General features: G+C 42.6%; 7 protein-coding genes across 10 annotated transcripts; 1 reads left to right on the forward strand and 6 right to left on the reverse strand.

Annotated features, from left to right (window-relative positions):
- The first annotated feature begins 2,625 nt into the window (after window positions 1–2,625).
- On the forward strand, window positions 2,626–29,233 carry niban2a (niban apoptosis regulator 2a). Its single transcript, XM_076079458.1, has 14 exons — window positions 2,626–2,680; window positions 9,260–9,390; window positions 10,691–10,819; window positions 10,932–11,037; window positions 11,276–11,443; window positions 19,120–19,235; window positions 22,276–22,380; window positions 22,480–22,642; window positions 24,172–24,359; window positions 24,736–24,891; window positions 25,166–25,279; window positions 25,492–25,599; window positions 26,134–26,245; window positions 26,926–29,233. The coding sequence occupies exons 1-14, from the start codon at window positions 2,626–2,628 to the stop codon at window positions 27,852–27,854; spliced, it is 2,580 nt and encodes an 859-aa protein (XP_075935573.1). The 3' UTR covers window positions 27,855–29,233.
- A 2-nt stretch (window positions 29,234–29,235) lies between these two features.
- slc31a2 (solute carrier family 31 member 2) lies at window positions 29,236–34,486 on the reverse strand. Of its 3 annotated transcripts, none has more exons than XM_076079695.1 (4): window positions 34,270–34,486; window positions 32,154–32,220; window positions 31,516–31,574; window positions 29,236–30,791 (listed from the first exon to the last, which is right to left on the reverse strand). In XM_076079695.1, exons 1-4 carry the CDS (start codon window positions 34,276–34,278, stop codon window positions 30,489–30,491), a joined length of 438 nt encoding a protein of 145 aa, XP_075935810.1. In that variant the 5' UTR covers window positions 34,279–34,486; the 3' UTR covers window positions 29,236–30,488. The 3 variants fall into 3 exon arrangements, with proteins under 3 accessions (XP_075935810.1, XP_075935812.1, XP_075935809.1); XM_076079697.1 differs by having other exon boundaries at window positions 31,346–31,574; window positions 32,158–32,220; window positions 34,270–34,480; XM_076079694.1 differs by having other exon boundaries at window positions 31,346–31,574; window positions 34,270–34,479.
- A 754-nt stretch (window positions 34,487–35,240) lies between these two features.
- On the reverse strand, window positions 35,241–68,511 carry arrdc1b (arrestin domain containing 1b). Its single transcript, XM_076079748.1, has 8 exons — window positions 68,343–68,511; window positions 50,295–50,405; window positions 45,048–45,098; window positions 41,145–41,299; window positions 40,599–40,781; window positions 40,015–40,191; window positions 39,043–39,517; window positions 35,241–38,059 (listed from the first exon to the last, which is right to left on the reverse strand). The coding sequence occupies exons 1-8, from the start codon at window positions 68,458–68,460 to the stop codon at window positions 37,995–37,997; spliced, it is 1,335 nt and encodes a 444-aa protein (XP_075935863.1). The 5' UTR covers window positions 68,461–68,511; the 3' UTR covers window positions 35,241–37,994.
- Window positions 68,512–71,375: 2,864 nt separating this feature from the next.
- Window positions 71,376–76,893, reverse strand: LOC142935426 (glutamine synthetase-like). 2 transcript variants are annotated; one of them, XM_076079800.1, is made up of 7 exons: window positions 76,876–76,893; window positions 75,123–75,297; window positions 74,701–74,862; window positions 74,471–74,617; window positions 73,529–73,656; window positions 73,202–73,401; window positions 71,376–71,685 (listed from the first exon to the last, which is right to left on the reverse strand). In XM_076079800.1, exons 1-7 carry the CDS (start codon window positions 76,891–76,893, stop codon window positions 71,376–71,378), a joined length of 1,140 nt encoding a protein of 379 aa, XP_075935915.1. The 2 variants fall into 2 exon arrangements, with proteins under 2 accessions (XP_075935915.1, XP_075935916.1); XM_076079801.1 differs by lacking the exon at window positions 76,876–76,893 and having other exon boundaries at window positions 74,471–74,629; window positions 75,123–75,291.
- Window positions 76,894–81,218: 4,325 nt separating this feature from the next.
- mamdc4 (MAM domain containing 4) lies at window positions 81,219–95,516 on the reverse strand. The gene is made up of 29 exons (XM_076079886.1): window positions 95,465–95,516; window positions 93,799–93,891; window positions 93,432–93,599; window positions 93,090–93,215; window positions 92,387–92,620; window positions 92,129–92,254; window positions 91,195–91,350; window positions 90,995–91,098; window positions 90,691–90,846; window positions 90,051–90,141; window positions 89,818–89,931; window positions 89,267–89,359; window positions 89,045–89,182; window positions 88,799–88,938; window positions 88,368–88,476; window positions 88,169–88,273; window positions 87,298–87,432; window positions 86,571–86,698; window positions 86,209–86,425; window positions 85,962–86,099; window positions 85,749–85,876; window positions 85,384–85,474; window positions 84,795–84,944; window positions 84,437–84,562; window positions 84,209–84,333; window positions 83,906–84,005; window positions 83,203–83,393; window positions 82,483–82,548; window positions 81,219–82,077 (listed from the first exon to the last, which is right to left on the reverse strand). The coding sequence occupies exons 1-29, from the start codon at window positions 95,514–95,516 to the stop codon at window positions 82,045–82,047; spliced, it is 3,633 nt and encodes a 1,210-aa protein (XP_075936001.1). The 3' UTR covers window positions 81,219–82,044.
- A 298-nt stretch (window positions 95,517–95,814) lies between these two features.
- On the reverse strand, window positions 95,815–99,337 carry phpt1 (phosphohistidine phosphatase 1). The gene is made up of 3 exons (XM_076079812.1): window positions 98,947–99,337; window positions 97,532–97,659; window positions 95,815–97,304 (listed from the first exon to the last, which is right to left on the reverse strand). The coding sequence occupies exons 1-3, from the start codon at window positions 99,110–99,112 to the stop codon at window positions 97,212–97,214; spliced, it is 387 nt and encodes a 128-aa protein (XP_075935927.1). The 5' UTR covers window positions 99,113–99,337; the 3' UTR covers window positions 95,815–97,211.
- Window positions 99,338–103,554: 4,217 nt separating this feature from the next.
- entpd2b (ectonucleoside triphosphate diphosphohydrolase 2b) lies at window positions 103,555–115,036 on the reverse strand. Its single transcript, XM_076079662.1, has 9 exons — window positions 114,920–115,036; window positions 112,158–112,275; window positions 109,789–109,939; window positions 108,096–108,255; window positions 107,597–107,824; window positions 105,320–105,589; window positions 104,338–104,457; window positions 103,869–104,003; window positions 103,555–103,770 (listed from the first exon to the last, which is right to left on the reverse strand). The coding sequence occupies exons 1-9, from the start codon at window positions 115,034–115,036 to the stop codon at window positions 103,555–103,557; spliced, it is 1,515 nt and encodes a 504-aa protein (XP_075935777.1).
- Window positions 115,037–120,321: the final 5,285 nt, after the last annotated feature.

Below are 120,321 nucleotides of genomic sequence, written 5' to 3' on the forward strand. Positions count from 1 at the left end.
GCTGACCCAGCTGAGCAGAATCGAGCTGCGCCTCCGTGGTCAGGCCCGCATCAGCACCGCACACTCCGACGCTACAGCCGAGCATCAGCCGGAATAAATTAGTCTAAATGACAAAACCAGCGCTGGACAGTCGAGTCTACAGCCATAATGATGCAGGATTGCACAGGCTGATCGGTGGCGCACTGCCAGCAAAGGGCATGGCGGTGATGAAAGGGCATTCGCTGAGTGTTACTGGACGGGAGAGCATGTAGGCCCGCAGATAATGCGGAATTTCTTTGCGGAGCGACGTTGTAAGAGCAACTTTCTCGTCTTGGACACAATCCGCCATTATTCCGTTGCGGGGCTGACAGCAGCTTGATTTAGCTCTGAAGCGCTCCGGCTGCAGAAAGAGTGTTTTACGCAACCGGTTCATGCTCCATCAGAAGGGTGAGGCACCATTGAGATCAGGGAATCCCACGGATTTGGATTAACTATAAGGCACGTGAGGCAAGTGTCTGCGATGTCTTATAAAATATTCAAGCAAAGCCACAGTTAACCTATGCAGTGCAGATTATTCCTAAAAAATAAACGCTGAGTGAGGCTAAAAAGGGCGTACGTGGGCTACGTTTGCCTCCAGGCTTTCTGCATCCTTCTGGGGCAGGGTGGCTACGTTCATGAGCGGGCTAATCACCGCTAGTTAAATCCATTTTCACGTCTCCCCGCGCTTGGAATACAATTGCGCATCCGCACCGCAGCAGCCTTGTGAGACAAATCAGGCTCTGCAGGTCATCCACAACTCCCTCACTACACGGCTGTGGTTCGCTATAGGATACAATGGAACACCAAGAGCACCACCTTCATCACCATCGTAGTCACCATCATCATCATCCTCCAGATGCACTAGCTGACATCCGCATCCCGCAAAAACACACACAAAGACCACCGCATTCGCTCGCACAGCGCATCTCACGAGAGTCGGAGCAAAATAGGCTAATAATGAAATAATCTTACTTTCGCCGACCACCGCCTTTAATCCGATAGGTGCCATGATGCTGCTGAGTGTTGGACTGAGTGTTCTCCCTCTCTCTGTCTCCCTCCTCTCTCTGTTCACCTCACATCGCTGCAGAGTAGTCTCCAGTTGGAAACGTCACTGCGTATCCTTACGCACCATCCCCTCATTGGGGATGCAGGACGTTTATATACGGATGCTTGGCTGCAACTGCGACTTATTAGCTACTTGCTATACAGCCTTGTACTTGTTCTGGAGTCCGTGATACATCCTTATATTATTCTGACATCTCGAAAGATATTTTAAAGCCTCCTATCCAGAAACATGGCATTCAATTAGGCATATTGTCATGTATTAGTAAGTCTATTATGTGTTCATATTAAAAACCAGAGGAGATTAAAAAGCATCGCTAAAATGATCTCTGTATGTCATGGGTTCTGATATAATTATTTCACTGCGTTTGGTTTAAATGGTGATATTGTTCAAATGGGTGGCAATTGTCGGCCTACAATGTATTATTCTTGATTACATTGAGTAATGTGATGTCCTCAAAAACAAAAGCCAACATATATTCGTTAGTTTACAGTGATGGGAAAGAGAAAGGCAGCAAAGACTCACATTTGAGGAGTTGAAATTAACATTTTGCTTGATAAATGAAATTCATGAAAACAATAAAGCCCAAAATCCAAATAGTCACTACATTCCTTATAATAAGCACTGCTTATTGCTCTATAATGTTTATGTGGATCCCCAACAGCATGCTCTTCCTGGAGTCAGGTAAATTCAATAAGCAACAAATGCTAGCTCCATACAGTAGGCTACATAACCGACACACTGCTGGACCAGTTTGCTATAAATCGATCAACATTTTAATTAATCTGCAACAATTCCAGTTGCAACCTTAACAGTGGATACAGGCCCCTCTCAATTTTAAATAGACGAGTAACACAAGTGTCCACAAGGGGGCAGCATGCATCTTTCTGCAATGAAGCGCAAACACTGGAGATCATGGAAGCACGAGTTTTCTGACTGAACAACTTCTATTTGTATTTAAATTGCATTGGGCGTTAAGAGTGGATTAAAATGAATTAAATCCACGACATAAAAATATATTTCCAATAGGCCACCTTGCTGAGGGTTGATCACTATATAGGCTACAATGCATTTGGTCTGTTTTAAATGCATTATTCTTAAATTAAGCTAGAAGTTAAACACCAAACAAAGTCGGGCTGCACGCTCACAAACACCACACTCGCATTCACAGTAAATGTTAAATATGTTGTTACTACGCTAAAGCTCCTAGTTTTGGCCACACCCTTGGCAGGGCCGCCTAAACACGTTGAACCAGTGATGACTCCCAGAGGGTGTGTCCTGCCGCTGTGAACCAGGCCAGTGTTCACCTCCTCCTGCTCCTCACCCGCGGGGAGTCGTTACCTCGCCGCATTCCTCCAAAGAAGACACGCAGTCAGCGCCAGAGCCGTGCGCCTCTCTGGAGGGAAGGCATTTATTTTCCCCGGTGGATCTGCTCGGATATTTGAGATTACTGGAAATATAACCAAGACGTATTTCCCCCTTAAGTACAACCTGTAAGCAACTCGGATACACCGATACGGGTTCTGTGGGGCTCTCCTATAACCATGGGGGACGTGGTTTCCTCTCACCTGGATGAGGGCAGGCGGGAGGTGATAACAGGTAAGGCTGCAGTGAGGAGTGGCTGAGCTGCAGCTGAAGGATGAATGTAGTTTCTCACAGACTGAAGTTACTTAAACGTTTTTTTATTCATATCCAAAACTTACATGCTCATACAAATGTATAACAACGTAATTGACTGAGTTTTATCATAAAAGCTCTTAAAATGTCTATATTCTCCAAATAAGGGGCCGTAGAAGTCATCTGACAGTTTCAAATGTGTAATTTTCAACAAATTCTTATCCGATTTCCTTTCTCCATTTCTCATAAAATTCGTGCTTATGTGTTGGAGAAAGCTTTATTATAAAACAAATCTTTAAACTGAGCTGTCCTTACTGACCTGCGGAGGGAAATCCACTGAGACCCTCTGCATGATTTGTCACACAAATATCTGACTTACATTTCTTATTACTGTGGTGTTAAAATACATCAAATTGAACTCTAACGCCTGCAGACACGCAGCTTTTTAAGTCTCCCTCAGCAAGTGTCCCCTTTCCCGTTTCATTCTAGGACAAAGCTTCTCTTTCATATCAGCGTATTGTTGCCCTGCTCTACTTGAACAGTTCCCCCGATCTCTGCTGCAGGCCTATTTCTCAGAGATAATAAGTAGGTTTCCCAAAGGAGAGCATATTTGTATAAGTTTGGGACTGCCTGCTATTTAAGTCTCAGATTGCTCCAGCCTCCCACTGTGAACTGTGCAGGTCTGTGTGGTTATTTTCCAACAAGGAATGGGAGCAGAGGGAAGCAGAGGAACGATTGAACCACTTCCATGAATATCTAGGCCTGGATGCTTTCTTTAAAAGACAAGACTTTCATTGCTAGAAGAAGTTTTGGCAATGCATCCAAGGTCTAAAACATAGAAAAGAGAGAAGACTTGCTTGGTTACATTTTTTATTACCGTGTAGACTTTGTTGCTTTCAGAATCATTTTCAGTTACGGTGTTCCTTCAGGATTGTAATTGTGCTTGTGTGTATGCTGGCAGACAGGCACACTAGCATGAGGAAACCACTCCTGCAAACCGACGACTATGTTCTTGAGGTTTCAGACACTCAGCGTGTTTGTTGCTGCCGTTTCTTATGAACCAGAAAGAGCAACATTCTCAGAAACAGTTCAAAGTAGTGAGAATAACATTGATGGAAGCTGGTTTCTCAGTTTACATAAGGTCTGTTTATTACGACGTATCTGAAGAGACTGAGACTGGGTGTGGTATTCCTGAAACGATTTAGAAAAAACGAACAACAACAAATTTGATAATCAAAGAAAAGAAAAAGCTATTTAAAGAAGTCACTTTGGGATGAGGGGAATATTTGAGGCATCCATCTTTTGCAATGTTTTCTAAACTCAACTATTCAAAAAATAATGCATAGAATTCATAGATATAATATATATCCATTTATTTATTTTGCAGCCCTATAATGTAATGCCCTGCATCCTTATAAGTCTCTTCAAATCAAGAAATATGCATCCTGTCAGATTCCGAAGTTTACTCTCAACCCTTGGAACAGTTTGTGTTACAAAGTAATCTCATCTCAAAAGGTCCACTTAGTAGCTTTTCTGGAGCTTCAACTGCACCTCACATTCTTCATCAATGAAGGAACTGGCTCAACTGACAACGGTGTCGAAAAGTTGGTCCAAGTTAAAAACAAATTTAAAAACGTGAACATCCAAACTGTTGACAGAGCCACCATCATTTCAGGTTTTCAACTAGATTAGCCAAAGTAGTGCAATATTTTCATGTTGCGAGTCTGGCTGAGAAATACACACACATAAAAAGATGAATCAGAGGAGGAGGGAGAGAAGAACATAATGAGGTCGCAGAGGTAAAGCAGGTAGGAACATGTCACAAGAATAATAGCTGAAACTGCTGTCTGGCTCTCACACAGCCTCCATCTGTGTGATCTCTACCCATCTATCTGTAGGCCCTTTGCACTCTTCTTTGCATGTATTCAAGCATGTAAAGTACACAATAATAGCATAACAAATAGCATGCCCTTTTAAGTACTTTGAATGTGTGCGAGTGGTAAAGAGAGAGGGAGTGACTGTATTCTACTCAGCATTTTTGCATTGGGAGTCTTGTTTGGAGTGTGCACCTCCCGACAAAGTTATTCCTTCATCATCGCTGCCCAAGCACATTCTCACAAAATGATCTCCCTCGTGAGCCCACACAACACGGACGCAATATGCACTTAAGAGAGACAAAGTTATTTGCTTGTTTGACTACAGGATAGGTAAATAATGAAGACCATCCATAATGAAGATCTTGCAGTTGTTTCTCAAATATGTGTCGCAGAACAAGACTGCGACTTTAAAATGAAAGCAAAAGCTGAGAGTTAATTATGCTCACAATATCAGCCAGCAGCTTATGTTAACATCTCAGACTTCAATCGCTCATTTTAGTTTCTGAAAAAATGTATCATTTTTGTAGCATTCAACAACTAAAAGGCATGACGTTCTCTTAATCTTAATTCCAAACGTCACGTACAGGTACATACATCGAATTTGACATCTGTATTTAACCCATCCTAAGCAGGATGGAGCTGGGGATCGAATAAAGATGATTAAGGGACAACCCACCATAGCAGCTTAGCCACAGCAGCCCCAATCACATGCATATAGGTGATCCTTTGGTTCTCAGGGATAAACTTCAACACAGCGGAGCTCAGCCGGGGGCTTGTCAGTATTCCCACACCAGCCCAGGAAAGAGAGTCCTGCCCCTTTCCTGGAGTTTGGTCCCAGTGCTATGCATAGAGGTGAGCCCAATATTATCGAGTTGGCACCGCTCCACCTCCCCTCAGATCTGCAGCCATATGTCTTGTACACTTGGGTCAAGAAATGAGCACAGCGGTCAACCTGGTGGTGAGTTGGATCAGATGGCAGGGAAGACTGTCAGGACCGTCAGGAACAGACCTGGTGAACCCAAACGTGTAGTGAGGATGAACTGAGAACCTCTGGCTGAGGCCTCTGTCCGTGAGGTCCCGGAAGAATTTATGATGGATGTCGTGGTGGTGACTGAGAAAGAGGTCATCAAGGCTAAGAAGAAGACCTTTTGGGCTTTGTTGGCACAGGTGTCTCCTGAAGCAGCAGACAGGTACCATGAGGCTAGAAGGGCTGCGGCTTCGCTGGTAGCTGAGGTAAAGACATGGGTGTCAAGGAGTTCTCACGAAGGGAAAAGCAGGGATTGCTTCAGGCTGTGTTCAGCAGGGGAGGAGAACCACTCACCGTGGTTGGGGATATGGTCGAAGGGTGGAAAGAGAACTTTGAGGGACTCCAGAACTCAACGAACACATGGGAGGCAGCTTTTGAAAATGTGGGAAAAACCTGCATATCCCTGGCGGAGGTCTCTGGAAGCAGTTAAGAAGCTCACCAGCAGCATGGCGCCAGGTGTGGGTGAGATGCGAAAAGCTCTGAACATTGTTGGTCTGTCTTGGCTGACGCAGTTCTTCAATGTTACATTGAGTTTGCAACATTGCCTGTGGAATGGCAGACTGTGGTGTTACCTCCCATTTTTTCTTTTAAATGGGACTTAAGGGTTCATGGGTGTTTGCTCATCCAGTGTACATGTGTTTTGTGGACTTAGAGAAGGCTTACGGCCATGTATCTTAAGTCTTGTGGGGTGTAGCGAATTATCTGATGTCAAAATCATGTCAGAGAAGAGATGAGGAGTTTTGTTTTGAAACTGAGCCAAGTTGGTTTTCAAAAATCTGACTCTTAAGAGTGAAACAGATCACCTTATAGCAAGCCATCCGTCCCTGATACTATATAACTAAGGTGACAGCTGTGATGGTATTGTCAGCAGGAAGTCAAACACGTTTTCATTGGTTGATGGGCTCTGCCGGTGTTGTCAGTTTGTCACCAATTATGCGTGTGATTTTCATGGATAGGATCTCAAGACATAGCCAGGGTGAGGAGAGTGTCTAGTTTGGGAACATCAGCTTCTCTTCTCTTTGCAGATGAAGTGGTTCTGTTGGCTTCAGCACACAAAGGGGTGGTTAGCAGTCAAATGTGAGGTGGTCGAGCTGAGAGTCAGCACTTTTAATTCTGAGGTCATGATTCTCTCGCAGAAAACGGTGGATGGCTCCCTCCAGGTTGGGAGTCAGTTGCTACCTCAAGTGAAGGAGTCCAGAAGTATCTTCTGGTCTTGATCATGAGTGAGGGTAAACTGGAGCATGGGATCAAAAGACGGATTGGTGCCGTGTCAGCAGCAAGGCGTGAAGAGAGAGCTGGAAGGGAAAGCTTTCAATTTACCACTTGATCTGCGTTCCAACCCTCAACTATGGTCATGAGCTTTAGGTAGCTGCCGTAAGCATGAGATCGCGGATAGAAGCAGTCTAAATAACTTTCCTACGTTGGGTATCTGGACTCACCCTTAGAGGTGGGGTTAGGGGGCCTTCCTTTGGAGATTTTCTCGCCATGTCAAACTGGTAGGAGACTCAGTGGTAGGTAGAACCACAACACGCTAGGGAGATTATATATCTCATCTAGCTTGGGAACGCCTCAGGATCTTCCAGGAGGAGCTGGGAAAAGTTGCTGGGAGGAGGAATGTCTAAACTACCTTGCTTAGCCACAATGACCAGGCCCCGGATAAGTGGCAACAAATGGAAAATGATATCAAGATGTACTCCATCTTAGATATCATGTTTTCCTGGTCTCTAAGGCTGTGTTGCAGTTAATTAATTCATATAACACACTTAGAGTAGGGTCAGTTTTCTCTATGGGTCTTGTATGTGGTGTATGAATGGATATAACGGAACTTTTTTGGCATGCCTACACAGGTTGAAACAGGATTGAGTATGTGATTTATGATGTGGCCTTTGTTCCCAAATTCCAATTTCAAAGTGCCCAAAAGACTGCCCATGTGCAATTATCCAGTCTGCTGACTTTGGCACAGCAAGACAACCAGTGGAAAGTACCAACTCTAAGGAAGCCCCGTTAGCCAGCACTAATCTTGTGGAAATTTTCACAGACTGTAAAGAGAGAGTTTCTATGAACATCTGATATCCACCATTATAGAATAACAAAATAAGATGGATAAGATCCATATCTTGTGCATAACATAAAAATAACTTTTTGGGACCTCAGGGGAGACAAAGTATCCGCATTTGACTTGAGTGAGTGAACCAAAACGGACGACAAGACATTCCTAAACCGTAGGGCTTTTTTTAAATATAAAAAAGTATCAAGATTCAATAGCCAGCCCGATTAAGTGGATTTAGGAGGAGTCTTTGTTTTAGCCGTCTCAAGAATGTCCTCTATTTTTCCTCTGACCTGCCCTTGCATCTCCTCGTGGTATGACGCAGAGTTTTTAACAAGTTTGTGTGTCCCTGTCTCCTCCACATTCTCTCCCCGTCTATCCTGTCCTGTCAGCTCTTTCCTTCCTGCTCTCCCACTGGATGCCGGCTCTCTCTTTCCTGCGTTGTCCCTTCCATAAACATCATAGTCAACTCTAGTCTGCTGCTGACTGAGACAAACACACCGATCGACTCGCAAACTAACTCATTTTCCAGCACTGGAATGTGGGAAAAGCTCATGTCCCCTCCAGAAGGTTCTCGGACTATTTAGTAGGATGCTGCTCGCAGACAGTGGTGGAAAAGAAATGCTGAGTCAAGCTGTGGAAAGGATCTATGCAATACAGGAAAACATTGATTCATCTGAATTGATACCCATAGGGAGACTCCATACTTTCGCTCCAAACTAGGGCTGCAACTAACAATTATTTTCATGATTGATTAATCATTACTCTATATAATATATCTTAAGATACTTGTCACAATTCCCAAGGTGACATCTTCAAACTATCTTTTTTGTCCGACCAACATTCCACAACCCCGAAATGTTTGATTTATGATAATCGTTTTGAGGCTCAGACAGGAAACTTGTATAAAATGACAAGTAAGACATCTATACTTCTATTTAATTGAATGGCACAGCCATAAAATAAAAAAAATATTGAGTATATAGGTAGGTGTACAATGACTTTTGACTGGAGTTGTATTTTATATGCAAAAGCTTTCAGTCCCAAAAATTGAATTAATTACAGCGCTGTCCCAGACATCTTTGATATAAAGTGAACTGTGCTGATAACACGTTTGGTATCGCTTTGTTGAGTGCTGCACAAGCGTCACTATGTTTTCTTGCCCACTTTGAATTTTACTATATGGCACTTTTCATAAAGAGCCGATAGCGGCGGGGGAGGTTGTGGCCTTTCTGACAGGGTGAGACTCAATTTAAGACAGCATGTCCACACAGGAGAATTGCAGCTCCCCAAATAAACACAGCCAATGTTTAACAAAGATATTGCAACTGATACGTTTTGAAAATAATTTCTAAAATAGCGCTGATAAGGTTGCAAGACCTTGTCAAGTCTTTCTTGTTGGAAATTGGAACCAAACATTAACTTTTACCATTTAATTCAAGCTTTCTTCATTATTTGTCATTGCAGGATGGTCTTTTTTTAAAAACTTAAATATTTGTACCTTTCAGCACAATCTATTATTGTTAAACATTAAGATGTGATTTTTCACTTGTCTGTGTAAGTGTGGATGTTTCCTGATCTTGTGTGTCCGTCTGTGTGTCCTCCTGTAGCTCGGACCAGAGATGTGATGAAGGAGTTCAGCGACGTGTACGAGCAGCAGTACGCAGTCGCTCTCTTCAACAGCGTCCGCTATGAGATAGAAGGAGGAGGAGGAACGCAGTCACAGCTGCTTCACAGGAAGGCACGTGCAATTGTATCTATTACAAAAGAGAGGTTTAAACCTGACTGGGGCTGTCCTTGACTAGAGAAACTGTTTCGGTTTTGTCGACTAATCCATTAGTTGATCTGTAAAACTGAGTTTCTTCACAAAGAATCACACAAAAGCGCCACATAAAATGTTGTGTTTACCAGATATACGCTCATTCATTTCTTGGAAATATGCCAGTCAGCGTGAAAAACGACTAATCGCCTGAAGAAATCTTAGTCGACTTAAGACCGAAATGACTGATTAGTCACCTAAACGACTAAGAGGGAGCAGCCCTCAACCTGCTTAATGGATAGAATGATAAAAGACAAACTATACAAAGAAAGAATATGTGGATTCCACCTGTGGCTGGATTTAATATCTTTGTCATTTCTCAAACATATAACAGGACGTTAGTGATACATTTTCCTGTCCTAAAGGAAAATTGGTTCCAATGATGAAAATTTGCTACTAATTTAACAAACTGAAATCTCTCCAGCTTCCTTTCTTCCATCTTACAAGCTGTCAAATTAATTGACACTTTTGTTTTTAGCTAAACGATTTATGAATAACACAACCTTGCATCAATGTAAGCTTTGTCAGGCAAACAGAGCTCGATGTTCTACACGAGGCATGAACGAGCTCTTTCTCGGGGTCTATGTGCCAGTAAATACCTCACGAGCGAGGCCTCTGCTCGACCACTTTTTGTTTTCCTCTCATCTTCTCGGTTGCCGAATGTACTGTAGGTCCCACTTTTGTTCACATTTTCAATCACTGAGGGGGAAGTGGAGCACATTTCACACATGAACGGAGATGCCGTTTGGAGTTCTATTATAGTAGTTTTCTGCTCTCTTCACTATGCGGAGGACAGCTGCTTGTGAGTGCTTATGACAGAAGAGCAAATTTATGCACATGTGAATTAATGCTTTGCAAACACACACGTGTGTGTGTATATATATATATAACAAAATTAACAGATAAAGTAATTTAACAGTTTCCAGCAGCAAATCTGTTCTCTAACCCAAGTGCCTCTTTATGTTTCAGCTCTTCTACTCACTTCTGTCCCCTTCGTTCTTTCCTTCCTCTCTGAGCGATCTCAGTTACAGTATTACTTGATCTAAAACAGGAAATCTGAAAACAAAGTGGGTGGTATGCATCCTTGGGTAAACCCACACAAAACAAACAAAAAAAAAGACCACCTACCCCTTCAGGTCTCTTGCAGAGTTCAACCCCTCTCTGAATAAACCCAAATTACGCACATATGCTTTGCAATGATACATAAAATCTGATTTTTCAGGACCCTCTGGCAGGCCGGTCCATCTTCTCAGGGAGTCTGTTTCAGTATCTGGAGGAGAATCGGAAGTGGAGGAATCGCTTTGTATCTGTGCCAAACAGCTACACCATCAGCCTCTATGAAAGCAAAACAGTGAGTGCACTTCATACTCGACTGAACGGTTGTCCGATTCGGTGATTTGGGCACTTGTGTTAAAACAGCTTGCCGTGTTTTTTTTTTTTTTTTTTGGCCATCTCTCCAACAGGCACACGAACGAGGCCTTCACTCGAGAGGAATTATCAACTGCGCTGGGTACAAGGTTCTGACCTCAATAGAGGAATACATGGAGCTGATTAATACCAGCCTGCCAGGTAGGAAAATGACAAAGAAAATAATGAATATATATACTCTAAATATGACAATATATATGAGAAAATATGGCAAAAAATGGTTGATAAATAGTATCGTATAGTCTGTTTACGTGAACATACATTGTTGTTCTTTTCGCTGGGCATTAAATCAGTATCATTTTTGAAAAACTCCAAATTAATGAATTCAATCTAGATCTTGCAGTTCCTCATTCTCGCTCCGTCATGTGACCTGTTGCAGGTATCAAGGCCAAAGTGGGCAGTAATCCGTTCATCAAGTGTGCGACCGAGTTCCCCCTCATCCTGTGGCACCCGTACGCCCGCCACCACTACTTCTGTGTGATGACGGAGAAGGAGCAGAAGAAGTGGCACGCAGTGCTGCAGGACTGTGTCAGACACAGTAACAATGGTAAGAAAAAGACAAGCGCACAACGACTTCACGTGTGGAGAAGCAAGGAAGTAACACGGCTTAAAAGGGTCCCTGGCAGTGATAAATGAATGGGATTCAGAGTATTTATGGAGCACTGCAATGAGCACAAGAGATGATAAGTTGTTAAATTCAGTTGTCCAGCGCTTACAGTACATGTCTTTCTCTCTGTGCTCCGGACAATTCGTGCCTCTCTCTGCCTGTCTACCGTTGTTGGTGGTTCAGACGAGGTGTGTGTGTGTGTGTGTCACAGTGTGAAGCCTTTACATGCCTTCTGAGTGAGCTGGTTGAATGTGAGGTGCAGCAGGAATGATGGGTATTTGTTTTATTTTAGTAGTCTTGGCTACAGTGAGACATGTTGTCGTCGTTGGATCAGAGCTCCAAATGTTACACATTTTACAGCCAAGATAGACAATCACTCAACTAGTGCTGCAGGGACTTTATTTACTCAGCTGAGGAGAGAACCAGACCTAATTAATCGTTTAGCATATTTAGTGAGAAGATTACTGGTTTTTGATTAAGCTGTTAATTCACAATCAACTCTCCATTTGTTTTCAATTTTTTTTTTGATGATGTGGATTTAGGCTCTGAGAAATTGTTGATGGGTGTTTTTACAACCAATAACCAATTAATCAAACCAATAGTAGACGGAGTAATCATGGTCCTGAATAGCCCTAATCCCTTCTCTTTCCTGAAAGGCTTTCACTGTGAAATATTTACATTAGAATTGTTTACTTTAGCATCATGAAAGAACGGCAAAGCGGACTCTACTCTAACCATTGAGGCATTATCATTAATGTCATCAGTGTAGTGATGTGCTGGCCCAACGAATGGCTACTTCCAGGATTGGGGTGATTGGCCAAAAAAATTAAAACATCAGAGGGAACTGCGACAAACTACATTTAAACAATTTCTAAAAAATAAAATCAAGCTAAATGCATCATAAGCCGACGTATTTATCAAAAGCTTGAAGAATGTTGTTGCAATGACGAGCTACTTTTCTATTAGACTTTTTAAAATTGTACAGGTCGGTTAACCCGCCCTTCTTTGTTTGATCGTCATTATTTGAGTGTTGGCTGCTGTTCGTGCATTGATGGTCTTTGCAGGATACTGCGGTGCGTTTTGTATTTGGTTGCAAAATAGAAGGTGTTTGTTTTATCTGGGTGGAGAACTACTCTTGATCCGTTATTAAGGATTGTTTTTGTGATGGCGTGACTCATGTGACATTGTGTTGAGACACAGGAGGCAGAGACATGCCGGCGGATGTTCAAACATAAGGCAATCCGTTTTATTCTCATGTTGTCATATCTCTCGGCAAGACAACTTAGAATGGCACCTTTGGGCTTTGTGTAGAAGAACCTAAAGTGGTAGGAATGATTGGCCCGCTTCCAAACCTTGTGGCATGTTGACTCAAATTATACACTATTCAGAATTAAATGTAATAAGCAGGTCCATTTCAATTTCGATTTTGCAGCAATAAGTAGGGAGTCCATTCGCTGCCTTCATTTAAGGTGAGTCAAGGTCATTTTTGTGGTTGTGGGCATGTGTGATCTCTCATTCAGTGTGCTCTATTTAGACTGGAGACAGAGAGAATCCGAATGAGTGGGGAAGGTGGGGAAGTTGAGATATACAAAGCAGAGATTCGGAGATAAACGAACGGCTGCTGTTGTGAATGTGATTGGGCTTGCTTGGATCTTGCTGGCTGCAGAGAAAGGTGGTGTGGACAGAGATTGTAGATCGAGCGTAGCTTATTCATAAAGGTTCTTATACGAATTATGAACTCAAGACCATATCTATAAAGTATTTAACTATAAAAAGCTGAAGATAACTGGCTATATTCACTTGCCAGTTATTCCTATTACAGCAACCTTTGAATCTAAGATACACATAATCACCAGACAATACTTAACATCTTTACATAACGGCACCCGAATACACCTTTTCTTTGGTACTTCTAGTATTATTACTTCAACGATATTAAGGCGAGACACTACAGGCAAAAACATTGACTGTAATGCACTGAGATTTTGGGCCGTTTTATTCCTATATACATGTAAACTAGTGGAAATAAAACAACCAAAATACATATTTAGGTCTTTACTTTATCTATTTTTTTAGTATTGAGCAAATAGACAAAGTAGTAGTGTCTCATCTGCATATTTAAACATAAACTTTCAGAAAATCAACTGTGGAAGGGTTATGGTGACATCTATTAGTTCATTTGTTTAATGCATTTACCTGTAGTAAATAGTACCCACACTACAGCAGTTTTATACCTATTATATGTTTAACTTTGGGGAACAATACATAATAACATTTTGGCAACATATTGCTAACATCCACTTTCTTTAGTACATGGAAGTTTCGATGCACAAAGAAAAGACTTTACCTTAGCTGACCCTAAATTTCAGGCACACAAGTACAGTCTGTACTGCCTGTGGGCGTGTACACACGAGTATAATGTCGTTTGAGCTCTAAGGCTACAACAGCTTTCCTCATATGAAAGCTTATGTATGGCTGAATTATCTGCAGTAGTGCTCCAAGTCATTGTCAGCATGAGTCATCACATCTTTGTAATCATCAAGTGAGCTGCATCAAATCACTCAGCACCTACAGAAAGATGCAAGCAAGCATGCATGTTAGTTTTTCTAAATGTTTCCACTGTAAGTTGAGGCCCAAACCATCTTGTATTGAGAACAAAGTTGCCCAACCTGATTCAACCTCGTTTTGCACTTAGCCAACTGAGTCGCATGAATTCAAAGCCTTATCCCTAACCACACAGCCAATGGGCAAATAGAATTAGAACTCAAACACCAACATTAGCACACATGTTCTGACATAAGTCTGCCTCTTGTCTGTATCCAGTAAGCTCACCCGTTACTTCCCCAACACTACCTGTTCGGGCACGCTCAGTGAACGACAGAGTCCCTGCCGTACATTCCAGCTGTGAGGCTGGGCTCCGGGGATACGTTGTAAGGAACAGTGAAGAGCGTGTTGCTGTTTTACTGTCGCCGTGGCTGGTGTCAGTGTGGATTTGGCATTCATGTGTTTGGCCTGTTTTGACACGCCCACGCCCAGGCCCACCTGTGTTTTGAGGAAAACCAGAACCGGTAAAAGACTTTTCCTGGGAGTGATAAATGGTTTTACAGCCTGACCCCTGCCCTCTCTGCAGTTTCATTCATACACTCATATACATACACAGACACACACACACACACACACACACTTGATAAGGTTGCAAGTAACACCTTTTTTTAAATATTAAATCATTACTAGCAAGAATTAATGGCTGTAAATGGCATACACTCAAGTGAGAAATGACCAGTGCATTTACCACTTCTGATTCTTACAGAGCATGTCAGTAATGGTAAAGAAAATACTTCAGTGTACATGAAGAACAAACTTCTAGGAGCACAGAAGCTTTAGGCAAAGCAGTTCCTCAGCTGATCACTGACACTATTCAGCTGGGTTTGATAAGTAAAAACCACAAGTCAAATGTAAAACATGGACACACTAAAGCTCTATTTTGAATTCACTAAAGCTCTTGTCGTTTTATCCTCAATAGCTCTCCAGTAAAATGAGTGGCCGCTGCTTTGCATCGTCTTAACAGGATGATTTGCAAAGCATCCTGATAATGAGCTCAGTTAACAGGTGACTTCATCGCAGTATTCTGCACAACATTTTTAATTGCTAAAAGGAACTTTGAACTAGTTATGAAACAGTGTCAATTTAATACTGATGGGTCCGACTCCCGCAAAAATCTGCGCCCGGCAGCAGCAGCTCCTTGCAGCCAGGAGCAGAGCTTTGCCTCGCTGCTCCGCCGGTCCTCTCTGGGAGCCGACACAACACTGCTGGCAACACAGGCCGTATTGCTGGGCTCGCTGCAGGGAAGAGAGGGACGGGAGAACCAGAACCAGGACAGCGCAGGGCAGACCGTCTGACCCTGCTGCAGTAAATGAGTGGTTTTCTGGAGGGAAACACTACCGCTTTTGTCCACAGGGACCGCCCAAAATCAACACAGAACCAAAGTTCCTCGCAGTAGCTTTAATAGCACTTTTTTTTTTTTTTAATCGAAATTGGCAAACATTTGTTAGTTCCAGCTTCTGAAATGTGAGGATTTGTTCCCTTTGGTTTCATATCCTTCATAATTTAGTTTTTGCTTTTGAATTGTGGGTCAAGCAAAAGAAACAAAACGAGGACATCATCTTGGGCTTTCAATACATGTTGAATTTTTTGTAATTTTTACGATTCATCAATTAATAAAAAAAAAAACAATCAAGAAATGAATTGATCATACAAAATAATCATTAGCTTTAGCCCTTGTGCAGCAGTCCAGCAGCCAGGCTGAGGCTGCATCACATTAGCAGTCAAAGACTGCGCCAAAGCTGCTACTGCTGGGCCACTAGAGAACCATCAATCAGAGACAGGTCTCCACCCCCACAGCCTCTAAAACCACCACCAGCCCCCTGCTCTGATCCACAGACCTCACACCAATTCCACACCGCAAGAAGAGACGTGCATTCAAAAAGGACAATACAAGTACATTTCAAGCCAGGTGTGTGGCTTGTTAGTCGCAGAGCAGTGTGCTTTTCGGCATGCTATATAATTAAAAATGCTGACATTTTTGTACTCTATGGTGTCACGTCCAGACAATATATTAGAGCACTAAAATACAAAATAAACCAAGACGGGGTGTCCAGCATTCTCTCAGTTGCTGCTGCTGGAGGTAAGGATTTGCTAAAATTGCATTTTAGGACGTATTCATCAATCATGCGTTTGTGTTGTCTGCGGTTGATGGTACATTTCAGTGAGTATTTATTGCACTGTGGGTTTGGCTGGTTCCATAGGGCTGCACCATCTGGGGAAATGCTACTCATGCATGTCGGTGGGAGCAGCAGCAGTGTGAGGGTTCGAATGAAGTGTTTAAAACCTGCTTTGATCTCGTGAAGGCAGCTGCCCTGAAGGCGAGGTCTAATCAGACAATATTTGACAGTCAAATGCTTAGTGGGTTTTTAAAAACGTCAAATACATTTAACTCCGGGAAAACACGCGCACACATTTGTAGATGTGAAGGCCTGGGAACTCATCCACAGCTGCTGCTAAGATCCCACCAACCAGAGCATGGTGTGCAAGGCAGGGAGGGAAATGCCTCACATAAAGAGACTGTGGTAAGTGCTGCCACATGTTCTATTTATACAAAGTACACACACACACACACACACACAGAGCAGAGAAACTCTAATCTGCTCCTTGATCTAGCTTGGTTCAGACATGGAGAATGTGTGGTGGTTTACAGGCCTGGCACCAAGAAGAAAACTCTCTAAAAGTGAGCAACAAGATAAGAATGTAGAAGACTTTGCTTTTCAGGTATTTCACATTGGTGATCTGACCGTAGTTTGTGCCCTGAAAGTGTTCAAATGACTGATATAGTCTCGTAAACCAAACGGCAAACACAAAGACTGAAGGTGGCTCCCAGCCAGACCAGTGCCAGGCCATGTAAACCGTATGAAAGCGCTTCATAATACGCATTTACTATTACCATTTATTTTAGGGCTCTACTCAAGTCTGTTTTTGCTTCTCTTTCCCATAACTTCCAGTCACGCCCGCAAAAACAGGATACTGATTTTGAGCTACAGTAGGTCAGCAGTCTATCATCACCCACAGCTACTCAATATGCATGTACCAGGTTCCTATTACCATTGCAGCTGGCTAGCTAACATGAGTAAAACACCAAAACATCAAGAGTTAGAGATCCAGAGGAGGAGTTGGGTCTGTCATTCCTATTGCTATTCTTTGTTACTTCTGTAAGACAGATGTAAACAGGAAGTATAATGTTACTTGCCATGGAGTCTGTGAGTTAGTTATGGACTACACAGAATTCAGCCATGTGAAACCATCCAAATCAATTATATTCATGGGGAAAAACTGGTTGGTTGACTGTCAAGTACACTTCAAAGGGCCATGTGGCTGTTGTTGACATGCACATGATCAGTTATGAGTCATGAAATGTTTGGTATAAGGATCTTAAACCATAACCGCTGCTGCGTCCCTCAGACACTTTTCACTGCATTTGACCTCCAGACGATGTCTGGTCACCTGCCAACGTGGCAGCCTTCTGCGCCGTTACTTTCCCACTGCGCCTCTATCCTTATCCAGTGAATTCCTATGAAACCTCGTGCCAAAACAAGCCAACACACAGCCTTCAGCCCGTCAGCAAAAAGTTAGTGGGCTGGGAGCAGAGACAGCTTCCTGTCTGACTCTGGCCCTCCCCCTCCTCACTTCTTGGTCACTTCCTGTCTTTGTCAGCCTCCTCTGAGTCACTGACGCACAGACAAAACAACTTGATGGACACACACACACATTGAATGCTTGTGCATAATAGACTTCACATACAACAAAACAGATTATCACTCTGTTGGAAAAGCAACTATTCATCCATTGTGCCGTTTAGGAAACTGAATTTGTATCTCTCATTTGTTTGGACTTGAAGAAGAATCTGCAAGAGTGGAAGCTGTACTGTCCCAAACAGGCTATGCAATTTAAAAATCTATATATTTGAAGAACCACTTTTTTTTGCCATGTCATCCTAAACATTAGCCTGATGTTACTGTAATGGGTCGTTTTGGGGCGGGTCATTTCATTCGAAAAGCGGCATCACTGTGGTACTTGTACTATATATTAAGTAAGGGGTCTAAATATTTCTTCCACCACTGCTATAAGGAAACTACTTCAGTGGAAATTGTACAAGTACAGCACTCGCTGTAAGTGTATAAAGTATTGCTGCTATTGTTGAAGTTGTGTTAAATTATTGACCGATCATAAATGACGGTAAACAACATTTCAATCAGGGCTAGTTTGGCAAACAGAAAACCAATCCTTTAATTACACATGTCTCCATCAGAAGGACTGACTGTTGTTGTTGCCACACGAGTAAAACACAACTGAAGCATCGGTCCCGTTTATTTTAAGGAAGAACAAACTGGTAATTATAGGGGTGTGTTATTCCATACACCTGCTCATACTCTCTTGTGAGGGATGTTTAACTTTGCCTTGAGAAAGGCAGCTGTATTGTCATCACTTAAACACAACCACATGATAGGAGCCAACTTCCTAAAAACACACGCATGTTGCCGGGCGCATTGTGAGCTGCTGCTATTGTCCCGTCAGCTGGGTGTGGCGGTAACCCGGGGCAACCACATGAAATCTGTCCTCCAACAAGCCGACATCTTCCCGTTTTGGTTGATGACACAACTGTGTGTGCGATGCGGGGGCCGAACGTGCATGTGTCACGTCCTGCACTGCAGCGACTGTTACTGAATATACCGCTGGCCAAAAATGAGACACTCAGACCGTCACACAGAAATTACTCTGATGTTATGGAAACGGTTGTTAGGGTGGGAATCTACAGAAACAAATGAAATTTCCGAGCATTTGTTCATTTCATCTCACGTCAAGAAAACACCCTTTTAGTCATTGCAGAGGATTTTGAGACCTTACTTTAACACAAAGAAATCGTGCAATTAAAGAAAAAAAGCGACCCCCAATCTTAAGATCATTCCTCTCAGTCAAGGGCATCTTCTTCATAAAGAGGGGAGAGAGGGGGTCTTCTCTCAGTGTTGTTACCAAGCATCTGCTCTGCTCTTCTCTGCCCCCAACAGGTCTGTCAGAGGACAGCACTATTCAGACGCCAGCCTTCACCGACTCAGTGAGACTTCAGAGACAAGCCAAGGGACACTACGGGACCTGGGACATGATGTGCGGAGCGCCCCCACAGGTCAGGATCTCAGATCACAATAAAACGCTGTCTCAGCTCAGGGGTTGGATCCTATAAAGTCTGCATTTTCAAAAAATAAACAGGTCCATAAGGCCTTTCCCATTGTTCTCCACTGGCACAGTATGTACACATTGTTGGTTGTTTGATGCCAACTTCCAGGACATTAGACCGTGAGTTTTAGACTACCTCATTTTGAGAGGTTCAGCCGTGCATGCAGGTTCCCAGAAAAAACCCTATTTGTGTGCTACATCCTTCAGAGGTTACAGCCTGTGATTAAAAATTGACACTGAGGATCTTATGCCCCAAATGGCGTGCTTGCTGCAGGTGACAGTTAAAAGAGGTATTCAGGAAGAACTACGAAACAGTCACTGCGAGTACAGGGCCGTAGTTCAACCTATTGAGAGGCCACAATGATGGATGACGACATGCACTGGTAGAGAAAATAAGCTGGGCTGCTTTCCAGAGAAAAGTTTTCTCTCAATGAATAAAGCTCAGGAAAAAACACTCCATCTGCTTTATAAACACACCCTTTCTTCACACTGAAGTACAAGACTGCACCTACAGAAGACCTTCAAACAGAGCAACAAGACCCCACCCCTCAACATACCAGCGTTCACATGGACACACACTGTTGATTGGGGTCTCCCCTCTGAATGAGTCTCTTTCAGTGTCTTGCTAGTGCCTCACAGTCGCTCTGTGCGAGGCCGGTTCCAGGCATGGGCACGGGGCATGTGGTTCTGAGTTTTATTAATCCTGCAGGGAAAACCACAGCACTAGAGCTCAGCTGTTTTAATGTAATTGGTAGTAAAACAAGGTGTTACAATAAAAACACGCGTTAGGTGAATGTAACTACTGTGACAACAATCATGTTTACATTCCTAAAGCCAGGTTACAATATTTCCTGAAGACCAGAGTTTGCTTTGAGCGAAGAGGAAACACCCGCAGACAAAAACCAGCGAGATCAAATCAACCCAAAACATTCATAATACTCAAACATGAATATTATTCATAATACATACACTAAACAGAGCATGAAGGCATCAAAGTGCACCCACAAAACAACAAGGAGAACAATGAAGAGACCATCTTGCAGCAATGGGATCACACCATAGGGATCTCTACTGCACACTATCGTGTTGACAAAATCAGTCCACAAACAGAGAGATAAACACCTAGCAAGGTTCTCAAACCCGCTACAGTAGGTGTCTCCAGGACCACATTTTGCCACAATAAAACATCAGTGTCACCATAAGACGTAGGCTTAATCCACAAACAAGGCCAGTGGAAATCCACGGTAGCAACATAAGAGCAGAAATGAACAGCCAGTTGATAACAAGCCTTTTCTATGGAAGACATTTTAACATGTAGGAAACTCACAGGTGTAAATTATGAAATTAGTAAGGGCTGAATTTCATTTTGCCGTTTTAGTTTCAGGGTGCTGGTTTTGTGGGATCACACACTACTTTGACAAGTCAAAATGTCTGCTGTGAAAAAGGCGTATTAGCCTCACAGCTGACTGACACAACAAGCACCAACTTACAAACGGTTTAATGGCAACATTCTGTAGGATAACACAAGTAGCATTGGACAACACTTACCTTAGTGATGCGACTGTGATGCGCAGTCGCCTTAGTCTCAAACGGAGGACAGGAAGACAGGAAAAACTCCAGGTACTAGAGTTGTTCATGGCCAACAGGTGAAACAACCAACAGATGAGCCAGGCTCTAACACAAAGATTTCTTCTACAAAAGAGTCCTGCTGTTGGCTCTGAAATGCTACATTAACGACGGTGAAGGTATCATAACGTGTTTGAAGCACAGCTTTTTAAACAGTAGATAAATGGATCCAGTGGGTGGTTTAAAAAGCCTGCATTTTTAAGAAAAGTGTGATAAACAGGCCCTTTTCACAGCAGCCATTTTGACATGTCACTGCAGGGTAAACACTGGTGTGATAAATAACATTAATTATGGCCCTGTTCCATTTAGGTGGGCCAGGGCCCTGGTTTTGTGCATGTGGGCTCACTGGAATGGCTGTGACACACTAAATAGAATGGGACCTCATTAATTTGTATCAATTCCACCTGTGTTTACTCTGCTGTGACGTGTAGCGTGATCGAGCATTTTCAGCGTGCTGTTTTCAGGCTAAACTTTGACTAGAAAACAAAATCTATAGCTGATACAGAAACACAAATGTGTCACAATAAGCTATCCAGTGTAGACATTAAGGGATGCTAATAAAAAGGAAACAAAAAGTATACTTTTCACAAAAGCTCAGTTTTTATGGCCTTACTATGTTGATGGTATCCAGATAGATGTTAAAAATGACACAGACTAAATTGAAGCATCATTAGAACAAGGTAACACAAGTCACAGCCACCAATGCAACAATACTATTTAATTTAGTGTTTCCAGACAAACAAGCCTTTAGGCAAACAAAGTACAATATACCCGTTGTTTGTCAAGCTTGGCTGTTCTTTTGTGTGGAAAACACTGCTTTTGTCTCAGCCGGTCAGTACTGGGCAGCAGCATGTTTCACCAAATATTATTTTAGCTTCGTTAAAACGTCATGGAGGTGAGCCTAGCTCCATGTGTGTGTGTGGGTTGTGAGGACAGTGCCACTACAGCCAGCTTTCCTGCCTCTCCGTATCAATCGCCCCACTGTTTCCATGTAACCACCAGGGAAAGAGGCTCCTCTTTTTTAAGGTTTATTTTTGTTTTTCTTTGGGTGCAGGATATTGGTTGTTTTTTTGACAACACCTCTAGTGTGAAAATGTCCAGTTGGCCCAAAATAACTATAGTTGTAAATAGTAAAAAGGCGGGACTGACCTTTCAGCTCACAGTATTAACTAATAGGACCATTAGGTGGAAATCACTCCAACACACTTCAGTCAGATTTATTACAAACTAAGGAATTTTCTTTATTTTAATTCATTGAGAAATTAAAAAAACTCCACAGAATATAAAATGAATTACTGAAAGTGTGTAAATACAGAAATATATTGTGTGTATGTGTGTGTGTGTGTGTGTGTGTGTGTGCACAGATTCTTGCTAATCTGGTGATGGAGACCCTCCACCCGGAGCTGAGAAGCGTTATTGCACCTCGCCTGAGGGGGAAGATGCAGCAGAGGCAGAGGCATTGGATGCTGGTGAGTTCAAACACACTGTACAGTGCACTGCAGACATGCCGTACAAACACAGGAGAGTCCCAAACCAATTCATGTCTTTGAACCACTCCCTCCATCCAGATCTCCGATGCACTGTACAAGCAGGTGTTGTCTCAGACCACCGGCCAGTATGAAGCACTGGTCGAAGCCTGTGAGGCCCAGACAGCTCCGCTGGACGCCAGACTGCGAACCGACATGGACCAGATCATCGCGTCCAAAGAGCATGTCAGCAGCAAGATGCGAGGTGACGAAATGCTACATGCTACAGTCAAAATGCTACAGTTCATGCTGCTTTCCATTCATGTTTAGGCTGTAAACACGAGGCAGACAGCCCAAGATGCATCTTGCTCTATATGTTGAATATGTTAGGGCCACACACCACAGACAGTGATGCTAACGTACCTTTTGCATTGTCCAGCAGTTTGCGGTCAGAAAATAGCTGCCACCATTAGGTAGACATAAATATTCTGTTATCACAGGTGCACAACTATATGTGTTTTGGCTAAACAATATTTGGCTAAATGGGTTAAATGTGGTTTTAAAGTTTATTCGTGCACATTGCATAACCATCATGCCGAAAGCATTCAAAGCACGTCCTAACTACACATTGATATATAGTCATTAAAATGCTAGTCTCAGCCAAATTTAACCCAGACACCTATGTTTTACCTGTAAATATCCAAAACCATGCAAACTGGGACGTTGTGCACTGTTAAAAACCAACTAAAACATTGATATTTATGTACAGTATCACAGCTGTGAGTAAGAGTCATATAAGGACTCCAGTCTAACATGGATGTATTAAACAAAGTAAGACCCAGGGAAACAATTAGAGCAATGGTAAAGGAGCGACGGAATAAACAAAAGACAGGAAGGAATGCTGACAGATGTTTAACTTTTGGTTGCATATTTGAATCTACTGTTAACTGAACACCACCTTACATTTGCCCACTTATGTTGTGCAAAAAGGACTTGGTTCACTCGTTGCTCGTGGTGCCGTGTAACATGATCTTCCCGACCTCAAGTGGTCGTTTCATTGTTCACTTTCACCGTTTACTTTTTTTCTCTGGTTCGGGGATTCTTGCCTCAGCCATTATTGGTCAGTGAATAACGCCACACTGCTCAAGTTTCCGACATTTGGCACAAACGGGGCCTTTTCTCTGTAACCTGCCTCCATATCTGACATTTTCCTGCTCTTGTTCTCTCTGTACTTTCTCCTCTCAGCTCAAGCTTTGTACGTATTTTCCTCCATCACTCACTCAGCACCGGAGCACCCACCCTTTGAGCGGAGAGCCTGTCAGCTCTCTATTTAAATGTGTTGGCACAGGCTGCTCACATCTTTCATGTGTACTGTTTGCTATTGAGCTGAAGTGGCAGAACTGCATTCCATCACTTTTCTGACTTTATCCCACGAATATGACTCAAAACTATGAGTCAGCTTAGCAAAGTCGTGCTGGTTCACGTTACACGATGGGAACACAGAGGTTTGAGAGTGGTAATCCAAGCCGTGAGTTTCATTTGGTTGGCTCCTTTCAACGCAGGTTACCTTTCCAACAGTTGGGTGTAGGCCCATCTGAGAGTCAGGTGAAATGTGCAGGGCTTTCATTGAACGTCATGCATACCAACCATTTCAACCCGGCAACAAACAAACACGCTGTATATTGGGATGACTAATTTGCAGAGTTCCTGGCCGTAGTGTGTTTACAAGCTGCAGCAACTAACCATGAACGTGATCTTTTCTTCCGTCCTCTGTGGGTCGCTGCTGGCATGCAGCTCTGGTGTTGCCCAAGGCGGAGCAGCTCCTACAGACAAACGTCCAGCCCTACATCAGCTCCATCCTGGAGGCCCTGATGGAGCCCACCAGCCGGGGTTTCTCCGAGGTTAGGGATGTTTTCTTCAGGGAGCTCGTGGAGGTCAGCAAGAAGTCGCTCAACGGAGGGGGGAAAGACGTACTGGGAGACGTGAGTCATGTTTTGCTGACTGCAAATATTTCGTTCCCTTTTTTGTTTCTGTGCATGAATTATTGTAAGGAAGTGTTAACACGGTTCATAGTACCTGGCTTCACAAGTCTACAGGAGTTGTTTGATAACCAAGGTAATGTGGAAGGAGGGTGTTGTCACTGTTCTTTGGTTTGTTTAGCTGAGGACCTTAAAGCTGCAATACTTCTCTGTGGGTTTGTCACTATGACCCTCATTCACATTAAACATAGTAGTCATGGAGTCTCCTCAGCCGCCCTCGAAGGACTTGAACAGTCAACTCAACCTCTTTCTCGGTTCCGCTCATATAATTCTCACCTCCTTATCTCCCCCCCCCCCCCCCCCCCCCCCCCCCTCTCAGCAAATGGAGAGGCTGTCCATGCTCGCCTTCCACCCGGTGAAGATGCAGAGCTCCTATGAGAAGGTGGAGCAGCTCAATCTGGAGGGGCTGCAGCAGAGGTTCGACGTCGCCAACCCCTCGGTGTTCGTCAGCAGGACTCAGATCCTCATGAGGGAGGTAAGACGCTACGGCAGCAGTTTTCTCTGATATGACACATTGAATCAGAATACCTCGAAGCAGCGTGTGGAGGCCTGAAAGCACTCCCTAATTCCTTGGAAGACAAGACGCAGCCTGTCCTGCTTGTGGTGAAGTCTCTACTTACACCTGCTGGACAAAAAGAGTACAACAATTTGTGAAGATCAACAGTGAGCTGTGGTTTACTGCCACTACCAGCATCAATCGGTTTCTTATTCTACTGTCTAACTTAAAACTTCTTTTTTTTTTTGGACAGCAAATGGACAATGCAGTTTACACATTTGAGCAGCTGCTCAACCAGTCTATGGAGACCCAGGGAGAAGAAGACATGTGCAAGACCATGCAGCGATGCCAGGACAGGGTTCTCAAGGTAAAGCAGGAAAATGAAAAACAGAGAAGTGGTATAGTAGATGAACGTATTTTTCTAATTTCCTAAACCTTATTTAGTCAGAAAGTATATGGATATGTTGTCTATTCCAATAATCTCCAGAGGTACTCTGAACGAAGATGTGAATATGATAAGTGCAATGATTAGAAACGCTATTATGTTACCGACTCATTTTTCTTGTCTTTCCCGGTCAGAAATACGATCATGACAGCAGCACGGTGCGCAAGAAGTTCTTCAGAGAGGCTCTGCTGCAGATCATCATCCCATACATGCTGAAGCAGCTCTCGCCATCCTACTCACCTGTGAGTATCATGCAAACTAGCCTCAAATCCTCCTTTTTTTTAACGCTTTGACCCTCTTCAAATTGCATGCTTTAGCATACAATATGTCCTGACGGTGTTGTGACTCTTTCCACCTGGTGCTCCCACTGTGCTCTGAGTTTCAGCCCCACCGTTTTGATGTGTATTTAGGTCCAGAAACTAAAGTCATAATTAGAAATTCCCATCACAAATAAAAACAGCTGAGCACTTCTTTAAAACCTCTCTTTTTTTTCTAAATTGCAGTCACAAGACTTTTTGTTTTTTTGTTTTCTGCCATAAATTGACATAACACTCTCCAATGCAATCAATCCAACTGCAAAGTAAATATAAAGAACTCGGCTTTTGACTTCTTTTAACTTTAAACTCACAAAACAAAGTTTGGATGCAACATGTGCATATACACATAGAAGTAATACAGGGTTGCATGCCTACTGAAAAGATCAGAAATGCAATCGGTCGTATTTGAGCAATGCATTGACTGCTGGAAGCTCATCCTTGCCCCTTTCCTCCCACCAGGAGCTGCCTCGCTTCAAAGAGCTGATCTTCGAAGACCTCGCCCGTTTCCTGCTGGTTGAAAACATGTTTGAGGAGGTGGTGCTGCAGTGTGTCTCCAAGGACATAATGATGGGTGAGGGACACACGCTATTTAGAAATAATATGGCAACAGTAGTGATAGTTCTGAATGTTATTCCATCAAGTTATCTCACTGTTCAAAAATTCACTCGAGCCGTTGTAAAAATCATTAATCACAGGACATTTACTCTTGCAAGAAGGAACAGAGTTGAAACACAAACAAGTTGATGCATCAAGGCTGCTCGGAGTTCTGACTCTTCTATATACTTGAAAACACACGCAGCATTGGCACAGGGTTGTTTACGATAAGGTCTTCGTCACAAAGGATAACACACACACATTTTGCGTTCACACAGCGTAATTATCACAAGGCCTGGAACATCACTTGAACAATTTGTTCCAGTCTCAGGGTCACTTTATCGAAATCATGAAGTCATGGTTGCAAATCAGTTCTGCGTAAGTATTGACATCTCTACAGGTTCATTATCTCTTATTTAGGGTCAACAGCTTGAAGTGTTCTTTCGGCCGTCAACTGCTTCTTAATAGACTAAACAGCTGCTGAGACGCCTAGTGTCACAGAAGGTTCACACAACCACCATTTGAGGACATACGCTTTTGTAAACGTACAACGTTCCTTAATCATTAAACGCATAATAATTAGTCATTCGATTTTTCCCAACACTCACCTACTTGTGAACACAGTGACTGATTTTCTTGTTTGCTTTTGTTGTCCAGCTGTGAAGGAGGCAGCCGTCCAGAGGAGACACAATCTTTACAGGGACAGCATCATTCTGACCAACAGTGACCCCAACCTGCACCTGCTCGGAGAAACCCCTCAGGTGGACTGGGCTACTAAATTTGGGGGCGATGAGCCAGAGGTCTCCGTTGATGGCGGCGTATCTGAAGGAGGGGGTTCTGGGAGCCGACGCAGGCAGGTGGTGTCCATGATCCAGCTCGACGGGGTCCCTGTGCCCTTCGAGTCCTGCCTGGAGGTCCCAGGTGTGGATCTTATCCCCGAGGAGGATACCGAGGAGGATACCGAGGAGTCTGACGGCGTAGAGGAGGACCGGGGAGAGGATGAGGAGGACCTAGGCCCGCTTGAGGAACCCAAGTCTCCTGACAGCGTGACTGAAATCAGAGACCTGATTAATCCAGTGGTGAAGTTGGCGCCTCCCGTGTCAGAGGAGAGCCAGAGCAACATGGCCAATGGGACAGAGCCGACCACAGGCACCGTCATCTGTGAGGACGGGGTGCAGGAGGATGTGACACATGTCACCACCATGGTGGACCACGTCCCCAGGAAATCTCTGCGAGACAAGTCGTCCACGCAGACAATGGTCCAGCAGCTGATCAGAAGCAAGAAGCAGGAAGCCGATGAGGAGCATCAGGACCAAGCAGCCATCAAGGACGCCATCGAGGAAATAGAGATAGCGGTGCAGGAAGAGGACAGCGAAAGGATTGCTGAGGTCTCCGCGGCAGAATCAGATCACGAGTCGTCGCCAGCGCCACCACTGGCTTCAGACTCCAGCTCGCACAACAACAGTGGCTTCCAGTCACCGACCGATGTGGGGCCGGATGAAGCTGAGCCTCAGCCAATCACAAACGGCCTGGACGGAGAGGACAAAGTAATCGACCCGGTAGAAGTGGAAGTGGTTTTGCCGTAGGAAGACAATTCTCCGAACATAACTCTAAAATTGGAAGGCTCGGAGAAATAAAATAGTGTGCATCACATGTAAAGGGAGAGAAGCAAAGGACTGTATTTAAAGGTTTAAGTCAAAGCGTATCGTCGTTGATATTGCACACTCCCAGCCTCCCCTCGACTTATTTTTTATTTGGTGATTGGTTCCTTTCTATGCAGCTTAGTGGATTTCGTTGCAAAGTTTCGCCAAATTTTGTGTTTGACACGGCTTTCATATCTGCTCCTTTACGCTATGTGGAGGTGGAGGGTCCATCACAAGGATCAGGGATTGTTAAAGTGGAAATCCATTTTTTAGTAAACTCTAAACAACTACATCTAAGTTATTAATGTTTTCAAGTTGTGCTAAAGGTTTGTTTACGTCACTTATATCTGTAAATCAGGCCTACATTTTCTTTTGCTTGACATATCAAATGAATAATCACCGCCGCTACCTGGGCAGCAGGGGGTGCTGCAATCAGCCTTTAGATGTTGGAAGGGGATTTGTTTTACAGCTAAAATGTAATTTTCCTACGTAGTCTGTTCTTTGAAAGCGTTTCCTGTATTCGCAAATGGCCTTTATGTTTCAACACCAGATATTTAGTACAATCTGTCAGGAATGATTTGCACTTCCACTGTGATATGATAAGTTGGATGTTTTTTTTAATCTTTTTGACAAAGAAACAACCAACATTCATCGGTTCTCGTCACTTTGCTTGTGGGTGCAGATGACCAGGATACAGTAAATAATGCGTCTTTAACTTGTAGGAGTTTGTTTTTAACTTCATGGTAAAGTAAGTTAAATCAAACAACAGTGACAATTTTCGATTTGAAGCCGATCTTTTCTAATTTAATTCAAACTTTAAATCGGGGTCATTTTTTTTAAAATATTAATGTTTGGATGACGTGGCTTTTACAAGACTTTTATATCCTTATTTGTGTTCTAAAATGAAAAAATAAGACTGTATCAGCGATACTTATCTTGTGGAGGACGTTGTTCACGTTAAGGAAATAGTGTTGGGTGACTGTAAATGGTGACATGACACAACTTAAGGTTCAGAAATGGTAAAACTCCACAAAACTAGAATAACAGGATGTATATCGGATGAGACATGTTTTTATTTTACGATGCTCCTCGGGTGGACGGGGTCTGTTCTGTCTGTTGTGTTATTTTGATAATATGAAACATGGAGATACGTGTTGCTGTTGGATACTGTATTTGTATCTACATCTCCAGTAATAAAAAAATAAATAAAAATACTGGAAATGAAAGGAGAAAACTATTCCAGGACAAATAGAAAAGAAATAGTGAAAGTACGGGGGACCAGAAGTGGAATTAAAGTATGTGAATAAATAAAAGTACAAACATCTTCTTTACATCTTCATTTTTTATTAGAACCAAAGTATCAAATTACATTGTCCTTTCCAGGTGTCTTTTTTTATTGAATTTGTAGTTACATATCAGTTTATTTCCAGAAAATGAAAGGAAACTTTGAAGCTGTACAAGTGTTCCTACATCTTTTAATGTCAGCGTCACTTTACTTTTCTACCATCTGTAGTGAAAAGAGCAAGCTGCAATCTGATGTTCATTGCTGAGAAGAGTTGCGATTCCTCTTTCTCTCAATGTTATAAAGGCAGTGTCCTGTTGTGACACTGCCTATTGACGCTGTATCCTAGGCTCATTTTGATTTTGCTGCATTTAGATTCATACCCAAGACCCAGTACTTCCAATAGAGGAACATTGTCACCTTCATAGCGGAACAGAAAACACCCGAGATGTAAGCCTCAAGGTTCCTTTTCTTCTCAGGCTCGTGGTTTGTCAATGATTGCCACAGAACCACATGATCGTATATGACATACGTTTGAGAATGACTCAATGAACCAAGATGACACATTAGAGAAGTTAGCACATGATTCACTTCCTTCATCTGAGCCCTGTCTTATGATATCTGACTGTAAATCTCAGCTCCAACAGAGAGTCTGCTTTAAAGTTTCACACACCGCAAAAGGCAGAAAAATCTTCATGAAAGTCTCATTTAAAATTAAAATAAAAAATCATCCGTAGTGACATAACACCTTTAATTGTTAGTTAGTCAGTTAGTAAAAAAACTGTAGTAGTTTAAAAAGTCTGTCAAGGTTGACCAAGAAAACATAAAAACAACAGTAATATGCCACGAGCTATGTATGACCCCCATCACTGATGTGGGTTGTACCTCTGTGGGCGACTCCAATGCATTTTAGGATGAATAAACCGCAGCACGAGTGCAGTGCAGAACGGCGGCCATGAGCTAGCCAGTGGGGGGCGCTCACGTGCACTAACATGCACGCAAGGCCGGCCCGGCTGTGCAAACACAGCCCAGAGAATATTGGATTACAACGCAGACAGCGGGAGAGGAACTTCCTTCTCTGCTCAATTCACTATATTCACATAGCAAGTAGTTGTTTTTTTTGCTATATTAATGCTCTGAATATCATATAGAGTCCCTTTAACAAGTGTCCTACGGTCACAAAGAGAGACAGAAGACTGACAATCAGAATGATTCTGTGCACCAACATTTCCGTTCGCAGATCTCGATGAGTTCTATGCGACAGGAGTGTGCGTTAGTATTGTGCAACTTATTCATTAGCATACAAGGAACTCCCCTTTCATGCCCCCCCCCCCCCCCCTCTCAATCAAGTAGTTTCCCCATTTAGTATCCAGAGCATGTAACTCAGGGGGGAAGAAATGGAAAATAAACATCCTCTGAACCGTCCATACCATCAGATTTGACCCAGGAGAGGGAATGAGATGAAATAACCGAGGAGAGAGCCCACGATGACACCGATGAAGATCCAGGTGTTGTAGGACATGACGCACAGCATCAGCATGTAGCCCAGAGACACCTGCAGCATGTGGAGGACTGCCTGGATACCATGCAGCAGCCAGCTGCAGAGGGAAGAGAGGAGCACATGAGTTACACCAAGTAGAGCTGTATGAGAGGATCACGACCTTAAATACTTCGGTATAATAGTAAGAAAGCAGTCTGTCAAGATGGTAGTCAGTGATTTAGGCTACATGTTGTTTTCGGGTTCAATCATTGTAACAGACGATGCGACACTTGAACCATTGAACAGAGGAGGAGGTCAATGTTCAGTTTCACGTCCATGTCGTGTGTGAGACATAAGGAGCTCAGTGTGTGTGTGGAGGTGCACAGATAAACACAAACTCACAAAGCAGACCACACACACACACACACAGCTACGACAGGAAGCAGGGGAATGATGAAGCTCAGGAATCGACGTGCCCTTAAACACTCACTGAACTCCACATGTTTGATTTCACAGAAAACAAACTGGATCAGACTCGAGGAAGCAGAACGATTAGAACTGCTTTTTGCATTTTATACAATTTCAGGTCGACTGTCTACGGAGGCCCACGACCACCATTAAAGAAATAAAGAGAGAGAGGAGTTAGATTTTGTATGTTTACTTGGACCTGACCGGTTTGTGGTGTTCGGAGCGGGAGGGGGCGGCTCCATGGGGGTCAGCGAGGACTCGGAGGCGCTGCTCTCCAGCACCGGGATGCTGTCGCTGCTTAAGGATTGAGGGGCCGCGTACAGACGCTGGGGCTGAGCCAGCTTAGAGCTACTCCCCAACCACACCTTCCACACCTTGAGCAACTCGAAGAAGACCGTCAGCAGAAAGACCACAAACACCGACAGCAGCATCCCTGGAGACAAAGACACACAATTTAGACTTTAAAGGAATAACTCAACATTTTGTAAATTTGCTTCCTGGACAGGTTGAGTAAGAAGATTGATACCACTTCATCATATCTGTTAACTATAATACTAAATGTCTTGATTGCCTGCAATGACTTCCTGGACTCTTAATACCAGGATGTTGCTTTTGGATACCAGGATGTTGCAAATTTTTTTTCAAAATCCTCTCTGTATTCCTCTCAATCTATTTCAAAATCCCACCATTGGTCGGGTTCTAATACTGAACACACAACAAGAAATATATATATATATCTCATACTGCAGCAGTGGTTTGAAGTCTCTATCAATGTTCTGGTTAATATTTGACAATGAAACCAGGTCAACGTTTGAATCCACTGCAGCTGGTGACTGCTGCTGCTCCTCAGAGAAAACCATTACAGACTTTTCAGGCTTACTGTTTTGAACTATAGGTTTCCAGACATTCCTGTTCAAAATACATACGCATATACAAACAAAATATAAACGTCTCCTGATGTCTGTCGACACAGCGTAACAGTGAAGATGCTTGTTGGACATTTGCATCTTACCTACAGGCCCGTGCACATCCCAGACGTCAAACAGCAGCGTCACGCTGCTCGACACCCCAAAGGTCATCTGAAGGAAGATATGAGAAACATATTAAAGACTCTACAAGGCTGTGTGGGCTTCACTGGTTATGATTACGTTTAAAAAAGAAACGGTCCAATTCTGAGAAACATAATTAACGCAGGGACCAGGTGTTACAAAGCTGCTGACCTCAGCCTCTTTCCCACCAAGACCACTCCTGTGAGACTGAGAGCTACTGCACTGCTCTGAGATCAGTCCTCTCTCCTCCTGGTGCAATATCTCTCTCTCTCTCTTATGCCACACTCAAACCCCTCCTCTGTTCTACATGTCATTTTTGGGATTCCTTTTACTAATGAGAGAAGGAAATGTAATTTAAACTGTTCCGAACAAATTCAGCAGGTCTTGCCCAACAATTACAGGATGTACTGTCCAACAGAAGCCTGCTCTGTTCTGCTCTGCTCTGCTCCGGTGGACCTGTGACTGGCAGCAGGAATGCACTCTGTGAGTGCGTCTGTTAGCGAGTCTGCCGGGCTCTTTCCTCCTCTCCCCTGCTAATTCACCATCGGTCCGAGCATGACCGTCTCTCACCAGCTGCACACCGGTGAAGGTCTACACGGAACCTGCAACCTCCATGTCCCAAACCAATCGGTCGTCACGCTAATATTAATATTTGGTTTGAGCTCCTCAATGTGAGGATTTGCTGCTTGTTTTTCCTCTTTCTGCACTGAACTTTTACACGAGAATGTACATCTGGGGGTTTTGGAGTGTTGGTTGAAAATGTCATAGACTAATAAAGGAATGTACGATTACATTTGCACAAACCAAATAAATAGCCGATCTGAGAAGTCATGACTGCAACAAAATCTGACTGAGCAGGAAAAACGAGTAGTGAGTCGGTCAGACAGGTTGTTGAGTTCATGTGGAGGTAAAACCACAAGTGGTATGGCAAGAATCCCGCATTGATCCAGGAAGTTGGCCTGTAAACTGTGATGGACGTTTACAACAATCCGCTTGGGTTACCATTCAAATATGTCTGGCTACCACCGGGGTTTGTTTGAAACCCGTCAGACAGTTTGACTCCTCGGGTTTCTTTGCCCCGTCAGACGTCTTGTTAGTGATGTCACCATGTTGATCCTGCAGAAACTCGTCAAATGACTGAAATGGAGACTCGTGAACTTGCAGAATTAAATTTAAAAGTTCAAAGTCTACAAGCAGAACCAAAGTAGTGTCATAGAGAGAGGACAGAAGTCTTTGAGGCAGCAAGAAACATTAGAGAGAAAGTAAAATATAAACAACTTGAGTCACCAATCTGACTTTATAGGCCAGGCACAGTGATCATTGTGAGCTTATCTTCCAAACCGCTTGAGAGAACCAGATAGACTATTCGTTCATCAAACCAGGTCAATGTTGAGATTGCCAACAGAGAAGACACTGTTTCTACTGCAAAACACTCTCCGTGCACTTTTTCCAATGATTTTGCACGCTGTGGCCCACATGTACTTTACATTCATGTCCAGCGTTTTCCAAAGCCCACACTATGACTTGTGTTTCCAGTGCAGCTGTTCATGTCACGACTAGCAAATGCGATCAAACTTGCAAAGCGAGTTTTTAAGTTAGCTTGACATAGAAAAGGTTCAATGCAATTGTCATTTCAACCATAACTCAGTAGAGCCGAGATGACAGCTGGTAAATAACTTGATGACGTGATCATGCCAAGTTATAGTTTCACGATATTTGCTGTCCAGCTGAAAGAGTCAAAGCAAATAGTAGTAGTAGTAGAAACAACACGATGTGTTATTAAGGTTGTTGTTGTGTGTGATACCAGAGTGTTTTCGGACAGACTGCCCAGCCTTAGCCTGAAGGCGTCATAGATATTTTCGAGCAGTGACAGATAACTTAACCGTAAAACTCCTCACAAACTCTCCATGTGGGACAACAACTTAGACACATTCAATATGATCCTCGAGGTCTACTATGGGCTGCTCCATAGAGTCCACATCACATGTCCGCACACACTGACTGACTCAACGACACACTTTATCATGTAGAGAAATGTCTCTAATTCAAAATGTGACAAACTACAAAGACCCCACTTACGGACATCATGGTGAACTAGGTGAGCGCAGGCTAACGCCGCAGTTTCAGCGGTTATTCACTACAGGTTTCCCATCGCTGACGACCCACGGCCCCGGGTAGAGTTGCTGCTCGAGCGCACTCAAGTACGAGCCATGTGTCAAATGTCCCACGGTAGCAGAGCTCCTCGGCCAGTGCAGCGGAACGAGGCTGCCTCCTGACTCCGGACAATAACCCCGAGGGCTGACGGGTAGTTGAGTTTTTAAGCAACTTGGGACGAGGCACCAACTACACAGTCGAAACGGTGATTAAAGTCGCTCGGAAACTCAAATAGTATCGTCCACATCGAGCAGGGCGGGTACAACTTACCATACATTTGCATTATAACCAACGTTTGGCTAACATTGTACATTTAGTCGATAGAGATGCTCGAAATACTACGCATGCGCACATCGAATCTTCCGTTGTTTACTCCACACAATTACTTGGATCACGTGACGGACGGAGGAAGCCGAAAGCATTCGTTGCTTTTCGGCTACTCGTTGTAAAACTTGCACCGTACACCGTGTTTCTGGAAGGAGGCCGATCGTTACTTGAGAGCGATGACGACAAATTATATTTATTGTGATGTTACTATCGTACATGTCATCCTCTGCAAACATCTTTACCCCGGAGTCCTTTTGATTTTAGCCACCATTGCAACAGCTTCTACTGCTTTTCTGTGTGCCGCTTTTAGAACAAATGGGAACCTTTCACCAGGATTCCTGCAGTTCTACACATGATCACACTGAGATGTAGCTCTAGATCAGCGGTGTCCTTATGTTATTTTTTTAAGTCTAAACAAATATAAATGTTTGCTCTTATGTAATGCACTTTTAACTGCCTTGTTGTTGAAAGGTGCAATAATGCACTGTTTCTTAAAAGAAAATTAGTTTTGGAAGCATGTTCCTATGTCAGAACAACAAAGCCGACTCTGCTGACATAAGCAACAAAAACACGTTGTATATCTTTATTGTTATACTGTACAGTACAACTGATTCTTCACTGTATGCTGAAATATTACATTTACTGATTGAGGTGCTACTATAAGTGTCTGCATACGCACCTGTAAACAGTTTAACAAGTAGAAAAATACAAAACCAGACACCACTCATCAATATGTGAGGGGGAAAAAACAAAACACAGAACAATTGGAGCTTCATAAAGCTATCGTACCTTTTGGTGGAGAGGAATTAAACAGAACCAGGATCGCTAAAGGCAGCGTGAAATGACTTCAGGGAGTTGGTGCTGCAGCATTCTTAAGAGATGAGAGGAATTGCACATATTTTCTAAAACAAGAATAAAAACAGGTTTAAGGTCCAGTGTCCTCGCTGCTTTTAAAAGCTACATTTGTATACATCAGGTGCACTAAGCACAGTCCACAGGAGACGGAACCAAGGAAGCGCTGCGCATCCCTGACGGAGAAGAAGAGAAGTCCATCACGAGCTCCTGAAAGAGGTGGTGGGAATCCAGATTGTTTAAGGCATGCATTCACAATGATGTAGAGCCAGGACACAACGTAGTTTGGGGGACGTAGTTTGAGCGGACGTGTCTCACAAAATAAAATAGAAATTCTGGAAAACACTTGGCAACGTGATCTGCGGTGAGGAGTCGACATGTTTTTGTCTTCTGAATTCACAGGATAGACTTTGAGATTGTACTAAAAGGTGTTCAAATAACACAAACACGTCAAAAGTCACGGAAACAGAATCCAAAGAAACTCTGTTCCACTCTTATGAATGACATGAGATCAAACTCTTGGTTCGTTTATAATAAAGGCTGATGAGTTAAGATGAGCTAATTTGGACAGGAGGCATTAGGGGAGTGATAACATGATGAGATCAGATCAAAAGGTCAGACTGAAAGATAGAAGTGTGGAATTATCACCCAGACCTTGTACACAGGCAAAGAACATGTCTCTAACCGGTAATTTAACACAGGCGCTGAATCACAAATCAATTTGAAATAGTTGAGTTTGAGGGAAAACAGACCTCAGGTGAACTTGTCCAAACAAGTTCTGTTTCTCTCACACACACACACACACACACACACACACACACACACACACACACACACACACACACACACACACACACACACACACACACACACACACACACACACACACACACACACACACACACACACACACACACACACACACACAAGACGTACAGTCAGAAACCCATGCAAATACTAAAAAGTGCTGTGTTGTGCACATGTATGTTTATCGTCTGCACCAGCTGAAGTTTCAGAGCGTTCTCATCTCACGGACGTAACACTAAAAGAACGTTAAGGCAACAGAGAGGAAAAAAACCACAACGTATAATCTCATTCAGACTGACACAGTGACGCTAAACACCTGCATCACATCTCAACACGCATCTCAAAATCTCAATTTGTCCGTTCTGCTCAACAAACAATTCAAACAGCAGGCCTCACTTGGTGCATCACAAAAGCAGGGACTCAGTGAAGTATTTGCATGGCTGATCATGTTAAGCTCCACTTTCAAGAGGAGTTTGAGATAAATTTGTACCAGTGACGGCCACAAGAGGGCAGACATAGACCGAGTCTTCACTGCAGTCAACACATCCAGCTGCAGGAGAAATGAGCCTCATCTGCAGAGAAACTGTCCTCTGAATACAAAACTGGTGTCAAACCTCTCAGTTGTATGAGGCAACAGCACATGGTGGCAGTTCAAAGATATGTATGTATGTAAAATTGCTCCCGTAGCTGTGCCTACGGTGTAGAAATGTGATAGACTCTGAATTGTAAGTCGCTTTGGATAAAAGCGTCTGCTAAATGACTCTAATGTAATGTATGTATATGTATATATATATATATATATATATATATATTAATCTAAGATAATCAATCTTTCCAAAAAGAGATCAGAGCACACTATGTGTTTCATTTCTCTCAACATAAAATATCTTGTCTAGAGGCAAATTTAAGTAAAACATTTTTTATTATATAAATATTCCAGTTTGTCATGTCGATAAAAGTAATGCTAGAAAATATACAAATTCTCACTACAGTAAGTTATTTTTGATGATTTTACTGCTCCCTCTGTTTCAGGTTACACAACTGAGAGGTGCTGCTAGGACTCTATTTGTCTTTAAAGCCAATATGTGTTGGATTCTGACTGGACTCTTCTAGTGGTATTATTATGAGGATGCTATAATCACAGATTATCCTACACACTGGTGTTTTAACTAGTTAAACTAGACAAACCACAACCTCTGGTAATGAGTTCTGCTTTAGACATCTCTGCCCTGCTGCTGCTGCCGAGGACAGCGGTGGACCACAATAACAAGGGCACAGTCGGCCGAAATAATTTTCAAGGCATCACAGATGCAAAAATGGATTGGAAAAACAAAACAGATTGAACTCCATGTCTCCATGTCCAATCACTGAATATTGGAAATGCTGTGTGATGATCCAAAATACTTATTTTAGGCACAGTGATGTTCACCCGTTCGGTCTGACTCTACCTGATGAGACACGAGAAATTAAACTTATACTCAATATAAGATATGATCCCTTTTTCTTTTTTTACTTATTCGAGGACAAGGAAACAATCTTCGGGGTGTTCTTGGGGGTGGAGTTATCGTCCATCCTCTGTAACCCGCGGTGTCTCTGTCTCGATTAGTCGAGAGTGTCGAATGCGGACGAGAGCGGGTGATGATGCTTCATCACCTGCTTCTTCTCTACTGTCTACTGTTGAAACTGGAGTCGGCACTACTGCAGCTTTCCTCGTAAGTGGGTGGGGGCTCTGTAACACACAAAGGCAGAAGAAAAATAAAGTCGGTGATAGAGCTGAAGTCCTGCCTCTGCTCTGTAGTAACTACTAAAGTATCACTGTAAGTCAGTGGATTTGTCATATAGGGTTCATCAGTCTATCTGAAATGTGATTATGAATGTGCTTTTGACACGTTTCAGCTTTGACATGAAAGAGTGAACATGGGTTTCTGTAATAATCATGGCATTACTCTGTGGTTATTATAGAATTAATAGATGACATGCTATAGGACTATTGAGCTTCAACTGTGAATGCTTCAGCAACCACATTAAATGAACTCAGAAGCACCTGCAGTGTTAGGTCATCCCTCACTTGTTTTCATGTGAAATGTAAAAGTGTCTGTCTTCACTAACTGGCCCGAGGGTGCATTCAAGAGCACTTACCGTACCAAGGTGTTTCCAGCATTACGAATACACAGCTGGTGCCCTAAGTTTTAAAGGTTAGCATTGTCGCTCAACAGAACAGTAGTTTCAGTTTCAGACAAAAACTAATGCTGTGGGCTTGTTAAACCTTGTGAGAGCTTCAAACGGCAACGTTTGGGAATAGTCAGGACCTCTGCATGAGTGGAAAGCTGCCTTACAGAATTTGGCAGGATTTGTGGCTGAGCGATAAAACTTTGGTGTGTGATTGTTTATATGCGACATGTGGGCCACGTGATTGTGAGAGTTCTTGTGTTTGTCTCATTAAGGTTTACCTATAAAAAGGACATATGACAACACTACTGCAAGAGGCGACTCTTGGCTCAACACCAGCCAGGGTTTATCCGGTTTTAGAGATCGAACTTCAGACAATTCATCACTTGAATTCACTGAGGTGAAAACATAATAAAGACATTTCAAAGCACTGACTGTGATAGGGGTGACATGACTATTTAATTGGCCATTAAATCAAACTGCTATCTTGTGTGTCCCTGTGTGCATATGTGTTTGTCAGTGTGCCGGTGTCGAAGAACTAACCATGAGGGTAGTCCCAGCTGCTGTACTCTGGAGGGAGGATGAGAGAACAGGAAGTGGGGATGGGAGTCACGTTTCCCTCGGTGAAGAAAGGTATGGTGGCCCCGGTGGACACACAGAACAGGGGAGCGGACGCGTTGGGCTGTCTGTGGCCAGGAGGAAGGGCCGCACCCGGTGCGTGGCTGAAGGCGCTGGGGGACATGGTGACCGGCTGACCTGAGGGATCCTGCTGAGAGTGACTCTTGGTGGGAATCTCCTCACTGGCCACGCCGCCTGCACACAGCCCCTCCTCTGGCTCCTCCTCCTCCGCCGGCGGAGCACTGGGCATCACGCCCGCCGCACCGGGTGCGATGGTTGCGACGGTTGCGCCGCAGCGGTCTGGACGGGAGAGCACGGGCCTCGACGGAGACAAGTTCACGGCGATGTTCCCAATGTAGATGGGCAGAGTGACGACGACGTCTGGAGATTTTAGTGACACCTGAAACACAAACAGCATTTGTGATGGGAGAACAGGCCTCAATTCGATTTGAACTTTATACTGTAATATAGTTAAGGCTCATTATATTTTGTTTATATTTTCAAAAATCTGGGCATTTATTAGTTAAATTTGGGTACACATTTACAACTGATCCAAGAGAATAATTACTATGATACCCCTATAATGCAGTGTACGATGCTATTATTCATCCGGCTGCAATAAAATACACCAGAATAGGTGAAAATGTACAGTATATCTAGCTGCCGTGTTTACAGTAACAACAAGCTCTGAAATCTAAAATATTCTGAATGTGTGCAGGCGCCAGCAGGAACACAAAAACAACAAACATTAAAAAACAGTGTTGCCCTTTAAGTACGCTCCACAACTTCGGAAGAGAATGAACTTTGGAAGCTCAGAGGATAAGTCTTTTTTAATAATATTATGCACATCTAAACACACACACACACACACACACACACACACACACACACACAGACCTGAATGAAATAGTCGATGTCTATGAGGCTGCAGCAGGCCAGTGCTGACTGAGGAAGAGGAGGGACGATGATCTGCTCTCTCCACTCTGCATGTTTTCCTGCTTTCACTCCGGCTCCCTCCACCTCTGCGATGGTCCGCAGGTCGAACACAGGCCGCTTGTTCTTGTAGGTCACTTTCTGGTGCGCGGACACAAAAAGATGCGATGGTGACTTCAAACCGATTCACCCGCCTCTAGCTTATTGGAAGGAAAAGCGGCTCCTTCGAAAACGGATCAAGAAAACCTCTATTATTATAGAGAGATTTCATGTGCTCCCACAGGGAGGTTTTAGTTCTATGAAAATGACAATAAATTCCTTAAAATGGATAATTCCGGGGGGCTGTGCTCATAATAAGGGAGACACAGATTATGCTTCTCCTTTTTCTTGCATCTATTTTCTGTTTTTTCAGACTCAGTGCACCTGTTCTGCGCTTAACACCTGAAAGCATTTGCGAGACAATATTTCCAAAGATGACTCACTGCAGCAAGAAGTTATGGTGGTAAAAAAACAAACATAATTATTACTGATAATATTCACTGATCTACCTGTATGAGACTGGCCAGCACACACCCTGTGTCCTTCCCAGACTTGTTGTGGATCTCAGTGGCTAACTTGATGACCTGCCCGGGGATGTAACCCCTCAGGTCACTGCGAGCTTTCAGCATCAGGGTCCCCGTCTTCACCAGGAGGTAGCTGAACTTCTTCGTGGTCACAGCGTAACTCGGATGCTGTGGAGTCGCAGGATAAACGTTTGTTAGTGCGGTGATAAAGAAGCCTAAATTAGCTGATGCTGTGCTGATTATCTATCCCGGCTTAGTTCCAGAGTATCAGGAAACTCCGACAGTCATGTCGGGAAGAGAGTGAATGGTAAGTGAGTAATGCAGGGAAGGTTGGGGAGAAAATGAATTAGATCCTGCTCTGCCATCAAATCAAATAAGCTTCGACCGAGACAAGCGCTGATCTCCTCCTGTTTCTGCATTCGATTCTAAACTATTTCGAAAGAACAGAAGAGCAGCATTCAGATTTGTTCAGCAATACAATGAGCAGAGAGATTATCAAAAAGTAGGGAAACTTGTGCTGCGAACACTTACTTCAATGGCAGGCACCTCATTTAGGTTGAGCAGGTTGAGCAGGTAGAAGGGCCTCTGGGCTTTGTAGTCCTTAGAGAAGCGGGGCGTGTCGATAGCCGCCCTCACGTGGTAAATAATCTTCCCAAAGGGTCCCTCAAAGGAAGTCGGAACAGCGACTGAAGAGAGGATTGCAGACGTTACTTTCACACTGAGAACAGTTACTGATATTTTGGGGGCGAAAGGACCGCTAAAGCCCATACGTTTGATTTTTCAATCAAAAGGTTTGAAAAAAGGTATTTTGCATCTTTGATAACCCGTAAGAATACAAAATGCTGCTCAGAATTAAATTGTTAGACACTACTAACAGACAGATGTCGTTACAGTTACTTTCATGTGCATAGGTATGGTACCGTACAGACTAATCTTTTTTTATTGAGACAAATTATACTATAAGGAAAAGAAATTCCAGTTCAAAGGTTAAGTGCATAGGTATCTCAATGGATATTCCTGAAAAAAGCTAAATGAATCGGGCTACAATTTAAATAGATTTTCTTTTATGGAGTTAGCAGTAGGGGAGGACAGTGTCCTTATCCATGTAGGCCTCTATCAGAGCTGTCACGAGAGGGAAGGAGCTTTTCAGACTGATTCCTGCACATTTGTCCAGAGTAGATAAAAGGACACTGATTGTTCTTGTGACTCGAGGAAAGGGCAGTGACGAGCAGGAAACAGGGAGGCACAAGGCTGGAGGGAAGGCAATTTAAGGAGAGGCAGATAAAAAAAAACTATCTGGGGAGAAAGCAGCCAGACAGACAGCAGGAGAGAGATGTTCAGAGCCAGAGGAAAGGAAGAAAAAAAAAAAAGCTCTTCTAGAAGTGTGAGCCGTACAAACAATCTGCATGTAAATTCCCAAACACCATCGACAAAAATGTGATTAATGTGTTGTCAAAAGAAAAGCTGAACCCCTCTCACTATCTTGAAGCGTTCCATTTCTCACTGATCCTCATTCAGATGCTAATGTCAGCGAGGCGGGCGGCTGCTCCAGGGACAAGTCTGCTGCTGCTGCTGCTGCTGCTGTCAATAAGAATCAAGCAGGAGATGTGGGTTGTTGTTGTGTTTTGTTTCAGACAGCTTGGGAGCCAGGACAGAGCTGTGGACGGACTGAAGCACCAGGCCGACTTTCCCTTGAGACACACCAGACTGAGGCTGCTCGTAGCTGCTGAAAAGGATTGCGAAATCGGCCTTGTTGCTTTGAGCTGCAGTTGAACTTGCTAACTTCATTTCAATAGGCAGCCCCCCTGACATCACAACTTGTACAACCAAGGAACCAAGTGAGCACGTGTTAATTTACAGGTCAAAAGATCTTGAAAAGAAATTGCCACCTATGTTGAAACTGGGCCACAGTTGTGGTAAAAGTTATTCATGGCTCCCCAGTGCTTTGAGTTTTAAGCTCAAAGCACAAGGTTTCACAGAGCAGCTAGCGCAGCTGAAGACGCTTGTTCGGATGTCTGAGTTACATATTAACATCATGTCAGTGACTATATTTCAATATGGCATCCGCTCCTGTTACAAGTTGAACTGTAGTCAGTAAAATGGTGTAATATGTAACCTAGACACCTAAAAATCTTTCTTCATCCAAATTTAGCCCAGTTTAAAGCTTGGCCTTTAACCTGCAAATCACCAAATCAAGAATTACTTTAGTGTTCAGATCAAGAAGAGAAGGTCTCATCTGCTAAACAGGGAAATACATTGCTCGTGAGAAGGAATCCTGTTTGGAGGGAACTCTTTTGATTTGATTTCAAAAGCACGTATTTCATTCACACATATTTTGTCTCACAGCGTGCTCCCTGATTTGAGTATAGCAGCCAACGCCTTCCTCCCAGCTCAGTGTTGGTGTTTTGAAATGTGTCACGGTTGACAGTTTAACTTCAGAAATCAACAGTGAGATAGGGAATGTTTGGGCATGTTAAGGCTGTCCTCGTCTTCCGCTATGATCATCAGCTGCACACTGGTTATTACAGTTTATTCAGTTAATTTGTATGAAAACAAGGATTCTTGCGTGATAAGGATAAAAGGTTCTAACATTCTATCAAAGTGTATCACTTTTTCATCTTGTTTGTTTTTCTCATCTTCAACGTGTATCTCATGTCCTTTTGGAATGAGGTCATCCACCATTTCATCCAACCCTATTTATCCCCGTGAGTGTCTCTGCACTGAATTTATCTCGGCCTACGCCTTCCCCCGTCTCTTTGAAAAAATTGATCAGACCAGAACACCATCTGATGCCTCGACTCCAGATAAATGCACGTTTTATAACTGTTCCTCGAGAATCGTTGAACAGGTGAATCAGATTGAATCGTGAGGCCAGTGAAGATTCATACCTCTCGCACTGACTGCATTCATGTAGCACCTTTATCCCGCTTTACAGCACCCTCACATCCATCCCAGCGCACATCTAGAGCAAACTGGGTCCCAGTGTTTCTTGCTCGAGGACACTCTGACAGAGTTCGAAGGTGAAACGTCAATGATGTGATAATCAACGACCTGCTGTACCTGCCAAAGCTGAGTTGGTGGGCTTAAGTGTATTATTAACTTTTTACTTCATTTGAAAAGAACTTTGAACCATTAACTGTCACGCTTCATCACACATTTAAACAAGCTTCGAGGTCTCCGTGTCTCTGTCTTTGAGAAGGAACTGCTCTTTAGTTGATCAGCGTTCATTGGCGTGGACCCTGATTTATTATCATACTTGTGTACAAGAATACGTAGTCTTTTCCTTCCAAGATAGTGCAACCTCTACCAGATGACACTGCGTTTATTTAATGAACTACCACACTTCATTCATTCATTTCTTATTCAAATGTTGCACATCAACACGTTTATTATGTGTTTTGATGCTGAGATGTTTTTATATCTACACATGAACATTTCTTAAAGAGGATTACAAATAAAGCTCATTATCACCATCACCTATTGGAACCCAGTGTTAAAGTCAGGTCATTCTACCTAAAGACTTTATTTGCTGCAAGTCTATTTTAACTACAGACCAAATCAGTCTGTGCTGTACCAGCAGGGGGCATACCAGACACTTGACTCTCCAATGAGCCACTTCTGGAGAGACAACCCACGTGAATAGGGTGAACATGTTTAACTAATAGGTATCACCACGGAACTTTCCCACCTGATTACTCACATTAAGGCATTCTATTTCAGATTACAAGCACTCTAAAAATGTATGTTTAAATATGCAAATGATGCAATATCTTATTAAATATGTCATAATGTGGGTTTGTCTCCCCTCATCACTACATGACAGTTAACATGCCCTGTGCTGATGCTCTCAAGTCAGAGGGTCTGAGAGGGGGGGGGGGCATGAAGACCAATTAAACAGTGACTGCACAACAGGAGAGGGAACTAAAAATACCCCCCCCCCCCCCCCCCGTGCTTCAGCCCACGCCTGAGAGAGTGCAAGATACCAGACAGACACTGCACTGTGTGTGAACCTCACAGGTGCTAAGCATGTTCGGCTGATCTCCGTGTCATGTGCGTGATTGTGATGTCATCTATTTTACTCGTCAGCCTTCGGAAAAAAAATCTACGTAGCCGTGTATGTGAAGTGGCATGTGGAATACAGATTATTTATCACGCTGAGTCACATCACAATCGGCATGTTCCTCCCCAAATCTCTTAAACATTAACTAGGTAAGGATCCTTCACACGGCATCGGTATCGCCGATCTGTGTGCGTCTGCTTTGTGTGGGAGACAAAGGGCTTAGGGCTGAGCACTTTGTAAGTACACTAACAGGAAAAAATCTCATGCTATCAGATGTTATCGCGGACCTGGAAAACTATTACGAGACCTGAAGGCGTGCCTCCGACGTGGAGGAATGAAGTTGAACGGGTCACTTGGGTCAATCCCACACTCACCTGGAATGAGAAACTGGAAGGGGAAACTGTGCTCGCCTGCCGCCAGGGTTCCTGTAAAAGAGGAAGTCTCTCAGTTAAATGCAAATTACATTAATGGTTGAAAATATAGATCAGGGTCTGTGTGTGATTGTGTATATTTCGACTTCCCATACCCCCGAGTATACATTAGAAGTCCTGTGAGGATCACCTACTTTCCCAGAGGGATGGAGTTTCTGAGACAAAGCAGCGTCATTGTTCAGAGACAGCTGAGCCGAGTCTTCTGAAGCGAACAAAACTAGCAACTGAAACCAATCAACCGGTGTCGGAGGAAGCGGTAACACGTGTAGCTGGCAAAGTTGGAGCATTTCTCAGCAAAGCTAATCAATGATTTACAAGCAGAGTGGCTCCGTGGGGGAAAGCAGCGATCGACCCAAGATCGAGTGCATTCTTCTGCTCAGTTGAAACATCTGCAGGTCAGCATCGCTGGGATCAAAGAACAAGCCTGGTTTAATTCTATATTTCTCTTATTGTCAAAAAATCATGTCTACTCCGTCTCTACCAAGGAGGCCATTGATTCCCATTGAAGAAGAGGAAGAAGGTCAAATAATTTCCCCAAACAGTTGGGCACTGTAGCTTTCACGAATGTTACTCAAACAGGGGTAAATTGTGAATTTGTTGGGGACTATTTTCAGCTGCGGAATAATACACAGCCGGGGAAGTAGTGAGCATTTACAGCAGCAGGACGGTGTATGTGTTCATGGTGATGAAAGAACATGTCATCTAGTGTGACAGTGGGGCTCATTGACAACAATGGAGCTCTGTGGCACAGAGGATTAAGATGTACCAGGCTCTGGATATACAGACCAGGCTCGATGGCATCAGCTCATTCTCGGTTATCTTTTCATAAGTTTCGTTCGCGATAAGAAAAATAAACACCGTCTCCAGCCTTTTTCTTTATAGATGTTGTCATGAATGCCTTCAGAATCTCACGCAGAGAAAAACAGACACATGAACACAGCAGCAGCGCAGAAGAAAAAGAAAAGTTGCTGAAGTGCAGCAGTATGAGAACTTTGTACTCCTGATCTTATCAGACTACTCGGGGTAAACCGAGGCAGACCTCGCTGTGTTTTCAGAGGCACATATGTCATTCTGAGGATGTAAACAGGAAGTGCTCTTAAGTATGAAGAGGTGTTTTGTAATACAACAAACTCTGTTAAGTATCGCATTAACTACTAAATACTGTTTTATACTTTATACTTTATTTCACAAGCACACCTAAATTGATAAGAAGAGCACGAGGCACCAATAAGAGCCTTTCCATCTCTGTCACACTGGGAGCACCTTGAGAGAGTCGGCTTATTAATTCTCTAGATGATCTGACAGCCCAATTAAAATCTTCCAGACAGCAACATGTCTCACCTCATTAGGGATGGGCACAAGTCGGCTTTTCCCCCCGTTAGCCTTGGTTTACTGAGGGGAAGTGCTCAGACTGTGTGTGTGTGTGTGTGTGTGTTCATTTGCATCATGTTTACTGCTTGAGGAAGCAGTTGTGCTCGAAACCAGCGCTGTGCAGGTGCAGCCACTTTATATACTCAACTGTTGAGAGCCTTGCTAAAACGGGCCAGACAAGGCTGTACTAGCCAGTTTTCCCTCCAAATGTATCGCACATTTTAACCTCATTTCTAGAAAATCCGAATGCTTGTTTCCATCCATTGTGGTTCCATGTGATTATCTGGAGCTGGATCATCAAGATAGGCAGTAGGTGGTCGACAACTCTCCAGTCAGGTAACCACTATACCACTGTAGAAGAGGAGGGCGCAACAAGATGATGTCATTAAAAAGAGTGACAGTCGGACCTCAAATGGCTCAAAGTAGAAACCTGGATGTAAATGTGACATTTCTGTTAGTTTCCTGTTTTTCTGTGAGGACGGTTACATCACATATGCTCCCATCGCACTTTGTCACATTGTGCTTTTATCAATTTGCTTTTTCTATTTCTAACAACCTTTACACCTCAGCCAAGCGTAACAACTTTTTTGCAATATTTAAAAATGTTTTGAATTTTCTGTGTTTCCGCTCAGTTTTTTTTAATATGCAAATTAAAAATGCAGATGAAAACAGGTGGATGGAAAGACCGACAGTAACTTACAGGTTCTGTCTCAGAAATAAGAGATTACAAATCATATCAACTCTTGTAATGATGCAAATTATTAACAAAACTTTGCTAAAACATAATATGTATCAACACTATGCTGTGTTGTTAACTCAATTTAACTCAAAATATCACGGAGAGGGAAAAAACCAACAGCTACGACGATGTAACTCATGTGCTGTGCCGTTCTTTGAATGTCAACAAATGAAAGTTTTCTAAAATGTCCTAATTCTTAATGTTGTGGTAGATAACACTTCTCTTAGAATAGGAATAATAAACACAGAAGACCGATGATAGAAATCCTAAATGGGCGATTGAGTTGAGTAAAAGAGACCTTCGACCCTCGATACACTTTCTCTCCTTGGTTTGTATTTTCTGCCTTGTGGTGTCGAAGTACAACATCCATAAATCTAATAAGATGACATTAAATAGGACTTTTCACCTGATGGTGCTTTTTGAAAGTCGGTTCTCATTTAGCTAACTGAAAGAAAACAATGCTGCAACAAATGCTGTCTGTGCACAGATGTGTAACGCATCATCAACAGATAACGTAAAACATGGCGACAAAAGGAAACGTGTCCAGCATGGTCTAAATATAAAGCTGTCAGTTTGTAACCAGGAACACGCTGCAGCAGTGGGAGGGAGATCCTTATTTCCTGAAGGTCATTAACTGACAACAGTGACAGGATGAAGAATGGACGCTGACATCACTGGTCTTCAGTCCTCCAACCGCCAAGCATCTGTGGCATACCACATTATCAGTCAGCCAAAGTGAGCGTCGCTTGCTTTGTGTATGTGTGTGTGTGTGTGTGTGTGTGTGGTAGTCTTCTGTCACCCTTCCTGTCGCGCTCCCCCTGTGCCGCTCAGCCCTTGGGGGCAGAGCGGCCCATTTTCGGAAGAGAATGGGATGTGGAAAAAATGTCAGAGATAAAGGGGAGCACGGAGGGAGGGTGTGTGATGAATTATTTATGTCCTCCTCCGTTTGGAGTGCGGTGCGCCTGGTGTTTTACAGTGTACACTGTGTGTGCATGTGTGTACTGAAATATAGAATGTAGTTTGTCCTCAAAGATACTGCAAATGTGCTAAACATGGTGGTATTTATTTTGTTTCATTTTTTTTATTTCTCATATGAATTCCTACAAAGTATTTGCAGCCCAATGTCTAATAGAATAAGTATTTTGGTTTACTTTACAATTGTAGAGACTAACATTGAAACAATACCAGAGTTTCAGTGGCAATACCAAAATACTTAACTTTGACAAACATAAAGGAATGAATTAGGTTTTTTTTTTTCATTTTTACAAAAGAAAGCAAAACTCTTATGTAACATTATGTCTACAAACAAACAGCTGTTCAAGAGCTTTACCAAAACAAAATACTGGCAAAATAATTAAATTTAAATCTGGAACTTCTGATCAAAGAATAAGTATAACAAGACAACAAATCTGACCAGACTGACTCCGCCTGCTTTCACTGGACAGCTTTTAATACCCTGAACACATTTAGGTCTGTATGAAAAACAAGTGTTGAGGTGTGATTTCCAGCCCTGCTGTTGTGTTTATTTTTTACTCACGTGTGCTAACAGCCTAACTTGGCTGTTTGTTTATACTGACTGTTTGGCACCCTGCAGATAATGTATCCTGTATCCATGCACCATTCAGACCTCAGCTCATACAGTACGCCAACTGTTTGTTTGCGCAGTCTGAGTAATCTAAGCCTTATCTAAAGCTTACGTTTCACTTCCCTGTTTGACATTTGATCCAACTGTTCCAATCAAACGTTGCAATTATTTACGCTGTTGTAATAATGACACGTTTGAATCTCCTACAGGTTCATAATAAGAAAGAAGGAAGAGAAAGGAGGGACAACTTCTGTTGTGATCTGACATAATATATAATATAATATAGTATCTACAATGCAAAATATCTTCAGTTTCAGCTTCAGAACCTTATTTGTGTTTCAACAGGTGCAACTCCCTGCTAGCATATCTTGAAATGGGGATAACAGCACAATGTTGACACCGGTGGAATTAACGAGTCAAATTTGAAAACTTCAAGTACTTCTAAATATTCTACTTACTTATTACGTACTTAATATTAAGTACAGTACTTGAGTAAATGCACTTTCCAGCAGTAAAGCATGTATATATATATATACATATATACATATATATATAGATATAGACTGGTCTGGTGTACACCACATGTTGAAGCACACAGTCCTGAGTGTTAAACACTGAAGTGCTTCTTGGTGTTTCCACCAGCATGGATTACGCGCTCCAATGACCGCCATTAAGTCCCTCAGTGCGATTTGCATGTACAACACATTTCATGCATGCATGGCACATTTCAGCTTCTGGCTGCAGGCGGTATCGGCAACCGATACAAAAGATGGAAGACAACCCACACGACAAAAGGTTGTGCGAGCTCTCGGGCGTCAGTGCTTCAGGGCAAGATGGAACCCAGAGACCGGGTACCGGAAAAATGAAACCCGTCCTCTGTGGTGCATGTCCGACCTTCGGATGAGACCACGTCTCACCTCAGGGAGGCGGCATGCGGAGAGGCCAGCCGGAGCGTGACTACAGGGGACTGCTACTTGGACTGATTGAGGCTTTAACTCCTCACTACGCGGCTGCTAAAAACCTGCTGCTGCCTTTGTGAGATTAAGCCTGTTGCAGCAGACGTCCCATAAAGCAAATGAGGCGAAAGGCAGGAGGCTTCAGTCACGTCATACAGTGTCGTTATGAGAGGAAGCTTCTGACATTTCAGGGCTCTCAGGGATGAAATACTTTGTTTCACATATAGGACGTAAGCTGATGGTGATGTGCTTTGCTGTTAAAGGACAGTTAATGTTTAGACCAGTTTTACTGAACTTCTACGCAACCATTGGTTTCCACTCACTGTAGTACACATCAGATAGTCTTCAGGTCTCTTCATAGTGTGCACAAATATGAATGAAGATCAACAGCTGCCTGGAATAGGCAAAACGTGGTGTGATCATCGAATAAAAAAATGTAACGCCTCAACATTATGGTCACCATTTATGCGCCTATGCGTTTGTATGAGGACAACCGGCAGAAAAAGCTAATAAAAGCATCATGCTTTCACTGTCATCACCTTTGTCGGCCACCGACAACATGCTGTTGAAGTACTGCTCCTCCAGAGTCCACGAGGCGTCGTTCATTTTGTTGGAGATGCCACATGAGCCATGACAGTTCACCTTGATGGCTGTGGAGAGAGGAGAGAAAAGGAGTCAATCTACTGTCTGAATGTTTACCGTTCTTGTTTTGTCTGACCAACAAAAATGCTTCATGTTAACACCCTTTTGGGAAAGTGTCACTCCGATTCATTTGTCAAGCTGTTTCCTATGTCGAAGTCTTGATCTTTGGGCACCAGCACAATATACACTGATTAGCATGAGAATGGCTCGCAAGGAGGGACGCCTGACTTAATCATTATGGGCCCTGTGGTGCTGGTCATGTGCATTCTGCTGTGGTTAATAATCACAACGGGCTGTGAATGGAGTTTCTGTCAACAGATGGAGGAGGAGGAGGAGTAGTAACTTCATCAGGGAGCTGTTGGGAAACTAAAGAGGTCATGAATCATAGTACCGACTGTTCGTCAAACGCAGAGTCAGGCTAGACCTGCGTTTGACGATGGCGGTGACGCTTGTGATGAGGCAGCAGGTGAGATAAAGAGGTCACATCGAGATTACTGAGAGTACAGATGGATGCGTGAATGAATGCAAATAGGTTTAATTGATAAGCTGTATGCCTCACTGTGTGGAAGAGACCGCATCACTCTTTGACGTGTGAGGCGGCGTCAGGCTCGACTTGACTTGTAAAAATAAATACATAGATATACATTTATTGAATTGTTATTCATCATTAAAATAGTAACACCAGCAACTTGGGAAACAACGCTGGTGTTGCAGCTGAAAGAATAAGGCTAAAATATATAAGAATATATACAAGCAACACAATGCACACATTAACAGTCAGATCCAGTGTGCTCTAGATGGGGATGTGATATTAGACTATAAGCTTATTAATTCACACAGTCTGCGATTCTTTGCCAGCTGTCCTTTTTGCATTTGGCAAATTTGTTTTCACCTGGCTGAACTTTTTAGTATTTGTGTAATATTATTTGAGTGAGTAGGCAGAGCTTTTGTACAAGTCGATCCGGCACAGGTTACATGTGCAGTGGAAGCTACCATGGCGATCTAGCCCGATAAGAAGTGAATCACCGTCATGGGACTGAAAACCCAGGGTGAGCCCTGAAGTTACCTCGCTGACCCAAAACCCTGCTTGGTAGTAGAGGGCCCGGCTCTGCAGGGTGGCAACCTCTCTCTCTCTCTCTCTCTCTCTCTCTCTCTCTCTCTCTGTGGATCACCCCTCCTCTCTCTATCCCTCTTGTTGATCTATCTGTGAGGAAATAAAATCTCTCTGATAATGCACACACACACACACACACACACACACACACACACGCACACACACACACACACAAAACTGTGACAGAAGCCAGAGGATTAAACAGTCCCAGCCTCAGTATGATCTCAGTATTCTGATAAGCAGTCAGACAGATATGGCCAAGTATTGTTCTAAATGTTAGAACAACACAGTCTGAATTCCTTTCCTTTCTTGTTTACCAGGTGTTTTCTACTTAGCACTAAAACCAAAACACAAGGCACAGCTGAGGCTGATGGGAACATCATTACTTTTGCAAGTATTTGGACATAGAGCAAAGTATTGAAATTTGACCTGCTGGTGGCGCTAGAAGAAAAGTCAGGGGATCAAGTCTTTATCCTCTGGTCACCATGGATATACGTGGATATATGTCCAAACATTCATGGCAATGAATGCTACAGACATGCTTTGGTCACTAAAATCCTGCTATGATAAGAACATGTGAAGTCAAAAACCCTTAATTAAAAACTCATGCCTCAGACTACTGTGTCACAGGATCGCACATCAACGCAGGATCCTGTGCTGGCATCACAGAACACACACACACACACACACTCTCTCGCTCAAAGTGGCAGATGGCTGGGCTCTCCACACCGGCACGACTCTTGGCACAGTTCGGTGGAAGAGGGAGGAACCTCTGCCGGTAAAAACAAGAACCAAAATCTGCCGCTCACACAACACAAAACAGAGCGTTGCCCTTCAACCGACTAACGCACGTTTATCTGGTCATGAACTAAACCCTGCAATCTGCTCCTGCAGCCGTCTGCCTCATTCTTGTTGGAGAATAATACCTTTATACTCCACATCCACACACACCGTGAGCTTTCTGGAGTCCTCACACTTCACAGAGGCAACAGGAGAGGTGTAAAAGTACACAAATGCGACGGGAAAGGGAGCCATTACTGCTATTGTTTACAGCTGTCTGTTGTGGAAAAGAGGAGAGCTCAGCCCACGAAAGGTCAGCGCAGGGGTAATCTGTTAATATCCCCAGCAGCAGCAGCAGCAGCAGCAGCAGCAGCAGCAGCAGCAAGAGCGGCTGCAGCAGCAGCTGAATAGTGAATAGTTGTGTCATAAGAGATGGGCTGCTTTGGCAGATAGACCGTAGGGGTGGGAATCACCAGAGGTCCCGCGATACGATATTATCACGATACTTCGGTCACGATACAATATTATCACGATACTGCGATATTATCACGATACTGCGATATTATCACGCTACTGCGATATTATCACGATACTGCGATATTCTGAGTATTGCGATAACATAGGCCTATATTGCGATTTATTCGTTTTTTCAACTTCAAATGATGTCCCCAAAGGAAAACTGTGTCAACATGTTTTATCTAATAAGATAAAGTTTTCAGTCTGTTCATCTCACTTCAATCATTTTTATTGCAGCAAAATAGGATTGTCAAGCAGACAGATTGACCAACAATGTCATAAATGTCGCATGAACCTGACAAACTGAACCGTTTGTATTACTACATAGTCCAACTTAACTAAATGCAAACGTGTGGACTCAGTATATGAACTATAACGTAGGATATAAGAGTTATATAACTCAGTATAACTTGCAATGCGTGGACGTCGAGGGCAGAGAGACAGTTATGCGCTGCACTCTCCCCATGAGCCTGGCTACTGTTGGCAGATTTAACCCCGTTGTGAGGCCAGATGTCTCTATCTTTGTTTTGACCAACTTCCTACCAATCACGCTGACCCGGGACCTCTGCTGACCTCACCAGAAAACAACTCAGCACCATCTAGTGGACTGAAAAAGTAATTGATTTGATTTTTCTAAAAACAAAAAAATATAATTTTTTTTTAATAGTTTATATAATAAAAGATCGATACGTGGCGTCCGTGTATCGATACAATATCGCCACGCAAAATATCGCGATACTATGCTGTATCGATTTTTCCCCCCACCCCTAATAGACCGTCTGTCTGCGGCTGAATAATGGGCCGACCTCCACACAGACGTGTGGAGCCGGATGGACCTGGAGTAGTAATGATGTGTCTGATGAGACATAGAAACGATATGTCCTCATGTTTCAGTAGAAACTTAGCCTCGAGTCTTCTGCCTGGTTCTAGTTTAACCTCAAGATATGTTTCATGTTGGCATAGATCACTGCTGTTCCTTTTCTTGTGTGAACGTGGAAGACTTTCCCTTTGTCCCTCAGGGGCAAACAATTATGGAGACTTTGGGGAGAATTACTTAATTAGTTACACATGTGCGTCCATCCACCTCTAATGTTAGGGGATTGAGACTTAAGAGGAACAATAATAATGCATCAAAGAGAGGCTCGTGCTTGTGACAGCGCTGGACTGATAAATAGCCCTACAGGTAAGAGCGAAATATGTATTTTTGAATTTGGAATAAAATGTCTTTTTAAGGAATAAATTACGACTCGAAGTAGGGATATTGAGGTTATTTAGCAGGCTATGCCACCTAGACCATCAGGCTAGCTGACCTGTTTTATTTATTCCTTACATAGTGGGCTTACTGGTGGGGTGGAGGAATGCAATAGTGAATAGCACCAACACATGGGCGGTGTATCGACGCTAGAAGACACCAAAGCAGATGTCATATATTACATTTCTTTCTTTTCAAGCTCGGACAGCCAAGCGTGAAACACATTGTCAATTAGAAGTGCTTTCTTCTGTTTTTAAAATGTTTTCACACTTATGGGCTATGTATAGTTACCATGTGCATAAAAACAGGTGGATGAAAAAGTGCACGATAACAAGTCTGACAGAATTTCTTGGTGAAAATTGAGGAGATTAATCTAGCACTAACAGATTCATGCTAAAATTGCGATCTACGAGGCCCAGCTTCGAGTAGTCCAGAAATAGTGCAGTGAAACTCAATTCACGAGATTCTGTTTGGTTTTGTGAAGCCGACAGTCTCCGACTCATCCACACACCAGCAGCTATGGATCACACCTTGCTGCTGCCAGCACAGGAATCCTTGCCAGGGGCCAGCTCTCCACAGACTGAACCACAGCCTGAGGGAGACTGACACTCGGTAGTAAGAGGGAAGCCAGCAGCACAGCTCTGACTCAGCTGCTGCCGGGATTCATTGCCAGCTCACTGGAGTCCGTCCAGGTCCTCTCCACGGTTCAATGAGAGTGGCCGTAGGCGGAGATGATCCCGGTGCTACTACTCATTAGGACTTTACGAACTAGACCGCGTGGGCAGTCTACGCGATCCAGGAGAGAAGATAGAATCCGTGGAGTTTCAAGATCTGGCTGCCTAGACATGACCGCTGTGTTACATTGTATCAAATGGGTCTGTGATGTGGGTTAGAACAGGACGTTGGTGGGTCACGGAGGACGTGGGTGGGAGTCACAGGTGTGGTAGTGGTGAGTATGTGGGAAGGTGAGATTATGTGTTTTGTGCCGTCGTGCATATGTACAGTGTATTCTGTTTGTAGTGCACTTGGGTGGCCGAGCGCCTCAGAAGGGATGATTAAGTCAAACTTAAGATGTCATAAAATGAGAAACTCACTATGTTACGTAGAGGATACTGATGCTGCTATACCGGACTGTTAATAATAATAATAATAATAATAATAATAATAATACATTTTATTTATAGAGCGCTTTTCATAATACTCAAAGACACTTTACATTAAAATCATCATATATAAAAGCTATACATTAAAAACATAAAACACACAATAATGGTCACACATTAAAAGCAGTTTTGAAAAGGTGGGTTTTGATTTGGGATTTGAATATGGAAAGGTCAGTGCAGTCTCGGATGTGTTTGGGGAGAGAGTTCCAGAGGGAGGGGGCAGATATGGAGAAGGCTCTGTCACCCCATGTCCGGTGCTTGGACCTGAGTGGAAGGGACAGGAGGTTGGCATCAGAGGAGCGGAGCCGACGTTGTACTGAGTCCGATACCAAAATGCTACTTAGTAAAAGAAATAAACTTTTTTTTGCTCCAGTTAACAAAAGAAGCCAAACTTTTTAATAAATGTTAAATTTTGTTTTAAGACAAGCAGACGAAGTAGAACTACGCCCGAGTAAAGCAGTCTAGAAGTGGATATATATGATCCAAGAATCAGTAGAGAAGATACAGAACCCACCAGACATTCATTCCTGCTTTTGTTGCATTAATCCTACATTTATGTAATCCTACATTTACAATGGTCAATTATCATTGGCAAAAAAAAAACCTTTTCTCCAAAATATGAGTTTGTTGTCAGTTTAACCCATGTTTAGGTCAGATTCACCAACGAGAACTGGCTTAACTGTTAGCAAATACGGTTGCCATACAGTCTAGTGGTTTACTACTTAATATATATATATATATATATATATATATATATATATATATATATATATATATATATATATATATATATATATATATATTTCTCCCTCGGGACGTCATTTGTGCCACATTCTCTTCCACCTCTCCCTGTGCCGGAATGTTGTCCTTCAGGGCATTCTTTCCTGAAAGTATGTGCCAGTTACGCAATACTGTCGTTTGCTCTGTCATCAGATTTCCCAAACAAAGAGCAGCTATTTGCACTCTGGCACGCACAACAACGCGAAACATTGAGTGAGAAAAATGACTTCTGCAACAACTGTTCCCAGAACTTTTCCCAGAGAAAAAGGCCAAACTGTCTGTGGGATAAAGCCATTAAGTCAGAGCTTGCTGCTTGTTGCATCAGGACATGGGAAAATTTGTCAGCTTGGGGGGGGGGGGGGGGGGGGCTTGCAGGGAAGCTGGGCTGATAACGTCAGTTCTTTATTTACACTGATTACGCCGAGTCCAGCTTTAGCTAAGGTCTGAACTTTACAGGGAACAAAGCCCGAATGAGGAAACCCCCTAACCCTCTCAGACACAACACACCAGAGAACAACCCCGAACAGGAGGATTTCAGCCTGAATAACTTAAATTGATCGGCATTCCTCACATAACACCAAAAGGCTCCTCGGACGTCACGTAGACATTCCAGCATAATGAGGCACGGATACTCCCAAAGCTGTGTCTGTGTGATAAGGCTGGATCGGTCTAAAAGAAGCTCCTGTAGAAAGTAGAAAACCTGCATGGGGAGGCAGCAGTTCAGTCGGCGTTAGACATCATTTGGATGGATGATGCTGGAAAAACTCAGATAAATTAGCCTTAACGGGTTTAGTTATAAGTGAGGGGTCCACATATGAAAACGGGCTGCTCCTAAACACACAGTACCTCTCAGCAAAGAAGGCATTTATATGTGTATGAGTATGTCAGACGCTGCTTGTGTAGCATTGAAGGACAGACCGTCCTGTGCTTGCTGTATTCATAGAGAGAGTCCAACAGAATCATACGGCACGACGATGGATGACTATTTTGTTTTGCCATGTCTCTGCAAGTCACACGCAGCGAGGTCAGACCTCAAACAGAGAGGATGTTTTCAGGTAGAGTTTTGAGAAAGCCGTGAAGGACAGGGAACAAAACGCACCAGGAGCCACTGACCCGCTGTTCCCTGAATGTTTCTAAAACCTTTTGTCAAGAAGAAAATTCTAGAATATCTTTTCCACAAACCCCAGAGCTCAAAGCCTTCACTTTGACAGCCGAGTAATCCGACGCCACCTTCACTACCTTCATTAAATCTTTAGGCGCTGCGAACAATTAGTCCCTCTCTCTTTTCTCCCTTTCTAATGCTTCTCAGTGAGACGTATCAAACGCAGCCACCTGATCTCATGATCTATTACTCCTGGCTGTAAGGGAATCCCCCGCAGCAGAATAGAGCCTGCGCTGTTTCGTTCAGACGTGCTGAGTTACCTCTCTGTGATCAGCGACAGGCTGAAAGGCTTCAGTGAGCGAAAGAGAGATATGAATGCACGGCTTCATGCCCTCGATCGCAGCTTTTCAACCGTCAACTGAGAAGCAACAGGGACACAAAGTCAGGAGCTGCACTCAAGAGTCTGAACGTTCCTTTAGTGCATTTGTGCATGACGATTGAAGAAGCGTGAAGAGGAGTTCAATCAGGTCTAATAGACAGTTTGAGACGGACGTCGGCATGATTCGACAGAGTAAGCATGTTGTTCTCTGTAACTTACTGTTGTGCCACTGTGATGTGTTTGAACGGATGTTGAAGACGAGACGTACAGAATGAGTGTGGCAGTGTTGAGAGAAGACACAACACGATTGACAACAGACCCCTCTGTGAAAAAACAAAAACGAATATCCGAATCCCAAAATGGGAAACCGAATACCCAACAAACATATGTCTCAGTTGTTGAATACCCGGGTACAGTCCTGTAAAGGGCATATACACTAACCGTGTCATAAACAATCACAAACATTCTCTAAATAGGCCCAAAGCTAATATTCAAGTTTTGAAATATTTGGTAATACATGGGTCATTCTCAAATTATTATTATCACAAAAGCCTGAAAGACAACTGAGTGCATTGTGCTGGTTACTTATAGTGAAATAAAATACACATTGAAACAATGAAAGAAATAAGTAAAGTGTCTGTTTCCACCTTTTCAGGAAATTGACGACACAACTGCTATCCTCTCCAGTAACATAATATACATATTCCTATCCCTAATATTATTACATATTATATAACTATTGCAGTCTGAATGAAGTCTGTTTAAATTATAGCATGCTCGGGTTAGACCTGGCAACTATTGTTAACAATGCAAACCCCATTACATCAGTTCCTCTCAGGAACGTATTTCAATGAGGAGCTTGTCAGCCGATCAACAATGAATCAAAAGTCTGTCTGTAATGTACCTCAGTTTCCCTGGTCAGACCATGTGTCGTAAACTCTGCTTACTTGGCTACCCAACATCCTTTGCTGCATCACACACCTGTAAGCCTGACAACGTGCAGACTGGTGACAAATTAAAGGAACGATCTCAATAAATGAGTGGAGGAAAGGAATGCAGATTGTTCCACAGAGTTTGATGATATCAATCATCTGCTTCACAGTCTCCAGGTCTCCGCCAGCACTCTCCTCCACCTTCATCACAACACTTTGCACACTTTGGTCCGTTAATAATGTTTGTGCTTGCGTGTGTTTGAGTTTAGGATGCATATACACATCTGCATGTCCAGCACACACACACACACACACACCCACACACGCACACACAAATCCCCGGGTATGTTTGCATGCATGTCAAAGAGGCTTATCCGTGCAGAAGTTACATCACATAAACAACCAGCAGACATGTAATCTGCACTCTGCACACTCGCTCCCACGTTACCCATCTCGCCACCAAGTTTCCACATTTCACCGCGTTAGCATCAAATCCAGACGGACGTCGTGATTGGAGGAAGATACACACACACTCTGTATTCTCTCTGTATTCAGTGTTTCAGGACAACAACACGTTTAGCAGCTACATCTTGACCCGCTTCTCATTATCCCACATGGAGCAGAAAGGGAATTAATGGCCTGTCCTGAATCACTGTGCATCTCTAAAAACATCAATTTAAGATCAAGATGTTGAGATCAGGATGAAAACTGAGGCAAAAAAACAATCAAAACTTGTAATCATGACAGCTAAGATCACCAGATCAACTATGAATCGTTGCGATTCAACTCTCACAGTCATTATGTGTTGATACTACTCCAGCTACGTTCGTTGCGAACACTGATCTTCTCTGTGTTTCGTATGCAGCTACATAACAGCAGTAAAGAGATCTTTACTCTGGTGCAAGCTGCAGTCATCAGCTTTGAAAGTGTGATTAGTCATTTAGTATCAGCGGACGCCCAACAGCGACCTTCAGACCTTCTGGATGTAACCGTCACTAGTCCCAGCTGATTTTATGATGTGGGTGTGTTAGAACTGCTAGTTGTGCTATTAGTGGCATGTAGGCACACGTGAACCATTATCAGGAGCTAAAGTTTAGAGAAGGCTGACACAGAGATGTTCACGTGTCATGGTGGACCTCCTGTTTACAGGCGTAATAGGTTCAACAACAACAGCTGCCGATGGTTTGGGGCTTATAGAATACTATGGGCCTCAGGAAGCGTTGTGAAGCAAACGTCCTCTTATTTTTGTTCTGATCCAAGATTTGTTCTCATTTTGTTGCTATGGCAGCAGCCACCCTAACTTCTTCAGGAGCCGTCATAGTTGTTTAGAACGAACGCTTCGCCCCTCACACACCTAGCAGCCGGTAGCTCCTCACAGGACACCAATTGCAAACGCATTATTTGAAGCCTCACGAGATGGATTTTTGTGTGATATGTAATCCTGAGCATCCAGCTGCCGTGCACAGTTTATCTACTCTAATAACAATCGGCCACACACCTGCAATATATGATCGAGTGGGTTTTATCATTCAGCACAGCTGGATAAGAGCAGATTTGGATGGTTAAGAAGAACAAAAGATCAAGAGAAATTTAAGACAAAGCTGCATGAGACCTGACGTTAGTGCGATAGTCTCCAATGAGCCAGTGCTAAAAAAAACTGACAAGAAAGAAGAGGCAAACATATTCAAAGTATTATATACTGCTTCTTCCAGCCTTCCACACACACACACACACACACACACACACACACACACACACACACACACACACACACACACACACACACACACACACACACACACACACACACACACACACACACACACACACACACACACTATGTTCCACGGCTGAAGAGAGAAATGGAAGCAGAAACAAAAGAAAGCAGAAACTTTGTGGAACTAACTAATGTCCTGAATTGAACATGACAATAACAATACATATAAATACATACAGTATATGTACTGTATGTATGTGGGAGGTTGTTGGCCACACAACAGCTGGACACTGAAGCAAGTGGAGGTTATGTGCCTTGCTCAAGGGCACCTTGACATAGGTCAGATGAAGGGGCTGATCTGTTGACGCTCATCCCTTTTTTCTGTGAACCAACCAGACAACTTTTCCAATCATCACCAACTTTCTTCCGACCCTACAGCTCTGTGAATGGGCCAAACACAAGCACGTGTCCCACAGTGGAATAATTCTCAGCTGTGACAAAGGACGAGTAAAAATGTAGGTGAGGAGGGAGAGGTCGATGGAGGATTAGCAGCATGCGGGAGGAAGATAAAAACGATGATTGAAACCTCTCATGGCTCCTCAAAAGCTGAACCAAACACACACACACACACACACACACACACACACACACACACACACACACACACACACACACACACACACACACACACACACACACACACACACACACACACACACACACACACACACACACACACACACACACACACACACACACACACACACACACACGTTCTCCTCTAAATATGGGCTATAAAAGACTTAATCTGTGTGTCCTGCAGTGAGTTATTCAATGTGGTGTCTCACTTCACATGGACCAAAACTTCCCAGCCCTCTTAGTAAATACCACATACTGCTTCTCTGCTGTCTTTGAGATTACCTCTAAATGCTGCAATAATATATTTTTTGGCCTCTTGGGTCAGAATAATCCACAACTGGCATAAAACATATCTGGCTCTTTAGCGGCTATATGTCGGCTGTTTGGTGCTGAGCAGGTAGTGTACAGTGTGTTCATGAGAGACTGTTTGCTAAAAACAGATGCTAAAGTTGCTGTTAATAAGAGATAAATCGCAATAAATGTATCTTAAAACCTAAAAACTATGAGAGAAGAAAGAGGCTACAGGCTTCAGGGTTCATCTGCCAGCGAGTGACGAGTATGAAAATACTGATCGATGCATCTTTAAGTTACGGTTGGATTGAGATTATTCGCTCGGCATGTGGGCCAGCACGACCACATCACGTGACATTTCACAACACACCAGCACAAGCGCAGAAGCAACTTCTTATCTCCCAGTTGACACTTCTATCTTTAGTTTGTTTGGTAGCGCTAATCATTGTTTTGTTCCACTTCCACACAAAGAATGACATCCTCTCTGCAAACTCGTTTTACAAAGCAGAGGAAGTGGGAGAGCTTTTAGAGAGAGAGGAAGAGGAAGAGAGGGAGTGATCTGCGGGGGGGTTGGGGGTGTGTCTGTACTTATCAGGGGGAATGAGACAGAATCCTCTTATGATAGACCTAAATAACCAGCCGTGGGGTTAGGCTCGGTTGGTTATGGGGGTCAAAGGATGCTTATTATTATTATTATTATCAGGACTATAGTCCATGGGGCAGAGGGAGCAGCTGGTGCCAAGACTTCCAGCTGACAGCACCACTTCTATGGGCGCAGTGCTCCCACTGATGAAGTACTGCACATGGGGATCGATGCCACCCGCCCACACAGAAGGGAAGCAGAGAGAATGGAGTCACCGTTTATCACGCTGAGTCATCATATGTCACGCTCTGGACAAAAGATACCAACGTCGAGAGGGAATAAAACCCCTCCAGTTCAAGATTATTTATGAACCTTTATAGTTAGCAGGTCTCAAAGGACATTAAAAAAACACAAGGGAGAAAACAATTACCCGCAAGAATCGGATTTAGAAGTATTAATCCCAAAACACAACAAAGGATGCCAAAAGGGAAGGCTTTCAAACCAACCTTAAAACAAACACAAACAGACTTCATGCTTTGCCTCTTTTGTTTTCAATGTACCTTTTGAATTGAATTACCAAATTAAATATTTTTAAATAAAATGTACTATTCTTATTACTATTATTAGTAGTGTTATCATTAGTGGCACAACCACCAGTACTACCAGCATTAGTAGCAGAAGGAGTAGCAGTTGTAGTTGCAGTGGGAGTAGTGGTAGTACTACTCGTAGTAATATTAGTACTTGTAGTGGCAGAAATAGTTGCACTTGTAGTAGGGGTTGCACCAGTAGTGTTGTAGTAGTGGTAGAAGTAGTAGTACTAACAGTAGTAGTCCAATAGCCACAGTAGTAGCAGCACATAGTGCTAGTTGTGGTAGCAGTTGTCGTAGTATTAGTAGTAGTAGTAGTGGTAGTAGTGGTAGTAGTAGTAGTGGTAGTAGAGGTAGTGGTAGTAGTGGTAGTAGTAGAGGTAGTGGTAGGAAAATAGATTTCTGACACATTATTCATTCCATTAACTTGAATCTACTTAAAGACCGGTGTGTCTTCAGGATGTCTCCGTGCAGACACGTCTCCATTAGTCGCCCTCGGGGCAGTGATGTCACGATACACTCAGGCCTCTGAGTCTAGATGGTCACACAGAAGCCCCGGCCTGCAGGGACGTCCTCATGAGCCAGGTCAAAGAGATACTCACACACTGGATTCATTGATTTATTTCATGTCACTTTTCTTGTTTTTCCTTAAGGGAGCCAAAACAGTGATGAACGAACTGCTAAAGCGGCATTAATCCAGTCTGTGAACACCTTCATTTTTGTTTCTTATAGTCTGTCTGCTTCGATCTAATCCTGCTCGAGCGTGCACTGAACACACGTGCATGCCCCTGCCTGCACAGTGTTAGAGGCCAATAAACAAGTTCAAACTGCTTGATAACTAATACATTTCTCTTGCTGCGTCAACCCAACATCCCCACTGTTACTCCCTAGACTAACATTCTGTAGCAACAGCAGTCACAGTGAGAGGATGATGAGGACGTTATCGACGTAACAGAATTATAGACCCGTATAGATACAGGTTCTCCAAGTTGCACAAAGGATTAGGTGTTTTTTTAGGTGACACTTCAGAGTATTTAATGACACCACTGTAATAACAGTAAATGCTGTCTTTCCTAAATGCGGTTTGGTTTTCCTGAAGTGTCACCAATACACTGTAGATAGTTACAGAAGTGCTCCAGTGATTTAGAATTGCACATACATAAAAATTGGGGGACTTGCTAGAGCCATATGAAAAACAATAATGGTCAAAAACCCAAAGTAACGGAGGCTGAGATTACCGACACCCACTGAATATTGATCACACACCCCGTGGTTGTCCCACGATAAGCTTTCCTTAATAGATTCTTTGTTGAACTGATTGCTGCTGTGTGAACAGGTGCTGACTTGCCCAGGATGGAACAAACAATGCGGTTTAACCCACAGCCACGGAAGACTACCGAAAATTGTTAATTCGAGTGACATTTTGACTGAAACAGGGAGAAACAGGATGGATACGTGATTCTCTGACTACGTACCAAAGTATCACCTTGAAAAAACATGACTCTTACCATGTGATTCACAAACCACAAGTGTAAGTGTGTGTACGCGTGTGCGTGTGTGTGTGTGTACACATGCCTGTGGCCAGTTTCGTGTGAACCCGAGGCGGACGTCTACTCTTGTTTACATAAAGCCGGTGGTTTGTATCACCACAGATGATGATTGGGTTACAGTGAATGTTTGTGTTTCTGCTTTGCTGAAAGCTTAGCGAGGCTCCACTACTGTCATCTGAGATACAAAAGAACTACACACCTTTAAGGTCTCGTTTACACCCGACGCCGTTTCTAAGTCTGCACAGCGGAGATTAAAAAAAAAGACAAATGAGACTACAGATGGGCAGGAAGTCAGATCAAGTGGACTTTCGCTTGAGGTGATTCATTTCCTGTTAAATTTGCCACTCCAAAGCGTACTTGCATGCAGTCACCGGGTCTGTACATTTCAGTCTTTTGAGTGTTGGAGCCCCTACACTGTACAGGTACGTCCTACATGAGATAAAATGTCCGCACAAGCTGAGACACTGAGTCAAAGCGGCAGCATCTCGTGTATCAGGTGACTATACATGCTGCTAAGTGCAGGGAGGCCGTCCAAGACACAAGAGGAGACTAAACCGAACAGACAGGCCGGCTACGCCCACAACCTCAGATCTATAACTCACCATTAACACGGAGGGATCCCCTGCTGCTGTCTGTCAATACCCCCCAAAATCAACTGCAGGAAATCTAGCTGGTAGAGAAAAAATATTTCACAATTCATCCTGAGGGGGGACAAGAATGTGCAGAGCAAATTTCAGGAAGTCCAATAGTTGTCGAGACATTTCACTCAAAACCATAAATGTCGACCTCGCGGTGGCGCTAGATGCAAAAATCAGAGGGTCACCAAAGCCAGTCGGCTTCACCATCTGGGAACCATGGATGTGTGTCCCAAATCAAATTTCAGCAATCCCTCCAATAGTTAAGATATTTCAGTCTGGAGTGTTGGCCTGACACACATTGCCATCCACAGATCAATGCCGCTGATATGGCTGAACAGACAATAATAGTTTCCAGGATGAAAGTCAGACGCAATACATACACCCGTTCACCCCGCCACCCTGGCTTTTTAGGACAAAGTATTTACATGGATGGTAAACCACGTGCTGCAGAATCATGTTATATGAACAGAATTTCGAGTAATAAGAGGTATAAACTATGTTGTACTGCATGTCCTACATCATGTGTAAGTAATGTGTATAAGTGGATCCTTCACGCACTTTCATTCATGCGGCCCTGACTCGGCTTTAACGACCGTCTTTGTGAGGAAGCTAATCGATAGAAATGCTTTCTAATGGTCTCCATCATCAATAATACAGTGAGGCGGAGAGTTCAGCGTCTCGGGGAACTTGTATCTGTTTACCATCCCTCTGTACTTTATCGCATCATACGACTTGGTAACTGTACACACCTGACTCGCAATGCTATGTAAATAAAAACACCAAAAAAAAAAAACGGACCCATACAGCTCATATGGTGCCAGCTTCTATGTAACGTAGACTGTGTGTCTCATCAGCCCAGACACAAACACACACTCAAAGGATGTAAAAGCTAAACTTTACAGTCCACTTTGATACCTTAAAGACGGTCCTGCCCTACAAAGTGCTGCTCTCTATTCTTTGGTAAAATATTGGCAGGAAATAGACGCTTTTAAATCCGACTGTGTTGTGGACTCTAGACCTCTGAATGGAAGCGAAATGGGAAGGTGGGGCCGGGCCATATGGCCCATTCTATCACAATATAGGTCATTTCATATTTGAATAAGATATATATCACGATATAGCATGTTTTCTGATAATTGAATAAATAAATAGCTTGTATGAAATAACCACATGGTTGTTTTCGTATGCTCCTGTGTGAATTAAATACGTAATAAGAAGAACAGAATATATTCTCATTTAATGAGGAACCTTAGGGCAAAATCATCATAACAAAGCAAACAAATAAACCAGGAGAATTCACTACTCTTCCTGATTAAAGGATCAGGATGGATCTGCCTTAATGAGACGTCGGTCGCCAACTGAATGCAAATAAATGGATTCGATGCGGAACCGAATTTACATCAACAAACCTGCAACTTCTCTGTGTTCTCTCCTCAAGACACAAAAACAGGAAATTCTCACTCTCGCACAAAGCAGACACTCACACATTTCCCTGCTTCAGCATGTTTCAAGCCGTCTGACTGATGGAATCATCGGCACTCGCGGCTGAGAGGGGTGATGTCACTGAACACATAATGCAGCCTCGGCATTTATGGCACATTAACGGGCAGGCTGAAAGCTCCTGATGCAGCCCAACAAGTCCCCTCAGTTGGAGTACCTTCGCCCAGGAAAGTGAGTGGAGGACTCTCACCGAGGGCAAAAACAACACCGCCTCGTACATCACCTCTTAAAACACACTTTCACAGGCAAAGCTTTAGAGTCCTTTACCATTCTGAGAGACAAGACGAGCAATAGTTTATGCTGTAACAGAAAAATTGAAACAGACTACAAAAAGGCCCTCCCGTGCTGCACTGTGGTCCACACATAACGACATGAAGGGGGAGCAAACAACGACGCAGCTAACAGTGCTGACAGAGATAACAGTGTTGAATTTAAAGTCAACTATAAAAATAAAAAAAACTTAAGTATAGGGGGGGTCAGATTACTGCATACCATGTACACATTTATAATTTTGAATTAATTAAAAAATAATTCCATGTTCTGTCGCGTTAGTCCATTCCATTTCCTGATTTTTAGGTTTTGGCAGTGGTTTGGTTTCAGTATCGGTATCGAGATATTTAGGCAGGATATGGTACCGAACACTATCACATGCACTAACAAGCCCGGTTATGTGAACAAAGCACAGAGAAGCTCCCCCACACACCAAGAGAGTGACAAATAGTTGTTTGCTGCCATATTACTGCTCTAAAAATGTAATAGAGAACCTACAATTTCTCTTAAATTGTGTTTTGATTTTCGTTTTTTTTTATGTTAATTTGACTTTATCTTCATACAAATTTGAAAACACTTTTTTTGAAGTGATGGATTCAGCATCAGTATTTGTATCTAAACATCTGTCAGAGCGCAGAGCACTGAAAGCGCACTGTGGTTGTTCACACTGTGCTGCAGGCGAGGTGGTGTGAAATCAGAATTACAGAGAAATGAAACTGGGATTACCGACCACCAGTGAATGCAACAGACACTATGCGTGTCCTTGTGTCCTTCAGCCAGCATCACGTGCTCCTTTCAGCATCCTAAAAAAAAAGAAGACTTGTAGTGAGCTGTCCACTTGACTCGGAGAAGCTCTCCTTGCCGTCTGTACGCTCCAAGGACGGACGGCCCGCGTCCAGAACAGCAGCCCCCTCTGCAGCGTTTAACTCGGGAACGACGCCTGGTGTCAGGTGGTGTCTCGCAGTGTGACCTCACAGCGTGACCTCACAGTGTAACACAGCTCAGCGGGAGCTCTGACCTCTGCTGTAAGCCATCTGCCTCAGGTCGGCCTGTGCATGATGGCAAATTAATCTCACTGTGCCTGACCAGCCCACACACAGGTGGACATGGCTGCCGAATAGCCGCACAAAAAAATCTAAATTTGTCCAAGATATTTCGTTAAAAATATGGAATTTAGGTAAAATTGTGTTTTTAATTTCTTAAATCAACAAAAGCTTAACCCATTAAATGTCTTTTTAAGTACAGAAAACTGTTTTTTCGCTTAGTGAATTTATTTTGTTCTCCTATTTTATACACCAGAACGGTCACATGTGATGCAGTCTTCATTGCACTGTCCAGGAGCCCTCTTTATTTACTGTCCTTGTCAATTAGCATACCTCTGTGCCAGACTCCCTTTGAAAAAGAGCCTTTAGTTAAAGTAGATAGCAGCCTCTATTATCAGACAATAATCCCAACAGGGATCGCTGACACACAAGGGATTCTTTGTGTAGCCTACCTCCATGGCAACTCCAAAAGCTGTTCCTCCACCTTGCTCACCTACTTGAGCCCTTATTCTCAGCTACTCCCACAAGTTGGTCTGAGAAGTTGGCAAATATAAGTTTTGAAGGTCCTTTCACACCGTAAAACATGAGAAGAAAGACGTTTTAATAAAGCAGAACAAGTGTCTGACACTTTATAAAAAATAAAAGGTTCTGAAATACATCCCCAACTAATTCAAGGGTTGGTCAAAAAAGAAACAATGTAAGCAACATGTTTTATCAAGCAGGATGTGAGGTTTGAACTCCCGAGCAGCTCCAGCTACGGCACAACAACAGAGTCCTCGGCGGCTGCTCGTGGCATGTGGTGGCATGTGGTGGCGGGTGGAAAAATATTGCACCGTCCACTCCCCAGCTCAGCACCACCTAAATCCGTCATGTCCGCAACAGTTTGTTCTTCTTACACGTTCACGGTCACAAAAATGAGCCATTGACAAGCAACCGCACGGCTGGTATGTAGCCCCTCTATGCTTCCTCGTGTCCAGCCTCGCGGAAGAAAAGTTTATTTACATCGAGCCTTTAGCCGCGCGCTTCCCTGAGCCAGGCGGCGGATGAAAGACACGCTGGCAACATTGTTTCCCCCTTCTGCGTGAATAAAATGTTGAAGGAAAGCTTACCTTTGTACTGCAGCGAGTGGCCGGTTCGTATTTTCACAGTTCCGCTGATGGACTCTCCCGGACCGTAAACCACCTTGTTGTTGGCAAAAGTGATATCAAATTCTTGAAGCTTTCCCATGTTTCCACTCCGCTCCGCTACTCCGCCGCTCTGCGTCTCTGAAAGCAGCGAGGAGGCGATGCTGCGCTCTCACCTGCTGCCGCGAGCCCCCCCCCACCAGAGACCAGTGACGTCACGTTGACAGCCCGTTGAAAGTGATGGGAGGGATGATAACTGATGCGCTATGGTTTATGCACTGAAAGTCTTATGTAATTCAGTTGCAGGATCACTTTGGGTAAAATTATCATGAATCTAAACTGACAGGATCTTATTTTGTAACATTTTATTGCAGACCTCAAATTAAATCATGAATAAAATCAACACAACAAAAGTAAGAAAGAAAGAAAGAAAATTGTCAATATTCTGAATGAATTTAATCCTGCAGGCTTGTGATTTTGTTTTTTGTGCGACTGTTCCCTCTTTAATTTATCCTATTTTTTTATAAAGAGCATGAAAAAGTGACAAAGAGCTCCAATCACCATCAAACAATGTTGGTGAGGCTAAAGAGGTGCGTTGACTTTTTATAAAAAAGTATTTTTCAAACTTCGTAAACAGTATTTCATTTTTTTGGGGGGGGACAAGAATCATAGAAGAACCCAAATATGATCAGAATCAGAACCGTTTATTGCCAACTAGGTTACACGTACAAGGAATTTGACTTGGTGATGAATATTCTTAACTTATATCACCCTTGAATATTGGTTATAAATTTGTAATATCTAACATGCTGCAGGTGCAGTCTCTGCACAGCACGTTCCAAAATGTTACTTCACACTTTCTAAGAAATGTTGTCCATTAGGTACATTCCCCACAGACCTGTCATTACAGATGCATTTCCAGCCCTCATGAGTCCACATGAGTATCGTACCCACGGCTGGATTAACCTGCTGCACACATCTTTGTACTATATGCCTATATTTACTATGCTTTTATGCTACTACCTGGCTCCATATTCGTGTGGGGTCATTTCATTTAGCACAAAGTGACTTTTAAATATGCAACACCTAAGTACTGTAAGGTAAATTCCTCTGATCGTGCACAATGTAATCATGTTAACTTTTTTGATCATGCTGAATCTGGTCATGTAACCTTTGACTGAATGATTCCTGGCCTGATTACCTAAGGAACTAGGAAGTCATCAGATAATGATCAGAAGGTTAATCAACCCTTTTCTCTTTTGAACAAAGACATGCAAGATACAAACTAAAGTACTAACTCATGTCCATTTTGCATTGTTGCATTGTGGGACAAAATATCCGTGAACACCACACAGTAGCCTAATGCATGCTGGCATTTTCAAGTAACACACTAACTGGTGAAAACAGAATATGAATTAGCATTAAAATATGTCTCACAGTACTTCCCATGGCTCATACCCTTCCCATCTCTGCACACACTTCCTGTCTCTGAAAGCGTTTCCTGTCCCTGCCTGTACTTCCTGTCAGCATCGGCAGCTGAAAGTTATGGTGGCTTTGCTGCATGAAGAGCTCACAGAGAAGGACCAAACATGTGCAAGCATTTTCCATCATGGAGGTTTAATATGTTGCATTTAGCAGAAGACAAAAAAAATACATAAAAACACACACGAGACATTAATTCTCTCATCTCTCTTTCTCTTCTCGTGTCATCATGTCACCCGACTGCTAATGTGTAACTGCACTGAGACATATGTTTCCATGACGACAGACAAACACCTCTGTTGCCAAGTTACTGCCCGTATCCATGGAAATCCGGTATGCCTTGGCATCTGATCTGGTCCACAGAATTTTTTGCGTTTTTTGTTTACTGGCGTTGCAAAAGCAGCTTGAATAATGAGTCATTTTGCCATCGCGAGGCTCGTATGTCAGGGGGTAACAGGATAAGATGTTTATGCCATATGTCAGATGCACTGAGCATCAGGAGGAGGTTCATCCATGCCAGTGATGACGAGACAGCCTCATTCATGTCTTTTCTGCCTCAAATGTTGGTTTATGTTTATGGTATATTGCTGAATTAAAACCACATATCACTCATTATTCCTAAAGTGAATTTGTTTAAATGTAGTTATGGTGAGGCAAAGTTAGACGTAACTAAACCAGTGGTTCCACCTGGTGGACAATTGCCATAAGTCATTTACATCTGTAGCGCAACAGTGTATTGGGCTAAATTGTTGTATGAAGTTATTTAGCTGGAATTCAGATAAATAATTATCTTATAGATGCAATAACAAGATGGAAATAGTAACTGTGCGATACTGACACACTCAAATCTTTTGATATTTTATAATAAATATCTGAAAATCAATATATACTGTAATTATATGTGTGCAGCCCAAATGGTGCTTTAAGAAGCACTTTCAGAATAATATAGAGTGTGAATATGATGACCAAACTGCAACTGCTCTCAGATGCTTTTTGTCTGCTGATCAAATGCACTTTATTTCCCATGTTCTTTTAGCGGATCTAATACACTCTTCCTTTAATCTTATACTTGAATGTGTTCTTTTAACTGTTTTATTATTTCCTATGGCTCTGTTAACTGCTGACTTGCAAAGCCAAAGCTTTGAACAGAACAGTGTATAAATAAACTCACACTTTATTTTCTAACCTGATATTTTGCAAACAAACAAGACGGACACACTTATAGCACCGCTGTGTCTTTATTCCACTAACACCCGTGAGACAAGTTTTAAGCGACAATGACTCACATTAATGCAGCATAATATGCATGTAGGCTCAGAAAAAAAGAAAGAAAGAAGTGTCATTTCTTGTTCTGAGAGAGCTGCTGTACATAATATTTCTTCAATTTCTCATTCCTACGGAAATTAACAGTGCTGTCTGTGCACAAGGAAATATATCTAAACTTAGATAAATGACACCGAAACAAAAATAAATACAAAACGCCCGGATGAACTGAGAGGCAGATGTGCGATCCTACATTTCTGGAGCACCTTTCTTCTACTTGCTCTCTTCTGCGTCTTCTGAATCAAGCAGGCAGGTGGTTGCGATGGCCTTCGTCACGGCGTACGGGTCGCAGTTTGCTGAAGGCCGACGGTCCTCGAAGTAGCCTCTCTTCTCCTGGCCCACCTGGCGGGGGATGCGGATGCTTGTGCCTCGGTTGGCCACTCCGGCAGAGAAGTCGGTGATGTTGGAGGTCTCATGGGCACCTGTGAGACGCCTAATGTTGTCCTTCCCTCCATTCGGGTCGTACACTTGGATGTGCTCGGGGTGTTTTTTGCTCAGCTTCTCGATGGCCTGCTCGATGTATCTGTCATCGGAGGAAAAAAGGGACAGTTGAGATATGGAAGGTTGTTGTCCGAATATTATAACTTCATAGACGAGAGGTTTATGCATCAATAAGGGGATGAAAATGCAGAATGACACGACTGAGGATTTTCACAATCGTGGCAAACATAAATTGTAGCTGTGTCTTGTCATCATTTTGTTCCTGTCAATAAAACCCTGCACAATCTGCTTAGTCCTGTTTTTTTCTCTCTTAGAGGGAGAAGAATCAAAGCAACATTGATATTCACTTGGAGTCATGTTGTTGGTCAGCGCCTGAAGAATGTAAGTTAAATAGTCATTCTCTTTGAGCTCTGTGTTTGGTCTCCACCACCTCCTGAAGGAATTATTCTGCTCTTTAGCTGCTAAATGCTCCACTATGTTCACCCACAGGTTGCTGACTTTGTCTGTCTGCCCATTGGTGTTGGAGTATACAGTGGATTTGTAAAGCTTTTTCGTCAAAAAAAACTGCCTGTCGAGACCAAAAACGATGCCCATGAAAGCGAGGAGATTGAACCAAAACGGTAAAATTGGGTTCCATTAAATCGAAAACGGTGAGCTGAAAGTTGCTCCGTACAGCTGAGGGGAACTGTAGAGTCTGGTGATAGTTCTCTTTGGGTTTGACATGAGGAGCGAAACCTTTCACATACATATGATCTATTGTTGATGTGAAAATGTTAAGCCGCTTTGACTTTATGGAAACTCAATTTACTTAAGTCACAGAAAACACTTTGACTCATAGCCTATATTCTAATTCATTAGTAGTTTGACTTTTTGAGTATGTAAAAAAATGTGATATCGTCCTAAGCTTTGTCTTGAAAGAATGTTAAAGACAGTAATTATATGAAGAATAAAGCCATCGTGTGAAACTGCAGAGAAATATCAAAAGTGTGTGTGTGTCAATGTCAAATGTTAATCTGGAGAAAAATGTTGGCGAGTGTCTTGTGTTTTTGAAATTGCAAAAACCGATGATGGTCAAAATAAGGACACGAAAAGTAAAGTGCATGTACATTACAATTACTTTTAAGAGGATTTTATGGAATGATTCAGACAAAATCAAAAAAGGTATGTTATTGAACCATTTCAAATAAAAAAAAGAATCAGTTAATTAATTCATTTGTGATCATACAAACACAGTTAAAGCCATGTTTTTGCAACTGTGACACTATTTACCCAAACATTGATCTTTCTAAATCAACTTTGGTCTGAAAACGGTGCTCAAATAATTTATCGAAATCCTTTAAAACCTCCATCTGCAAAAGTAAAAATGTGTTCACTGTAAATGTACGGTGGGCTTTCTATTTCTTCCCTTTTGGAAGACAAAATACTCAAATATGAGCAGGATTAAAGTTATCAGACAATTTTTTGAGGAGGATTGTTGTTAATATGTCAATGGTTGGGATACAGTAATTCCATTTTAATTTATTAAGGGTGTTACTATTTTACTAAGTTAATTGATGCATGAGTTACTCGCATTACAATTTTCAAAGGACATTACTCACTGCAGTCCTCCTGCTTCTCTCATCTGCTTGGTGCTGACGTTCGTGTGGCAACCAGCACCGTTCCAGCTGCCCTTCATAGGTTTGGGGTCCAGTGATGCAACGACACCAAAGTCTTCACTCACGCGATGCAGCAGGAAGCGTGCGACCCACAGTTGGTCGCCCATCTCAATACCCTCGCAGGTTCCCACCTGGAACTCCCACTGAAGTTAGGAGAAGTAGAGGCAGAGAATAAAGAACTTGTGTCCAACAAAAATAAACAGAGAACAATAACTGGAGTTGCAGGCATACAAAGCAACTGCTCATCTGCAGAATAACGGTGACACATACCTGAGATGGCATAACTTCAGCATTAGTGCCAAAGATATTAATCCCTGCATAGAGGCAGGCCTTGTAGTGGCACTCCACAATGTCCCGTCCATAAGCGCAGTTGGCCCCCACCCCGCAGTAGAAGGGTCCTTAAAGTGGAGACATGATAGGAAGCTTGTTAAGACTAAATAAATACAAACCTGTAGTAAAAAAAAAAGACATTATATATGTCATTGATTGACATTCCCAATTTTTGTAGGTGTTCTTTTTGTAGCTCTTTAGAATAACACATACTGTATTAAGGGTTTATGAGTTGTAATTAATAGCTTTATTATTGGTTAATACTAAAAAAATACTAATGCCTTATTAATAATAATCAAGACATTAGAAATGAAACCTTTGTGTTGCAAGTTTGTAAAAAACTTAACACAAATAACTTGGGGTCGTCCAGCATAATTTACTTGTCCTTGCTCTTCACCAGACCTGATGAGTAATAATCTATTTGTGAGGACAATGAACGTGTGTATGATGGTGTATGAACAGGATCATGGGTTGAAGAGCATCCACATCAAAATTGATTTATCATATTTGAAATATTTAGCCTTTACGTGTAACTGCAGACCTGACTTATTAGGCTACTGCTCCATTATAGGGCCAGTGTGTGGGATTTGGTGGCATCTAGCGGAGTGCTTGCAGATTGCAACCGACTGAATACTCCTCCACTCACTCCTCCCTTTCCAAGACAGAGTGCATAACCTACGGACTTGCGTTGCTCCTTAAGTTTCACAACAATGTCAGAAAACTACAGTGGCCTTCAGTTAACGTAAAAACATTAAAAGCTCTCTCTAGAGCCAGTGTTTGGTGTGTCTATCAACTATCAACTTGCAGATTCTTTATAAAGTCTGCCTAATTTGTTCCTATGAATGAAGGGAACAAAGGAAGAGAAAATGATGGATGATTCACCTTGGGGTTCGGGGAATCCATTCACGGGCCAACCGTAAGGATGTCCGTCTATTCCTAACAGCGTGTACTCCTGCTCCATGCCAAACCATATGCAGTGCTCTTTGACCTCCTCCATCACTTTGCTGCAGCTCGCCCGATGGTTAGTTTCTAGACAGATCAGAACAGGAGTGAGCAGTAAGTACAATTGAACTTACTGAACAGGATTTCTGACGGAAATGTGATGAATGTACCTGCAGGTAAGCGGTTGTATTTGAGGACCTCACAGAGGACCAGTTTGTTGGGGTCGAGGGAGAACGGATCCCTGAACATGCTGACTGGGATGAGGTACATGTCGCTGTTGGAGCCTTCGGACTGGTAAGTGCTCGAGCCATCAAAGTTCCACTCGGGAATATCTGCCAAGACAAATGAACCCGAAACATCTCAATCAAAATATAAATATATCTCTTCTAAATATAACTTAGCTGTAAAACCGGTTAAGCTCGCTGACTATTTCCGCCATGATGTCACCGAGACTAACTTCCTTTGTCTTCAATGTGAAAAGTCTCAAAAGTTTAGAATCAAAGGGCGAACAATGACTCCATATAGTTAAGTTACATATGCAGTTATAGGCCAACCACACCAAAGTAATAAACCACAAAAATAGGGCATTTACCGTCTATGCTTTTTGGCTCGCTGTCCAGGGTTCGGGTCTTGTTGCGGAGAGCCTCACCGGTGCCGTCGATCCAGATGTAGGTGACCTGGCACTTCTCTCCCTGCGGCAGGCCCATGTACTGCTGCCGCACGGCCTTGTTGAGGTGGGAGCTATGCGAAACTGAAGCCATGCTCGCCTTTAAACATAGAACCATTATGTGACATGTCAGCTCTGGTGTTCATCTATTCATTCATACTCTGGATTAGTCACTTCTTTAAGGTCGCCAGGCCAACATTTGCTGTAATTTAACAAGCTAATATGAGCTTTCCTTCCTTCCTTCCCTCCTTCACTATCTGGTTCACTATCATGTTGTCACCCTGGAGCAACTAAGCTGGTTTATGTTTGCTTGGGACCTGGAGGGCTTGAAACAATTCCACTCACAGAAAGCGAAACACAAAAACATCTTAGTGACAGCTGATTCACAACCGATTGAACACGGAGAGCAGCCGTACAACTGTGCACTAATATAACTGAGACCAAATCTGCCTCCTGATTTCTTTATCAAGCACAATTACTGTAAGTGTAATTAGAATAGAGTAGAAAAAAAACGAAATGTTCGCAACATTTTTACATTTGGTCTCTGACTCTCTCCATCTTTACTTTTACTTCGTTGCACAGAACATGTGGGAATTAAATTTGACTCGGTGTCAGTAAAAGGAGAGTAGTTCAAACATATTACACTACTGCTGTACATATTACACTACTGCTGTACATATAACACTACTACTGTACATATTACACTACTACTGTACTATTTACTTAAAAGAACAAATCAACACACAACTGTGGAGTTCCCTATTTACACCTGATCAATCATGATTGATTTCATTTTATCTTACAAAATGTGTGAACAACATATCTAATAACTGATCTAGTTGCGGATAAAGAATCAAATCAAATCATATTTTAACATTATGCTTTTTTAAGGTTCCACATATTTGGAAAAACAATTCAGATACTTGTGTTCTTTTTAATCCTTCCTATTTTTGTTAACTCAAAAACATTACCATATTTAACTGTATACTTCTAAACATTACATATAATATTACATTACATTTACACTCTAGGTTTAAAACAAGTCATGAAACTCTTCCACAGAATCAGGAAGCTTGAGTTGTATCACAGAGAATAACCAAAAACTGGATATTTGATGAATGAACTTAAAATAATGAGTTGTATTCATCAGATTAGACAACGATGTTCAACAAAGCAAATTAAATACACAGACAAATAATTTGGACTTACTGCGCAACAAGTGACTGAAGTTGTAGTCGAGGAAGAATTTCAAGACAACTCGGTGTCTGCCGTGCCTAAACCTGCTTACGGTATTTAACTGCACTGCAAATACCACGGTGATGACGCGGGCTCACGTGCCCTTTGCATAATATGACACTACACTAGGTGTGTGTTTGCTTGCGTCTGATTTTTTATTTCCATTACATGCAACATGATGTTTCCATTAGACCAAATCAGATCCTTGATGCATTTGACTTTAAGCAAAACGGAAACCTTACTTCCTCTCTTCTGTGAAGAAAAAAAACAACTACCCAAGTGATAAAATGAATCCATACTGTGTATTGTCAGCACGTGCAAAACATATTAATTAACCCACTCTGCCCTCTATATAGTACAACAAACAAACAAATCAGACAAATCATTACACAGGTATAGCTGAGGCGGACACAAACTCCCATGAGAAATAATGAACACCCACCTGCTCCAGAGAGGACATCTGCTGATAGTGTCTGACTGCTGTTTGCTGAGCTGAGAGTCTTGCAGCTCAGTGAACACAATTAGAGGCCAGAAGCTGCTCATATGTTCAGTTTCCGTCAGGTTAGCTGTCCTGAGATCAGAGGGCGGAAATTCAACAACAGCTACAGAAACAGGACCGGTCACATGGGACTGTGTGGTGGTGGGCAGCACGTTTGTGGGTTACTATCTAGACACAATGTGATGGTGTGTTTGAGTGGTTGATGCGTGCACAGCGCCGGCCAAAGACACGGATTGCGTGAAATGCCAAGTGACAGCACTTGTTTCGGCTATGCACCGGTATGTGAAAAATTCATATTATACGGGAAGCTAAAACCGATTTACCGGTACCGGTTGAACCGGTAAACCGCCCAGCACTACAAGGAAGGGTGACAAACTATTGTTATTGTTGGCAATGGCACTTTGGTCATCCTCTGACTTTTTCCTACAGTGCCACCAGTAGGTCACTTATCCAGTGAATTAACCCTAAATCTACTGGATGGATTGGTATTCCTTTTTTTTTCACCAAGAAATTTGGCACACAAACACACGTCCCCTTCAGGATAAACTGTAATAATTCTGGACATCCTCTGATATTTCATACTATGTTTTTTGCTAATCGCTATTTCAATGTTATGCTAACACGCTAAACTAAGACGGTAACCTTGGTCAACACTACTATCAGCGTGTTAGCATTGTCCTTGTGATACAGATTGCTAGCACGCTGACATTACCCTTTAGCTCAAAGCACCTCTCGCGGAGCTTTTAGCATGACTTTAGGCTCCTGGTCTTGGTTTTGATACATCTTGGAACTATTTTCTTGTTGTCTCACTTTTTTTGTGAATTCCCCTTTTCATGTGATATTATTTATGTTTTTTTTGTTGTTTGATTTTGATTTGATGGTCAAAAAAGTACATGGAGTAAGTAATCCTTTTAATGTATGTGTAGGTCTAATTTTGGATGTGCTGTGTGTGACCCAAGATGTAGTTTTCATTGCAGTTGCATGATCATCTGGCATGTCATCCTTGAATCCAGCTGAAAATATATTTTAGTGTGCACTTGTTTGCCAATACCTATGGTACAGGTTTCACACACATATTACCTAATTAAAGTTTGGCCTGACTGGTTCAATTGGAATTTGAGTAGAAGTTGATTCTGTAAGTATTCGTACTCCACTGAAAGTTGTCGCTGTTTGAGTTTTGATTGCTCTTGAAGAGATGGATGTCTAAAAGGCCAACAGCTTAAGTTCAAGATCATAAAGGCCTTTCAATTCAGAGCATGAACACAAAGTTCTATTTAAGTTTCTTCTGTACGTGGGCGTTGTACAAGTTAATTACGCTGAATACAAAAGCAGATCAACAATAGGAACCAACAGCCACAATATAATTCTGAACATATCTGAGTAGAAGAAAAACAGGATCACAGACAACACCCTTGATTCCCTCCCTTTAATGATAGTGACCAACAATAGTTAACAGCAGCTGGGCTGAGTCATGTAACCTTAAAACCTTCCTTACCATCACCACAAAAGAACCACAATCCCAGCGAACAACAAACTTGTTGCACAACATTCTTTGCATGGCGTTGTTTTTCTTCCCGTGCAACATCACAGTTAGTATGGTTAGTTTGCGTTAATCATAAAAAACAAATTAATTTCTACTGAATAAAAAGGTATCTGACTCAGCACTTTATGTGCAGAAGTGTGAAGATATCTTCCTCTGAGACCTCTACGTCCGTAACAATACAATGCAGGGGAATGGAATTGTGTTTGTGCTGCTCAAAAGCATAGAACTTTATTTTTGAGGCACATAATCCACAGGTATTGACAGATTGTATTGGGACTATAAAACAGAGAGCTCAAAAAGAATTTGAGCCTCAATGCACAGTGAAAAAAGGTTGAACCATCTGCTGGATTCGGCTCCCAAAAGTCACTTTTGGGGTGTTTGAAAAGACAGCAGAGCCATTTTTGCATAACTCGCCACAGCGCTGAGAGCAACTTCCGCAGCTGCTGTTAGCTCGGCCTGGTTTGCTGCCATTCAGGTTACTCTTCAACAAGTGTCCTTGTCTGGCTCCTCTCTTGATCAGGCTTTCCTCACGATGCGGCCACTCTTCCTCAGGTCCCTCCCTCCTCTGTCGGGCCTGACAGACTGGCTGCTTGTACTCCAGGCTCCCTGACACACCTGGGCGCTGAGGAGGAGGTACAGGTGATTAAAGCTCAAAGCATATGTCTCATGATTGACGGTCTAAGGAAACACATCATACCATGACGGTTCCCCTGAGGCCATCTGAAATGAAATCAAAAGCATTTCAGGGAACACTTAAGCAGGTTCGCTTTTCTAAAGCTTTCTACATACCTATCGTTCAGGAAACTTTGCTCCAGTGAAGGGAAATCGAGTACTGACGGGAAATCGAGTACTGACGTATACAATGCTGAGAAAATATTTACATAAAAAGCATTTGGAAACACCCAGAAAATTCCCACAACCAAAAATTGTTTGATGGATTATTCAATAAAAATGACTCAAATGTAGGAATGGAGTATTACACCTTAAAACATTTGGAGTGCTAAAAGTTGATTATCCATAACTGTTAAGAAACTTAGCCAAAGGCTTAGTCAGATCTCGTTAACTTTCCTTTCGAACAGATGTGGCCTGATTTAAATGGAATTTATTATATTTAATGGAATTGCTAATTGAGTATTTCAGTTCTTGGACAAAATATTCTAAACTCAAGGTTCACTTACTGTTTTTTCTTTTCCTGGAACAAGTAGAACTTGCTCAGGTGTCATCATGTGAGTTTGGTCACATGATAACAGGTGATCATGATGACACTGAGCAAGTCCCATTAAGACATGAGATATGGTCGAAAGCACTGGAAGAAAAACTAGTAAGTGATCCCTTTAGTATTGAGCTTTTCATCACAGCTTTGTGTTCAGACCAAGAATGAACCTCAATGCTCAAACGATTGTCTTATTTAGACAAAGTTCTGTTACAGCTAACAGTAATAACACTGACGTATTTGAGGAATTTGGTTTGTTACATGACATTAAACATTTTTTTTGTTTGGATTTTTTAAATGTGTTTTTCAGTAAGGAAGGGTGACCAAACTATTGTTATTGTTGGGATTGGTATCTGGTGACACCACACCAAACAATGTATTATTAAATCAGTGTCAGTTTTTCAGCTAATCCTTACACAGCTATCAAGACCTCATCAGTGCCTCCATACTTATCAAAACATATTGGTATATAAACTACTTCCAGATGTTCTACTTCTCATTAAAACCAAATCTAAATCGCAGCCACGCGTGCGTGCGCGCGCACATGTACGTGCACACACACCTACATCTCACCTTGAACGCAGCAGAGGTCCAGCTGCTCGTCTTCGGGGCTTGGCGCTCTGTCTCCGGTACTGCATCCAGCCGCAGACCAGCTCGTGCGCCATCATCACGTACAGCAGGAAGATGAGCAAGGCGGGATCCATTCAGCCGCACGCGCCGCTGGATGAGAGCCGGTCGGTGCAAATAAAAACGGTCCAGATGAGAACAAACAGTATCTGGGCTGGTGGTCTTGTGCTGGGATGGTGAGGAGGAGGAGGAGAGGGTCCTCGTGGCCAAGTTGCCCCGTGTTCACACCAACTTTAGGGACTCAAGGCGCGAGACAGGAACGGCTGCTGCGGCGGGCGCTCGCACTCCACCCGTGTCAACACGCCATCACCCAAAATCAGCTGGTCATCCGAGAGAAAGCGGCAGTTTTTGAGACGAGAGTCACGGTGACAACAGCAGATATGGGGACATCGGAGGATGTTGCCGTAGAGACGCGACGGTTGCTAAGGACAATATGTCGTCATCTCCTCTTCCTAAAGATGAACGAGGCATTTGACCACAGCGGAGCAATTCAGGGAGCTATACCACGCAGGAGCACGCGCGATTGCCATATAGGTTACCATTCATCCTCTGTACCCTGGATGCGATCACTGATGCTGTGCATTATTGATTCATATTTAACGATGCATTTCACCGACTGATGAATAAAATAGATACTGTATGAATATAAGATAGATCAATATCTTATATTTATAAAGTATCTAAATGCAGAGTAGTATAATGAAAGAGATGTCAGGGGACATAAGAAAACGTTTGGTATAAATGATTGGTTAAGCAGTTAAAGGTTAGTTATCAAAATTCTCATACATTTGTTGTTGATTGACATTGATCATATATTTTTGCAATAATTGTGAGCAGACACATTCAAATTATTACTTTAAAGAACCCATCACTAACAAATAGTGATGAGATTCTGACATAATATTTAGCTCATGATGCAGTCATTTAATTCCCCAGAAACCAATTTACACTCAAAGGCATACTGACAATGTTTAAATGCTCAACTTTAATCAATTTATCCTCAGAGGTCAATTACATCCTGTTTCAAAGCGGAGGGCAGTTGTAAGAATACATCCGTCGGACAGATGTTTTCCAAACTGCAGCGTTACATGTCAACTTTCTCTATAACCTTTTTAAAAAATATATTTTTTAATGTCATTCTTTTCTTTGTCCTTTCTCTTCAAAGGGGCATTCCACAACGTTCTATAATGTTGGGAGGCTTGTGAGAGACAGATTGAGGCAGAGATATTTTTTACCCCTTAATGCGAGTCAAGCTCCTCTCCCAAAATGCACCTTGACAGTGTCTTTCATCAGACTCTCTTTGCCTGGTAAACTCACGTCTTTTCCAGCTCTATGCTCCCAGTTCATGCTTTCTTACACATCCAAAATAGATCCTGAATCTCCATGCAACCATTTCTGCCAACCGAGGGTTATGCCCAGTCTCGATTCAAAGACAGGGAAACTAATATCTGTCCACGACACCGTAGACGTTCTCCTTCTGACTTCCATCAGTCCGTCCACAGGCCGAGAGCTGTGACCCTCGAGGGCTCCATCCGATCTGAGGCAGCTTCAGCGATTAGGCCTTCATTGGTGTTTCAGTATGTGGGCTGTGTTAGTGTGTGTGTGTGTTAGAGTGTGTGTGTGTGTGTGTGTGTGTCCGTTAAGGGCGACACAAGCAGTTCTTCTGCTGTGATATCGCCTCATTTTCACAAGGCCACCTTTAGGTGGCAGGACCAGCGCTCCTCCTGCCTCACACCTCCATCTCTCTGACATCAGCAGAGACCTGCAGGAACACAAGAGGGAGAGTGGATCCGTCACCATGGTCCGTCCATAAGGTGGCCAAGGAAGGCACCAAGTTTGAAGTTGTTAATAAACAGTACTGTTTCTGTGTAACACTGCGTGTTTGACAGATGAAATAAGGAGCTATATGAGTGTTTTAGTTATCATATTCATCTTAAACATTAAAGTGAAATCACAGCTTTGACCAAACATTTTGAACACGAGTATATGTAGAATGTTTAGGCTCATGGCTGTGAGTTCGTATGGGAATACTTTCGGCCCTCTAGTGGTCAAAGTTGTATTGGTGCAGCTTTAAACCGCCGCTAACTGTATTCACAGAGTACATGTGAATAGAGATGGATATATTTTCCACATTAGTCATAAAACGTTTACAGCGCTCTACACTCACAGTGACATTATTGAACCCAGCTGCCATCGGATGGTTCTGCACCGGTGGAATAATCACATGATCCTGCTGCAATGAACACATTATCAATCATTAACCAGACACGGTAGGCAAAAAGATGCTGCTAGCTAGGCTAGCTTACCTCCTCATTGTTGTTAAAAATATATTTTTTGAAAATTGTCTGGAGCATTTTGGGTAGATACAGTATGTGGCTGGTATATTAACCATGATTGGTTGGTTATTTTAGAGTGTAAAAGTGTCACTTAGTAAATTAACAGACTGTTGAGTACGCTTGTTAGGATGCTTTTTATTTAGCTAGCCAGATCTTTACGCGCAATAACGATATGACCATGTCTTTGTTGTAGTTATAATATCATTTAAACTGACACCTCTTTCGATGCTTACTCTTTCTCCTTCTTATCTGCTCTGTTTTGTTCTCCCTGTGCTTAGTCTACATCATATTAGATTTTCTAAATACTCTTACTGTTCTGGGGCAGCCTTTGTTGCTGTCTTGTTAATTCAGCTAGTTGTTCTTTTAGCCTAGCCTAGCATGCTAGCTTAACTTCTAATCATCCAAAGTCAACGCTGCCTCACTTACCATATGACAATGTTTTTTGACAATGTAAGATAGAAGAGCTATAAATGCTACAAATGACCCTTTAATACTCATGAAACAAATTTGACTGGATGTTTGTCAAAGGTTTGGGTGTCAGACTAACTTACTGAGAGGTCTGGTGCATACGATTCATTTCTGAAGCCAGCACCAGCTGAGGAAGATGACGGACCGTTCACGGGCTGGACCATCTGTCTGGTTCGCAGGTAGTAAATCAGCAGGGCGATCAACGTGCCGATCAGCAGCAGGACCACGATGACGGACGCTGCGATCCCTCCGGCGTTGTCCTGCTTTGGTGAGGCTACGGGGAAGGTGGACAACATTTAGCTTCCGGTTCTACGAGATGATTGTGTTGAGGACGACAGGAAGTCAGTCAAAGGGCTGCACTACTGGTGTTTGCATTTTAGGTCAGTTGACAAAACTGCTGGCAATTAGACAAACTCCTTTAGTGCTGAACATTTTTAAAAGCCAATCTCCTAATCCCAAGTGAATATTTTAGTGTAGTTTGTGAAATTACATTACATTAATCTCAAAAAAGAGAAAAGATGCTTTCTACCAGATTTAGCTTCGAGCTAATATCCATCTGCAGTCTTGGTGCAGGTGAAAGGAAACATTACATTTCAAATCTTTGAGCGGATTAAATAAAGAACGAAAGAAGGCGCATAAGCATATATCCCAAAATGACCCCAACTATTATTTGAAAAAAATTCCTTGTATTTTTCTGAGAAAAATCAGTCAAAACAGATAACTTTGCACGCATGAAGTTAGCAGTTAATGGTCTGGAAAACATTCAAAACCACTGGCCCTTCTTACTTGCATCTGTGACTTTGTTAGTGCAGTCGACTCCGACGGTGTACTCGATGTCATCCAGAGCCACAACGCCCGATGTGCCTTTGATTCCTTCAAGCACAATCTGTAGACAACAAAGACAAGACGACAGCAGAGAGAGCGGTCCGTCAGTCCTGTGCAACACATTTAGTCAAGTGCAAAACTTTAATGCACCGTTGAGCTGTGGATAAGCTTACATTACGCATTACAGTACGCTACATAGAGAGCACTATATTGGTGTCTAGATTAGACACAGTATATTTATCTTCTGGCAAGTGAGAGTCTGACCTGGTATTCCTTAGTAGACGTGATGTTGACGTCAAAGCGTTTCCACGGCCCTCCCAGTTCACTCACCACCAGCAGCTGATGGAGACTACCTTCAGATAACCTCCACACCCTCAGCTGGCTGTCCGCTGCATGTGTGAGAAATATAAGTTCAAAATATCAAAATGGGAAGTGCATCACACACATCCAGACTACATCCGAGAGGCTTTTACGATAACATCCATTCCTTACACGAGTATGGCTTGTAGGCCCAGAATTTCAAGCAGGTGCCCTTGGTCGGGGGCAGGTGAGGGCTCAGCAACTGAGCTTTTTCAGAGGCTGCCGTCCGGTTGCTGCTTGGAAAGAACAGGAAGTGACCTGGCGGAGAGGAAAGGGAAGGTAGGTTATTTCACACTTCGGTACATGTCGTCGGATAAAAACAAAAAAACAGACAAACGGACACACGTAACGTTTGTGTTAAAAATGATCAAAGTGTTGTTCTCACTGCTTCCTGACTCTCAGTGCGAAGATCTTTGTTGAAACGCATGACCGTATGTAGGTTTTGCCACAACGTGCACAGTCAAAGTAGCTCTGTCTCTGTCTGGTTTACCTTTCTCTGTGCCCAGACTGTGGTCCTCATTCGGGGTGGGGTAGTGGCTCTCTGCCTCCCGACTCGTCAGCTCCCAGTCCAGTTTGTCCACTTTGACGTTTTGAGTGTTGCTCCAGCTACACATCCCTCTCTCCAGACTGCACTTAGAACCTGAGATATAAAAAAAAAATTGGTGGATTGCTTCATTTAAAAAGCCCATTATGCATCAACACGACTCCCAAGGACGAGCGGCGCGCCTGCACAAGCGTGAGACTCTTTTATTTGGAAGTGTTTTAGATAGCGAGGTTTTAGCGAAGATGGATGTGTTTGGGAAGTAGTGAGCATACAACTGGATCAATTAGAGTGGCATCATGCTGCACTAGTTGTGTGAGAGTAAATAGATGTTTTCATATAGTTTTGCTGTTGTTGAATGCGGCCCCCATTTACTTCAATTGATCGAGACATTTTTCTCCGTTTTTGGATTCTTTATTCAACATTGAGGCATGCAAGAAAAATAATTCTTCAAGAATTCAAGGTAACACAGGGTGATTAATAAAGGATAATTTTGTGGCTCAAGAGTTCTTTGGATTTCGCTGACGCCGATACAAACCTTGGTCTTCACATGGGCGAGCTGAAAGGATGATGTCATCAACTGCAACGTGAGTGTCTTTGCCTCCGGCTCCGACCACCTCAAACTCCAGCTGCAGAGCAGAACAAAGCATCATCTTAGTTAAAACGTCAAACATGACATCATATAAAAAGGTAGAGGACCTTTTACACGATCCCAATTTTCGAAAGCTGCTGGAGAAATGGAACATTTAACATGCTGATCTTCCTTAAAAAGTGTGCATCCTCACATTGAAGAGAAACTGTAAATGGGACAGGAACGCAAAGCAATGATATCTGATTTTTAGACAGTTTCAATAGTTTGTACTATTGTAAAAGTCTATAATTGTTCCAGTCTCCACAATGTACCTGCCAGTCCACAAGGGCACTGGAGATGTTGCCGTTGCCTTGGCGCCAGACATCTCCCTGGTTCAGACTGTTAGAGAAGATCTTCACTCTTTCTCCCTTCACCGGCTTCATATACAACGTCAGAGAACCTGCAAAGTACACAGAGTTCTGTTGTGGGGTTTCTTGTCATGTTTGTGTGTGTGCGTGTGTTTCACTGTGTGGAATGTGTCTCACCAGGATTCACTCTGCCCATGTGATACCAGAAATGGACGCACTCGGTCTTGGCGGTTCCTTGGCGAACAGGGGAGGTGAGGGCTGACTTGGAACCCGACGGAAGGAAGCCCACCCCGGTGTTAACCAACATGTAGAAACCTGAGCCACCAAAGAGGCAGAGGAAGATCACAATTCACTGTCACTCAGTTTTCTGCGTGTACATTCAAATATTACTGTCGTTCAATGGGATTCTCGGATTCTCTCTCACCCAGTTCAGTCTCCAGAGTGTGGTCGGTCTCGGGTCCGGTCACCGTGGCGGTGCGTCCGCTGCGGTGAAGCCAGTGAACTTTACCAGAGCTTTTGTATCCACACCGCTGGCCTTCAAAGGAACACATCCTCGGCACGGTGCACGGACGGTCCACGAACGCCACATCGTCAATGGCCACGCGCCCGTCAAAACCAGAGCGGGCTGCTTCAAACATCAGCTGGAGGCGAAAGGTCGGAGAGGGTGAGTTGGAAAGGAAAATATTCATTTTGGCACCATTTTCCCCTTTTTATTGTTACGGTTTTTCTTTTTTATGTGACAGATCTGTGACATTGCATTTCAGGCTGACTGCAGTCATTCCATACCCGGAAGTTAGTGAGCTGGTGCGGCACCGGGCAGTGCGCCTCGTGCCACACGTTGCCGTGAGCTGCACTGCGGGTCCAGAGGACGGCCTCATAACCGTTGTTATTCAACAGCTTCACATTCAGAGTACCTGGACGGGACCAGACGGGGAGGACGGGGCAGTAAGTGTGAGAAGATTAAGATATGATTCAATTATCTGATTTGTTCTGGGGCAAGTCGGTAATATTTCATTTCAAACCAACATCTAACACTACGCCAAAACTATACTAAGAGGCAGACTTTTAAGACTAGATCCTGTGTAATAAATTATTAAAAGGGAAAAGCCAACACCTTTTATGTGGACGTGCAATCAATGTTGATGGTAAATGTGGTTGATGGAATTCCTCACTGCGTGCTACATTGACAGATAGAGCTCATTTCTCCTACTCGCAGACTCAGGCTGGCAGAGCCTACATGTACCATGATGCATTGCATGTGAGCTTCTGATGCCTGGAGGGTCCGCACCGGCCTTATCCTCTTGCACGGCTCGTGGAGCTGCAGCCTCAGCCTCTCTGAGGAATTCATTGCTTCAATGGACTACATTTACCCTCAACAATGATTGGACATCCATCAAAAGGTGGTGAGTTTTCCCTTTAACTTCAGGTAAAGGGAAAGGTAAATCATCTGTTTCCCCCCCAGGGCTCAGAGAAAGAGATGCTTCTTTAACATTCCAGTCAGTCTTGTCCTCACCTGTGTTCGGCCCGTAGAGTTTGTAGAAGAAGGACAGGCAGTGTTCTGAAGGAATTGGTAACTGTGGGAATGAAACTAAGCGACCGAACGCACCGCGCAGAGAAGGGCTCCACATGTCCACCACGAGACTTTTGCCTGGAGGTCAACAGAGAGGCGGGCGGGAAAGGAAGTGAGCTTCAAAGCATCACGAGTACAGCAGTGGCACCTTATACACTGCAGTCATACTGTGTTGTCTTATAGTGATTATGAGTGATGCAATGAATGAGCTACATAATAAGTTCAACACATTTACCACAAATTAAAAACAGCAATTTATTATTCATTTAGATCGCACATTTAAACTGGTTTGGTATTTTCTGTTGAACACAACTACAAGAACTGGAGTTCCTTCAACAGAATTGAGTGCCGTTTTCACAGTGTTGTCACTTTCTGTACCCGGATACAGAGTGACAACCGGTATGAAAATAATATTAATAATAGCTTTTAGCCTCGAGGCTGTGCTGGGACTAGAATAACATCCCAAATGTCAGTTACAAGAATGTCCCCCTCGTGAACATGGAAGTGATTTGAGGTTTTAGTAGTTTTGAGGGTTAAATGTTCTCAGAAAAGAAACTATGAACACTATGAATATGAATACTCTTTATATCAAACTATTAGCATATATGAGGATAATGAGAAAGAAGAATATTAATGTTATTATAACTGCTCCAAACCATGATTACACAATATCCTCCTATGTACTCCATATGACACATTTAAAATGTGATGTTTTCTACCAGTGACGTCCAGGAAAGATGGAGGCGTGTCTGAGATACTCCCTCCTAAAAAATACACTGTATATCCGTATTTTTATGATTTTAAAGGAGCTTACCGATCCCGATGGTGTGGTCCATCCCATCCACCACCGCCCAGTCAAAGTTGTCACTGTTGTCCTGATACCATCCACACAGTCCAACCTCAAAGTTACACGACAGCCCTAAACAAAAACGCAATGAGACATTTCCGGGTAACATCGTAAAGTCTGCATTATGCAACGTCATGTGCGTGTACTGAAGATGGGTTTGAGTTACCTGTTGGAGAGGATGGGAAATAATCAGCATGACAGCTGACAAAGCGAACGTTTTTCACTTTAATGTTGGCACTTGGAGGAAGTTTCACAGCACGAGCTTCGAAGGCCAGCTGGCAAAGATAAAACAAGGACAACAAAAGAGCCCTGATGAGTGAAATAAGTAAAGTAGATTTTTAACCAGTTCCACAAGGTGAAACTGTTGTATTTAGATGGATTAGATTTAGAATGAAGGTCAAGGCTTTGTGGATATTCATCAAACGTCTACAACTCTAAATGTTTTCAGACAACCTGCCTTTTCTTTTCCTTAAAAGCTTGACCTCCAGTCATTTCTGAGACCAGACATTCATTTCTGCGAGTCAAATCTCATCTTCAATGCAAACATCTTAAATGAAATAATGACAATTATAGCATCCCTGAGAAAATTAAGCTGACCTGGAAGCGATCTTTTCTGACTCCAATAGGCAGGTTGACATGTTGCCACGCCCCCTCCCCTGTTCCAGTCTTCCCACTGAACTCCCACAGCTTAGGCCGCGTGCCCAGCAAACTGTCGATCACCCTGACGGACAGCTCACCTGCAGCAGAGACACGTAAACAGAGTCATGTCAAAAGATCCGAGTCGTGTGTCCCGAGGTAAGAAGTGAAAAGAAGACATGTGGGATAATAAGTTCATTTAGTTACCAGCGTGATCTAGACTCCCCGTTAGAGCAAACTCAAAGCGCAGGGTGCAGGCAGGGCCGGAGGGGCCCAGGAGGGGGGTCCGTGTCTGGGCCTCGGTCAGTTGCTGGCCTGGGGCCTCGGATACGTACAGGTACATCTCTAAGCAATATGAAAGAATCAAACATTATGTCATTTGGTGATTTTCATCCACTAAATATTAGTAAACAGTGATGCGAGTTGTACCTTCGGATGTGACATTTGCGTGTAGCAGCCAACCTTGACTCCCAATGCTGGCGTCAGTCCAACCTGAGCTGCCCTCAGTGTAAGAGAAATCCCCTGCAGAAAGGATTCGTGGAGACATGAGATCACACAAAGCTCAGTGCATGAGACAGATATAAAAGAGATATAAAAGCCAGGCTTAAGGATATTAATACAAAAAAGAATAAATGACGGTTAATCTACCTGCTAAGTTTCCCTTTAAGGACAGCTATTACAGTTTTCTTTTGCCAAGACAAAAACTGTTATTTGCGGTACAATTATTGACACCAATGACTCATGAAGCCCATCTATTGACCAGCTATGCTGAACCATAAGCACACTGTCCGCTTCACACATAAACAAAATGATTGTTTTCATATCTGGTAATTTGTTCAATTGGGGGGGTGGGGGGGCCCTGGCGACTCCTGAGGTCTAAAGCAGCTTACACTGGCTCTAATAACGATCGTAATTTCTTTTACACTTTTGTAGTCCCGTCGATAAAAGTGAGGCAGAATAAAGAGAAGGAATAGACTCACCACATTTGTCTTCATCCTCTGCTCCGGCACAGTCTCGATGGAAATCACACATCTTGTCTGGTTCAGCACACGGGTCTTTAGGAGATGGAGGGAAACTTGCCCAGGTATCATTGGCTGTTCGAGAGGAGAATGTGAGATGGCAGATTTATCACACCACAGAGAGTGTTTGCTCTCATTCTTTGCAGATGTGGAATATTTTTTTTCTTCAAAAAAAAGACTGTTAGAAGGATTACCAGATGACAAGCGGCATTCAGGAGACAACACAATGCTGTCGACAGCGATGCCTCCATACGCAAAGTCCCTGACTGCCGCCATCATTATGATCTATAATGACAGAAAATGGAGGCAAATGATTGTATAGCAATAACAATTTCCTTCAAGACTAAAGCTCTGAAGTGTCATTTACTCATTTGGTGAAAAGAATTGCTCTTTAAAATATATCTGAAAACTAAAGGCCCTCATTTCTATATTGATCAGGATTTGTCATTCAAGGACTGAATTAAAAATTCTCTTAAAAGTAAATTTACTTTGGAACCAAATTCCCATGAACATGCATTGCGATAAACAACTGTTTGTATTGCACTTTGTTGTGTTTTGCTTTTATTGATACACCAACCATACCTAAAAACTTTTATTTTCGAGAATATTGTGCGGATTTTTTTATCAGCATGGCTCATTACTAAGTCTCCTATGCTAATATGTGTGCAAAAGATCACTTTTCTCTTACATGTTTCAATTAAAATGCCATTTACACTTGTGATAAAAAACAAAACAAATATGTGAATCAGGTTTGTTACCGTATCTTCAGCACCTCTGTTTATGGGCTACAGCTAGCATCGATATAATGGCTACAAACTCAGGTGAAGTACTCACTTGAAAAATGGAGTCGGTGACAATCTCCACCTCTGCCTTCACCCAGACATCGCCCAGAGCGCCGCCCCTCTCCCACACCGGGTGGATCTCACTATCTGCCACCAGCACCGTCAGACCGCCGGACCTCGGCCCAAACTGGTGAGTGTACATCACCATCTACAGCGGGCAGAGACAGAGAACTGGTCAGAAATATCTTCCTTTTTAATCAAAAATGTCCGACTGTGAGGAAATCCCTGTGAAAATTGAAGCGCAAGAGTAAAATGAAAACCTCTCTGACTGAAGAGGGAATGGGTTTGGGACTCACCTTGCAAGGATGTGAAATGTTGGTGGGCTCGAGGCGGGGACTTTGGAACGCAGCCCAGTCATGTGTGAGACCACCATCAGGGACAGTGACATAAAGGAAGTGACCTGCAATGATGATAGTGATATCCTGCATTTACATATAATTATTTCTTATGTTTAAAAACAACATCTGAACATATTGGCATCGTCAGACTATGATACCTGTTGCTGTGTTGTTGGAGTGATCCCTGCCTGGTCCCTTCAGAGGATCCGTGACGGAGATGTTCTCCTGATTGGTCCTGACCCATTTCAGTTTGGACAGTGATCTCAGGTCCCAATCACAAGAGCCCTCCTCGAAGTCACACGCCCGGTATCCATCTGGAGACACAATAAACACACGCAGCTTACATTGACTGGTGCTCACTGAATGTGTACATGCACGGGGTTGAATGTACGGAAAAGTTGCCTCTTCTCACTGAATATCAGCAACGTTGTGGAGTGTTAAAAAGTGTATTCCATACAGACAGCGTTGGGGAAATTCAATAAATTCTGCCGGGAATTTGGGAAAAAGTCTGGGAACTTTGCAAAGTAGGTACTTTACAAGAATATCACAGAATACATTTCACAGCAAGACAAAGTGGTGTGGAAAACGCAAGTAGTTGGACTTTGACTTACGAATTTTTCTCAGTTGTTTTTCCACTAAAAAACATGTTCTCCTAACGTCATATTGAGCAATGTAAATACTTTTTTTTTTATGTTTTTATGTTTTATGTTATGTTTTATGATTTTGAAGACTTCTGCCTTCAACCAAATACAATGGAGGTGAAGGGAGTTGTATTTGTGGAGCTAACAAACATGAAAAATGACATTTGAAAAACTGTCTTCCCATAAACAATATCCCAGTAAAACGTTTTCATTGGGAATTTCACTAGAAAGTAGTCCGGTGAAATTTGCAGAGGTCATCCAACACCATAAAGTATACGAATTTTCTTTTTTTATTGCTGGTTGAACTGCCGCTCTAATCTCTCCTGCACTCTTATCACAGAGTTTTTTGTACTTTGTCCATTTGTACAGTGAGTCATCCGTGTCTGGACAAATTCCAAACATATGTACTTTCCCGTGGTGTCAGAGGGCTCTGTGCTGTAATATTTCTCACCACAGTTCTCCTCATCAGTCCCGTCACCGCAGTCGTCGCTGCCGTCACAGAGCTGTCGCTGCTCCACGCAGCCCCCCCGCCTACACGCCTTCATCTCTGGGGGACACTCTTCCCCAGGGAGAGGGACTGGTGACGTAGCGAGAGATAAAAATCATTATGCTCATCGTGGTTCAGCAACTTTAACTGATCAATTTACAGATTCATTACAATTAGCTGCTGATGGGACTGTACATGAGTGGTGTATTTTGAGGGACTCACGGGGCAGAGCGCAGTCCAGAAACTCCATCTGGTCCACCGCCACGTCTCCTCTTCGCCCCACGGAGCGCCGCGAGCGCAGACGGATTCGGAAGCCTGTGGGAATGCGGCCCAGAAAGACGGTGGCCTCCCTCCAGCCACGGACGCTGGAGGCCTCGGGACGCCACACGACGGCCTCTCGAGAGTCCTGGCGAAGGATGGACACCCACAAGGGCGTGGAGCCCAGACCCATGTGACCTAATAAACAACAACAACAATAACTGTCTACTAATACGTTTAAAAAGGCTACAGTTGGAGAATCAATACAATTATGAGACAATTACAAAACATAAATTACGTGCAATAATGTTTCAAATGTGCAATAATTCAACTGCGCAATACTTCCATTGATACAGCATTTATACTTTTGCATTCATACTTGTGTTATATATTGTAGCATTGTGTACATCATTTACATTGTATTTTACTTTGTCCTTTATTTAAATGTTTTTCTTATATTTCTGTAATATACTAACTTCCCACCTTTATCAATAAAGTATTCTGATTACAAGCAGGGGTATGTGAAAACAAATACTCATTAAATACATACAAATTCTAAAAAAAGTAGTAGAAAATAATATGAAATTCTGTCTATAAGGTTGTGATTTAAGATACAAAAGAAGCTTGCAGTTTGAACGTACGACCCGTTGTGATTACCAGTCGTTACCTGAGTCCCACAGGAAGTATCTGAGACGGAGGCGGCAGGTTGGTGAGGACTGCTTCATCTCTGGGGAGATTAAATCCGCAGTGCTGAGAGACCCTGCCGTCACTGCGCTCACCCCCATGAACCAACCTGTGCGAGAGGGAATATAAAAAGTGCAGGGTCTGATAATCAGACTTCTGATCTAATAAGACAAGCCGGACCCGTGTTAAATAAGATACTGAATTAAATGTATTCCCAAGTTGAACAAAAAGAAGCACCTCATAGTATTACCTCAAAATACTTGTTGCATGGACAACATGAGGACAGAAAGACAAAATAGAAAAAGGGACGAGTATGAAACCACACCTGTAGCCGTCCCGGTGGAGTAGTCAGAGGACGGCCCGCTGTCGAGCAGCGTCTCCACTCCTCTCTGACGTCTCTCCCAGCCGTACTCTGCTGCATTCGAGGACCGGTCAGTCCATCCACACGTCCCTGCTCCCTCAAAGTCACATTTGAACCCTCTGCCGCTGTAGCCTTGAGAGGTGGAAAAGAAACTATGGCTCACCGGTGGACTGTATTCAAATACTACATGCAGATCTAAACAGGGATAAAGTGAAAACTGATCATACTCGGTGAAGTTTCTGCTAATGATACAAGCACTAACAAGCATATTAACAGTGTTCAGACATCTTCGCATGTGATCTCACATTTGAAGAACAGTATTCGGACTTACCACAGTCTTGCTCATCGCTGCAGTCAACACAGTTGCACACAAAGTCACATTTCCATTCAGGAGCCTGGCATACACTAGCCCAAGAGCTAGCCGCTGTGAGGTAAGATAACAACATCAGGCAGCGTTCCCCACATAACACACGCAAATATCTGATGCAAAATTAAAATTGATCTCCACTCAAGGTCTACTTACTCGCGTGTTCTGAAGCTTTCGACCGCGTCACACTGTCTTCATCAGCACAAGAACTTTGCATTATTCAGAGCACTTTTAGGACTTTTTCGTCGATGTTTTTGTTTATTTGGAAGCCTTCCAGCTCAAGGCTCGTCTCCGATTTGTCCATGTTAAAATCAACAGTAAAAACAAAACGCAAACATTGTCTGCTGACGAAGACCGAGCGATGAGGTTGAAAGCTCCAGAACAAGCTAGTAAGTGGGTCCTTGAGTGGAGATTGTTTTGTCAACTGCCGATCTCAAGGTAAACTTATCTCGTCTTTTGAATCTAAGCTCCTCTAAGTGTGAATCGTCACTCCAGCCGTCAGATAAATTTAGTAGTGGAGTAGAAAGCACAATATATTCCTCTCCCATTGTTGTAATACCTTAAGTATCAGAACAGTACAAGTAATTGCACTTAAATACTGTGTAAAATCTCACAGGTGACACAAACTCTCTTATCAGGACTCGTTACTGTCACAGATTTATGGCACAGCTAATGCCAACAGGCTCAAAGGCCAGAGAGACGCAATCAGGTCAGCGCCAGCAACAATCCTTCTGTTCATCCAAAGGTCTCTGGTAGCGGACAGCTGGATGTGAGACGTGACACCCAGTAGATACACGCAGCACTGACTGACTCATAGTGAGAAAAGATGTTCCGTTATCACACGCAGATGACTCTGAACTATAGGGTCACGTTTACCGAGTTCTGTTGACACCAATTAAATAAATTAAATAAATTGTTTTCTTTCAAAACAAAAAATACACACTCATTGTAAGACCGTAAACCATCCACATTTGAACATGTGTACTCAATACAGTGTATATATTTACTGTATAATCAATATTTGTTGTTAGTGAGCACAAGACGGGTTGAGAGGAAACGTCTTAACTGTTTTTGTCCTTTGTATGTGAAAACAAGTAAAGAAATATCAATGTATGTAAATGAATGCTGCACGAACACACTATGTCAACATGAATCACAAGTAGTGCACCATAATACAAAATAAAGTGTCCAAAAAAAAAAGAATAAGTTTCCTGTTAATGTTTAAACACAAACGTCTTATTCATTTATATCACTTATTTGTCGTTTGCTTACTTGTAGTCAAACTGATGTGTAATGATGAATACTGATATACAACCACATGAGGTCCTGACCTCAGTGTTCTAAATGGAAGTCAAAGCTCGGTGTAGAAGAGCTTTATGACAGCTGGTGAAACAATACTTTTTATGAACTCTTTTGTGGCTTGAGCAGGACGGTTTATTCTTGACCTTGTTCGGTGGTTAGTTCCAGAAGGAGCCATCACGTCTTTTGTCAAACCTTCAAACACTACTTTACAGAGCTATACGATGCCACAAGCCAAGTTTATCCACCAGCAGAAGCAGCATTTCTACATTTAAAAAGTGACTTAAAATCCCTCACAGTTTGAATGGAGTCTGGCTGAGTGTGTTCTTACCAAACTGCAGAGTCAGCAGCAGAGTGAGGGCTGAGCTCCTCCAGGGCAACATCTTGCGTTTTCCTCTCTCCCACCCGATCTGTCTGGAGCTCCGAACGCAAGCTGGAGAGTCTTTATTGGCCGACTGTGACCTCTTCTCCGCCTCTTAAGAGATAACACCCGGACTTTAAAGTCTCCCAGCGTGCAACTGCAACAGACCATCATAAAACTATTTCCTCCAAATGATTTCCACCGTGTATACATCCGTGCATTGCACAATAACTTAAGTAGACACAGTTGGCAACAGACACACCGGGCAATTCAGGTGCAAACAGCAACATTTAAAAAAATAAATCACACTCCAAACAGTATTATCCTTCTATTTCATCTTTATTTACCAAATTGAGTCACTGACTTTGTTCTGGAAAGGCACTTTAAGTAAAGTAAAGCAAAGTCCTTTATTAAGGGAACTTAGTTTAGCTCTGGGCTCTATTCATGCCATCGTCTTCACACTAGATAAATGGGAATTATGCGATAACATCAGCTATCTGTACCATCTTCTAGGTGCTGTTACCAAATGAACCCTTTTAAATTAGACCGCATTAGTGTTAATAATAGCTTCTATGTCTGTGATGAAGTGTTTGTGCCATTTTGCAACTTCTTCATGTTCTTTTGTCCCCACAAAAGGCAGGTATCAAAGCAGCCAGACATCACTGTCGCCTCCATACATGAAGAACTACCAGCCTTGCTCCAAACCGTAACACACACACTCCGCAGCTGTCTTGCTTCACAATTGCATCTTTTGTTTATGACACACGTAGGAATCTCAATGTTAAAAAAAAGAAACATTTTGATTGGACAGCCCCCACTGGGAGAATTGACAGTGCGCATCATCTCAAAAGTCCCGTCCAGCGTGGTTGAAGATTTGGGCGGAGTAACAATAGCGTAAAACGCAACTCAGCTAGCTCAACAATTTACCACAATATGACAGTTTGGAAGGCACATCTTCCTTTCACTTTTGATGGAACAAACAGTTGCCGCCACGGAGGCATAACAATACAGGTTTAAAATACTTCACATTAGAAATACAAGTTCAACAGCATATCTGGTGTCCTTTCATTGGCAACCAGTACGTTAGCATTTCAAAATACTTCAGCACAACATAATCTTGGAAGATCATCGAGTTTGTTTTGACTTATCTACCCGGATTTAATTAAGGTCATTCTTCAGCAGTTTACGGTCGATGGCCGTCGATACAACTGCCGTTTGCCAAAAGTAAGATCAGCATTGCGCGTGTTTTGCTCTGCGACAGAAGGAACACGGTGTGCACACAGTTTAAAAGCAGTTTTTAGGAAACATTTATGAAACATACATCACAACAAAAGCATCTACAGTTCCAACATATCTTAGTGATTAGGTCATATTTACGAGGCTATGTGACTCTACAACAAGTCGGTGAGGGACTGCGTGTCAGGACCAGTTATTCATTCACACTAGAAGAAGACAACTGTGTATTTGTTTTAGATCCAAGTAGAGTGTTTGCTATTTCTTTACTTTACTGTAACATAAAAATCGACCTCCCCGCCCAAAAAAAGGCTCGTCTTCTAATCAGACCCGTCGCTGTTCGTCAGTCTTAGTCTTGGATTATCAATGTGGCATCAAAAAGCTTCTTATCGGGCTCTGTGTGGTTCCTAATGAGGGGGTTACAGATAAGTGACATGTCAGTCCAGGAGAAAGGGCGCCCGCCAGAGGCTGATCTTTGGTCAGTTCAGTATCCTTCATTGTCCCAGGTCACCTCATAGTCTGGATACTGAGCCTTCAGTTTCTCAGTAGCTACAGCGTGGTTTGCTCTTCCAAATCCCTGCAACGAAAAAGTTACACGTCAACGTTCCATCAGAGGTTAACCAGTTATTTAGGCTGAAATAATCAATATTAAACACTGAATGTAATGAAGTGAAAGGGATCTCTGCAGCAATGTGGAGCTTTTCAGCCTCTTTCAGCTCAGAGTCGTGGTTTTATGGCACGTTTACTCTTATGTACTATGTATGTCATTGTCATCACAGTTTTTATTGAGCTGAATTCTCTCACTATCGAGTATCCGTAGACGTGGAGCTTCTTGGCCTGGGGGTCGTGGCTGATCCTCCCTCCTCCGACACACTCACAGTCCAGGTGGCCGCCCTTTTCCAGCTCCTCCGACACCTTATCATAGATATCAGCTGCAAGAAGAGGCATAAACAATGCACTTTATAGTACATTTCATTTTCCAGATATAATTTAGAATGATACAGTAGGCTCAGCATTCACAGTTTCTTTATGATATTAGAGTAATTTGAATCACAGATTTTGACATCAATATTCACTTTTATGAATAAAAACTGTCTTGGATTTTGGCGTGAACACATTTTTTTGTAATAAACGAATGAGGTTATAGTCTAGTGTTTTAGTCGCCAATTGTTCAAAAAATATTCCCCCAAAAATATGAAAAGGGTAGCACATCCCAGATTTCTTTTTTTTTTTAATTTTATTTGTCCCACATCCCAGATTTCCTTTTTTTTTAAAAATTTGTCCCACATCCCCGTTCAGTAAAATAAACAAGGGCCGAGTCAAGACACCGCTTAGAAGTTGGATCCAATTTTTTAGGAAAACATGGACCAACATATAGTTAATTCTGATCTAAACCCCATAACATACAATATGAAGCTTCACAAAACCCTGTTTCTAGTCACCATTGGTAAATATTAAGACCAGACACTAGATGGCGGTAAAGGCACACTTGAATAAGAGGTGTAGTAGCACAGCAGCATGTGAATGTTTCATCCATATTTTACTCTGCCATACCTAACCATGTTAGCCTTTAAGGCCCGATCCCTGGCTTAAGTCTAAACTAGAGATGCACTGCTACCAACATTTCAAAACACAGGACTGGATCCTGCTTTTTACTCAGGCAGGTCTGACTGACAGTCTGACAGAGGTGATGATTGGTTGGTCATTTAGGAAGCAGATGTTTCTGTAAGTATTAAAAACGCCTCTCAATATTCACAATACAATTCAAGAGCACCATCAACTACATCAACCAGAATGAGTATAGTGAACATGCAGTCGACTCGACTGAAGGTAGGATTTCATGCAGGACTATTTAATTAGACTGCATTCGTTTTAGCATTAGTGTTCCTAATAAACTGGCATCTGACAGTAGTTATTTTGTAGAGCCTCTAAACATTATCTCTCTAGGCCAATAACAATGTCAGGAAGTAAAGTGACATTTTTTTATCAACCTGACAAAATTACGTTCTTGTGGAAAGAAAAGAAAACACTGTAACTTCTTTATATTGTATTAGAATGTAACTTCTTAACATTGTATTATAATGTAACTTCTTTACATTGTATTAGAATGTAAAGAAGCTACAGTGTATAGGGGGACAATAATAAGCGGAACACCGAGTGTAGCCGCTAGCTAACGGTCTCGTGCTCTGTGATGGACGGTGTTGGTGCCCCTGACTCACCGTGGTACTCGGCCCAGGCGTATCCTCGGACTATATCTATCTCCGAGTCGTCCCCCTCCTCTTTGCTGTGCACTCGGATCAGGACGTACTTAAACACACCGGACGGGTCGATGTCCACCCGCGGTATGTTGGCCATCAGAGCCGCGGCCCTCGTCTGCGTGCACATCTCTAGGCTACTCAGCGAGCAAACTAGCAGACACGCAAACAGACAAACTGCGTTTATTTTCCCTGCGAACTCCGTGTCTGCGTCTACGTAGAAAGCCGAACAGCTCTCAAGCGCGTTTATATTTTCTTGTTTTAGACGCGAACGGACCAGCAGGAAGTCATCGCAACAGAAACCGGAAACCTCACTCGCGTCCGCTTCCTTCTTCTTCTTTTGTTTTTAATGGCGGTTGGCAAACAACTTTTAGGTGCATTACCGCCACCCACTAATCTGGAGTGTGGACTAAGGATTGTAATTATCTAATACGAAAACCAAACAAACAAACAAAAAATAAAACAAAATAAAACAAACCAAATCTAAATAAAACAAAACAAATATAAATCTCAAATTCTATTCCCTAGTCTTGTTGCCTCCAAAAACTCCAAAAGAGGCTTTTAACACTCTTCACCAAAGCTTTTCTTTAATACATCAGTTATATTCTCCTCTCCCAACTCTCTTAGCCCACTTTTTAATATTTCTCTCTCTGCCTCGTACCTCTGACATGACACTAACACATGGTCCACAGTTTCCTCTTCATTACAAAATCCACACAGTCCACTATTATGTTTTCCAATAATACAGAGGGAACTATTAAGACCAGTATGTCCATTCCTTAATCTTGTCATTACCCTCTCCTCTTTTCTATTTCGTCCACTAGGCCCTGCACTCCCAACCAATGGTTTATTTTTAAACAGATATATTCCTTTGTTCCCTTTATTCCATTCAGTCTGCCATATATTTTTGATTCGTCCCTTAATCACCACTTTAGCTTCTGACTTACTTATATTTACTTTAACAATATTTCTCCCACTCTTCAAAGCCTTTTTTGCTGCTTTATCCGCCATCTCGTTGCCATCAACTCCAACATGGGCAGGAACCCACACAAATTTAACCACTATCCGCATTTGATGGATTCTGAATAGTGCTTGTAACATTTCAAACAGTAAATCCTCTCTGCATCTGGAGTGGCTAAATTTCAGACTCATCAGTACTGCACACGAATCTGATGCAATCACTACTCTCTCTGGCCTGACGTCCTCCACCCACTGCAATGCAATAACTATGCCCATCATCTCACATGCAAACACAGACAAGTCATCACTCAGTCTCTTCCCACACTCATACTGGAATTCTGGTGTTACTGCTGCTGCTGCTGTTCTACCATTATTGGGGTCTTTTGATCCATCTGTATACATTTTTATATAATTGTGATAATTCCTCCTGACATATGACTTGAATATCCCACAGTTTACCCCACATTCATCTCTCATTACTTCAAGGAGGCCCAGATCAACTTCAGGTTGTGGCAGTAACCAAGGAGGAACAGCTGGCAGAACCACAGCTGGAGAATAACTCCTATCCAATATACCCAATTCCCTAGCCTTCTCCTTAGCAACCCAACCAAAGCTCTTTGTCATCGTTTTTGCATGTTCCCAGCATGGCTCAATTGCCCTTACTGTTGGATGGTTGTTGTGTCCTTGTAAACTAGCCCAATAGGTCATCATTATCTGTACTCTTCTCAGCTCCAATGGCATCTCCCCCATTTCTACCTGCAATGCTGGCACAGATGTTGTTTTAAAAGCCCCACTTCATATTCTTAATGCTTGAGTTTGTATTACATCTAATTTTCTCAATAATGTTTTAGACGCCGACCTATAACCCACACAGCCATAGTCTATTACTGATCTTAATAACCCCATATATATAGCTTTCAAAGCAGCCCTGTCAGCTCCCCACTCTGTTCCCACCAAGCATCTCATTACATTCAACACCTTTTTACATTTATCGCGTCCGCTTCCGCATTGCAAGCTACAATTTAGATTTCTTCCGGTCACAGCCTTCAAAATAAAAGCACTACTGTCATCTTCTGGAGCTGAGGTTTTCCCAGTCAATCCTGTACTCATTCGGAAGCTAAACAAGCACATTCTGCCACTCACACCACACTACAGTATGTTATTTACTCCTGATCTTGTAAGTCCTTATGTCTTTGTATATTATATGGATGTTATGCAGTTTCATTATCAGCCAATCTTGCCATACTGATTGTGGATTCTGTGTGTGATGACACACACTCATTGCTGTATGGTGACAGCAGAGGTGAGAGAACACAACCCTGGATGAAATGACATGTCTAATGAAAACTCAGGAATAGTGATTTTAGAGGATATTTTAAAACAGAAAATTACTTTTAAAGTCTCCTCCTTTACGTCTTCAACTAGGTTAAAAACATGAGACCCTTTGCTGAATGTATTATTTTCATTATTGACATTACCTGCCATGGTTATTCTTGTATGTTTTGTATTGTTGTTTTACTAATTCTGATATTGTTACACTTGAATGCCTTTTTTTCTCTCCTGCACTTATTCATCTAATCATATCATCATTATGTCATAAGTTAATAAATCAAGCACATTAATAACCAAGACAATTGTTTTATTGTATTTTGTCCTTCATTTGTTCAATCTCATTATATTCTGATTCTTCTACTGGCCCCCATTACTCAATCTGTGAGTTCACCAATGAAATAGGACGATTTATCAGCACATTACATTACATATCACATTACTGCAAAACTATCTGAAATAAAACATATTTTGAGCGCAATGCAGGAAGTCATCAGAACAAGCTAAATACTTTTGTGGAGCAAAGTATTTTGGTAGTTGTAGTCCAGAGCAAACCGAGGAAGGAAAGGCGCGTAAGAGTGGAAAGGACCCGAATACAAAACATATATTTAGTTATCTGGAGTAAAACACACGTGACCACACAGAGAGCGATGAAACAACACGATAAAAATCATACAAAATTCACATTGACTTCATATGAATTAATCATTTAAGATGGCTAATTCTAGTGAAAATGTTGGTAAGGTGTAAAATCTGTTAAATGTATTTCCACACTTGATTGAATGTAAACTGCACCAATTTTCACCAGGATTGTCCAATTGTTTCTTTTAGCAAAAAACCTAATGCCACAAGAATGGTTTGAAAGATGCTACAGTATACATCGATATTCAACACACACACACAGGGGCTATCTGAGAAGCTCTTGGAAAAGGCACCGACACACTGAATTACTGCAACCCAAATCTAAATTTAGCACAGCTGCATGCCAAGAGTTGCCTTTGGCTTTTAATGCCAGCACACCTGAGTACATATTGGAATGTCTTCATGTTGCAGCATACATTTCTTTATAATGATCATCTCTTTTTGAGGGTTAAATTGCTTTCATGTTTCACCTCAACATATAATGCAGAGGGGGTGGGCACAATACATGTAATATAAGTAGTGTGTAATCCAATCCATCAAAGCAGTCCTTAAATTCTAGTTTTATGGTGCAAAATATGTCCCATAAACACCACCACACACGTCAGATACAAAAACAACCACTCTCAACTTAAACTGATCACTACTACTATTGTCTAAAGTAAAGTGGTGAATTCATGACTGAAACATGTTTTACTGTCAAAAAAAGACAAATATAAACTTTAAGTCTGTGAGTAAATACGTTTTTTTGGAAGGTTAGATGCAAGTTTTGTTCAGTAACTTAAAGACACATCAGTCCTTTCTAGCTATTTGCTATCATTACATTATTTTTATATTTCTACCACTCGGAAATGTGTTGATATTATGCTGTTGAAATAAAAGCTGCCACTTGAAAAACATCTTTGAATATATATATATTCAAAGATGTTTTATATATATATGCAATAGTGATTGCTTTCATATTAAACTGGTAGTTATCTCCACAATGTGCTTCATTTTACTGCAACAGCGCCTCAGAGTACAGTCCCAAAACGCTGGACCTTTCTACATTCAATCAAATGTTGGTTGGATTTTTCCAAGAATAAAAATGACATTCAGACCTCCGCTGTAGTGCCAGTGTGCTATGTTCTTAAACCGACAGCCGATCACACAGTATTCGGTCTGTGACATGTCTTCATTGTGTTGGCTCTGTACTCTACTACATTGGATTTGAAATGACACAAAAAAAAGGACTGTGAAGTTAAAGCTGTAGTCGTTTAAGCAGTCCCAAAGTGATTCTAATTATACAACTAATTAGCAATCAGTGAATATGCAGTGCGGTCTCTGTGTTTTGGAGACCATGTATATGAAAAGACATACAAGTTCCTACACCGGTCTGGGCTAGTGTAGAAACATGACGGTGAGACATGACCCCTATGTAGATATGAAGAGCTTATTCTAAGGTAAGGATAACACAACGATTCTTAGTTTCAGGTGATTATACACTAATGAAAACATAGTTATGTATATTATATTATATTTCTGTGACTAGATCCCCAGAACTGCTACACACTGGACCTTTAAATAAAGCTCAAATTCAGCTCTTTAACCTCACAGTTTTGTTTTAGATCCAACATTGTGTAGTACAGTACGGCGTTATAGTATCTAGATGGTGCTTTCACTGCCTCCTTTCTTCTTCCCACCGCGAGCTTGGAATACGATGAAGACCAGGACCGCCGCGAGCAGGAGGACAAAGAGAAAGATAAGCGTTCCCCACGCTCCCGGGGTCAGGGCCTTCCTCAGCCCCACCGTCTCTGCCGGCAGCAAACTGCTCAAACTCAGCATGTAGCCCAGAGCCCAACCCACCGAGGCGTCCCCTGCCTGGAGGATCAGCAAGAGTGGAAAACGGGGGTCTTTTATTTGTGTGCAAATGAGCATGGAGGATATACATTTTGGTGAAATGATGATAAAGTTCTCACCTTCTTCTGGAAGGAAATGCGTGGGAACGATGTCTCATCGAAGCCGTATCCTCTCAACATGAGAATCTTAACGTACACAGAGATAGCACAGTAGTCCTGCAGACGAGACTTTAGCTTCGGCGCCAGAAGCAGCATCTGGAACAAAAAAACCAAGACCGTCTTACAATGTTGCAGAACAGAATATAGACATAACGTTAAAATGCACAGTGGTGCTTTGAGCTAAACGCTAATAGGACGATGCTAACACGCTCACATGATGATGTTTAGCGGGTATAATGTGTACCACGTTCACCATTTGGATTTGGCATTTTAGCATGCTGCTATTGCTCATTAGCGTTAAACACAACGTACACCTCAGGCTGATGGGCACGTCGATAGTTTTGCAGGTATTTGGTCGTAAACCACACAACTCTGCACATTCACAGACACAAAAAAAGACATTGGCACATGAATTTAAAAAAAACATTACTTCTTTGAAAGTCATCCCGCACACAGTTTTGGAGGCCTCCTCCAGTTGTGAAGGAGTGCTCGCAGTGATACTGGTGGCACGCTGCAGGAAGGAGTGACTGTAGTAGAACGCAGAGAACGCCTGGTACCCAGAAAGAGGACAAAATACAAAACTCAGACTGGGGCAATTAATACCACATGGAAAATAAACTATAACACATATAGAGACAAAAAATGATGTTCACAGCCTATGTTTCTATCTGCACATTGAGGCTATATTGTATTACTATATTTCTTACTAAATTTCTTGCAAATATTTTTGAATGCAGGACTTTTACTTGTAATGCAATATTTCTATATTGTGGTGTTTTACTTTTACTGAAGGGAAGATCTTAAGTCCATTCTGCTCACTTAGATATTATGATGTTAGGTAACTAATGGTCCAAATGCAAAGGCCTTTTATATCAATGGTTCCCAAACTTTTTCCTTTCCTTATATTGAGTAAACTGACGACCCAACTAAGTGACATAGTTTATGGATATTTCATCTTATATTCAATGCAAACAATAACAGTACAGAACAACTGACAAACTGTACAACTAGAAGAGTGAAACCTATAACTGCAGGACATTTGTGTAAAACGAGCAGTTTGGATGAATTTCCTGTGAACATTGCATCATAACTTTTAATGCAATTCTCTGTCTACATTATGTATTTTGTTGTAATTTCTAACAATGATTCAGTATTTCCTTCTCCTCACAGCTTGGCCATTGCTCTGTTAGCTCTATTATTTCTGAAATAATAATTTTTATTTACTTTTCTTCACGGAAATGATTGACATACACAGATATAGGTCAACTGTATATATTTGTTTTAAAAATGGTCTTACACCACTTAAAATCAATAAGGACTTGTGAGGCCCCCCCGTCCTCCTTGTCTAGTCTATAAAGCTACCAACGTGTACAACCCCTCTGTGTCATCTGACCCTCTCCAGCCTTTCTTACCATGAAGCCACCGGTGACATTTGGCTGGAAGACTTTATCAAAGGAGCACTGGGAGAACGGACAGCCGTCGAAGGAGAAGATCTCAGACACGTTGCTCAGACAGTGTTCATAATGCCCGCTGCCTTGTATCGTCAGAGAAGCCTGGGAGTCGTAGGAGCTGGGTTTGTACTTCGCAGTACACGGTGAGTTGAATATACTGTTCAACTTTAAAATTCTGTTGTGGCCTGCAGGGTAGCAGGGGTGAGTGACTGACCCAGAGTAACCCTGAGACTGAGAGAGACAGAGAGATATCCATTAAAAATGCACATGTATAATTTTGCACTTCTCCTATAACATAAAATGTGAAATATAGTTGTGTAATGAGAACCCAACCAATTTCAAGTTCATTCTCTCAAATGTCGATATCGCCGGACTTTTTTTTGCAGTCTTGGAAAGGGAGGCGTGAGCAACCTCACCTCTAGATGCCATCAAATCCTACACACTGTCCCTTTAACTACCATATAGGAAACATTGATATAATGTCTGAATTCTGAATGTACATACAAAGCAACTCATAAAGCTGTATGTTGCATTGAAATCCATCAGTGTACTGTTTAGTCTGGGGCCATGTCCACACTACTCCGTTTTTACTCCGTATTTGCTACGTTTACACTGAGCAGCCACACTACGCCGGAGTTTTGGAGCACCCTAAACGGAGGGATCTGAAAACTCCGGCGAGGTTGGAGGTGTTTGAGAACTCCGGGGTTGCGTTTGCGTGTGGACGGTCGGATACGGATGTGCTTAGAAAAAATTACGCCCACACCCGTGTTCGCTACTGGATTGGTTCTTGGCAACCATGACGTCTCTGTCCCTGATTCGTCACACTCACTATCACATGACCCGTACCCGGAAGAAAACAAACTGGGCTACCAGCGATTCATTTCAACATGGATAACTAATTGCAAGCGTTGCTGCTAGCACAACAGCTAGCAGCAGCTATGCAGTAAAAGTCTGCATTTCTGTGGAGGAAGCAGCTGTTATTGGAGTGATTAGCGAGCGGCGTGACCGGCATCAGCCCTATGGAGCAGCCCGTTGTTTTTAGATTCTAATGAGAAGACATGCTGCTCTAACGTTTTACTTCTTCCGTTTGGTAGCCTTGAGAGACCTTAGTCTGTAAGTATGTATTTATGGAGCATGAAAATATGTACGTAGATATATTCTATTCGCGTGTTTAGTATAACATTTGTGTTGTATTAAATGCTAATCGCGGTTAGCATTTCTCCATTGGCGGTAATGTTAAAATTAGCTTAGAAGCTAGCTAGGCGGACATGTTACATGCTGGCTATATCATGGATTGTTGTTTTGTATTCGTGTAATGTGTATAGGGACAGTTCGTAAAGCCATATTTCATATTGTGCTTCCACAGTTTTACAAATAAAGATTCACACTGAAGTCTTGAAACTCTTCTATGGATTCCATGGTCTTTATTTCACGGATCTACTGTTAGCGATCTGCTAAGCTTTCCTGCACGAAGGAAGAGCAGAATAGAGTGAGAGACGTGTGTTGACCACATGTATGGACCCATATTCTAGTAAACGTTTACGTGTAAGTGTTGATTTTAAAGTAAATTTGATGTGAGATAGACCCGCACCGCTGTAATGCTAATCGCGGTTAGCATTTCTCCATTGGCGGTAATGTTAAAATTAGCTTAGAAGCTAGCTAGGCGGACATGACGTTCAGAGCTACTAGTGAGAACAGACATCAACAACACGGAGGAAACGAGTGAGAGACCACATTGATGGACCCATAATCTAGTAAACGTTTATGTGTAAGTGTTGATGTTAAAGTAAATTTGGAGAGAGAGAGACAGAGCGAGTATTTTTTTTTTTTTTAACTAAGCAAGCAATTCACTTCCTGTTTACACCGTCACGCGCATGCCCAGTGTAGTTAATGGTCACGTGCTGTCCGCCTTCGACGGCTGCCGTGTGGACGCAGATCAACTCGAGAATGATGCTGAAACTCCCGTGTGGACGGAGATCGTTTCTATTTGACAAATCTGCATCCAAGGAGAAACGGAGTAGTGTGGACAGGGCATAAATCTAAAGACAGTGAAGACACTAAGATTAATGTCTGGATCCTGAAGAGAGAAAACAAGTCCACTAACTCTCCCCTGTTATAATACAAATATTATAAAAGGGTCTTTAAAGACTGCATCTTTATACAGTATACATGTATGATGACAAAGTAAATAGCAGGTTGTTTCATTTCAGTTTTAGTGAGCGTGTCGTCTTCCACTACCTTCACTATGTGAGCCAGCAGCCTCTTGAGGACCTGGTCCTGCCCGTAGCACAGGAAGCTGTGTGTGTACAGAGAGTACTCGTGGCCATAAAGGCGAAGCTTCATCATGTCGCGCTGGTCCTCTAGTTCCTCCTGAGTCACAAATGTTATCTGGGTGGACGCCCCGCCGAAATCAAGCGCTCCCACTGTGGGCCTGCCGGGGCTGAACCAGCGCCCCACGAAACCATACTGTGGAGAAATGAGAAGGGAAATAGGAGAAGATAATGGGAATAGTGATATATGAGCATGAGTGTTGCAGAGGCCACTAGGTGTCATCAGTCATCCGCTAAATACGCTTTAAAGAGACAAACACCTTTGCAACAATGCAGTGCAAAAATGAAATATTTGAACAGATTTAAATGCAAGCTGCTTTTTTTTAGCACCATTGCTGCTGTGCATTTCTACAAATCATCGTCTGAGTTGATTAAGATGAAACGTACTGACTCCCAAAACACGGTACCTTTATGAAGTTCTCTAAGAGGTAGTTGACGGTGACCCAGCCGTACGCCCCTTCCTCTTGACCGCTCAGTATGGCCGCCCCCTGGTAGCTGAATGGGTAGGACTGGATTTTGTGGCCCACCTCCTGCAGAATCTGAACTGACAGCTCTGGGCTTGAGATGCTTGTTGGGGGGGAAAAAAGAGTCTTCTTTTACTAAATTGTTACAGCTGAAAATCAGTTTTCACAAACCTCGCTTAAAACTCCCTGTCTCACTGCTGACCTCTGACACTATAAAGAGTCAGCTGACCCACGCTGACCCGGACCGTAAGGATTTACTACTATACAGTTAAATTAGTGCTTTTATGTACACTGTAAGAAGTTACATTAGTGCCAACATGTTACAAGTGCAAAGGGATGTTTAGTAGAGCTGGATCAATTTCCGGTTTTGCCGGACCGGTTTCCGGTGGACAAGCTTTGACCAGTTTGAATTTATGCAAATCAGCTGAACCGACGTTTATCATTTTGACTCGTTGAGGCAAATTAAAGAGAAACCTGTGGCAACAACATCACAGCGCTAAATCCAACTTGTATGTCATTGGTTAAAGGCAATATGACAACGTGATGAACATTTAAACATTTACATTTAAGGAGCCGCTTCCGTCTCATAGGCTGAGACAAAAAAGAGATCAAATCTCAGTAGAGGTGGGAGGGGGGGAGGAGCACACGTTGTGTTTGTTTCCTAGAAAGTTCATGGGTTTTTTGGGGTGACGAGACATGACAGAGTTAGTGTCAAAGAAAACAAACAAATATGCCAATACAGCAACATTTTGAAGCTGACAAAGGAGGCGATATGAAGAACAAGGTCGAGGAAACGTGTAAACGTGTAAATGTTTTTTGTTTTTATTAACCCGGCCCCGTCCTATTGTTTAGAGAAAGATGAAAAATAGGCAGACTGTGTCTTGCCTCACACTGTAGGTCTTATGTAGCTTAAGTTTGCATTGTGCAAATGATTTCCATATCCCCCTCTGACAGCCGTTTTTTGCTGCATAATCCCAAAAAGTGCTCGGTCAACAGCTTTGTGCTCTCAAAGCTTCATGCAGTCATACCGTTTATCAGGTTTCTAATTAGACCAGAAGGAAGGTGTGGCTAGTCTGTAGAGAAATGTCTTGACATCCATGCCACAACAGCAAACCTCGCACATGAATAGTTACTTCAGTTGTGTTTACAGCATACGGCCCATTGCTACTTATTATGACATTCATAAATCTACTGGAGCAACGCTGAGGAACGTTTACAAGCAGGGAAATCAAGAGGCAGCAACTTACAGTAGTTTGTTAGGTTTATATTAGTCTGAGGACAGGCAATATGTTTATGTTCCCTCATATGACTAAAGAAAGAAAGGATTGGTACTACAGGGCTCAGCAGACAGACAGCTCTGGATGCAAAATATGTGATACAAGATAAGATGTCCACATGTAACTGGTTTGATATTGCACAAGGTACATAATTATGTTTTGACGAGCACTTTATTGCTTTACTGTTTTATTATTGTCACACTGTACAAAAGGATTAGCGCGTGACAGTGTTGCATTCATGCGAAAGAAAAATAAAGTCATGTAGAAACACAACAAAACACACACACACACACACACACACACACACACACACACACACACACACACACACACACACACACACACACACTTTGACTCACTTCAGAAGCCTCATGCCAGCTGTGGCTCCCAGGTACACAGGTGTGAGCTGGTGTCTTTCTTTGGGGATGTCCTTCACTGCCTGGTCCAGACATGCCTCTAAGCTCTGCCCTGCTGCTCCCTGCTGGCCCGCATAGCTGGAGATCCCTCCGCCTGAGCCGGCGATCAACAGGTAGAAGAAAAATAAACTCTGATTACAAGATGGAGGTGTAGGATCTTGTTCTCGTGTGGGATGCTGTGACGCACCTTGCATCATGGTGCAAATCGATCACACACACAAGACTAGAGATTTCCCACAGCGACCCAGAGAGCATGATAATCCCCTTTGAAAAATCAATTTATAGAATATAAGCGTTATTCCGTACTGTTAGCAGAAGTCCCTGTGAGGACTACAAATGTCACGAATCATTTCTAAGGACTCTCGTAGCCTTTGAGTTGTTTAATTTATACGCATCATTCTCGGACATAGGGATCAAAGTTCACTTCTGACTGTGGCCTTTTTACTTTTATGAAACTTCACAGTGTCAATGCCGTGTTCATGACTAATTGGAACAAAATAAACATTTGTTTATCAAAGCCAAGAGGCATGAGGACCCTTTGGCGGGACACGGACTCATTCCTGATTCATGATGGCCCGAGACAAAAGAGCTGCTTCACTTGCTGCGCTCAGCTGTGACAACATCAGCCGTTCACAGGAAACAGCTGGCCCTCTTCCAGATCCCACCTACTACCTGTCACTAGAAACACCTGTGTTTTAAAATGTAAAACGTTTACACTCTGAAGGCTTGAAAGGAGGCTGACGTGTTTGTAGCTTGCTCTCCTATAGTCCATAATAACTTCCATAAAAACTTTTCAAACCACTCCCACAGCTTATTGATTCACCGCTGCCAGTTTGTATGCACATTATCTTATAACCACTCACATTTTCACACATAATTGCTACATGCACAGCTTTTATATTACGCTAGTGAGCCAAGAAAGTGCTAAAACGTCTGTAAAATCTTCATCCTGCAGCGTAAATCTTCTTTGCAGTACGTACATATACTCTGTATGTTCCAAACGCTCTAGTTGAAATATGCCAAAATGCACGGCTATGTGGTTAGCTGCTTGACATGCTAATGGTCGCAGTGAGCGACATGGTAGCTAACTGTGCTGGCGTCAAACAGAAGCCATTTATTGGTAAGAAGAAAAAAAAACAATGACTAAGCATGAGAATGAGAATGAGCAGAAACAGATGTAGCAGTGGTTTGAAATATCTCTAAGCAGGTTTTTACTGGAAAACATATGTTTAACTTTTACATATTACAAATTATTATATTATCTATTTGCTCCACCGCTGCCATCAACAATATTGGGCCATAGCTATGATGAACTGGTTTTTATGGGTGGCCCCTGACATCAAAGTCTTTTTTTCTCCAAACTTTTTAATGCAACAAAAAATTACATATTAAATAGTTCAATATTGTGTAGGTTTGTATGTGGTTAGACAATCATTAAATGACATGCTAATTTACCGTATATCTTAATGATACGTCAAATTCGGTTCAGTCGATATGAATGAATTGTGACAATTAGTGCAGAGCATGTTTAAGTCATGTCGTCCACTGTTAAACCTTACAGTTGATACGCAAACAGTCCTCAGTAAGTTATTAACGCAAGACAAAGTCACTAAAAACAGCGACATCGTGACAGTTGCACGATCAGCACCACAGACAGCGCCACGCTTCCAACGAGCAAGACTAAGACAGCGTGCGGCTCAGGGGACATTTTATTCTGCTCTCTCACATATCTATTACTCGATGTTGGGGAAAAAATACACTAAATAATGCCAAATGTTTTTAACCACCGAAAAGCTTGAGGACGATTCAGGAGAACAACTTACACAAACATGATATGAAGAACATGATTGTGGCCTCCGCACTTCTGAAAGTAAGAAAGCACTTCTGAAGGCTGGTTTTATATGGTGCTTCTTTGCTTATGATGTGTGCTTTGTTTAACTTAAAAGACTGACCTTCTCGTGGCCTACTTGGCTGATAAGCTTGTCTCGACTTTTTGTCGACGCATTGTCTTATACTGATATTATGTTTACTGATATTAGGAGAGCACTCCGTTGACTATTTGTGGCTGTCCTTTGACAGTTGCCGTGGCTTATTGTGAAGGGAGAGAGCGGCCTCCTAAACACCCGTAGCCCTGGGGCCTAGAGTAATATTAAGGAGCTTCTGGCTGTTGGACTGATCTGGCTACAGACGCTGTGAAGAGAAAGTTCTAAACTTTTCAGAGCCACCTCTGAAGTGTGTGGGTATTGGTACCCAGAGAGTTTAATATGCAAAACATGTGTTGTTTTTGGGTTGAAGGGAGCGCTGACACTTACCGTTAACGCGGCATTCGCTGTGCTGGGTGACCACGCCCGTTCCATTTTGCTTGTCCGCTGGCCACTTGTATATGTACAGAGCTGTGTGCGAAGATCCAGCATCCAAGACAATCCCGTACTACAGAGAGCAACAGGCAGAAGAAAAGAAAACACACAGAGAGGTAATTGTACAGACAGCCTTGAAAAGGGAAGTTAAAGAAGACAGAAGAGCGAGAAAGACATTTACGACAGAGGCTGTGTGACCTGGATTTTGGCGTCTGGAAGACGTTTAGCTGCAAACAAGATTAACTTGTAGCGCCACCTTCAAAGGTTACCCTCAGGGTGTTCTTTTACATATATGATGGACAGAAACTGATTGCATTTGCTTTTCTATAAACACACAGGAATATAGGACATTGTATCACCGCGCATCTCAACCTTTGTGCTACAAAGGTTCTGACTTGACTTTTAAAAGAAAATGTTATTTCACAATTTGTTTTGTTAATCCAGTCCTCTTTTAGTGTGTACACGAGCATACGTTAGGAGGAGTTTGATTTGCACCGATTGTCATCTGAAGACGAGGTTTGGTTGAAGTCTCTGTGCAGCAGCTCAAAAATTTCAATCTTAATGACATTGCTGATTAAGATTTTAGCACTTTGAAGTAGCACTTTGGTCTTCTACGTAGAGGATTTACCAGATACATGAAATATAAATTCTAAATCTACTTTGAAATCCTGCTCCACTTCTTGAATCCAGTCAATTTAGGGTGAAGAAAAAAAATAATAAAAAAATCGATATATATATATTTTTGAACTGTGTGCTGTTAGCCAAATACGACGTACTCATTTTGCAGGGCAAACTCACAACAAGTTAAAACAGGTAAGTGCGTGCTCGTGAGGCGCGTTCCTGCATCTCAAAACACACTACATAAACAGGCACGTGAGAATAAACACACGGAGAGTAATCGATATACACATTGTCATTTTGTGGGTGAAGTATTGCTTTAAGAACTGAGACAGTCCTGACTTTGTTGTTAAGCGGAAAATGCTCCCTCAAATGCCACGGCCTACCCACCGTGATGAAAACCCTGTTGCCATGACACTGCTTCCCCTCTCCCTGCCATGTGGAATATTAAGCAACTTGCTTAAATGAAAGGAAACACCAGTAGAAATCCAGCCATGCAAGAAGGTATGTGACCGACGATGCAAAGGAAAGAGACCACAAACACAAACATAAAAGGTGCACGTGCAGAAATGCATAACACACATTGCACATCGTTCCACACTCAGGCGTTTGCGAAAACACGCAACTTCTCAAGTCAGTACAACAGGTGAACATCATGTGGAAGCTGTGCTTGTTATCTCTCATAACATTTTCTCATTATTGCTGTGCAGTGAGTTGTAAGGACTCGCACTAACACTTGCCAAAAAACACAGAACACAGAGCAGCTTTGATGATCTGACCTTCCATTTCATGAACTATGGGAACTGTTGGACTTCTCTCCTCGCAAAATCTAAGAAAAAACATTTGTGTCCTTTTTTTGTGTGACCACAGTGAAAGGAAGGCTACATTATGCTAAAAAAAGAGGAACCATGGGATATTCAACACAAAAACAATGAAGCGGAGGGAACAGAAGCTGGAGTTAACGTGTGCAGCAGTCCTGCTCTGAAGGCCAAAGCCACTGAACCTTGCTTTCCACTCCGAATGTAAGGCAGTCTCTTAAATCAGCAGGTCGCTGCAGGTAAAGTCTATAATATTCATTATTTTATAACAATGTACCATTGAGTTTATCAGTATCACAGCCATGAGGTCCACCCTGAAGACTCAGATAACCGCCGTCATCCAGCAGTGTCAACGCAAGTGAAAGATAATTTGTGTATCCACGATACAATGACCGTATACAGTCTCAGGTCTATAGAGGCCTTTTGTCCTGCAAATCACAAAATGGGTGCGTACGTAGGTATTGTGGTGCATTTCCAACTATTCAAATGTTTTATATGTAACATACAGACCCCCAAGAGGTGTCACAGAGAAAAAAATACTTTATTAGTGTGCACGATTAAGTGATTCGTTCACATGGTTTAATCATTTGTGACAGCGAACGCCTTTGGTGCAATGCATCCAGTCAGTCAGAAGACAACAAAGGAGACATTTAGGAGGCGCTCTGGAACCAGATCTGTAGTGTCATCAAAGTTCATAAACAGTGTCTGTAAAATATGTTGAAGTGACCTCAAAGATAACATACCTGTCCTCTCAGACGAGGTGAAGCTGTAGCCTTAAAGCCAAGCCATCCACAGTGAGGGTGTGAAGTGCAGGACACAATGGCATGAAGTTGACAAGTTATACTAAACCAGATCTTGACTTATTAAATTGAGAGTAATATGACTAGTTCACACTTGTAGAAGATACAATTTTCAACTTGACTTTGTCTATTTTATTTTGTTGCCCCTGAACTTCCATACCTTTAGGCTTCAACAGCTGATCAGAGCCTGTTAATTAAAGTCATGATTCTAAAGATTAAAAAGGATGCAATATGCGAACTTAACACCTACACTCATTTTACAAACATAGTATAAAAATAGTATAAAAATAGTGAAGTAGGCTGAACAACCTCCAAGTAGGCTACTAACGTAAGAGAATCCTGTAGTGCCACAGAATGTTTTGAGTGTGTATCACCTTTTGGGCTCCGTGTCCACACCCTGCTCAGGGTTTGGTTACACTATCCAGACAGACTCAACGTGCTGACAAACTAATCCAAAAATACCCAACGGAACCGTACTTACCATGAACCCCGGGGCCTCCCGAACGTCCTCGGTGGGGATGGTCAGAAGCAGGATGGCAACAAGTCCAAACACCAGCAGCGCGATGGGGACGACCGGGTGAGCGCAGCGCTGAGCCATGGAGCGCGAGCGTTCAAGCGCAGCTCCGATTCTGCGCCCGCTGGAAATTTGAGCGTCGACTTTTAATAGCGGCCAACAGGGAGACGTGGCTTCCCCGCTGGCCCCGGCATTTAACACCGCCCGCCTCACGCTTCACCTGCTGCCTGCCTCCTGTTTTACATTTCACTTGAGATAGCAAAGTATGAAGTGAATGTATGTTCCCCGCGCAGCCAAGCACTCCTCCGCGCGCCCGGAACCGTCTCCTCCTCGGCCAATGAATGAAAACAGCACCACGGCTACCGGTGCCATGGAGGGAAAAATGTGTTTTACCCGCTGCTGCTCATTCACATTCACCGGTGACTGAGGTTGCAGCTACAGGGTGTCAGACTAATCACTTCCTTGTTTATTTCAGAGAGGACAAACACATGACTCCTAATGATTCAATCATTAATGAGAAAAGGGGGAGTGTCGTCTGGCAGAGGTCCAGTTTGTAGCCTGTTGGACTGCGGTGCTGCAGAGCTGCTTGTTGTTTTAGTCCAGTATTTGAATGTGAATGGGTGCAGCTTGACTTGCAAATTGCGCCCTCATTTGAATGCCTAAGTACAACATGACGTTTTCACTGGAGGCATGTACTTTCTTTGTGCATGTAGTTGAATTCTTGTTTTCCTTAAATTCTACTCTGATTCTAAATTTAGCAGAATGTATAATGAGTAATTTTGAAGGACCTTCTGAATATTGCACTTGAGCTATTCTTCACGTTGTCACTCAGGGTGCTCATTTTCATGTTTGTATTCTTTGCAATATGCTAGATATCGCAAAATATATACTGTTAATGAAATTATGAATATAACATCTAAGTTTGTATAGGCCTATCTTCTGGAAGAACTGGGATGTAAATATACCTACCTCTATCTATCTAGCTCTGCTCTCTGTCTCTGCTCAAACGCTCGTAGCGCTGGGCTTTGAAACCAAGTTGACATATTGGCCAAACCGTGGAATTGATTAATTTAATTAGTTAACTTAAAGTCACTGCAAGGAACTTTCCTTTTGTGTTGATTTTGGCGGTCCCTGTGGACAAAAGTGTTAGTGTTTCTGAGCACCAGAGTCCCGTTACAAAGCTTCTCAATTTACTGCAGCAGGGGTCTGACAGTCTACTACACGTAGTTCTGGTTCTGGTTCTCCCAGTGATGGGCCAGCAAGGCCTTCTCTGCTGGCCTAAACAGAATCACAAAGTTATAGCTATTTTATAATCTAATAATTTTTCTTAAATACACTACATGTATTATAATTTATAAAAATATTTATTTATTTTCTCATTGCACAGATACTGTCTTCCTCAGTTGCTCTGCTTCCAGTGCAGCTTGTTTTAAGTAGAGCTTTTATCCAATCAGATTTCACCTCTGTGTCTCTAGGTAAGAAGAGAGGCTCGAGGCCTGCAGACTCTCAAGTGAATCCATGTGCAGTTTAAGTAAATGGGGACGATATTGTTGATTGTCATAGTGTTGAACCAATCAGGTCTTTAGTTTGACATGTTGGGCGTATTCTTTGACGTGCCAGAGCCTGCTAGCTGGCCTACGTCAGCATTACATGAAGCTCAGTTTTCAGGTGCAGCGCTGCAGTGAGGTGCAGCGTGCGCTGTGATTGGTCAGTGGGCGAGCACGTGACTATTGTGAAACGAAACTTAACGTAGCCAACAAAGCTTAGTCGGAGTAGTAAGAGTTCAAATTGAAAGATATGGAAGAAATTATGATTTTTTTTTGCATTTTGCTTGGTGTAGATTTTTTTCTTTTTACCTAGCTTTGTTTTTTTAACACTCAATGGCTGAAGGAGGAGGAGAAACGGATTTGTGAGTTGGGATTTAACCGTGGGATTAAACTCTTTGTCAACAAAGAAAGGAGCATGGAGGTTGTCTTTAAGTGATCAGCATTTGGTAAGTCAACTGCGTTTGTTTTTTTACATCTATATCTGAATGGCCCGGTGCCCTCGAGTGTGTAGCAGAATGCGTGTTGCTGCTGTTGTTTTCCCGTTAAGCTAGTGTAGCGTAGCCTCCCAGAAGTGCGGTGCCTCAGCTTTTTTTTTTTTTTTTTCGGTTCAGAGGTCACACAGCCCGTTGTCTCCTACGTGAGCGCAGAAAACATTATATTTCCCACAATTTAAGCTTCTGCATTTTCCAAATGCCCTAGTATTATTCGAACGTATTGTTCGGTTCGTAAGCCGCGTACCGAACGGTTTAATACGAATACGTGTATTGTTACACCCCTAGAAACAAATAATAACCGTAGCTGTGGCGCCATCATGAGGTTATTAGGAGATGGTTCAGCTGCAGGACAGCAGTGAAGGCCCAGGTATAAAATGCACTGGATCTCCAGCAGAGACCTGGGGAGCAGCGAGGCAAAGCTCTGCTCCTGGCCGGAGGAAGAGATGCTGTTGCCGTGCACTGAGCTCTCCTCCTCCCACCGGAGCATCCTACTGCAGGTCGAATTCTGCAGCGAAGCCGTTGTTAGAGGCCCAGCTGGAGTCTGAGCTGAGGGAGTTTCTCGTGAACCTGCATGATTGAATCGGATTTCACGCGGAATCCGACCTGGTGGCACCGATTACATACATAAAGAACAATTATACAGAAATAACCAATCTTCATACTGATGGTGTCGTTTCCTTCTGTCGGTCATATAGAGGCATCAGCAATATTTTGAGATTGTTTCATATCCAGTCCCCACAGACTTGAGCTACTGCTGCCCTGGCGGAGGGTTCATACCAGTACTTACAATCAGGTCGTTAGAACCAATCAGCACACAGAATCACATCAATCTCTCTGACAGAGCGTGACAAAGTGTCGGTTGTGATCAGGGCAGAACGTCAATGGACCAGAACAAATGTCTCACCTGACAATTTCCCGCGACCCACCTCTGCTTCTACAAGGCATGTTAACAATGACAGCCATGATTTAATTAATGACACTTTTAATTAAAGATACAACTGATTGTGACAGTGACTGTGTCCTTGTGAACCCAAGATAACACTGGTATGGCTAATGAAAGAGTCATGCTATTAACCTTTAGATGTGTGGGCTGTTTTAAAAAAAAAATACAGTTTTTAAATCAGCCTGAAGATTTCCTGTCCGTCCATTTAAGATCAACAACCTGCAGCACCTCCTGTCTTGTCTGCAGATGCAACATGACATTTTGGAGGTTTGGAGGAAAAACCTTTGATTTTATCATACTAGTCGGTTGGCTTTTACATACCATGGTAGCCTAAAATATGTGGAAGCAACATTAAAATAGCCACACACGTCTCAACTAACTGTGAGGCTGTGCAGTATAGGCTTACGTAAGCACAGCGATGCTTTGAGCTAAATGCTAATGTTAAGATGCTAACATGCCCACAGGGACAGTGTTAATATGCTGATGTAACCATCTTAGTTTTGCATGTTGGCATGCTAACATTTGCTAATAAGCAGTACACACAAAGAGCAGCCGAGGCCTAATAGGAATGCAATGAAATCAAATATCCTCTGCACATATTAATTTCTGCTATAATAAAACCTAGTTATTCAACTGCATGGTCACTCTTTTCATTTTAGGATGCATTAGGGTTTCTTTCTTCCAGTTATTCAAAGCGTCAGACACTCCATAAAACAGAAACACATTGCTGACACACTATTAGCTTAAAAATATGTTATCATCGCTAACATGTTAGTACAAATTGGCCTTAATTCAACGGACACATAATAATTCCATTGGAGTCGTGTTTGTGTCCACTTGATGTCCAGTGTTCACTCTCATTTAAGCTCTATTTGGTGTCCAACAACTCCCGAGGGAAATATCTGGCCCACGTTGCTCGACCGTGTTCACCAGCCACTGGCTTTGGCTCTCTGCTGCTTCCTGTCGGGCAGGTGACAAAGTGGAAAAGTGCAGCTCAGTTTTACAGTATATGAAGGGTTGGTATAAGCGCAGGTAGGAGTAGGCCATTCAGTCTAAAGGCAGACCAAAGAACCAAAACAAGACATTACACTGACTAAGTGTTCTGTGTATATGCATTATTCTTTTTGGTACGGTGTGTGCTTACATTGTTTTGTTTGTAACTGTAAAGAAGCTCGTAAAATAGCAGTTGCGGAGGTGACATACAAAATAATTACTTACCTACTCCATAATTTGTGTTGAAATGATGAGTTCAATAATCCATTAGTAAGGAAGAAAATTAACAATTTTGATAATCAATTAATAATTCAAGTCATTTATCTAGCAGAAATGCTGATTATTCTTTCCTGTTTTTGTATCACTGTAAATTGAATATCTTGGTTTTGGACTGTTGGTTGTACAAATAATACATTTTATATCCTATACAATTAACTAAATAATGACAAAACAAACAGATTCATAATTAGTTGCAGGCCTAAAACAGTAAAATCACAGGATTGGTTAGACTTGGCAATGCAAGTATATTTTATTTACAGTTGTATAAACGGAATGATTCAATGCAAGATCTTTACTGGAAAAGGTAAGAAAAACAAGTGATTCCTCCCTTAAGGGGTTTTGTGTTTGTGTGTGTGTGTGTGTGCGTGTGTATGAGTGTGTGTGTGTGTGACTAGACATTCTCATTTGCAGTTGTAACACAAACAGTGCAATCTCCTCGACCCCGTCTACACCGAACCAGAATTTACATTTCATTCAACTCAGCTCAGCTCAGCTGAATGTACACAGTAACAACACGCCTCCAAAAGCAAACTGAAGCACTGATACTGCAGTAACACGTAAGCATGCATAGGCCAGAATGAGAACATGATCAGAAGCAAACCCTTGGTTCAGGTTTAGAAAACAAATTCAGTTTGTGTGGTTGTTTCAAAGTGTCATTATTTCTCGTACAAAGACGTTTTTCAAATTAAAAAGAAAAAAGGAAAAAAAAAGACAATTGTGAAATCAAAACATGTTGTGGAGAAGTTATGTCTGACTGGTGTTATAGTGATCCTGTTCTAGTTTCTTGGTGGATCAATATCTTTATTTTACAGTTTGGTAGACGCCTCAGCATAAAGTGCTATGCAGTGCCAGAGACCGGACACGATGTCATAGTCTTTTCAATAAACACCAGTGGTTTCTCAGTTCCAGAAGACGGGGAAAAGGCCTGTTTTGACACCTAACCAAGACCGGCACACAAGCTCTGGAGCTAGGGCCACGCTTTCAATTCACTTGGGCTCCTTCGTGTAAAAGCTCGCCAGCGCTACGCATGGAAGGAGGTTTTGCACGAAAGGCCGAGTGCTGGTTGGACGAAAAACCTGGCCCTTTGATGCAACCCCCTTTACAGACTGGAAA

The sequence above is a fragment of the Anarhichas minor genome, unplaced genomic scaffold, assembly GCF_050575085.1.
Source record: "Anarhichas minor isolate MPS153535 unplaced genomic scaffold, ASM5057508v1 ptg000073l, whole genome shotgun sequence".
Classification (NCBI taxonomy): domain Eukaryota; kingdom Metazoa; phylum Chordata; class Actinopteri; order Perciformes; family Anarhichadidae; genus Anarhichas; species Anarhichas minor.

Bases quoted from the DNA above. Each gene is read 5' to 3' on its own strand.
- niban2a (XM_076079458.1), top strand. From the start codon at position 2,626: ATGGGGGACGTGGTTTCCTCTCACCTGGATGAGGGCAGGCGGGAGGTG. The intron at 11,444-19,119 runs GTAAGAAAAAGA...TGCCCCCAACAG, and splicing joins TGTCAGACACAGTAACAATG to GTCTGTCAGAGGACAGCACT. The intron at 24,360-24,735 runs GTGAGTCATGTT...CCCCCCTCTCAG, and splicing joins GGAAAGACGTACTGGGAGAC to CAAATGGAGAGGCTGTCCAT.
- slc31a2 (XM_076079694.1), bottom strand. The intron at 31,575-32,153 runs GTAAGATGCAAA...CTTTGTCTCCAG, and splicing joins GGATGTGCACGGGCCTGTAG to GGATGCTGCTGTCGGTGTTT. The intron at 30,792-31,345 runs GTCAGGTCCAAG...TTCCCTCTGCAG, and splicing joins GCTCCGAACACCACAAACCG to CTGGCTGCTGCATGGTATCC.
- arrdc1b (XM_076079748.1), bottom strand. From the start codon at position 68,460: ATGGGAAAGCTTCAAGAATTTGATATCACTTTTGCCAACAACAAGGTG. The intron at 45,099-50,294 runs GTGATGACAGTG...CCTCTTTTACAG, and splicing joins GTTGTCGGTGGCCGACAAAG to GAACCCTGGCGGCAGGCGAG. The intron at 40,782-41,144 runs GTAAGTGTTCGC...GCGACTCCACAG, and splicing joins ATGAGGTGCCTGCCATTGAA to CATCCGAGTTACGCTGTGAC.
- LOC142935426 (XM_076079800.1), bottom strand. The intron at 74,618-74,700 runs GTACATTCATCA...TGATCTGTCTAG, and splicing joins ATACAACCGCTTACCTGCAG to AAACTAACCATCGGGCGAGC. The intron at 73,402-73,528 runs GTATGTGTCACC...TCCTAACTTCAG, and splicing joins CTGAAGTTATGCCATCTCAG to TGGGAGTTCCAGGTGGGAAC.
- mamdc4 (XM_076079886.1), bottom strand. From the start codon at position 95,516: ATGTTGCCCTGGAGGAGCTCAGCCCTCACTCTGCTGCTGACTCTGCAG. The intron at 93,892-95,464 runs GTAAGAACACAC...CTTACCTCACAG, and splicing joins GCTGCTGACTCTGCAGTTTG to CGGCTAGCTCTTGGGCTAGT. The intron at 82,078-82,482 runs GTGAGTGTAGAG...GTGTTCCTGCAG, and splicing joins CTGGGTTCAATAATGTCACT to GTCTCTGCTGATGTCAGAGA.
- phpt1 (XM_076079812.1), bottom strand. From the start codon at position 99,112: ATGTGCACGCAGACGAGGGCCGCGGCTCTGATGGCCAACATACCGCGG. The intron at 97,660-98,946 runs GTGAGTCAGGGG...CTCTTCTTGCAG, and splicing joins CGCCTGGGCCGAGTACCACG to CTGATATCTATGATAAGGTG. The intron at 97,305-97,531 runs GTGAGAGAATTC...TTTTCGTTGCAG, and splicing joins ACGTCTACGGATACTCGATA to GGATTTGGAAGAGCAAACCA.
- entpd2b (XM_076079662.1), bottom strand. From the start codon at position 115,036: ATGGCTCAGCGCTGCGCTCACCCGGTCGTCCCCATCGCGCTGCTGGTG. The intron at 112,276-114,919 runs GTAAGTACGGTT...TGCTCTCTGTAG, and splicing joins GGGAGGCCCCGGGGTTCATG to TACGGGATTGTCTTGGATGC. The intron at 109,940-112,157 runs GTAAGTGTCAGC...TCGCCGGCTCAG, and splicing joins CAGCGAATGCCGCGTTAACG to GCGGAGGGATCTCCAGCTAT.